Source organism: Neofelis nebulosa, chromosome 7 (genome assembly GCF_028018385.1).
Source record: "Neofelis nebulosa isolate mNeoNeb1 chromosome 7, mNeoNeb1.pri, whole genome shotgun sequence".
NCBI classification, from domain to species: domain Eukaryota; kingdom Metazoa; phylum Chordata; class Mammalia; order Carnivora; family Felidae; genus Neofelis; species Neofelis nebulosa.
The window spans coordinates 138095494-138239672 of record NC_080788.1 but is presented as its reverse complement, the minus strand read 5'-3'; the positions used below and the strand labels follow the sequence as shown (position 1 = coordinate 138239672).

Sequence of the window (144179 nt, the reverse complement as noted above, 5' to 3'; positions counted from 1 at the left end):
TTCTCTCATCTGTAAAGTGGGCCCAGGACGACCCATTGAGTGAGGCCACATACGAAGGCACTAATAACAGCTGTGACTGGTATTCACACAATCTCACAATCGCACAAGGTGGGTAGAGTTTTAATCCTTACCTTGGAGGATTAACCCAGGAGGGGATGAGGCCTGAAGTCCCAGAAACAACAGGAAGAGGAGGGAAGCAAGAACTCGTAACTGGGGTAAGCCAGCCCCGCTCCCGGCTGCGCCCCGCACCAGGTCCTTGCCCCGGAGGGCTCCAAGCGGGTGTGGAGGGGGCGGGGCTAAGGCAGAGACTTCGCTGCAGTGTGATGGGGCCACAACAGGGAAGCATAGAGAGCAGGTCTCCTGGAGGAGGGCTGGGCTCTACGTGCCCAGGGGCAAAAGGAGGTGAGCCAGGCAAGGCAGGGGAAGGATAGGTCTGCAGAGTGGAGCCACGCGGGGCAGGACTGGAGCGGGTCCGTCTTTGTCCCTAGCTCCCAGGCCAGAGCCCTGCTCCACAAACAGTGGAACTGTCCCCTGGCAGAGGGCTGAAGGTCTGGTATGTGCTGGAAGGATGGCCGCCGAGATACCCAGCAGTGCTGTGGCTCAGACTTCCAGGGACCAGATCTGAGGCTGAGGCAGGGCTGTCACCAGGCACAGTCATGACCACCCCCTTGGGCCACGTTATGGAGGACCAACCCCTCCTGGAAACAGCCGGGAGCCACTCAGCAGGAGAATGGCCAATGGCTTGAATTTTGAAAAGATGCCTCTGGCTGCAGAGGGGAGGGAGGGCTCCGCGGAACAGGGGCAAGGACACCAGGGAGGGGCGGCTGCTAATCCTGGAAGAGGTGACAGGCCCCAGACGTGGACTGTGCTCTGAGACTAGAACAAGGAAGCGAATACCAGAAAATCAGAAGGTCAAAGGGGGAAAGGCCAGTGGTGGGTATTATTACCAACTCTATAATTATACTGAGGAAACTGAGGCAGAGTTTAAACAGTCCACGCATGTCACCTGGTTCATAAATAGCAATGCTGGGCTCCTAATGCAGCGTGGCCTCCCACAAGACCAGGAAAATGAAAGCCAGGCAGCCGAGAAGGGAGGGGAGGGCAACAGGGCTGTTGTCAAAGCAGGAAAGGAAAGAAGCAGGGAGCACAGGGCAGGGAACTTCAGCAGGACTTGTCCCACCACACGGAGGGGGACACGCAGGAGTGTGGAGGGGCCTGGAAGAGGGGTGGGGGTGGGAGTTGCATCTGTCGCTCACGAGGTGCTGGTTTTGGAGCATGCCAGGGCCTCGGGGTGTTCCAGAACAGACCAGTGGTCCCCAAATCAGAGTGCACCACGTTCTCCTGGGGGTACTGTCTTCACTGTGGGCTCCCAGCCCCCTTCCAGAATGGTGGGTCCCCTAGGCGGGGCAGTGCAGGGGGTCCTGCTCCTTCTTCTTTACTGGGATACAGGTAGCTCCCTAAAGCACAGGGGAGCTGGGGACCAGCAGCCCTGCAGGTAGAACGTTCACTTACTGGTTTTGACCTTGGCTGCATTTTTTTTAATTGCTCTTACCAAACATCTTTGAAAATGGTCTGTATGTCTTTTTCTCCTTAATTTTCTTTTTTTTTCTTTTAGCATTTCTTTATTATTTTTTGAGAGACAGAGAAACAGAGTGTGAACGGGGGAGGGGGAGAGGGAAAGAGGGAGACGCAGAATCCCCAGCAGGCTCCAGGCTCTGAACTGTCAGCACGGAGCTCGACGTGGGGCTCAAACTCACGAGCCGTGAGATCATGACCGGAGCCGAAGTCAGACGCTCAACCGACTGAGCCACCCAGGAGCCCCTTCCTTAAGTTTCTTATAGTGATAAAATATACAAAAGATTGATCTTTTAAATTATTTTCAAATGTACAGTTCAGTGGCATTATGTACCTCCATACTGTTGTGCAGCCGTTCCCAGCATCCATATAACACTGTGAAATAAAAGAAAGAATATATATCGGTCCCTGCCCCCGGTTGCTGATACCGAGCTCCTAAAATCCTTGTAATTTCCTAAGTGATAAGAGCATCGGGAGCAACTCACGTTCTAATATTTGGTCTCTGCCCCTGGTTCCTGATGCAGAGTTCCTAAATCCCTTGGAACTTCCTGGGCGGTAGCAGTGTCTGTTGTTCTAATGAGGTGACTTTTGATAGGGGCCTGGATAGCTTCAGGATGGGGCTGGTCCAGGAAAGAGCAAGCCATGATCAGAAGCTTGGAATTTTCAGTCTCACCGCCCCCCCCCCCCGCCCCGCCTTTCTCTGGGAAGAGGCGAGGGGTTGAAGATGGAGTTAATCATCCATCCTGCCTCTGTGATGACGCTTCCATAAAAATCCCATAGTTTGGGGGTCAGAGAGCTTCTGGATCGGTGAACACATCTGCGTGCTGACCACGCCAGCTCCCCAGAGACAGGAGCTCCTGTGCTTGGGACCCTTCTGGACCTCGCCCTATAAATCTCTTTGTCTGGCTGTTGATTCATACTCCTTATTCTGTCCTTTATTATAAACTGTAAGTAAGTGTTTCCCTGAGTTCTGTGAGCCCGGTCTAGCAAATTATCAAACCCGGTGAGATGGTCGTGGGAACCTTGATTTACAGCCAGTCAGAAGTACAGGGTGACAAGCTGGGACTTGTGATTGGCATCTGAAGTCAGGGGTGGGCAGTCTTGTGGGAGCTGAGAGCCCTTAACCTGCAGGGGTGGATAGTGTCAGAATTGAGTTACACTGTAGGGCATCCAGCTGGTGGTGGAGAATTGCCCGGGGTGTGGAAAACCCTCATACTTGGCGTCAGAGGGAAGCGTGGCAGTCGGGCGAGAGGAAAGGAGAAACACAGGAGTGTTTTCTTTATACAACCACCTTTTATTTATCTTTTCATCCATTGATGGACATTTGGATTGTATGCATTTTTTGTTGTTGTTGTTACTGTGAATAATGCCGTTGTGAACATCGGAGTGTACAAATATCTGCTCAAATCTCTGCTTCCAATTTTTTTGTGTATATGCTCAGAAGAATCGCTAGGTCATATGGTAACTCTGTGTTTAGTTTTTTGAGGCACTGCTGTTGTCTTTTCCACCCGGCTACACCATTTACCATTCCCACCAGCAAGGTACAGGGTCTCCAAGTCCTCCATATCCAACACCTGTTTTCTGTTTGGCTGTTGCGGTTCGGTTTGATTTTTGAAATAGCCACGCTAATGGGTCTGAGTTGTATCTCATTGTGGTTTTGATTTGCATTTCCCCAATGACGTCAATGTGAGCATCTCTTCACGTGCCTGTTGGCCATCTGTATACCTTCTTTGAAGAGATGTGTGCTCAACATCTTGGCCCATTTTTTGAATTGGATTTTTTTTTATTTTTTTGTAGTCGAGTTTTTCTCTACTCTGGATGTTTGTCGTTTATCGGATATGGCATTTGCAAATATTCTCCCCCATTTTGTGGGTTGCCTTTCTACTCTATTGAGTGAACAAGAATTTTTAAAGAATCCAGTATGTCTAATTTTTCTTTTGTTGCTTGTACCTTTAGTGTCATGTCCAAGAAATCATCACTAAATCCAGTGTCACGAAGTATTCTCTCTCTGTTTTCTTCTGAGTTTTATTTCTCCCTTACGTTGAGGAATGTAAGAATCAGGAAGTATGAGATCTCCAACTCTGTTCTTCTTTCTAAAGCCCATTTTTGGCTATTCAAGTTCCCTTGAGATTCTCTGCGAATTCTTGTACATCTAGAATGGATTTTCCTATTTCTGCACATTGCATCATTGGGATTTTGATAAGGATTGCGTCAAATCAGTAGATGTCTTAGGGTAATATTGACAACTTTAAGAATATTAAGTCCTCCAATCCATGAACACAGCATGTCTGTTCATTTATTTATCTCTTCTGTAGTTTCTTTCAGCCACGTTTTGCAGTTTTCAGTGCACAAGTCTTATACCTCCTTAGTTAACTCCTAAGTATTTTATTCTTTTTGATACTATTGTAAATGGAATTGTTTTGTTAATTTCCTTTCCAGCTTGTTCGTTGTTAGTATATGGAAACAGAACTGATTAGTGTGTGTGTGTGTGTGTGTGTTGATTTTGTAGCCTGTCACTTTGCTGAATTTATTTATTGGTTCTAGCAGAGCTTTTGTAGAATCTTTAGTGTTTTCCACATGTTTCTGTGATGTTGATCAGGTTGCCTATGAGCAGAGATAATTTCACTTCTTCCTTTCCAATTTGGATGCCTTTTATTTCTCTTTCTTGCCTAATTTCTCTGGCTAGAGCTTCCAGGACTGCGTTAAGTAGAAAAGGCAAAAGCAGGCATCACGCCTCGTTCCAAATCTTAGATGAAAAGTTTTCAATCTTTCACCATGACATTAGCTGTGGGCCTTTCATATATGTTGTTTTTTTTTTTTTTTAATTTTATTGAAGTGCTTTCCTTTAGTCCTAGTTTGCTAAATGCTTTTATCTTGAAAGGCTGTGTGGAATAATGCCAAAGTTGATGCTTTTTCTGCATCAACTGAGATGATCGTGGTCTTTTTTTTTCTTCGTCCTGTTAATGTGCTATAGCACATTGGTTGATTTTTACATGTGGAACCATCCTTGCATTCCAGAAATAAATCCCACTTGGTCATAGTGTGTAATCCTGTTAATGTACTGCTGAATTCTAGTTGCTAGGATTTTGCTGATGATTTTTACGTCAATGCTCATAAGCAATATTTATCTGTAGTTTTCTTTCTTTCTAGGTTCTCTGTCTGGATTTGGTATGGTTACCATGGAAATTACGTTTAACCCCCTAAAGTTATAACATTCTCACTTTAATTTATGCCAGCTTAATTTCAACAGCATACAAAAACCTTGTTCCTGTGCAGCTCCATACCGCCCATCCTTTCAGTTGCTTAAGTCACAAATCACATCTTCATTCGTTGTGTATCCAAAAACATAGACTAATAATTGCTTTTCATGGATTTGTCTTTTAAATCATATCAAAAATTAAAAGTGGAGTTAGAAAGCAAAATTACAATAATACAAGTTTTTCTAATTGCTCATATATTTACCTTCACAAGAGATTTTATTTCTTCCTATAGATGGTATTTATTTATCCTTTCATTTCAACCAGAAGGGCTCCCTTCAGCATTTCTTACAGGTGAGGTCTAGTGGCAATGAACTCCCCCAGCTTTTGTTCATCTGGGACTGTCTAGATTTCTCCCTCATTGTTAAGGGATGGTTTTACCCAGGCACCTGGTGGCTCAGTCGGTTAAGCATTCGACTTCGGCTCAGGTCATGATGTCACCGTTCCCAAGTTCGAGCCCCGCATCGGGCTCTGCGCTGATAGCTTAGAGCCTGGAGCCTTTTTCCGATTCTCTCTGTCTCTGCCCCTGCCCCACTCATGCTCTGTCTATCTCTCAAAAGTAAATAAACATTAAAAAAAATTTTTGAAAGGATTGTTTTGCCAGGTACAGGATTCTTAGTTGATAGTTTTCTTCTTTCAGTTCTTTGAATGTATCACTTGGTCAGATATTTAACCTTCCTGGGCCTCCCTTTCTGCCTACGTCAAATCATAATAATAATACCTACTTGATTTGTTTGTCAGTGAGGATTAAATGAGAAATATAGGCAAAACACATAGGTCAGCATTGGGCGCCTGGTAGGTACTTGATAAATCATAGCAGGTATAATCATACTTTCAGGTGAGGAAGTTGAGGCCCAGAGTCCTAACTTGCCCCAGGTCACACAGCCAATGGGGAGGAAGGAACTGAGGCTTGAATGGGGCCTTCCATGGGGTCTTCTGCCCACCTTTTCGCCATGCCCCACTGCCTTGGAGGCCCCACATTGTCTAATGAGCGTTCCTGATTTGGCAGGGCTGGACCATCCTGGACAATGCTGCTTTCCCTGTGCACCTGTTTCCTCTGGCTATCCACCAGTGACCTCTGGACCGTCCAGGCTCAGGACCCCGACACCGATGTGAGCACAAGGAGCCCTCACCGGGACTTGGCTCCAAACAATGTTGACTTTGCCTTTACCCTATATAGGCATCTAGTGGCTTCAGCTCCTGGCGAGAATGTCTTCATCTCTCCCTTGAGCATCTCCATGGCCTTAGCTATGTTGTCCCTGGGCGCCCGTGGCTACACACGGGCCCAGCTTCTCCAGGCCCTGGGCTTCAACCTCACCAAGACATCCGAAGCTGAGATCCACCAGGGTTTTCAGCACCTTCACCATTTCCACAAGGAGTCAGACGCCACACTGGAGATGGCTATGGGTAACGCCTTGTTCCTTGACCGCAGCCTGGAGCCGCTGGAGTCGTTCTCAGCAGACAGCAAGCACTACTATGGGTTGGAGGTCTTGGCTACGGATTTCAAGGACTGGGCTGGAGCCAGCAGACAAATCAATGAGTATATCGAAAATAAGACCCATGGGAAAATTGTGAACTTGTTATCGAAGCTGGATAGTTCAGCCACGCTCGTCCTGGTCAACTACGTCTTCTTCAAAGGTACCCCCCCCCCCCCGCCCCACCCATCCCATTGCCAAGAACAGTAAGAGCCATCAAAACCCAGGGTGCATTCTTGGGCAAAATCTTGGATTTTACAAAGCACATTTTCATCTGGGAATCTCTGTCTTCACCACAGTCCTCTTAGGAAAGTAGAATGATACCATCTTACAAATGTTCAAAATGACACCTAGAAGAATTGAGCCACTCACCCAAGCTCCGGTAGGTTCATTCAAGGCCCAAACATGTAATGGTGAACAGTCCGACCGCCCCGTGGTCTACGTATGTTGTCTGAGTGCTGGCCGGGAGTCGGGCACTGGGCCAGGGGCTGGAAGCCCAGCCAGACACAGCCCGTGCCCCCCAGAAACTCCCCCCAGATGGCCCCCAGGCTACACACACCCCCAGAATTCACAGCCAGCTCTGACCAAGTCCCATCTCAACCAAACTCCAGCCCTTCCTCCCCAGTTTGGAGCAGGGTGTTCCCAAGTTCTTGTTCATAGAAGTCACCATGGGGACTTGTTAAAATTATAGATTCCAGAGCCCATGCTAGACGTACTGAAGCAAAACTGCTGGAAGAAAGTCCCAGAAGTTTGCATTTTTAACAAGGCCCCCTCCCCCAATCGTATTTATGATCAGATAATTTGGGGATACATTATTCTTTTTTTTAATTTTTTTTAATGTTTATTTATTTTTGAGAGACAGAGAGAGTGTGTGTGAGTGGGGGAAGGGCAGAGAGAGAGGGAGACACAGAACCTGAAGCAGGCTCCAGGCTCTGAGCCGTCAGCATAGAGCCTGACGCGGGGCTCGAACTCGTGAACTGAGAGATCATGACCTGAGCCAAAGTCGGACCCTTAACCGACTGAGCCGCCCAGGCGCCCCAAGGGATACCTTATCCTTGAGAATAAAATCTACAATCCTTAGTCTACGGCAGTGGTTCTTAACCCAGGGTAATCTCCACCTCCTCCTTCCACCCTCAGGGACACTTGGCAGTGTCTGGAGACATTTTGGGTTGTCACAACTGCGGGTACAGTGGGGTGTGCTCTTGGCATCTAGTAAGTAGAGGCCAGAGAGGCCGCTAAGCCTCCTACAATGCACAGGACAGCCCCCACAATGATATCTGCCCCAGAGTGGCTATCATCCCAAGGCTGAGGACCCTGGCCTAGAGACATCTGCTTCTCTGTCCTCTCTAGCCTCGCATCTCAACGTTTTCCCTTTTCGAACTTCCCAACACACAGCACGCTCACACACACACACACACACACACACAGCGTGCACGTGAGCGCACGCGCACACACCTGTACACACACACGTGTGCACACAGAGCAATTACACGCGCAGGCACACCTTAACACACACAGCACGCCCACACACACATGCACACGTGCACAGTGTCCAACCACACCGAGTTCCTTCCGGTCCGGGAGCACGCCTGTCCTCATGGAAGCCTGAATTAATTCCCTATGGCTGCTGTAACAAACCACCACAAACACGGTGGCATAAAACAACGTGGACTTATTATCTTAACAATGCTGGAGGTCAGAAGTCCAAAATGGGTCACGCGGCGGTTAAAGTAAAAGTGTTGGCAGGGCTACGTTCCTTCCGGAGGCTCCAAGGAAGAATCGGTTCCTTGCCCTTCCCAGCTTCTAGAAGCCACCTGCGTTCCTTGGCTGCTGGGCCCTTCGTTTGCTCTTAAAGCCCGTTAGCACATGACCATGACCTCTCCTCTGCCCCTGCCCCTCCCACCATCCTCTTCCACTCTTAAGCAAACCCTTGTGATGATACTGGGCCCACCTGGATAATCCAGAATGATCTCCTCCTCTCTAGATCGCCGGATTGGCAACCTTAATGTCCTCTTGCCATGTAACATAACAGAGTCACGGGTTCCATGAATTAGGATGTGGGCATATTTGGGCGGCCATTCTGCCTGCCGCAAAACCCATACTCTTTCTGTCCCCTGAGCCGCCCCCCAACCTGCCTGCGCCAAAAACTTCTTCCCACTCATCAAATCTTGGCTCAAAAGTTACCTCCTCCATGAAGCCTCCCCTGATTCCCTCAGGCAAATCCTTGCTTCTCGTGAGCACCCCCTACAGTCTCCCCACACCTCATTTTTAACAAACATCTTGTTAGACCTTATAAGCCTGCGCTCAGGTGGTTCGGTCTCAGTTAACCAGTCATATTTGAAGAAATGCAAGTGAAACGGGGGGAAAAGGTAATAACCACATTTAATATGTATCTCTCAACAACCTCAAAGCTCATCCAGATCATAGTCTCCAGAAAGAATCCTCACTTGCCCTTTTCTCTTCTCTCCAACTCCTACTCAGTGCCCCCCGTTAGCCAACCGCACCCCCCCTCCCAGCTCTATGCTACCTGGACAGACTTACCGTCATGTTAAGCCCCCCTCCTTCTGTCCTCCATCCTCCGCACCAGCCTGGAGGCCCACCTGGCAGCGATGTCCCTCCCGGGAGGGTGTGAGGCTGACCCGGCCAAGGCAGCAATTTTTTTCCCTCCACTTTTACTGAGACATAATTAGTTTATAACATTGCCTGCGTTCAAGACCTACAGCGTGATGACTTGATATACGCACAAACTGCAAAATGACCCCCAAGATGAGGCGAGCTGACACCCACATCCCCTCACGTGGTAGGAGTTCTAGGTTTTTAGATTCTACATACCTGTGAGATCATACAGTATTTGTCTTCCTGTGTCCGACTCATTTCACTTAGGATAATGCCTTCAAGATTCATCCATATGGTCACAAATGGCAGGTTTTCCTTCTTTTTTCTGTAGCTAAATAATATCCCTGTGTGTGTGTGTGTGTGTGTGTGTGTGTGTGTGCACGCGTTTTCTTTACCCATCCATCCATCCATCAGTGGACACCTAAGTTGCTTCTGCATCTCGGTTACTGTCAATAACGCTGTGACGGACATAGTACAGATAATGTCTTTATCTCTTTGAGATGGTGAGTGAATTTCCTTCTGATGTATTCCCAGGAGTGAGATTGTTGGATCATATGGAATTTCCGTTTTTAACTTTTTGAGGAACCTCCCTACCGTTTTCCACGTAAAATCGGCTGCACCGATCTGCGTTCCCGCCCGCAGGGCACGAGGGCTCCTTCTTCTCCACATCCTCACCAACCCTTGTTCTCTCTCGTCTTTTTGCCACTAGCCACACGCACGGGTGGGAGGTGATAGCTCATGTGGCTTTGATTGGATTTCCCTGGCGATGAGGGATGTGGGGCCCCTTTCCATGTACCTGTTGGCCATTCGTACGTCTTCTGTGGGAAAATACCTATTCAAGGCCTCCGCTCATTTTTTAGTTGAATTATTTGCTTTCTGCTATCAAAGTATATGAGCTCCTTATATATGGGGGATAGTAGCCCCTTATCCAATATGCAGTCTGCAAATGTTTTCTTCCATTCTGTAGGCCGCCTCTCGTTGTGTTGATTGTATCTTTGGCTGTGCAGGAGCTTTTTAGTTTGAGGTGTCCCTCTGGTTTATTTCTCCTTTTGTTGTTTGCGATTCTGGAGTCATCTCCAAAAAGTCAGCACCAAAATCAGTGTCAGGGAGCTTCTTTTTCCCTATGTTTTCTAGCCTTATGGTTTCAGATTTTTTTTACGTTTATTTATGTATTTTGAGACGAAGGGGGCAGAGAGAGGAGAGAGAGAGAATCCCAAGCAGGCTCTGCACTGTCAGCACGGAGCCTGATGTGGGGCTCAGACTCACAAACTGCGCGATCATAAGCTGAGCCGAAGTCAAGAGTCGGATGCTTAACTGACTGAGCCACCCAGGTGCCCTATGGTTTCCGATCTTTAATTCACTTTGAGTTAACTTTTGCATGTGGTGTAGGATGTGGGTCCAGCTTCATTCTTTTGCATGAACACCCAGTTTTCCTAGCACCAGGTATTGAAGAGACTATCTTTTTCCATTGAGTTATCTCGGCTCCCTTGTCAAATATTAGTTGGCCCTTCAGGGTCTTTGGTGTTTCCATTCGTGTTCTTTACACTCAATCGCGGGAGGGTCAAGGACTCTGGAAATGTTTGCCCAGAAAGGTTTCCGAGTGCTCCCCCAAACTCCACAGGCCATCTCTCCCACAGACTGTGTGCTCCTGCCTGGTATCCTTGTCTCTTTGGAGGCCCCAGTGCCTTTGCACAGTGATTGGCACATGGCAGGAGCTCAACAGTGGTTGCATAGAGATTCTGACAGCACTTCCTTGGAAGCAGAGGGTAGTAAACCCAGGTACGGAGGAAGGGGTGCTCCGGGGCCCACGAGGGGGCTTGTGGGACAGCCGTCATTTGGTGACGTCATTTGGTGACGTCATCTGGAAGTTTCTCAATGTTCTCATGACCACAGTGGGACTGAGCTGATGGAAAAGAGTAGTTCTGGTGATAAAATCCAAACGGCTTTGGAAATAGAAATCTGAATGCGAGAGCCGACAGGGGCATGTGCTGCTTTGTTGTATACAGATTTTCTGGAACACAGCCAAACTAAGTGGCAAGCCCCTGTTTAAGCTGGGGCTACCCTAATATGTTTCCAGAAGGCCGGCATAATAAGTAGCAATGAGCAGTGGCATAGCTATCCGTCACTAAACTTAGGGCAGGCAAAGTGTCCCTGGCATGTCCCTTACTTAGTGGACTCTCTCGACAGCTTTTTTTCTTTTTTTTGAGAACACTAAAAATATCGTTAGAAGGTTTTCTGCAGGAATCATCCTTGCTCTCCCCAGTTCACCCCCATAAATTCTTAAGTTTCCCGACCCCGAGTTCTCATGGCCCGAGAACTTTCAAGGAAAAAAAAAATCCCCTAAAATAGAGGTCGGGCCCCATTCTGTATTTTGTTTTGTGCCCAAGGAAAAACCTAACCCTGAAAAAATTCACTTTTTTTTTTTTTTTTTTTTGCTGGAAGTCGGACAGGTAAGTGAACTAAGTGACCACTTAGTAAGTGAACCACTGCCTTCAGTCCAGGGGGTCCCAGGCCTCCCCTGGAGGATGGTTTGAAAGCCCTCAAATGATCCCACTTGCTGTGAGACAGCCAGGCTGCGATGTCACATTCAGGCACCAGGGAGGGGGCGGGGCATAGGCTCCAGGCCCCACCTCCACCCGGCCCTTTCCCCACCTCCACCCACCTCTCCCTACTGCCTCCCTTAGGAGCCCTTCACGGAGATTGAGGCTGAACAGAACAAGAGTTCTGGCCTTGTGGTCCGCAGATCCTGCAGGCGGCGGGATGGAGAGAGGCCTGCCTGGACCTCTGCTCTGGCCGCCACCTCCAGGCAGCCTCAGTTGGGACACAGAGACCTCACAAGGGCACCGGGGCTTTTGGGCCGAAGGCATCCAAGACACCGGGGACCCCCAGGATGCAGGGTCCCCAGTCATCTCCAGGCCTGGAGAGCACCGGAGGCCCTGGCGAGATCTGCCCACGTCTTTAAATATCCAGAGTTCTGTCACCTGGGAGAGCACTCACGGTTGCCTGGAATGAGCCCAGAAGGGTCGAAGGGGCTCAGCAGACAGGCCTCACGATCAGGCGGGCTTTGGCTCTCGAAGCAATTTTCTTCTCGTTAAGAGCTGACCAGTGGTGGAGAGTCTGGTCCGTGAAGGTAGTGAGCTCCCCATCACGAGGCAGGCAGAGAGGCTACGGGATGCCATTGCGGAACACGGCGGAGGGCTTCGAGTCCGGCCGCTGGTGTGAGCCTGTGACCTCAAGGGCATCTTATCCTGACTTTGCCCGCAGGAGATGGGGTGTGGCCCTCGGGGGAGTGGGCACGGTCCACGGGGGACCAGGGGGCCTGCTGGGCTTCTGTGGCTGACGTCAAGGCGCGGGGACGGGGCGGGCAGTCCCTTGCTCCAAACCTCCCCCACCCCTGACCTCGAATTCACAGCCCGAGTTCCATTCGACACGATTTCAGAGCCCTCCAATCTGGGATCCACTCCGGGCTCGGGTGGGAGGCAAAATCTGGTTTCCTGAATCCGACCCCCAAATCCAAGGCCCAGCATTCTCCTCTGTCCCCCTCCTCCTGTTTTTAGCAGCTCAGGAACAGAGTGAACCCTCAGTCCGTGCCAAGAGGTGGAGAATACAACAGGCTCAAAAGTGCCGGGGATTTCATACCTTACCGGGAACCTCCCGCCTCCCTGGTGGGGGCCGCGACCCGGCCTAGAGCTCTCGTGTCACCCACTCTCACGGGCCTGTCTCCTGCCCTCCCCCTCCCTCCTCTCCCAGGCATGTGGGCACACCCCTTCGACCCGGAAAGCACCAGGGAGGAGAACTTCTATGTGAACGAGAGCACCGTGGTGACCGTGCCCATGATGTTCCAGTCGAGCCCCACCAAGTACCTGAAAGACCGGGTGCTCCCCTGCCAGCTGGTACAATTGGAATACACGGGCAACGGGACCGTCTTCTTCATCCTCCCAGACGAGGGGAAGATGGACACAGTCATCGCCGCGCTGAGCAGGGACACCATTCAGAGGTGGTCTGAGTCGCTGACCATCAGGTAAGCCCTTGCCCTCCCCCTGGACCCGCCCTCCGGGGCTCATCGCTTTCCCGTCCGCTGGGTCCCCAGCGGCCTGAGGTTCTCCGACCGAGAGGTCACACCTGTTCATCCACCTGTCGGTTGACACTGAGATACGCTGGGGCAGTCCACAGAGCGAGGTGCCCCGTCCCTGGGAGGCTAACGGCTACCTTCTGCGTGATCACGTTTCTGATTTGTTGGCTTAAACCGTGTTCACCAAACTGCCCCCGGCCCCTCGCTTACCCGTTGTTATTATCTTGCTTCCCCTGAAATCAAGCACGGTTACCACTCCTGAGAGACCCCATAAAAAATACACCAAAATGACCGTTTCCTTCATCCCGGAGCCAACACACGGCTCAGTCGGTGAAGTGTCCGACTTCAGCTCAGGTCATGAGCTCAGTTCGTGAGTTCGAGCCCCACATCGGGCTCTGTGCTGACAGCTTGGGGCCTGGAACCTGCTTTGGGTTCCGTGTCTCCCTCTCTCTCTCTGCCCCTCCCCAGCTCTCTGGCTCTCTCTCTCTCTCTCTCAGTGTCTCTCAAAAATCAATAAATATTTAAAAAATTAAAAAAAAAAAAAAAAGAAAGAAAGAAAGTAAGGACCGAGGTAGGTAATAAAGGAGTAAAGGAAAAGGGGTGAGGGGTGTATATGCCCACGGGCCAGTGGGGAGGGGGGAGGGACAACCAGCCAACGCGTGCCCAACCCGAGGCCCACGCAAGGGGTGCGGACTCAGGGAGGGTTGACTGCGCATGGGAGCTGGGAACGAATGATGCGTGATGAATGAATGAATGAATGGACGAACGAACTCATTTTCCCCCCCTCAGGCACCTCTGAGTTAGACGGCAATCAAAATCATGGTCACCTTGGAGGAGGGGATAGATGTTCTTGAACGTGATCCTCACTCTCGTGACATTGCAGTTGTGTCTGTGTGCAAGCAATCTGAGCAGCACCATCAGCGTGGGCCCTGGCGGGGCGTGGGGCGATGCAGACCGTAAGGGCAAAGGGGACGCAGGGGAGGAAGGGGACACTGGGGTCTGGAGTAGTCAGGAAGGCTTCCAGAACAGATGCCATTTCTCTCCTTTCCTTTCCTTTCCTTTTTCTTTCTTTCTTTTTCTTTCTTTCTTCCTTCCTTTCTTCTTTCTTTCTTTCTTTCTTTCTTTCTTTTTCTTTCTCTTCCTTCCTTTCTCCTTTCTTTCTTTCTTTCTTTCTTTCTTTCTTTCTTTCTTTCCTTCTTCTCTTTCTTCCTTCCTTTCTCCTTTCTTTCTCCTTTCTTTCTCTTTCTTCCTTCCTTTCTCCTTTCTTTCTTTCTCTTTCTTCCTTCCTTTCTCCTTTCTTTCTTTCTTCCTTTCTTTCTTTCTTTCCTTCTCCTTTCTTTCTTCCTTTCTTTCTTTCTTTCCTTCTCCTTTCTTTCTTCCTTCCTCTCTCCTTTCCTTTTTTCTCCTTTCTTTCTTTCTCTTCCTTCCTTTCTCCTTTCTTTCTTCCTTTCTTTCTTTCTTTCTTTCCTTCTTTCTTTCTCTTTCTTCCTTCCTTTCTCCTTTCTTTCTTTCTCCTTTCTTTCTCTTCCTTCCTTCCTCCTTTCTTTCTTCCTTTATTTCTTTCTTTCTTTCCTTCTCCTTTCTTTCTTCCTTCCTTTCTCCTTTCTTTCTTTCTTTCTCCTTTCCTTCTCTTTCTTCCTTCTTTTCTCCTTTCTTTCTTTCTCCTCTCTTTCTTTCTTTCTTTCTTTCTTCCTTTCTCCCTTCTTTCTTTCTCCTTTCTTTCTTTCTCTTCCTTCCTTTCTCCTTTCTTTCTTTCCTTCTTTCTTTCTCTTTCTTCCTTCCTTTCTCCTTTCTTTCTTTCTTTCTCCTTTCTTTCTCTTCCTTCCTTCCTTCCTCCTTTCTTTCTCCTTTCTTTCTTTCTGTTTTTTCTTTCTTTCTCTTTCTTCCTTCTTGCCATTTCTTTCTTTTCTTCCTTCCCTTCTCCTTCCTTCCTTTCTTTTCTTTCTCTCTTTCAATACACATAACTTTTTTAAAAATTTTTTTTAATGTTTATTTTTTTTTTTGAGAGAGAGAGACAGACAGACAGAATGTGAGCAGGGGAGGGGCAGAGAGCAGAAGACAGAATTTGAAGCAGCCTCCAGGCTCTGAGCTGTCAGCACAGAGCCCGATGCCGGGCTCGAACTCACGAACCGAACCGTGAGATCATGACCTGAGCCGAAGTCACTCGCTTAACCAACTGAGCCACCCAGGCGCCCCTCTTTCAATACACACAAATGGAAGCAGCAGCTTAGACCATGTACTAGGCTAAGCAGAAAGGATAGAAGGTGGATAGGACAAAAGATGGACTTCAAAGACATGCAAAGAAACACAGATTCTGCTGGAATTAATACTGTACAATGACGTCAGTTCTGTCCTCGCGGGACCAGAAAGGAGCTAAGTAAATGTTCGATGCTGAGGGAAGGGAGGATTGCTTGGCTGCCCCAGGGGACCACAGAAAGGGCTGCGGAGGGAATTGCTTTCCACTTGAACTGTGTGTTAAGCCCGAGGGCAAGTTCAGCCAGCGGAAGGGCCACCCAGAGAGTGCATGGGACAGGAAATGGCACAAACCCCGGCCAGGAGGCCGTGTCCCGGGGCACCCACAGGGCCAGGCAGCAACAGCAGCGAAAACTGAGACAAATTCTAGTTGAATGAAATTTGTAATCCAAGAGCTTCACTGGCAGAAAATCCAGGAAGAAGTTCTGCTATGTTAATACATGTGCGGGGTTTGGGTTTTATGGTTTCAAGTTATTTTTATTTCGAGTCGTAGCCTCAGAGAGCTGCTCAGGGCCGGGGCTTCTGGAGAGTTTAGTCCTATTCTGCGAGTGGACGTGGACGCCTGGGGTCTGACCTCACTCCAGCCGGGAAGAGCCGTGTGGTCAGCTCCGTGGTTCCCGGAGATGCCCTAGCGCTACGTGGGGCCCCAGAGTTGTCCTTAGTCCTGGACCCCTCGTACCTGACCTTTCGCATGGCCACGGGGGGGAGTGGGGTGGGTATGTGCGACCGTGAGCCTGTGTTTGGGCAACGTGAGGGATCCCTCGCTGCCTCCTTGCCCTTTCACTTGCCCCACCCCCACCCTTCCAAGGGAGCCCGGAATTCAGGAACGGCGTCCCAGGTGGTGGTTGTGCACCGTGGATCAAGCAAATTCTGGCTCCCTTTCTGTTGAAAATGAGAAGGATAATCTTTCTCTTTACACCAAAAATAAGCTCTTCACTAAAACACTTCAGCTTAAAAAACATTAATCAAAAACACATACTATTTTCTTCTAGATTTTTTTTTTTTTAAACAAACATCCAAGGCAGAATTTTGATTGGGCAGGAATTCTCTACTCCATCCACATGACACTCTGCTAGTCCTAGAAGTCAGACCCTAGGGGTCCTCACCTCCAGGCTTGTGTCACCCACTCTCCCACCTCACCCCTCCAATGATCACCTCCCCCCTCCCTGGAGCAGCACCCCTCAGGGTCCAGCTGTCTCCTACCTCCTAGGGAAGACTCATTGCCCCCACACACAGCTCGTGAGAGCCCTCTCTCCATCTCTCTTCCTTGTCCCTCCTTCCCTCTCCCTCCTCCCTCCCCTTCCTCCCTCCCCCTCCCTCTTTCCTCTGCCCTCCTCCCTCCCTTTCTCTCCCTCCCTCCCCCTCCTCCCTCCCCCTTCTTCCTCTGCCCTCCTCCCTCCCTGTCTCTTTCTCTCCCTCCCTCCCTCCCCCTCCTCCCTCCCCCCTTCTCCCTCTGCCCTCCTCCCTCCCTGGCTCTTTCTCTCCCTCCCTCCCTGCCCCTCCTTCCTCCCTCCCCCCTTCCCCCTTCCTCTGCCCTCCTCCTCTCTCTCTCTCTCTCTCTCTCCCCCTCCTTCCCTCTCTCTCTTCCCATGAGGCAATGGGGCTTTGAGGCAACTAGTCCTGACCTCTTCACAATTCTGCTGCTTCCCAGTGGTGTGACTTTGGGGAAATTCTTCAGCTTCTCTTGAGTTCAGTTCTCTCCATCTGGAAACTGAAGATGTTGGCTCCAACTCCTTGAGGTTGCATGAGTGAGTGTGTGTGTGTGTGTGTGTGTGTGTGTGCGCGCACACACACACACACACACACAGGCATTGGATGCGAATACAGAAGCTAGGAGACATCCACCAGGTTGATTACCCTCTAGGAGAGAAGTGCCCTCACGGCCCTGCCCCTGCGCTGTCTTGCTCTTTAAATGAGGACAAGCAAGGACTTGGCTAAAGCTACACAGCATTAGTGGCAATGCTGGGGCCAGGACCGTGCTCCCAGGGTGCTCCCCCCACCCCTCCCTTTCTGCAGGGGGTGCCTGGGGGACCACAAGGACTCCTTCAGGGACCCTCTTCTTCAATGTCCAGCTGTACCACAAGTGGAATCCACTCAGAGAAAGAGCCGAGAAGAAAAGATCGAGCAATTCAGAGGCCCAGAGAGGAAGCTCATGCATGTCATGGCGAAAGAGACAAAGCCTGCCTCTTGTTCTGTCCCTTCTCTTTTTCCCCAAAAGTGTGTCCGGCTGGGAGGCAGGGTCCGGAGGGGTCACAGAGGAAACGGAAGTCTCCTGGGAGGGGAAGTCTAACCCCATCTGCTTACCCCCTGCCCCCCGAGCAGCCAGGTGGACCTACACATCCCAAAGGTGTCCATCTCTGGAGACTACGACCTCAGGGCCATCCTGAAGGACATGGGCATTGCAGACTGGGTCAACAACGGGATGGATTTCTCCGGCATCACCCAAGAGGCCCAGCTGAAGGCGTCGAAGGTAAATGTCCCTAGAGCCGGTCTCCCTAGAGCCCCCCAAATTCACGGTACAAATATAATAAGCAACACGGAGCCCATTCACGAACGGGTCTCTGAGCCCCAGGTTGAGAGCCCCGGGTCTTGTCCACGCCCCTACTTTTATTTACAACAGGGCAAACGGAGGCTCCGCAGGGAAATGCGATGTCTCTAAGGTTACACGGAAGCTAGTGACAAGGGAGGGTCGCAGCCCAGGCGCGTGCCCCTTCCGCCGGGCCACACAGAGGGGGACAGGGTGGGAAACCAAGCCATCATGGCAGGACTGGGGGCGGCCGGTACCAAGAAGGGACCAGGGAAATGGGAAACGTCTGAGTGAAATCACATCGGCCCGTCTACCCGTTACACTCATGACCCTTCATCCGTCAGCTCTGTGTTCTGCTGGTCACTCCAGAACATAAGTATTGAACACCCAATCTGTGCCCCAAACTTCTAGACACTGGGTATGCCTGCGCTATTCTGACGGGGCCCTTCCCCCACGGGACCTCACAGTCCTGTGGGTGACAAAACCAGACGGGGGACAGGACAGAGTTCCAGAGGCAGCAGCCCCTCCCTCCAGCACACAGTATGTGCTGGATAAAACGCATACCGTGAAGGATTGAGTCAGCCAGCCCTGAGCCAATCTCTCGGGGGAGGAGCCTCTCTGTCTTGAGAAAGGTAGATGACCCCGCCCCCCCCCACCCCCCACGGCCACAGAGCTCGTCTCTTCCACTCGAAACCTCATTTCCCAGGACAAACCCCAGGGCTTCCCTGGCCCCGCTCAGCTTCCTCCTAGCTACGTGTGCCCATTTACGGAGCTTCTCAGAGCCTCCGGTTCCTCGCTGTCCAGCCGCTGAGAGGCACCGTCCCCTCGGATGTTGTTTATTAGTCAGTTCTGACCCACCCAAGGCTCCTGACGCGAGCCACTCCGGCATTTTGCTGATTTCAGAAATTCTCCCTAATTCTGATCACAACGAGAGACCGTTCAACGGTCCCTTTTCCACCCTGGGCAGGCCCAAGCACTTTGCATAAACTGGACCCTAGTATGTGACTAGTGGGGTGGAGGAGGGAGGTCTCCCTTTGCCCAGGACCCCGGAAGGAGTGCCTGATGTGGACACCGAAGTCCAGTTAGTACCATGAGCCCCCTAAACTCCCCGCGGCCGGCTCCACCTGCCCACTCTCTAGGGAAGAAGCCTAGGTGCCACCTGGGTTCCGGAGGTGGACAGACGTTGGCCCTAATCCCGGGGCCGCCACCTAGGGAGCCAGCAAGCGACCCTCTCTGAGCCTCAGCTTTGCCACCACAAACCGAGGGTGGGAGGGCTCAAAGCGAGGTGTGGAAAGCCCCCAACACACAGCAGGTGCACAACCCCCACCTTCCGCCCCCCCCCCCTCCCCGACAGGTGGTCCATAAGGCTATGCTGCAGCTGAGTGAGAGCGGCCTGGAGGCGGCTGCCCCCTTCGGGCTCACGCCGAAGGCGGCGTACAAGCCCCTTGCCGTCCACATCAACCGGCCCTTCATTGTCATGATCTTCGACCACTTCACATGGAGCAGCCTTTTCCTGGGCAAGGTTATGAATCCGACCTAACGGGGAGTCCCCCGGGGAGTCCCAGCACCGGCTGACTCTGCGCATCAGGGACCCCACAGACACGCTCTGGGCAGGGGGAGGGTCCCCCAGTCTTCTCCAGGCTCTTCTGTAGTGGGGCAGGTGACAAACTGGGATTGACCGTAATGAAACATTGTGCCGCTGTACTTCCCTGGCTTTGATCATTGTGCTCTGGTTATGCAACACATGGAAGCTGGGTGAAGGGCATATGAAAACACTACTGTTTTTGTAAATTTGTGTAAGTTTGACATTATTTCTAAAAAAGAAGAAATCATGCAGGCCAAAACACAACAGAAAGACATCTTTAAAATACTAATACACACACACACACACACACACACACACACACATCATAACACCTTTAAAAAAGAAAGAGAGGGGGGGGCGCCTGGGTGGCGCAGTCGGTTAGGCGTCCGACTTCAGCCAGGTCACGATCTCGCGGTCCGTGAGTTCGAGCCCCGCGTCAGGCTCTGGGCTGATGGCTCGGCTCGGAGCCTGGAGCCTGTTTCCGATTCTGTGTCTCCCTCTCTCTCTGCCCCTCCCCCGTTCATGCTCTGTCTCTCTCTGTCCCAAAAATAAATAAAAAACGTTGAAAAAAAAAATTAAAAAAAAAAAAGAAAGAGAGGGGTGCCTGGGTGGTTCAATCAGTTAAAGGTCCGACTCTCAATACCAGCTCAGGTCATGATCTCACGGTCGTGGGATCAAGCCCTGAATGCCCTGCTTGGGATTCTCTCTCTCCCTCTCCCTCTCTCTCTGCCGCTCCCCGGCTCACGATCTCTCGTCCTCTCTCAAAATAAATAAATAAACTTTAGGGGCGCCTGGGTGGCGCAGTCGGTTAAGCGTCCGACTTCAGCCAGGTCACGATCTCGCGGTCCGTGAGTTCGAGCCCCGCGTCAGGCTCTGGGCTGATGGCTCGGAGCCTGGAGCCTGTTTCTGATTCTGTGTCTCCCTCTCTCTCTGCCCCTCCCCCGTTCATGCTCTGTCTCTCTCTGTCCCAAAAATAAATAAAAAAATAAATAAATAAATAAACTTTAAAAAAGAAGCAAAGCAAAACAATCTTTCAAAAACGAAGTCAAAAATCAAGATTTTTTTTTTTATTGTTTAGAGAAACAAAAGCTGAGAAAGTTTGCCACCTTCGCTAAGAAAATTTTTAAGCAGTTCTTTAGGCTGAAACAAGATTCTAAATGGAAATTTGGACCCATACAAAAGGGTAAATATGCAAATATATATAAAATATTGTTTAAACATCTTTAAAATATAATTAACTGTCAAAAGCAAAAATAGTTACCAATTTAATGCTGCAAACTCCAAATGCTCGCTTTATCGCGGCTCTGCAAAAATGGATCTGGACAGGATATTAAGCTTTGTCAGTAGAGGGCGCTAGAGAAACGTTGCCCGAGGAAGAGGTTTACCCTCCTGGTTTGGGGCAAACAACATTACATGAGATAAAAGATAGATGATAGATAGATGATAGATGATAGATAGATACATAAATAGAAGACAGCTGGACAGATGATTGATGATAGATAACGGATGGATAGATAAGTATATATCTTGAGAAATAGGAATATCTTGAAATAGGAATACTCCCTTAAATATGCATATTTATACCTTTCATATGTATATGGAAGGTATATCTAGACCTGAATCCTCAAGCCATCATCTTAATAAGAAACACTAAAGGAGCACCTGGGTGGCTCAGTCGGTTGAGCATCCTACTTTGGCTCAGGCAGGTCATGATCTCACAGCTCGTGAGTTCGAGCCCCGTGTCGGGCTCTGTGCTGACAGCTCGGAGCCTGGAGCCTGCCTCTGCTTCTGTGTCTCCCTCTCTCTCTGCCCCTAACCCACTCACATTCTGTCTCTGGCTCTCTCGAAAATAAATAAACATTAAAAAAACTATTTTTAAGTAAATAAACATTTTTTTAAAAATTTAAAAAAAGAAAAAACATGGCTACTTGCAGAAGGCATGTAATGTACCTGCATTACCCTAGTAAATCAGGGATAAAAGAAACTCACGTAACAAAAGAATTCAGCAAGCTGTCAGGATATAGAATCAACACGCACAAACAAGCACCTTCATATACACAAATAACCAGTTAAACAAATAACAGAGGAGGAAATCCAGTAGCAACCAAAAAAATACAAGACTTACAAATAAACAAGGGGCGCCTGGGTGGCTCAGTTAAGCGTCCAACTTCGGCTCAGGTCATGATCTCAGAGTCCATGAGTTCAAGGCCCGCGTCGGGCTCTGTGCTGACAGCTCAGCCTGCTTTGGATTCCGCGTCTCCCTCCCTCTCTGTGCCTCCCCCGCTCGCCCTCTGTCTGTCTGTCTGTCTCTCTCTCTCTCTCAAAAATAAAAACAAACACAAAAATTTTTTTAAAAAAGAAAGAAAGAAACAAGAAATGTGAAGAATCTACACTGAGAAAATGATAACACTGCTCCTAAAAGATGCAAAATTAGACGTGAACAAATGGAAATAAGATGGAAGGCAGCTATAGTCTTCCCTAAGTTAATGCAACAATTCAATGGTATTCCAAAAAAATAACAGCAAATCTTTTTTTTCCTGGAGATAGCCAAGACGACCTTGAAGCCCATAGAGAAAGATAAAATGCGATAGCCAGGAAAACACTAAAAAGGAAAATATATGGGGGAGCAGGGGATGGGGAGGATAGGGGACCAGCTCGAGCAGAGATTACACCAAACCACACGGATTTTCTAATTAAGTCTGTGGCACTGGTACATAAATACGTGGGCAGCCCAATGACGTAGATTGGGAAGGCAGGAAATAGACTCCAGGCCCCGGGAAGGCCTTTTTCTCGTAAGGATGGCTGTCATTGGAGTTAGGGCCTAAATCTGGGATGATCTGATCTGAAGATCTTTGCCTTAATTACAGCTGCAAAGACCCTTTTTCTAAATAAGGTCACCCTCACAGGTACCCGGAGTTAGGACTTGGACGTAGCTTTTTGGGAACCACTATTCAACCCAGGACATGTAACAGATATACAGATTTGCTTTTGATCCAGAAATTCTAGGGATTTAACCATAAGGCAAACGTCTCACAATTTTTAAAAATAATCTGCACAAGGTTATTGATGGGAGCATCACTTGTAATTGCAAGATACTGGAAACTACTCAAATGCCCAAACGTAGGCAGTTGGTTGAATAAACAATAGAGTAAGCGATAAACAATAAACTATGAAGTTGTAAAAACTAAGAATAGTGAGGACTTCTAGGAATTGAGTTGGTGAGGAAGAAAAAGAAATAAGGAAACACGTCCCCGTGTCTGCAAGGGATGGGGGGGGGGGGCACAGAGAGGAAGGAGTCCGAGAGGATGACCCTTCTCTCTGGGGACCTTCTTACATGATTTAGACTACTGGAATAATGTTAATGTTCTATATATTCAAAAACAAAATTAAGTGAGCAACACGAGGAAAGCCCTAAAAAACAATGAAAAGAAAAACAAATGAATTCAGACGTATCGCAAACAGAGAACATAATCACACTGAACGTGAGAAAAAAGGATTCGCCCAAGGAACTTCCAAACACAGTACTTGGACAATTTATCCCCGGTTTGAAGAATAAAAGGAACACATCCTGAAGCCTTCTTTCCACGCTTGGTTTTCAAAGTGGAGCGGGGTATAGCAAATATGACATTACGTACATGTTTTGTAGGGTTAAGCAAGAAGAAAGGTGCACATATGGAATGGGGGAAGCAGAAAGAATGCTGTGGGCTAGGGTGTGAATTGGAGGTATAAACTCATGATTTCCAGTACATTTCTAACATCTATGTATACCTGGGACAATTTGAACATCTAACTAAATACACACATGAATACATCTCCATATATAATAAGACCGGTAATGTATTAAAATGCATGGAATAAAATTGAGCCCATGAGTCTATCCTCAGAATGTTAATAAATACGAAAGGAATAGTGGATTTAGACTACCATCCTAAAAAAACCGATTCGGGCAAGAACGTTCAATGGATACACATCTGGGGGCAGGAGGAGTTTGGCGAAAAGCAGGATATTTAAATGTGTTTCAAAGTATCTCCTCACAAATCACTTATTGCAGAAGGAGACACGGTAGGTAGCGATTGGGAGAAGTGGACATCACCTCAACCAAGTTATAAAAATAAACATGGCCTGGGCGCCTGGGTGGCTCAGTCGCTGAAGCGTCGGGCTTCGGTTCAGGTCAGGATCTCGCGGTTCGTGGGTTTGAGCCCCGCATCAGGCTCTGTGCTGACAGCTCAGAGCCTGGAGCCTGCTTCGGATTCTGTGTCTCCCTCTCTGCCCCTTCCCCACTCATGCTCTGTCTCTCTCTCTCTCTCTCTCTCTCTCTCTCTCTCTCTCTGTCAAAGATAAATAAACATTAAAAAAAAATTTTAATAAAAATAAAAAAATAAACATGGCCAATTAGGGACACACAGACAGCAGGTGCCTCTGGATGTGATATTCTGAGAAGGACCCAACATTTTTTTTATATTCCTGCCCCCAAAAATGTATCATCAGAGGCCGATCGAGGGGCTCCATGAGACCCACCCAAATTGGGAACCGGGAAAATAGCCGAACTGAGCCTTTCAAAATGTCAACATAATGAAAGGCACAGGGAGAGCTGAGGAACACTGTCCCAGATTCAAGGAGACCGAGACCACATGGCACATAAAGCAGACGGCCCTTGATGGGCTCCCGTACTGTAAATAAAAATGTCACAAAGGATGTTGGGGGTCACCCGATGAAACTGGAGTATGGTGGCAGCTTCAGGTACTGTAACAATATTACATGTTTTGGAGTTGATCATTTTGCTGCCATTTACATTAGACGACAACATTCTCACTCTCCGGGATAACTAACCATTTCAAATGGTTCAGTATAAGACAGTGGGGGTGGGTCGCATGCAGATATAGACATAGAGCGAGAAGAGAACCGTAAAACGTCCGTGGAAAATGTCTAAAACTCAGTGATTCTGGGTGAGGGGTTACAGAAGGGCCGTGTAGCCACTCTTGCAGTAAGTTTGAAATTACTTACAATAATTGTTTAAGTTAAAAACTGAAATAAGTAACGGCCAGCAACAGAACCGAAAAATATAACCAGACAGGTCACAGTCAAGAACAGGTGCGTGCCCACACACGTGGTATGTGTGCGTGTGCAGGGGTGGGGGGTGGAGAGGGGCCAGAATCACGGTGAGCACCTAGGAGTATCCTACTTTTAGGCAGTCTAGCTCCCGACTCCCCCAGCCCAGAGTCCAGCCCTGTGCCCCCGTGTCCTGGGTGCCGAAGGCTGGACCAGAAGCCATCCCCTGGATGGGGAACTTCCAGCCGCCCTGGGGAGAATGTCTGTGAGGTCCTGAGCCTGCATTTCTACTGAAGCGAGCTCCCTCAAGATCATTCGGTAACTAGGCAACCATTCCTTCCCAACTCCCACCCCCACCTTTGCACGTAGCCCTTGGACTCCTGGACAGGCTATCAGTCCATCCCTCTGCCTGGGGCCGGGCCATAAATCATGCCGACGGCAGTTCCCATGGCCATGCCAGGCCCTGGGCCAAGGACTTGCCACAGACATCCCATTTACTCTTAGAACAACCTGACCGCGAAGCCAGTCCTAGGATTCTCTCCATTCTAAAATGTGTGCCTGTTTGCACAGCTGTTAAGATCCTGTGTTTGACTCCAGCCTGACTCCCAAGTTTGTGTGCTTCGTAACGAAAGCAAAACTCCATTTCCAAGCTGGACCCACCGCTGGGGTTTAGCCAGGACGCCGGGACGGGGTCACCTAGAGCTGACAGGCGTGTGCCGATCTGGGGAAAGAGGCGTGGGCAGGAGGAGGGTGAAGGAGCGTGGGCTACGAGCGTCTGCCTGCCTTCCTGGCACAGGACAGAGGCTCACGGGCAGGGACGGTGGGAGCTGTTCCAAGCACCGGGCGGAGAAGGAGGTTGAGGCTCAAACGACAAACGGCACCGAGTGGGGAGGGTTGTCCCCCCCCCCCCCGCCTCAGCTGGACCTCAGGGTAGCAGCATCCCCGTACAGACTCCAGACACCTGGCTCTGCATGGCACCCGGGGACTGGGAGCTCTGGGAGCACCTACAGATGGCACTTGGGCACCTGCACCCGTTTCCATGGTGGCACAGCACCTGTGGGGTGCCGGGGCATCTAACACCTGAGACCCCAAACAACGGGAGACCTCACCGAAGGCAGACAGGGTGGTGAACGGGAGAGGGGCCACGGGGCAGACATCACAGCACAGAGGATGGTTGACAGACTCACGTGACACATCCCTGGGGAGAGACCTGGGACTGGAGCTGCCCAGGAGCAGGTGGGGGTGGGGCTGGTGAAACGTGGGCGGTGTCGGTCCGTGACCTTGACCAGCAAGGACATATTCCACCCCACCCAGCCATCTGCCCTTCTCCCCTCTCCAACCTTGATCTGGTCCCTCATCAAAAAACTTCTTTTTATCTCCATTCATAACCTAAAATCCATTATTTCCAACTCAGAAAATAAGTAATAGGGCTTCCAGAATCAGATCACTGAAGCCCACCTCTGATCTTACTTCTCCCCCTGCTCTAGAACCTTCAGTGGCTCCCTGGTGCTCCCTGCCCCCAGATCACTGCACTCCAGGAGGAAAAGGATCTTTCTTCCTCTACTTGCCTGTACCCTAGGTCCCGCCTCCACTGGGGGTCCAGTTCAAATCCTACCGCCTGCACACAGTCAGGGAGTAAGTAGCTTGAGTCCTTCCCGGGCAGAAGGACCATTTTCTTAGTTGACGTGTGTTGCCGCAGCAGGTGGTCTTGCTTCGAGCAAGACCTTGCCTTGGGAGACACAGCACTGCCTTTGGAGCTGGAGGTCGAGGTTCAAATCCCGAGCTCTGTGCCCTTGAACGAGGTTACGGACCTTTCTGAGTATCTGTTTCTCGGTGCCCTATAAGAAAACGTTATTTCTCTCCTACTCAAAGGTTCTTTTGATATCGCCAAAGAAAAGGCCCATCTCAAGGAGAGCCTTGTTACTTAGTCTCCCGGGCTGGGGTGACTGCGGGTGCTAACCAAACTCCTAGTTATCCAGAAGTGGCTCCCACCTCGCTGACCACCGGCTTGCAGCGCCGGGCTTCTTGGGGCAATGCTGCGGGCCTTGCCTGAGCCATCAGCTTTGCAGGGCTGGGGACAGAACGGGTCCCTCTGCAATCTTGTGAGGCGTCGCGCAGCCGGGTGAGGCAGGGCAGACGATCTGGAGCAGAAGCAGGACACCAGAAGGCGGATGGGGATGAGGGAAAGAAGCAGGTGGATAAGCGGTGGGACCCTTGCCCCGTGAGCGTGCGCGTCGCAAGGATTGGGGACGCCTTTCCTACATCGTGCCACCCCCCTCCCCGAGCCCTGCTCGTGATCTGATCCACGCACAACCACTCACTGCAGCCTCTCACTGCGTTCCTGAAGCCTGGTTATGCCAATAACCGGTCTGCCTTGTTTTTCAGACATTTGGCCCCTTGGGTGCCAGGAAGAGTTTGCTTTACAAGCCCCCTTGATCTGGCCCTGCGGGGTGACTTCTTGCCTGAGGGAGCTCAGGAAAGGTGGTACTGTCTCCTCTGAATTTACTCATCACCAGGGGACCAGGTCAGCTCTGGCTCCAGTGCTGGCAGGAAAGGCCTTGGTCGGTGGGGGGGGGGCGGGCTGCATTTCCTCCTCTGGAAAGTCCAAATCCCGGGGCTGCATGACCTCTTGACGTTTATTCTGGCTCTAACGTCGTCATACAAGGACTAGCATGTATCAGAATTTCCTACCAGGCATCGAGCTCTTCATCGGCACCCCCTGTGTAATCCTTACCGCGGGGAGCCCGTTTTATAGATCGGAAAACTGAGGCCGAGTGAGGTTGGGGAGCTTGGCGGTCCACAGCTGGGAAGGAAGCCAAGCTAGAGTGGTAGGCACTGAGTTTGGCCTGCTGGGGGCAGCGCAGGACTCCTGTCCTTGCCAGCGACACAGAGCTTCCGAGCCGCACTTCCTGGGGGCCGGAGCTCCCTGTTTCCACCTCCTTGCTGGTTCTGGGTGCTGCTGAGATAGTCACAGGCCAGAGGGCCATTCAGGCCATTTTACTGGGCGGCGGGTGGCGGGGGGGGGGGGGGGGGGGGGGAAGCAAGCCTGGAGTGGCTGAGTTGCACTCCCCAGCGAATATAGTAGGGGGGCCCTCACGCTCTTCCCAGTACACCCCGCTGCCTTCCCTTCTAAAGAAAGATCCATCCTGAAATCCTGGCAGGCGTTGTAAGAGCCTCACGGGTGGTCAAGTACAACACGAGGACTTCCACCGCGCTTCCGAAGCCTTCCGTGGACACCCTGCTCCAAGCCCGCTGGTTTCTCTCAGACATTTGGCGAAGCTGAACTCCCCACCCCCCCCACCCCCGACCGCCAGTCTGCAGGACTTAGCCCCTTCCTCTGCTGCTGCAAGACAAGGCAGATGGGAAGGTCAAGCCCGGCTCCCAGAAGCCCATCTGCCCCCCTCACTTTGACCTCAGCAGGCAGTACTTCTCCACAGAGCAGATACCGCCTCAAGGGAATGCTGTGGAATCTTGTCAGGGCGCTTGGGTTTTCACAAAGATTTGAGGAAGTGCCATTGGCATTTAGTGCATGAGGGTCAGAGACGCCAGACCTACTGGACCACGCAGGACCGTCCCTCGCAATGAAGTGACCCAGGTCCCACATGACAGATGTCCCACCCACTGCCAGTCCCCACGGGTGAATGATGCTCACAGTTCCGGGATGTTTGATTTCGTATAAAAACGCCAGTTTCCCCCCACGGCTTTCATTCCCACCGGATTTTCCGTGAAGACCACCACCGCGTAAATCAGAGGAAGGTTTATGTTTTGTGATTTGGAACTGGACCAAGTCTGACTCACACTGCAGAAAACCTTAGCGGGGGCGGGGGGGGGGGGGGACCGGCGGGGCAGGTCTTCATCATCTCTGCCCCCGCCTCCCACGTGGTGCCCAGCCCTGGGATGGGGATCCAGATGGCCTCCGTGGGACCCACCATCGCCTTCCTTCACAGGAGGTGCTCAGCCCCTGGAGCAGCTCCATCCCACAAGGAGCTGGAACCTACTAGAGGGCCACCTTAGGTGGAGAAGAAGACGCTCACGTGGGGGGATTCTGGCCACACCCTGGGTTGGAGAAGGAGCTGGGGAACGTGGGAAGCCTGTCTCTGTGTCTTTGTACTCCCAGAAACACCACCACCTCCGAGCAGGATGTTAATCAGCAATAGTCCACTGGGGGGCGTGCTTTGGAATAGCAAACATCTGCTGCAAACCTTAGCCTTTTGCGTCTCTTCCCTGAATGAAGGGCCTTCTTAGGCACCATGGGGCCACTCACTGGTAAGAGCCAGTGGATCAAAGGCCTTCAAAGGTCCAGCCGGTGAGGTATGGGGGAGAGAGATGTTCTCGTTGGCTCTGGGTGGGCTCCACGGTGAGGGGGTGGGTGTCCGGGCAGTGCTGAGCCCTCCCCGCTAGACTGAAAAGGGCAGGGGCGGGTCAGAGTCATGTTACAGACCCAGGAGCCTTCCTTTGCGGGACGGTGGCCAGAAGAAGAGGCTCTCAAGGCTTGAGATTTCATGCCCACAACACTCACTGTGCAAACCACCCTCGAGTCCCTGGCTTTCTTCCCCGGGACCCTGCTGCCCAGGGAGCTAGCCCGCCGCTTCCAGGGCTGGGGGTGGGGGTGCTACTCCAGGCACATTCTGGGCTGAGAAGTGACAGATGAGTGGTTGATTTCCTACCTCTCAGATTCTTGTCTTTTTTTTTTTAATGTCTTTTGAGAGAGAGACAGAGTGTGAGCGGGGTAGGGCAGAGAGAGAGGGAGACACGGAATCCAAGGCAGGCTCCAGGCTCCGAGCTGCCAGCCCAGAGCCCGACACGGGGCTCGGACTCGTGAACTGTGAGATCGCGACCTGAGACAGAGACACTTAACCCACCGGGCCACCCAGGTGCCCCACCTCTCAGGTTCTATTTAGGCTGATGCCTCCCTTGGTATACTTGAGGCACCCTGGCGCCTGGAGGAGGAAGGTGCCCCCTGCATACATTCTATTCTGTTCAGTAGGACGACGTGTGTGGAGAGCGTACCGGTGGCCTCCTCCGATTCCGCAGCTCTTTGTCAGCAAGGGACCCCGCGCTCAGAACATCCCAAGCAGCGGGCGGACGGGGGAGGTCGCCCCGGTGCCCCTGTGGTCTCTGCTGACGCAGGGCCGTGCACCAGACCAAGGGGCGGTCAGGGAGACCCCCATGCAGGCAGAGGCGGGGAGAGGCCCCCAGCCCTCTGGAGGGCTGGAGTCCGCCCCAGGCAGCAGGTGTAGAAGGAAGTGGGTTGTTAGGGCAGCAGCTGGTGTGAGAGTGGATCTTGCTCAGGTCCGGAACCTTGAGGGACCGGTGGGAGACCCTCCCTTGCCTCCGTGTGTGATTGCCGTCGGGCCTGTGGGTGGACGCGTGTTTTGCCGGCCGGGAAAAGAGGCCTGGGAAAAGCTGGTCTTCGGGGGACTGATTTCGCCTGCCTGAGCTTGGTCCAAGCCAGCCGGGGAAGGCCAGGACTCCCGTAGTTGGCGCCGGAAGTGGGAGAGAAGCCGGGCCCTCTACTACTTGAGCGGGCCGGCTGCTCTGGAGGTGGGCGGCTTCTGCAGGGAGCTCTTTTCTCACCTGCCCAAGGAAATGGCCTCCGCTTTTGACGCTCTCTTCACCAAGGTGGACGAGTACAGGCAGTCAAGTCCATGACGTACAGGGCGGGCGAATTTGCCTCTACGTTTGGTAAGAATTTTCTCATCTGCCCTAGGGAGGAAACGCCACCATACTGGTGGGCCTTAGGGGGAAAACGGGTGACCACCTCGCCCTTGAAGGTCGCCTGCCCGCCGCCCCCGTGGACACGTGGCCCAGAAACACGAAAACCAGGGGCCGCTCTGCCCTCGCCCTACAGGCGCTCAGCCTTCCCGTCCTTACAAGTGCTCACAACCCCATGGTCCAGGGCCCGTGTCCCCCTCGGGTGGCAGGCTCCCGGAGGCCAAGGGCTCGTTCGTCCTGTTGTCCGCTCCGACCCTGGCACTTACTTAAGGTCGTCCTACGTGCCGGGCGCTGTGATGCATGCACGGGCCAGCCCTCAGGGTGCACAGTCTAGTGAAGGGAGGCAAGCAATATGTACATTGTAATAGCGCAGGGAAGGAGAGGGAGGGCAGGGGCCATCAGGGCAGAGCTCACGAAGGCGGGAGCCGTAAGCAAACCCCAGAAGATGAAGCGTGATCCTGGATCTCTTCGGGGAGAGAAGGGTCACAGGCAGAGGTGAAAGTTCTGGGGGAGGAGGGTGCTTGGTGGGTTCGAGGACCCGCAGGGCAGCCGGGGGGCTACAGCGGCGGGAGAGGTCAGGGATGAACCAGGGGCCCAGTCGTCCAGGAGCTACGTCACAGGCCCTGGAAGAGTCTATGGCCTTCCTGAGGAAGATGGGAAGCCACCAGAGGGGTCAGAGCAGAGGACCAACGCGGTGTGACTTGTGTGCAAGGGTCACGCAAGCCGCTGCACTGAGAAAAGACTCGGGGCGGGGGTGGGTGGCGGTGAGGGAGGAAGCAAGAGCGGTCAGGAGGTCACTGTGACACTTGGGCACGCGGGTGGAGCAGGGGGCACGAGGAGCAGTTAGATCCTGGGACCGGCAGGAAGCTGGAGGTGACGGGGTGTGCCATGCAGCGGACGCGGGCGGGGGACAGCGAGAGGGAGGCAGAGAAGATGGCCAAGTTTTGGGCCTTAGCAACGGGAAGGCTGGATTTGCCGTTTCCCGAAATGGAGAGACCGTGGGAGGGACAGGTCTGGGCACACGTTCATAGGTTCAGTGCGAAGCGTGTGGATCCGAACTTCTCTGCATCGGGGCGCCCGGGGTGCTCCGTCGGTTGAGCACCCGACTTCGACTCAGGTCATGATCTCGCGGTTCGTGGGTTCGAGTCCCACGTCAGGCTCTGTGCTGACAGCTCGGAGCCTGGAGCCTGCTTCGGATTCTGTGTCTCCCTCTCTCTCTGCCCCTCCTCTGCTCGTGCTTGGTCTCTCTTTCTCTCTCAAAAATAAACATTAAAAAATAAATAAAAAGTAGGAGATGTATGAACTGCTTGAGCAGATGGTAATTGGAAGAATCTTCCAACTCCAGGCTGACCTATGTGACCTCTCCGTTGCTTCCAGAAACTGGAAAGTATCCAAGGTAAGTCAAGATGCTTCATTAGGGCCCAGTCCCTAAGTATGAAAGGTGATCAAAACCAACAAATATTTTTGCAGACTGTTTAACATCGATTAAATGCCACGTTGCAGGAGAAAATTAGATTTAAAATTACACAAAACTTGAAACAGCATTCAAGTTGGATATTTTGGTCATTTTGAGCTACTTTATTAAAACATTTAACTAATTTAATTTCTCTTATGTGGATTTCTCCCTCTTCACACTCCCAACGCTCAAGATTTCCCCCTGAAATGGAAATTGGGTCACAGACTCATTAAAATTGCATGGAGTGACACCACTTTCAAGATGAAAGAATCCCCCAGAGGTCACCTGGCCCAATTTCCCATCCCTTGGGGAAGTGCCCTCTAGAATATCCCTACAAAATAGCTGTCTGGTTTTCATTCTTTCGATGCTTCCAATGACAGAGAACTCACGAATTCTTTGAAAAGCAGCTCAATCCACAAATGGCTAACATTGTTTTTGTTATACCCCCCACCCCCCCATAACTCCTCCCTAAGTAACTCACGCTCTTTGGCCTCAGTTCTGACTCTGAAGCTACTACGAGCAGGGTTAGTCCTCTTCCACACGGAAGCCCTCCTGGTTTGGAGGGGGGGCTGTTGTTCAGAGGGGTTTCGTGCATCGCGGGTAACCGGTTAGCATTCCTGGCCGGTGTCACTAATGCCAGCAGTAACCCCCGCTTGTTATCGCAACCAGGAAAACGTTCTGCCATCTCCCACTACGGTCTTTCTCAGGTCTGGAGTCTGATTCGTACTCTCCCATACAACTGCAGCTTCCAATTCTGCGGGAGATTTTCTTTTTTTTTTCTTTTTTCTTTTTTTTTTTTTTTTATTTATTTTTGGGACAGAGAGAGACAGAGCATGAACGGGGGAGGGGCAGAGAGAGAGGGAGACACAGAATCGGAAACAGGCTCCAGGCTCCGAGCCATCAGCCCAGAGCCCGACGCGGGGCTCGAACTCACGGACCGCGAGATCGTGACCTGGCTGAAGTCGGACGCTTCACCGACTGCGCCACCCAGGCGCCCCTCTGCGGGAGATTTTCAAGGGCACCTGGGCTGCTCAGTAGGTTAAGCGTCCGACTCTTGATTTCCGCGCAGGTCATGGTCTCACGGTCTGTGAGATCGAGACCTGTGACGGCCAGAGAGCGAGACCCGAGTCAGGCTCTGTGCTGACAGCGCGGGAGCTGCTGGGGATTCTCTCTTTCCTTCTCTCTCTGCCTCCTCCCCCCACCCCACTTGTGCTTTCTCTCCCCCACCCCCACCCCGTCTCTCTCAAAAATAAACTTTTTTTTAAAGAAAAAGGTAACCACTTAAGCAGGACCCAGTAGGCTAACCATGGCCTGCAATCAGGCATTACCGTCTCAGGGAAAATAAGACAAATAAACACGACCACCCTGCAGACTAGCACCTCAAAGAACTTCTGCTGTAAACACATTTAAAAATGAAGACGTGTGCTGTTTTACAGTTTAAATCGCAAGCCATTAAACATTCTCCTCCTGTTTACTCTGGAAAGTAAATTTTCACTCCAAGAAATTAGAGAATCTCTAGGTTAACCACAGATGTCTTCACTATCTTCCCTTATAGAAGTTACGTACGTGCATCATTTCCATCACAGGAGGTTTCTGGACAAAAGGGCCTCCCAAACATGACAGGCAGAGGGAGTACGGGCAACCGGAGGGACCCCAGGGACCGCCTCGGCGCTGCACCAGGTGCTGGGAAGCTTCTACAGAAGAGTAACCACGCCCCTGCCCCCGCTTTGCCTGCCAAAAGGAAGGTCAAAGTATCCCGCGGTCCCAGGCAGCTTGAAAACCTTCTTGAGGGGAGGCATCAGCCGCTCAAGAGTCAGCAGCACAAAGTACATGCTCACCAACTATTTGTGTATTTGATGCATGTGTGCATGAACGGGCTGGGCAGAGTCCCCTGGGTGCACACTCACAATGTACCTCACTTTGGGGTCCCTGGGGTGTCCTGGTATGGTTTCGGGCTTCTAGGCCAATCCCTGGTACCACCTCAGACCGTTCCTCTCGGCACAGATGAGCCCTGTACCATTAAACCCCGTGGGTGGGACCGTAGCAAAAAATGTCAAGGGGCTCAACCAGCTCCTTCCCCTCCACTGCCACACAAATGGTCTCCCACATCATTTCCTTTTCCAGGTTTTACAAAGAGCTGGGATTGGAAGTTGATGAAAAAGGAGCTGAGGCAGTGACGGGAACCCTGTTAGAAACGATTGCTGATTCCATGCCTCCCCATCATCCGAATAGACCAGCCACGTCATTTCATGATCTATGAGGAAACCTCTGGAGAGCTTCTATTTCGGGGCAGGGTGGTGAACCCAGCTCTCCTACGATTTCAGACACGTGTGAGTACACGGTGCTCCAGGAGACGCCGGACCCGAGGTAGCTGAACCCACATGGGTTATTGGCACCTGGCGGCAGAAGAGAGTGTCCCCCTCGTCCTCTGCTGGTCTGAGCCATCCTCAGAAAAAACCGACTATTAAATTCACTGATTTTAAGGAGATGTCTGGACAGTCCATCTGGTATTTTAAGCCTGTTTCTCAGAGCCTTTGTTATGGACTCAAGACGGGTTTGGTAGAATATCTTTACCTTCCATTGTGACTCACATATCAGGACTTTGAAAAATGGTAGATCGGAACACTATTTCAAGACGAAGCCTTTGGGAGGAAGACACATTTTCCATGAGTCATGTGCTTCGCTCCCTTTACTTCCCTCTCGAGCCGCGTTTTAATCTGTCATAGAATCATTTCTTGGTGACTAAAATGAGAACAAAACAGCCGCAGTCAGTCCTGACCACAGCACTGGCCTCAGCGCGGCCCTGGCTACTCCATGGTGCATCAATCATTTGGCAGAGGCATTCAGTGAGACACAGATCGAGTTCAATACCTTCATTTCACGTAGGGAAGAAATGCGGAACAGAGACACGGGCATGGGCCATGATGACATTCACAAGCCCCGGCACTTTTGCCTTCGTGGCAAAAATCTCATCTCCAAGGGGCGCCTGGGTGGCTCAGTCGGTTAAGCATCCGACTCTTGGTTTGGGCTCAGGTCATGATCTCACAGCTTGTGGATTCGAGCCCCGGGTGGAGCTCTGCACTGACAGCATAGAACCTGCATGGAATTCTCTAGAACCTGCATGGAATTCTCTCTCTCCCTCTCCCTGCCTCCCACCCCTGCTCACGTGCTCACGCTCTCTCTCGCAAAATAGATAATAAACATTAAAAAAAAAATCTCATCTCCAAGAATGGAAAGCCCTTGCCCAAGGTCACCCCACATGGTGGGGCACGGCAGCCAGAGCCCTGTCTATGTTGACCCCTAACCCCCTGGCTCATTTCATTCTTTCTGCTTTCTACCTAAATCATCGATCTGAATATTCAACTAAACAGGCAGCATGCATTCATTCCCCGTCGGGACCCAATTTGCTTAAACAGAACATAAGCATGGGCTTTGTCACAAAGTTAAAAGGAAAATATTAAATACCGCCCCTCCCCCCCCCCCCATTTTCTTAGTCATTTTCTGTTGCAGAGACAAGATATTTTAGGAGCAAATTCAGAGAACCACGGATAGATCTAGCGAATCTGGAATATTCAATGTGTCGACTAAATGCCTAATTGGATTTCCATCTGTTTGCTACCCAGTGTTGAAATATACCTAAAATTAATTTATTGTTTAGTCCTCTTGACTATGAATATAAATCAGAGTAACGTGAATTGTACTTAAGGTAATACTATCAAGCAGCAGTCTAAAGACGGACTTCTCGTCGTTCTAAAATCTGCAGGTTACTTCATTCCTACATTTTTTCCAAAAGCACTGGGTGACACTTGGTAAATGGCCAGGCAATTCTAGGACCCAGAATGAGGCAAAAATAGAGGGCTAACTCCAACTGATATTCTTAACTGACGCGCTAGTATTCTGTCATTCAAGTGTGTTTGTAGAAAAATAATGGAAAGAGATATAAAAGGGAGTTAAAATGACTCCCTTTTAAGAGAGGATACCTAGAAAAGAAAGTCCATGAGAACATAATAGCCTCTGAAATAAATAGGGCCAAACCCAGTTACTGAAAGCTTCATTATTATCGAAGGACTCCTATAACATGCAGCTCAAACTCCCCCCTCCTCTCCCCATATGTGTTGAAAACAGTAACAGCATAATAATTATATCTAACACATTACCCTTCGAAGCAGAAAAATGGCCCTATTCCTTACTCCATAAAAACTTTTTTTTTTTTTAAATAATCCTGCCACATGTGCTTTAAGAAACTCCTAAGACACTTAGAGGTTTCAGCTTTTCCAAGGATCTATGCCTGGTGAAAAAATGCAGACCAATGAAAAATGCAATAGATCTTACAAAAAAATTTCACGGTTTCAACCGGGGGGGGGGGGGGGGGGGGACGGAAATCTGAACATTGTAACAAGGCTTCACTATATTTGAGTTGTCAGGTTTAAAAACTGTTCCCGCACAGACACATATACACACACACTCACCCACATTCACACGCGCTGTAACAACTGAGAACAGATTACTGAATTGATCCAATTCACTTTATCTTGACTGCAAAACTCCTACTCAAGCTGAAGAGTCTGTTCTCCTTCAGTTTGAGTATTTCGCATACACCCACGACTGCAGGGCAAACGGATCCATCCTTCCACAGGAAGATGTTTGAACTCAGGCAGTCAAATAATGGAAATGATTTTGAAATGTGTATGAGGTTAAAGAAGAACAACTCTCTGTGTCCTCTCTAATAAGTAAACTCCTTTTCAGCCCAATCTCCATTTCTGCCAGCTAAACCGAGTTCTATGGATCTGTTATTTCACTTGTAATGCTAACTAGTGAAATTTTAGAACCTGTCCTTAAGAATGCAAGTTTCGGGGCGCCTGGGTGGCGCAGTCGGTTAAGCGTCCGACTTCAGCCAGGTCACGATCTCGCGGTCTGTGAGTTCGAGCCCCGCGTCAAGCTCTGGGCTGATGGCTCGGAGCCTGGAGCCTGTTTCTGATTCTGTGTCTCCCTCTCTCTCTGCCCCTCCCCGTTCATGCTCTGTCTCTCTCTGTCCCAAAAATAAATAAAAAACGTTGAAAAAAAAAATTAAAAAAAAAAAAAAGAATGCAAGTTTCTAAGGGCGCCCGGGTGGCTCAGTCGGTTAAGCGTCCGACTTCGGCTCAGGTCATGATCTCACAGTTTGTGGGTTCGAGCCCTGTGTCGGGCTCTGTGCTGACAGCTCAGAGCCTGGAGCCTGCTTCGGATTCTGTGTCTCCCTCTCTCTCTGCCCCTTCCCTGTTCACACTCTGTCTCTGTCTCAAGAATAAACATTAAAAAAAATTTTTTTTAAAAAAGAATGCAAGTTTCTATAATTAAGAAGACAAGGGGGCCAGCCATCTCTGTATCACTACAGCTCCAGATGTCACACAACTGGTTTAAAAGATCTATTTGATGAATTGTTACCCTGAGAACTTTTACGAAGAGCATCAATTCTGCTTCTGGTGTAAATCGAGATATATGTGAATATTCGTAACTGTCACCAATTTGTTTTTTCACTCGCTTATTTCTTTTTATTTTTTTTACATATCTGTCCTTGGAAGTATAAGTTTAGCAGATATGTCAGTGGTTTTAGTAATCATGTTCTGTGGGAAAAAAAGAGTACGTCTGAAAGTAATGTTGATTAACCGTCTTAACTGACAGTTTAGTAAGTTGGACCAAGACTGCAGCTGACTTCTGCACACTCCTGACATTTACACGCAGTAGTGAGTTTTCTCTGGCAAAACACTTTACTCTTTTCCCGCATGCATGGTGGAAAATAAATCCCCTAACTCTGCTATTATTATTATTAGTCATTATTGAACAAATAAAGTGAAATTCTCCATTTTATTTAAAGCAACAGAGTCAATGCCGAGTATGAATGCAAGTGCAGGAAGAACGTGATTGGACGTCACACACCGCACACGTGCTCTCCTAGTCATGTAGTCAGGTTCACGTTAGAGATGCTAACAGAGGTCACGGTCGAAACAGTTACATGAGATCCACAAGGAATACTGAATTCACTGAGTCGATACTGTCCCGTCACTCAAACCTGGTTTTTACCCGATTTTTAATTCCTGACAAACTGAGGAGTTCAACAATTCCATTTACCTGACTGCCCTTAAGTGAAAGATATTAAGAATCACTAAAACTAGCTCCAAAGAGGCCATATGAAAGGAAAAGGGAAAATAAACGTCTTGGAGAAGTCTCACATTGAGTTGCTGCCCCCGGAGTAATTTATACTTGATGCTAGGGTGGTTCTCAGCCATTCCTTCAAAATGAACGGTCTTACTCTACTTAATGGTAGAATAAAAAAAAAAACTGCAGGTAAGTACTTAAAACTTTTCTCACAAACACAGGTATCTCATTAACCTATGTTTTATTTTGAGTCAATTCATTATTCATCATTTCACATTATAAAAAGTAACCACACGCGCGTATGCATTCACAAATTAGATCATCTTTATCATACATCAATGTATTTTAAAAAACAAATATTTTCTAATATCAATAGAGTTAGATGCTGATTGCATTTTGAAATAGGGAAGCTGACAATAGCTTCATACAGTAGATCTCAAGAACTGACATTTTAAAATTAAGAATTGTGTATGTTCCACAGGCAAATTTTGATGGGAATATTAGCATCAGTCCAAATGAATGCTGTTGACGTAGCTTAAGCATGATAGCTTAGAATAACAGCTGATTCAAACTAGGTTCATCATTTGAAATTCAGTAAGGACAAGTACAATCTAAAGTGTAAACAAAGTATTTATAAAATAAATTCTTCTAGGAAATGAAATCATTAGTCTATTATTTTTAAGGTAGTTGTACCTAAAGTTTTCAGAAATCTCTGTAGAATTTTCAATGCCAAATGGAAATCTCAGAACGTCCAGGAACAACACCGTCGCCACCACCGTGGGACCGATAAAATCGCGGCCAGCTGCTCATACCCTTTCCAGTGTGACTTTTCAATTGGGCCTGGAGATTTGTGAGAAAATGCAGTGCCTCTCTTACTCCCAAGGCCCCTTCAAGTGATCAGCTAAAGCAATTTCAGTTGGTTTGGCCTTTCATAGAACGTTTGAATGCTAAAACTCTAGAACAATTAAACAGCTGGTTTCCTGCACAGATGAATGCAGACTGGTCTCCTCTCTAGCAGTGCCTAAAGCGGACACCTAAAGTTGGTTTTCGTTGCACTTCACTATGACATTGGAATTCTGTAACCACATTATTACTCAAGAAATACATATTATACCACCTAGGGAATCTAATTTCAAATACGGAAAGTTTATCAACATCAGCTGCCATTATGGGTCTCTTTTCCATTCATCAACCAAAAAAAAAAAAACAAAAAAACAAAAAAAAACCAAAAACCCAAAAAAACAAAAACAAAAAAACAAAAAAACGCCCCAGCCATTGCTTTAGCTTTTGTCCATCAATCACATTATCTCCAGTTGTCTTTCTTTTGCCTTCTTCATCAAGCGGATGATTTAAGGATTGGATTTTCTCGATTTTCTTTGTCAAGACAGAAGGAAGGGAGGGAGGGGAAGAGGCAGAAAGGGAGGGAAAGAGAGAGTGAAGAGAAAAAGAGAAAACATGAAAAACTGTATCCGTTCAGTGCTTACAAAGTAAATAAGAAATGTAATTCACTTTAAATAAATCTAATATATGAGGATTCTGTGTAAATGAAAAAGAAATTCCACATTAAAGATTACTTGGAACTATCTTTAATTACCAAATCCCATGCACATTCTAACAAAGCATTCAATTCCAAACATACAGCTTTTCCTGCCTTTTTTTTTTTTTTTTTTTTTTTGGTAGGACAACAGTGGAAATTAACACAGACCCAAGCATATCAACTATGAGGCTTTAAAGGACATACGATACAACGCATCCCGATACCTCCTTTAAGACACTGGTACTCTGAAATACCAGATGTATCATCTCTAGGACACTGAAAAGCTGGAGAATGTACCGCATGGAATTTTTTGGAGGAGCAAAACTGAGATAATTAATACCTTCTGAGATCACTTCATAAGCTTATTGTAAGGAAAAAGGAGTATTTTCATCCAGATGCAGCAACGGGCACCGAATTGTGGATAACACTTCACAGAAACAAGCCCAGCGTAGACACCAATCACCTGTTCCAGTCACGAGGCACTGTGCACTCGTGACAAAATGCAGACTAGAACAGTCCACCAAAATACAGTTACGGACTTGATATCCAGCCTCCTGCTAAAAATGCAGCGGAAGGGGCGCCTGGGTGGCTCAGTCGGTTAAGCGGCCGACTTTGGCTCGGGTCACGATCACATGGTTTGTGAGTTCAAGCCCTGCTCCAGGCTCTGACAGCTCGGACCCTGAAGCCTAAGCTTTGGATTCTGTGTCTCCCTCTCTCCCCCACTTGTATTCTCTCAAAAATGAACAGATGTTAAAAAAAGTTTTTTTAATAAATAAAAAAGCAGCTATAATACCAACATTCCTCCTTCTTCAAAACATTCAGAAAAGAGGAAACACATGATGGGATTTTTTAGAGTGTGTCTCCATTTATTTTTTAACCATCAATTATATAATTTGATTATATAATTCTACAAATATAATTATATATATATTGAGCAAGAGAAAATTCAGTCTATAAAAAGTAAAAACATGCTCAACAACGAAAGATCAGATAAAGACAGTAATCTGAAATAAAGGAGAGCTGGCATAAATACTAGCTTTTAGCCATCTTTACGTTAAAAAATGTCTATGGCATTTAGAAAAATAAGTTGGGAAGAGAATGAATTACATTCTGATCATTAAGCATGTTCTTCGATAGAAGAATTCTAGGGCAAGCTTTTGAGAGGAAGAGGGACTAGGCTGACAGACAGGAAGGATCAGGGCGCAAGGACTGGAAGAAAATACCTGAAGTGATGAAGCATGAGTCCACCCTCCCATTTCACAGATGGGCACAATGAGGCCCAGAGTGCTGAAATGAACTGTACGCAGTAGTTAGCTGCCACTGGAACCAGGGCACAAGGCTCCAGCTCCATGCTGTCTATAGACCATTACCCTGTCCTGCCTCTATCCTCAGGACTTCGACATGGAATTTCCATAGTATAATCGCTTGAGCAGTAATTGCTGGGGCAAAGAACATTCTCCGTAAATAAAAGTACCCTTTGTATCAGTGCTACTAATCCGTAATATTAGTGGACGCCTGGGGGCTCAGTCGGTTAAGTGTCTGCCCCTTGGTTTTGGCTCAGTTCATCATCTCACGGTTCGAGTTCGAGCCCCGCACGGGCGGTGCACTGACAGCACAGAGCCTGCTTGGGATTCTGTCTCCCTCTCTCTCTGCCCCTCCCCCGCCTGCTCTCTCTTTCTCAAGAATAAACAAAACTAAACTTAAAACAAAAACAAACCCTTTAATATCAGTATTACCTTTTCTATTTGCTATTGCTTTCTTCTATGATACAGTCCTACTCTTTGCTAGAGCTCCATTCAATAAATTTGTTCCTAAGTTTTAAATGAATTTTAAATACATCCATATTTGTATACATACCAGTGGCCAATTAAAATTTAGACTAAATTAAGATATAGTTCAGTTCCTAAATGGGACCAAAGCATGAAGTTTCTGCAAAAAAGATGCATTCGAGCAACTTCGTTAGAGAATATTCATGAATTCAGTGAGATACACTTAAAAAGGAAACCTGAGTCCTGGTTAAGGTCCATTCTACTCAGAAGGTCCAGGTGTCCTATAGGAAAGAGTACACCTTAACGATCGTTTGGGCATCTGGGATGAATCTGTTCCACCTTGATGTGATCTCTCACCATGGAGATTTTTTTTTAATTTTTTTTAAACATTTATTTATTTTTGAGACAGAGAGAGACAGAGCATGAACGGGGGAGGGTCAGAGAGAGAGAGGGAGACACAGAATCCGCAACAGGCTCCAGGCTCCGAGCTGTCGGCACAGAGCCCAACACGGGGCTCGAACCCACGGACCGCGAGATCATGACCTGAGCCAAAGTCGGATGCTCAACTGACTGAGCCCCCCAGGCGCCCCAACCATGGAGATTTTTATAGTCTACTCTCCTAAATGTTTAAACTGGAAGTACCAAAAGCTTCCACAATTCAAACAACGGATATAAACAGCGCACAGAAAGGAATCACAAAGGAGAAGAACAGAGGCCCTTTCTAACCACCACAATGAAGGCCAGGTACAGTCTGCAGAAATCTCCAGTTTGAGGGACCCACAGCCCTGGATCACGGGCTGCAGTAGTATTTCTCCAGTGGCATTCGCTGTACCCACCTTTCGAAGCGCTGGGTGATTAAATACTGTGTACATAAGCTGGCTGCTCGAAAGGGATGTGGTTAACACCCAGTGTCTCCTCAGAGAAAAATCCCCTAAATGCAAACACTTCACGGAAAAATAAATGCGTCTCGGATATTAATGGGAGCCGTTTGAAGTTTCTTCCTCATTCCCTAAGGCTACGGTGTCTTTGCCACATATAAGTCATCTTACATAAAGTATCTGAGCCGACAGAGACACACGTGACAATAACTCCTTTCAATTTATACCATTTCCTCATTGTGGACATTGTCTGTTGTTTGGAAAGCATTTAAGTGGGAAGGGAAGTGCCTGAGAAAAGCCTAGAATGGTACGCTTCGCAAGCACTGGAGTACTTACAAGGTAGCCTTTCGTGGTGGTGTCTCTTTGCTCCCACTGCTCTTTGGATCGACGGAGTTACCTGTCCCACGGGAGGTGCCCGGCAGGGAAGCGTTGGGAGAAAAGGTGGTTGGGGCACTACAGGCATTACGAGTGCGGAATGAATCATCTGAAAGGAATTCGAGTACAGTCAGACGTACTGAATAAGCAAAGAAAGAGGCTAACCTGGGGTTAATGACAGCTGACATTTTTTCTTTTAAAATCAATTTTATCGGGGTGCCTGGGTGGCTCAGTCGGTTAGGCGGCCAACTTCGGCTCAGGTCATGATCTCGCGGTCCGTGAGTTCGAGCCCCGCATCGGGCTCTGTGCTGACAGCTTAGAGCCTGGAGCCTCTTTCAGATTCTGTGTCTCCCTCTCTCTGACCCTCCCCCATTCATGCTCTGTCTCAAAAATAAATAAACGTTAAAAAAAAAAAATCAATTTTATCAAGATATAGTTTACGGGCAATAAACCACACAGATTAAGGTCTGACATACGTACACAGCCATGAAGGCATCGCCACCATCAAGAGGGAACCCTCTTGATCCCTACCTACCGCACTCTGGTCGCCCCGCCTCACACCGCAGGCAATCGGCCTCCTGTCACTAAAGGTTAGTTTGCATTTTCTAGAAATTTTACGTAAATAGAATCATACAGTATTTCTGCCTTCTTTCACTCGGCACAATTCGTTTGAGATTCATCCTGGTTTTTGCGTGTATCAAGAGTTCATTCCTTTTTATCGGTGACAGATACGCCATTGTATGGATATATCAAAATTGGCTTATACATTCTCCTGCTGATAGATTTTTGGATTTTTTTCCAGTTTTGACTATTACAAAGAAAGCTGCTATGAACAAGTGTGTACAAGTCTGTGTATGGATATACGTTTTGATTTCTTGCCAAGTAAAAGACTAGGACTGGAACTGCTGGGTCACATACCAAGTACATATTTAACTGCATAAGAAACCGCCAAACAGTTGCCCAAAGTGGTTGTGCCATTCTGCATTTCCACCAGCAACGAATAAGCGTTCTGGAGAGTTGCTTTACATCCTCACACACACTTGATATTGTGAGTCTTTCTAATTTTAGACATTTTACTGTCTGTGCAGTGGTTATCTCCTTGTATTTCTCACCCCTCATTGCTTTTTTTAAAAAAATTCATAACTTTAAAGTTCTTTTTTTTTAATTTTTTTAACACTTTTTATTTATTTTTGAGAGACAGAGACAGAGCACGAGCAGGGGAGGGGCACAGAGAGAGGGAGACACAGAATCCGAAGCAGGCTCCAGGCTCTGAGCTGTCAGCACAGAGCCCGACGCAGGGCTTGAACCCACAAACCGTGAGATCATGACCTGAGCCGAAGTCGGACGCCTAACCGACTGAGCCACCCAGGTGCCCCTACACTTCAGAACTTTAAAAACATTTTTTTTAAATCAGTATTTTCTTGGTTTAATGTATTTGTCTGGGTCCTCGGTCTACAAAATTTTTAAAAAATGAATAAACAGTAACATATCATCTGGCGTCAAGAAATGATTTACAGCATTAGCAATAACACGTTAATTTTTTCGTTACAAGAACCTATAAGCATTTTGAAAAGTGGAGAACACAAAAACAGTATGAAAATAAAACTTATCTATAATACCATAATTCTAGCAACTGAAGCAATAGTCTTTAACCGTCCTAATATAATTTGCTTCAGTCTCTTTTCCCTAAGCAGGCTACGTACGTGCACGCCCATGCATATAACTTACGCAAATAAGGACCTCCTGTGCCTTCTACTTTATACCATACTTTGTGATTTCGTAAGTCTTTAACTATTTTTCTATGTAATCAAGTGGGTTTTTTTTCTTAAACATTTTAAGGAATGCACAGAATTCTATCCGTAAAACTTTTTTTTTTTTTTTTTTTTAATGTACAGTGGACACACAATTAGCTTCCGGGTACAACACGGTGGTTCCTCTATGAGCTGTGCTGTATCCCTGCAAGTGTAACTGCCATCTGTCACCGTGCTACACTACTACAAGGCCGCTGATGATGCTTCTGACTCTGTGCCTTGCTCACCCACCCCCCAAAGCCTGCACCTCCCACGCCCCTGCCCTCATCTTGCCCATCCCCCCCCCCCCGGGCAAACATCCCATTTCTAGTGATCTGTCATGAAACAGTGAGATAAAATACATAAAATGTGGTAAAACATGTCACAGTGTGTACCTTGGTATGATGTGATGAAAATGGCACTTTACCTCTGTCACCCTTCCTCCAACCCACCACCTTAGTCTAATTGTAAGAAAAACATCAGATAAATTCTAATAGAGGGGCGTCCTGCAAAATATTTGGCCAGTACCTCTCAAAACTGGGAATGTCACCAAAAACAAGGAAAGGCTAAGAAACCGTCACAGCTAAGGAAAGCCTAAGGTGAGCTGACAAGTGAATTTACGTCATGTTGTATGCTGGATGGGATCCTGGGTGGCTCGGTCGGTTGAGTGTCTGACTTCAGCTCAGGTCATGATCTCATGGTTCGGGAGTTCGAACCGCGCATGGGCTCTGTGCTGACAGCTCAGAGCCTGGAGGCTGCTTCAGATTCTGTGTCTCCCTCCCTCTCTGCCCCTCTCCTGTTCATATTCAGTCTCTCTCTCTCCCTCCCTCTCTCTCTCTCTCTCTCTCTCTCTCTCTCTCTCAAAATAAGTAAACATTAAAAAAAATTTAAATATGCTCATCTGAAGTCATCTCCAAGAGGCTAGATGGGATCCATGCAAGTTTGAAGAACCACTTCTATATATATATATATTATAGATCTATAATATATATATAATAAAAGCTCACAAACCCTTAATGTTCCCTTAGTATCTCCTAAAGAAATCGCTGACTTGCAAAGATAAAAGTAATGAGTAGTTTTATTATTTATGGCCCTCACTTCAAGAAGCATTGGTAATTTTAGTTCAACAAGTTTCTGTTATCAAATTCTTTCAGGTTTCTTATGCTACTCATAGTCTACTATATATACGGTATATGAATATCAGTGCTTTAACATTGGGACTATTTTCTCTTCTGGCAAATGAAAACATACTGTTTACAGCCAGTGGGTGTACATTCTTCATGAGAATAAAAAAAAAATAGTAAGAGGAAGACAGAATACTCAAAACACAACCTGAAAAGGACATGTGACCCAACTTTTAAAAGTTTCTGACCTCTTGAGTCGATTTGCTATTCCTCACACTAAAAAATTACCATAGCTCAATAACTTTCAGCCAGTATTTCTTTTTTTTTTTTTTTTTTTTAATTTTTTTTTTTCAACGTTTTTTATTTATTTTTGGGACAGAGAGAGACAGAGCATGAACGGGGGAGGGGCAGAGAGAGAGGGAGACACAGAACCAGAAGCAGGCTCCAGGCTCCGAGCCATCAGCCCAGAGCCTGACGCGGGGCTCGAACTCACGGATCGTGAGATCGTGACCTGGCTGAAGTCGGACGCTTAACCGACTGCGCCACCCAGGCGCCCCTCAGCCAGTATTTCTAAGGCAAAAAGTTATAACTATACAGTCATTAGCAATTTTTAGCAATATATTTTCCCTTATCCATGGTATCATTGTGTTCTATTATATAAGACAGAGGTAAGCAAACTACAAGTCTGTAAGCCAAATCTTGCCCGCTGCCTGTTTTTGTAAATAAAACTTTATTGGAACACAACCATACCTATCCATTATGTACTGTTTATGGCTGCTTCTACTCAACAGTAGAGTTGAGTAATTGTGACAGAAACCAACTTGGCCAAGAAAGCCTAGAATATTTACTATCTGGTCCTTTACAGAAAAAGTTTGCTCAGGGGCGCCTGGGTGGCTCAGTCGATTAAGCGTCCGACTTCAGCTCAGGTCACGATCTCGCGGTCCGTGAGTTCGAGCCCCGCGTTGGGCTCTGGGCTGATGGCTCAGAGCCTGGAGCCTGCTTCCGATTCTGTGTCTCCCTCTCTCTCTGCCCCTCCCCCGTTCATGCTCTGTCTCTCTCTGTCTCAAAAATAAATAAAAAGTTAAAAAAAAAAAAAAGTTTGCTGACCCCTGGTATAAATATTCAAATAGGTAATATCGTAAATGTTTGGCTACATATGATCCACCATGAAGCCCTACTCTTTTTAGCTTCTTTAAAAATCACGGCAAAACTTTTAATCTGTGCCTCAGGAGGGCCTCAGACTACAGAAGAACCTACTCGATTATTGCCCTTTCTTTCTTTCAAAAGTATTGAACTCTGGGGCGCCTGGGTGGTTCAGTCAGTTAAGCATCTGACTTTGGCTCAGGCCATGATCTCTCCATCTAGGGGTTTGAGCCCAGCGTGGGGCTCTGTGCTGACAGCATGGAGCCTGGAGCCTGGTTTGGATTCTGTGTCTCCCTCTCTCTCTGCCCCTCCCCTGTTCATGCTCTGTCTCAAAAATAAACAAACATTTAAAAAAAAAATTAAAAAAAAATAAAGTATTGAACTCTGAGTCTTGACGGTGAAAACAAAATGGCATAGTCAAGAATTTTCTCAGCTACTAGGGAAAAGTTTAACCTTTTAGGCCTTTGATAAAGATACAAGTTTAGGGGGAACACTGTCTCCAGAAATAAAGAGGTCATGTAAAGAAAACAGTAGTTCATTAAATTTAGCAATTATTTTTTTAAAGAGCTCAGATTTCTACTTACCAGTTAGTGAAACCACAGAAGTCTTTCCTAACCCTGAGACGGAAGGTGTATATCCTACTGTAGAACTTTTGCTAGAAAAGAATGTGAACTGGTTTAAAATACAAGAACATGGCTTCTGTCACCCTAGTCATTAGGCACTTGGTCTTTCTAAATCTCTTTTAACGCTTTCCTCTACCTCTGGTGGAAGCACAGTTGCTACTTTTACTTCTCAATTTATTGCTTACCATGCCTCACAACACCTATTCTTTCTTTACCTTAAAAGCATCTCCTGAAACTTGCTACAGCAGAATCAGTTTTTCTTTTGATGCTCAACTACGACAGATAATACGGATACAATTCTCCTGGAAATAATTTCTCTTCAGTTGTAATCTCTTTGTCCATCTCAAGATCACTCTATTGATTAGGAAGTCCAGATAGATCTATTGAGAACGTCCAAAAACGCAGCTGAAAAGCTAGAGTAAGCTATCTCTCACAAAAGAAAGACGTGTCTTTCCCATGCCACGTTATCTTTCTTGACAGATGCTTTCAAAGACATTTACGTTGACTTAAAGTTACTTTCATTGATGGATACGCAGCTCTTACATACTGTATGTGTACAACATTTATAAAAAGTCAGGGTCACGGAATCTATGCTGACTCTCTCCTCGTCTTGACTGTTGATCATTCAGTGCGTGGGGCCAAAGGGGAAGCTAGACACTCATCTATCGTCAGAAGAATTGTTGTGATTACTTTGCCACAAAAACACACTAGTGCTTCTTTACAGAAGGAAACAGTATCAACGGCAAATGGACGTCCACCTCTACTTGGCAAATGGGACACGTCCGCAGCCACGTAGAAGTCGAGTGGTGCATATGACAGAGCACCGCCTCCCTCATAAAACAGCATATGGATTCCATGATGCTATTATACGGCACCATGGCAGAAAGTCCTCCTAGAATGCCAGAATACCTATTGTCATACAAACCGGCAGGCTACAATTTTTTTCATATAAAATCTTTACAGAAGAACGCTTACAATCTATTGGCCTATTAAAAAAAAAAAAAACAAAATTAACCCTCGTTTTATACAATGTAAATATTTCACGTAAGTAAAGATAGGTAACTAGCAAAATCAAATCGGGTTAGAACATGAATAGCTGACATGCCATACCTAGCACACTTGTCTAAGTTGCCGTATTTCGCATGAAAAGCTTGATTATTAAAAGACTGGCTTCGGATCAGTTTGGATTTCTTGATTTCTTTGCCTGGAGTAAAAAGCAGAAGGAAAACGCAGCTGTTCAGTTCGTCCTTGGCTGCCCTACACCCGCCCATCCCCTGGCCAACTCCCCCCGCCCCCGCCCCCGCCCCCTTTCGTGAGGCACGGATTTGTCCAGCTTCCTTTCCTTGGTTGAGCTAACTGGAGTATCTCTTACCCCTACTGCTCAGCAAGAAGTCCCAAAACACTGAATGATAGAAGGTAAAAGGTGTTTTAGAATAATACATCTCCTCTAGTGGCGTGGCTTTCCCGATAACTGATTTTATAGAAGGGGAAAAGGAGACACAAAAAGAGGCCGTTTCCTACTTGTCGACGGGGTGCTGGTTCCGGAGGGTCCGGGAACAGAGATGGGGATGCTCTTGGGCAGAGTCGTCGGTGTCTTGGTGTCTCTACCTAAAACAAACTCTGTTTTCAATGCTGTAATTTCCTCTGAGCTCTTAATCTGCATAAGCACGCAAGACAACACAGAGAGTATGTGTCCTACTAGCTAAGAAGCGCTCTTTCCCAAGTATGCTGCATTTATGTATCTACATATTTCAATCTCAGCTGTCCAGCGACCAATTTCACAACAGCACTGCTGTCGTCAGACTTTAAGGCTCCCTCTGAAGGATCTGAACCTTCACACGGACTCCCAGCATTTATTCATGTATTCCTAAACCGGTGCCACGTGAAACAGCCAATGTTTGAAAACACCTTTTAAAAAATGAGAGAAAGTGGACCAATTTTCTGTCTCAAACTCTGAAAATCGGCGTGGTCTGTCAGCACGCCAGGAAGCGACACCAAGCGTGTAACTTAGCGGTTGAGACATGGGAAAACTACTTACGTTTCTTTTCAAAGCTCTTCTCACTCATGGGCCTCCCATCGCTCTGTTGCTTCTCTTTCTCTAATTGTTCCTGTTATTAAAACAGTGTGTTAGCAGGAAACGGTAAGCATAAGTAGATTTATAAAACTCTTATTTTTTTTAAGGTTTATTTATTTTGAGACAGAGACACAGGAGGGACAGAAAGAGAGGGAGAGAGAGAAGCCCAGGCAGGCTCCACGTTTAGCACAGAGCCCGATGTGGGGCTCGATCCCACAAACCGTGAGATCATGATCTGGGCAGAAATCAAGAGCCGGACGCTTAACCAACGGAGTCACCCAGGTGCCCCAAAAACTCTTCTGAGAAATTACTCCAAGCATTACAGATACAAATACAGTTCACAGAAGTGCCTTAGCAAAGAATTCTCTTTCCAAACTACTGTCTGAAGAAGTCAAGGTTCTTTCAGATTTGAGTTCTTTTAACAGGTACAGAATTGTGCCCTGGGAGGTCTGTCAAGCTAAAACAATGAGTTTAGTATCATTGTTATAACGGGCCTTTCTCTTCTAGAAGGTATGTACCAATTCACATTGGCAAAATGTTGCTTATTAATGGTCATCTCCATTTCTGATGGGTAAGTGGCAAAGTAATACTTTTCTTTAAAAGATTGAGAGAAAAAGAAATGGTGTGTTGGGATATTTTTTAATGTTTTACTGAAGTATAACATATGTAAAGAAAGTGCAGAGCTCAGTGAATTTTCCCAAAATGAACACATATAACCACCTTCCAGATCCAGAAACAAAATGCTACCAAAACTCAGTTTCTCCCCAAAACAGAACAAGGAGGCAGGAAAATCAATAAACATGCCAAGTTCTGAGCAAACTCAGCATAACCGACATGTATAAAACACTACACCCAGGGTGCCTGGCTGGCTCAGTCGGAGGATCTTGATCTTGGGCTCATGAGTTCAAGCCCCACACTGAGTGTGGAACCTCCTTCAAAGTAAAACAAAAACCAAAAGCCAAAAGACAACACTACACTCGGCAACTGGAGAACACGCATTCTTTTCGATTGCACATGTAATGAAAAGCAGGGAGAAACCAGACAACAGATTCAAAAATTCCTACTTAGAACCGGTCTCCTTAAAAAAGAACCAAATGGAACTCTCGCAGTGCAAATAAGACGCGTAAAACTGAAAAACAAACGTCATTAAGCGGGTTGCAAGTAGTGTTGGCTACTTTCCCCACCTTTTCCTCGGTTATCTTGGTCACATTAGTCACAGCTGGCTTCGAGTCCGCTAACTCCGATGCCAGGATCACCTGTGGCTCTTCTATGGCCTGATTCTTGTCTTGGGCTCAGCTCACTGAGTTCTGAAACTCCGCGTTTAGAGCCTGCTTGTGCTCTGCAGTTTCTACTGCTGGCCGTCCTGAACTGTAATCTCTGTCTCCGAAGGCTGCTGAAGTCATGCACTTGCTTTTTCAGATCTCCACTGAAGTGTTTAATCTCACAGAACAATTCTCCACAGGGAGAAAATATAAGGAAGAAGTCAATGGGAATTTGAGAACTGAAAAATGCAGCACTGGGAATAAAAACACTGGGTGGGCTCAGCAGCTCAAAGAGGACAGGAAAAGAGTCAGTGGCCTTGAAGACGCATCAACGGAAGTTATTCACTCTGAATAACAAAGTGTAAGGAAAGAAAAAAAAAAAAAAAGGAACAAAACCTCATGGACCAGTGGGGCAAGATCACAAGATCTAACATCTGGGACCGAAGACCCAGAAGTAGAAGAGCGAACACATACTTAAATAATGGCTCAAGCCTTCGCAAATTTGGGAAATGATACACGTTTACAGATTCGGAAAGCTCAGCAAATCCAAAACAGGTAAATTTGAAGTAAATTATGCCTAAACACATCAAAAGCAAACTGCTGAAAACAAAGCATAAGAGGAAAGACATCTTCAAAGTAACCAGAGGAAAGCAACATTACACACAGAACGATAATCCAAAAGAGAGCTAATATTTTATCAGATGCTATGGAGACCAGAACACATCTTTAAAGCACAGTAAGAGAAAGGTTGTCAACCCCGAATGCCATATCCAGTGAAAATGGCCTTCAGGGGCAAAGGCAAAAAACAATACGTTTCAGGTAAGGGAAAGCTAAGAAAATATGCCACAAAATACCTGCCTCCCCCGCCGCCCCCAAGAACAACCAAAGCCAGTTCTTCAGGCCAAAGGGGAAAAAATAGCAGCGGGAAGTTCAGACGCTTAGCAATGAATGAAGAGTACTAGAACTGGTAAAAAATAAGAAAGTAAACACAGGAGTTTACGCTCTTAAATTCTTCAAAGAATTCTGGGTATGGGAAGCAAATTATCAAGTTTACAAAAGAAGAAATAAAAAACCTGAACAGCTTTGTATCTATTAGTAGTTGAATCAATTACCAAAATTCTTTTCAAAATTAAAACTTTGGGCCTTGATAATTTCACTAGTGAATTCTATCGAACACCCAAGGAAAAATTAAAACCAATTTTATACAAACTCCATCAGAAAACAGAGGAATTAAGAGGAAGTGGTAATACTACACATTTCATTTTATAAGGCCCACAACTGTAATATGAAACTTAAAAGTCCCAAAAATGACAAAAAAGGAAATTATAGACCAATTTCACTGTGAATAGAGATGCAAAAGTCCCTTTAAAAACTAGCCAAGAATCCAACAATAGAGAAAAGGATAATATATCATCATCAAGTAGAGTTTATCCCCAAAATACGAGATTGATTTAGCGTTTAAAAACCCAAGGTAATTTGGGGTGCCTGGTTGGCCCGCTTGGCTGAGCATCCGACTTCAGCTCAGGTCATGATCTCTTGGTTCATGAGTTCGACCCCCGCGTCAGGCTCGCCGCATGTCAGCGCAGAGCCTGCTTTGGATCCTCTGTCCCCCTCTCCTGCTGCCCCTCCCCCACTCGTGCTTTTTCACTTAAAAATAAACATTAAAAAAAAATAACAATAATTAAAAATAAAAAAAATACAGTGGCTTAACAGGATAAAGAGTAAGCAAACATCATTTCTATATATGAAGAAAGAACATCTGACAAAATTCAATAGTCATTCATAAAAACCCTCAGCGGACTAGATATAGGAGGCAACTTCTGCAATTTGATAAAGGGCACCCACATAAAACCTCTTGGTAACATCATGCCGAATGGTTAAAGATCCAGCTATTTCCCCCTAAAATCTGTAAAATGACAAGGGTGACTGTTCCTGTCACTTTTATTCAATTGGAAGTGTTTCGTTATACTGCAGGTCCTAGACTTTGCAACCAGACGTAAGAAATAAAAGGCATAAACACCGAATAGAAAGAAGTAATCTTGTTGTACCTAAAGAGGATATAATGGCTCATGTAGAAAACCCTATTAAATCGAAAAAACAACTCTAGAACAAATACAAGGTGAATATATAAAAATCAACGGTAATTGACAGCAGTGAAATTCTAGGAAGTAAGATTAAAAATTATAATTCCATTTATAATAATGCCAAAAACCATAATATGCCCAGAAATAAATTGAACATAAGACCTCCTTTAACTCTATACTTAACACTACCAAAATTACATGGAAAAAAGTAAAGATTAAATAAATGGAGTGGTAGACAATGTTCAGAGATCAGAAAATTCATTGTTAGGATAATTAACACAATTCTAACAAAAATTCCAGCGGGCTTAAAAAAAAAAAAAATTCCAGTGGGCTTTTTATGTAAATGGATAAACTGATTCTAAACTTTATAATCAAAATGCAAAGGGCCTAGATTGGTCAAAGCAATTAAAAAAGAACAAAGTTGAAAAACTTAACCTACCTTATTTCGAAAATTACTATAATGTCACAGTGATAAAGACAGTTTGGAATTGCCAAAAAGATAAACGTGTAAATCAGTGGAACAGAATAGGGAGTCAAGAAATAAACACACACATATATGGACATTTTTTTTTAAGATGCTAAGGCAATTCAATAAGGAAGTTTTCGACGAATAGTGCTGGAATAATTGAATATTCAGATGGGAAAAATCATATAAAACTAATTGAAGTGGACCACAGACCTAACTGTAAAACCTACAACTAAAATTTCCAGAAGAAAACACAGCAAAAAGTCTTTGTAATTTTGGGGTAGACAATGGATTCTTGGAACAAACAAGCATAAACAATAAGAGAAAAAAATGGTAAGTGGAACCTCATCAAGATTTAAAACTGCTCTGCAAAATAAAATAATCTTTCACCATTAAATAAGTGAAAGATAAGCCACAGACTCAAAGAAAACATTCATAAAATGTATATCTGACAAAGGAGTAGTACTGAGCGTATAAAGAACTCTTGCATCTCAATAAGATGACGACAACCACCCATTTAAATATCTGAAAACAGGGGTGCCTGAGTGGTTCAGTCGGTTGGGCGTCCGACTTTTGGTTTCAGCTCAAGTCATGATCTCTCAGTTGTGGGATCAAGCCCCACATCCAGCTCTGCACTGTCAGCGCAGTGGATTCTCCCTTGGAATTCTCCCTCCCTCTCTCTCTGCCCCTTCCCTGTTTGCATGGGCATGTGCTCTCTCAAAATGAATACGTAAACTGAAAAAATCTGAAAACAGACTTCATCAAATAAGAGATAAGGATGGGCAGTAAACAGAGAGATGTTCAACATCCCTAGACATCAGGGATATACACAATGATATACACATTTGAAATCACAATGAGACACGATTATATACCCGCCCTATCGAGCTGAGAGGATATGGGGTAATTGAAGCTCTCCACCACAGCCGATGGGGACGTAAAATGGTACAGCAACCTTGTAAAACTGTGTTTTGTTTTGTTTTGTTTTAAATTAAGCAAGCCCTACTACCATCCAATCCAGCCATTCCATTCCTAGGTATTTCTGCAAAAGAAGACTTCTTCATAGGCCCACCCAGAGACTTCTTCATAAATGGTCACAGCAGCTTTATTTCTAATATCCCCAAACTGGAAGTAACCCAAGTACTCATAAGAGGTGGATAAACACGGGGCGCCTGGGTATGTCAGTCAGGTCAGCATCCGATCCTTAATTTCAGCTCAGGTCATAATCTCATGGTTCATGAGATCAAGACCTGTGTTGGGTTCTGCACTGACAACGTGGAGCCTGTTTGGGATATTCTCTCTCTCTCTCTCTCTCTCTCTCTCTCTCTCTCTCTCTCTCTGCCCCTCCCCTGCTCACACGCTCGCTCCCTCTCTCTCTCTCTCTCTCTCTCAAAATAAACAGGGGCGCCTGGGTGGCGCAGTCGGTTAAGCGTCCGACTTCAGCCAGGTCACGATCTCGCGGTCCGTGAGTTCGAGCCCCGCGTCAGGCTCTGGGCTGATGGCTCGGAGCCTGGAGCCTGTTTCCGATTCTGTGTCTCCCTCTCTCTCTGCCCCTCCCCCGTTCATGCTCTGCCTCTCTCTGTCCCAAAAATAAATAAAAAAAAAAATTAAAAAAAAAAAAAAAAAAAAGAAATAAACATTTCTTTTTAAAAGGGGTTTCTAATTTAAAATAAAAAGAGGTGGATAAACAAACTGTGGTAGGTCTGGAATGTGGACTGCTACTCAGAGATAAACAGGAATGAACGACTGAGAACATACAGCAGCGCGGATAAATGTCAAAACAATTATGCTGGTAAAAAGAGGCAGGAACAGAAAACACATGTAAACAAACTTCTGTCAATTCTAGCTGCTAGCTATTTATAGATAGAAACTACATGAACGGTTTTGGGGGAGCGGAGTAGAACGTATGGCTTTCCAAGGGGCCCGGGGAAGCGCCTGAGGGAATGGGAATGGCTGGCATTTTGATTGTGGTGATGTTTTCATCAAACTGTACCCTTTCAATATACCCAGTTAATTGTACGCCAATCATACTTCAATAAAGTAGTTGATTTTGAAAGGTTCTCAGATGTAGTTTGCGTTCTAGTTCACAACAGAGATTTCAAAAAATCGGGAAATTATTTATTGGGTTGCATAACAAAGCACAGCTAACACTGGTCAGAAAGAAGTGTGTGTGTGCGCCCACGTGCAAACAACGTACCATTTCCATAAGTAGTAGTTCTTCTCTTTCTTTCTCTTGATCCAACAAATCTTTTTCATAAAACTTTTTCTGAAACTAAGTTTAAAATGAAGTTACGAAACACTACAATGAGTTCCTGCCAATTTTTATATTCTTTGAGCATAAGGTAAAGCCTGGGCTTACCGCATCCATGGACATTTCCATCCTGTCCAGCTCTAACACGGTCTAAAAGCAAAGTTGTGAAAAATTATTTGACAGTAATTAAATTAAGCCAAACAATCGTCTCTCCAAAAGACTCCTTTTCCAGAGGGAGGTTCAAAGAGGAGACTTCTCCATTCTATGGGAAGGCTACATTAGAAAACCTCTCAGATTCTTCCCAATTTTACATGGTACTTTTAACCAACCTCCTAATGCCAGGCTCCATTTACGCTGCTTGGAAAAGACTTTAACCTTAAAGAGAGCAAGTCTAGAGGGACACATTGGATGCTAAACACACACAAATTAGCGAACTTCTAATAACCCCAGGGCCACTCTTCTCTGAATCTTCAGAAATACAAGATAATTTTTTGAATTTTTTAAAAGAACTTTTAGCTAAATATATATGAAGCAAACTGTCGTTTGAGTTAAAATCCTTAGTTCCTTTCCGTAGAAATGTTTGATCATTATGACATTCTAACCATTAAGGAAGACTTCGCCCTGAAAGTATTTCTCAATTTAGCATTTCTCTTTCAGAACACATTAGTCTGAAACAAATCATTTTAATCAAACAGCGGTCCCGCTGACCCAGCATTCTGACTCTGACAGAGGACTGTACTTCTCACTATGATGGTCCAGATAAAAGTCTATTTATACAGACTCATGCCCAAAGCCAGTGTTGCACACAGAATATTTATTTGAAGATTTTTATGCTGAAATTCAGGAAGATATTGTAATTTATGCCATGAAATTATCCCTTTTAAATAAAATTGCTTCCCACCTTAAAAACTGACTAGCATAAGCCATGCCATTTTTATCCCGAAGCTTTGTAGAAGAAGCTTCCTCGGTGGTTCCCTTTCCAAGCCCTCAGTTTGATAAGCAGTATACTATAGAATTTTCATGGGATCGACTGACTTCCTCATGTAACACACACTTACAGTAAGCTCTAGTCTTGTAGATTAGTAATCCATTAATTCAATCATTTTTGTCCCTATTTATGGGGTTAGTTTATCTTTTGAGTTAATAAATTCTGCCAACAAGAAAGTCACTCATGCTCTTATGTTTATTATTGTGAAAGTTAACTCTGTTGCCTAAACTTCTGTAATTAAATGGTAAGGACAGAAATATCTGGTAGAAACAAATACATATAATACATACATACATGGATATATGTATACTATATATAATATGCTTTTAGATTTAGGTGCGTGTCCAGACCCTGGGTATTTCTGGTTAGTTTAGCTGGCAAAAGAGGAACTCACACTTCAGTAAAACAAGAGTATACTAATTAATACTAAATTATCAAATCACTGTATTAAAAAGTTCCTCATGTGACATCTGGCAATGATCTCTAAGAAAAAAAACAGAAAAAGAAAATCAAAGGATTCTTTTTTTCCCCTCACCATCAATGCTAAGTTAAAAGGCATTAATAAATTAATTCCTCTCAGTATAAAGAAATGCTCAGGAACTATGTATCCTGAAGTTCACACTCAGACTGAGAGTAACCACTTAAATTTGACTTAATCTTACAAAAATATGAGTTATACGTTCAGCAGAAAGTTTTGAAAGACTACAAAGTATTTTCCGGCATGACTTCACTAACCCCAAATTTTTGCTGTTTTCATTTTGTAACATCAGCAAACAATCCATGTGAGCCCATGCTAAAAACAAAAGAAACAAACAAACCCATAAGACATGATGTCACATTCCTGAAAAAAGAATGCACTCGGGGTAAGAGATCCGTATTCCAGCCCCGGCTCAGCCACTTGCTAATATGATCCCAAGCAGACATTTACTAGCTCTAGGCCTAGAGTTTCTGCAAAATCAAACAGATCTTGAAGGCCCTTCCCGGGCTAAATTTCTATAAAGTGTGACTTTCCCAGTTGGATTATAATCACTTATAAATCAAGTCTGGTGGATGAAGTATTCATTATTAGATGAACAGTATTTATGAAGCACCTCAAATGGGCCAAGCTCTCTCATGGTGCTTATATTACTAGTAATACAAGTTGAATGTCTAACTGCCCCATGAAAGGAACTTTACCAGCCATAGCACACATCAGCCAAGTCCGTTACCAACACTACTCTAGCAACGCTATGTTACCATATTGCTATCGTGTCAAGCTAAAACACGGAAGCTACGATGGACACTGTCTTCACACAAGAAATGCCAATGGCGCGGCAAGAGCGATACTTACTCTTTTTACAATAGCCAGAACATCTTTATCTTTTTCTTGACAGAGGAGTTTCCTCACACACATTTCTAACTGCTGAAGCAGATGCTTATCTGCAGGGATCTTCAGAGTAGATTTCACTTTGGGCAACAAGTAGCAAAGTTTCATTCTGTAATAAATTAAATAGTACTTAATTTTGAATGAGTTCAATAACTAAGAATAACAGTAACGCGAAATGGAAAGAAAATTCAAACTTCGGAGAGCCTGGGAATTTAGCCTGTAGCAAATGCTGATGGGGTGGCTGTTAGGAGTCAAGCATTCGTTATTCTGGGTGCTGAGACACACAGTGAAAAAGACCAACCAAATTCTTTGCTCTCCTGGAGCTCACCCTGTAGTATGGGGTAAGGAAGAAAGAATAAGGAAACAAAGTATCTGTCAGAGAGTGGTAAGTGCCATGGACAAAACTAAAGCAGGAAAAGAAAAGGGAGTATCAGAGGCGGGGCGTTAGTTTTAAAAGACAAGGTCATAGAGAGTTTCAGCGAAGGTTTCGCTGAAGAGATAATGTTTAGTCAAAGACTTATTAAAGAAAATTAGGGAGTAAGTAACGTGAACATCCAGAGAAGAGCATGATGGACAGGAGCCTGCCGTATGTGCAAATGACCTATAGGGGGAGCCTGACTTGGGTGTTACCCCAAATTGGCAAATTGACCCAAACTGGCAAATAGGCTATAGTGGGTAGAGCTGAGCAAAGGTGAGATCATCAGGAGACCTCAAAGTGGCAACAGGAGGCCAGCTCGTTCAGGGCCTTGGAGGCCACTGCTCGAAGACTAGCTTTCACTTTGAACACCGTAAGAAGCCGTGGAGAGTTTTACACAGAGGAGGGAAGTGATCGGGCTTAACATGATGGAAGGATCACCTGACTACTGGTTTGAGAGCAGACTGTAGAGGGTTGAGGACAGAAGGGAAACAACAGAGGAGGCTCTAGCAGTCATTCAGGCAGGAGACGGCGGCCGCCTGAACCAGAGTGGTAGCAGTCAGCAGCGAGAAGTGTTTGGATTCAACGTATTTTGCAAGCAGCAGTGTGTGCTGAGGAACTGTGGTGGGGTGGCAGGAAGGAGGTAAGGTTTTGATCCAAGCAGGTGGCAAGAGGAGACGGTTATGTGCACAGATGGAGAAGACCTCAGAAGAAGCAAGGGCAGGTGTGGGTGCGGGACACGGGGGGATTTACTTTCGGGCAGACCGAGTCTCAGGCGCTTGTTGGACAAGCCACGGAAATGCTAAGTGGGCAGCTAGCTCAACGCGTCTCCTGTACAGGAAGGACACCCGTGCTGGAGACATACAGTCAGGAAACTTCAGCACACAGATGACATGCAAGCCAGGAGACTGGAGAGCTCGCCAAGGCCATTAAGTGCAGTCTGAGAAGAAAAGGCAAAAGGACAGAGCCTAGGCGCCATCCCAGTCTACACCGCGCGGATAAGGCAGCAACACACAGATGGAAGAACGCCAGAGAGGTGAGAGGCGATCCGGGGCAACACAGAAAACCTTGCCGGGAAGAGGCAGTGCAGAAAGTGCTCTGCTTTGCTAAGCTACTAGTCGAGTGCTCTGCCGGGGCTGCTTTCACAGAGCGATGCCAGGCAGTTACCTACGTTTGGGCTGCTGTATTCATCCATTCCTCTGAGTGCTCTCCAGATACTATTTTTTTTTACTTCTACGCCAAACCCGAGACAACCAAGCCCCATTCCTAGAGTTTCTAGGCCGACCTGTCTGCTGAGCCCGCAGTCGAGGATTCTCCACACACAAAAAGTTTGCTTTCTATTCAGGCGAAAAGGCGAAGGAGGCTCTTCCTCTAGAATATTCAGCTCCATTCATAGCAATAATGGTCTCGAACTCATTTGAGCTCACCATGGATCCTGGTGATGCTTTCTCTCAGTTAAGGGGCCCCAGTTACCCCAAAGAGAATCATTTGCATTTCTGGCAAAGGGGAAGGCTCCGTTGAATACCAACGGTCTTTCCAGCCTCCACACTGCCTAGGCTCCGTGAATGCAAGTTTTAAACATTGACGTAAGGAAAAACAAAAACAATCAACAGTCTATGCACGCTTCATTCTTCATAACTCAAGGCAAGTCTCGAAAACATATATTCAACAAAAGCTACAGAGTGGTGATTTAACTCTGAGAATCCTGGGTCCGTGAGATCATAAAGATTTTATGATTAGGTATCACACGCCCTTCCTGGTAAGCTAAATTCTTCATGTACATTATCTCAGGTATTTACCCCTTGGAACCCCCTATGAATTAGGTGCTAAGGAAATCCATGTGCAGAGAGATTATGTAACTTGCCCAAAGACACACAGGTAGTATAGAGCTGGAAATCAGCTCAGGCAGTGTGGCTCCAGAAACCCCCGTCCTAAGTGCACGATCCCACCACTCTTGCCTGTGATGGCTTTCGTTCTATCAACACATCTCTGCAGAGCTGGGCAAATGCTTTCGTCTCCAAAAGCCAATTAGTATATGGTATTGCTGGACCCGTTTGTTTGACTGGTGATTACCCAGGCAGAAGAGTGGAAACCAAAACAAATTGCTATGCAATGATCTCTTACCCCCAAAATAACCAAAATTCACAGAGCAATGTTCAATTAGTCTTCATTTGGTTTTTGAATTGACAGGTTGCTTTCTCTTAGGGTCAACTCTATGCTTTCAGTCTCGTTGACCTGGGTTAGAGATGATTTCGTTTCCTTTCAGGTTTGTGTTTTTGTTTTAAAGTTTTTTTATTTATTTGAGAAAGAGAGCGAGAGAGAGAGCAGGAGGGGGCAGAGAGAGGGAGAGACAGAATCCGAAGCAGGCTCCTCGTGAGCGCAGAGCACGACGCAAGGCTCAAACTCGTGAACCGTGACATCACGACCTGAGCCAAGATCAAGAGTCAGGGGGCGCCTGGGTGGCTCAGTCAGTTAAATGTCCAACTTCGGCTCAGGTCATGATGTCGCGGTTTGTGGGTTTGAGCCCCGTGTCGGGCTCTGTGCTGACAGCGTGGAGTCTGGAGCCTGCTTAGAATTCTGTGTCTCCCTGGGGAGCCTGGGTGGCTCACTCAGTTAAGCATCTGACTTCGGCTCAGGTCATGATCTCGCAGTCCATGAGTTCGAGCCCTGCGTCGGGCTCTGTGCTGACAGCTCAGAGCCTGGAACCTGCTTCACATTCTGGGTCTCCCTCTTTCTCTCTGCCCCTCCCCCACTCACACTCTGTCTCTCTCTCTCTCTCTCCCAAGAATAAAAACATTAAAGAAAAAGAATAAAAACATTAAAGAATGTTTAAAAAAAAAAAAAAGAGAGAGAGAGAGAGAGAGAGAGAGAGAGAGATGCTTAACTCACTGAGCCACCCAGGTGCCCCTCGTTGCTGTTCAAATAATTTTTGTCAACTGCTTGATAAGTAAGTGACAATTCATCACAGTGGGAGCTGCTTTTCTAGGGCCACAACTTCAATTTGCAACATGTCTGCAAGTTAGATTCATTAGTTACTTAGCACAGATAAGATGCACAAAATACTGAAGCCAATGCAGTGGCATTTTCTGTATTTTCTTACACTAAAAATATAAAACAAAAACCAATCTCTTGATTGCCTCTAAAAATGGACAGATCTTTGCCCAAGCCAACTTGGAATTATTTTTTCTTTAGTCTTAGAAGATCCATAAATTATGAATATCTGCTCAAATCCTGATGCCAATGTGTGTATCCAAGCAGCAGGAGAAGCCTGCCAGGCTGGCTTTGACTGCCGCTCTCTCAACCCAATAAACAAAAGACCTGAGACACCGTGAAAAGCTTTCAAGTCTTACTGAGGCTCATCAACTAAGACTACTAGGAATTTCAAAGTAAGTATACATTATTTACTTGTTTTCTGATTGACTATGAAAAAGATTTTGCATGTTCTTTATAGTTGGTAAGTAGATAAATTATAGTAGATAAATTTAAACATACAATTTTTTCAAGTATTTCCTTGGATTGGTAGCATACCTCACATTTGCCACTGGATCGTGCGTCAGTTCAATAGCAGGTAGAAAGAAGTATTTACAGAAAAATGATTTGGAGAAGATCTCTATAATAAATTCACAGGTATCCAAAAATCGAAGTCTATTCCAATAGCTTTTTCCTTGGCCCAGTTCTAGAAACAACAACAAAAAAGATAAGTGTAATCTTTCCTACATGAAATTATATGTGACAAAATTAGACACGCAAAACCCGACAAGTTTTTTTATATCCACAATTTGCTTAGCAAATACAAGAGATAAGAGAAAAAAAATCATATATACTAAAGATCTGTGGACTCCCAAAAAAAAGGACATCTCAAAACATCTCAAAAACCAGAAAAAAATGTATTAAACATTGCATTCTATTCCATAAGCATTTATTAAGTACTAAATAACTATATCTACTATTTTTTGATCACCCATTACGTGCTAAGTACTCTATACGTATTATCACATTTAATCCCAAAAAACAATCCAATGGGGGAAGTATAGATTTATCCTCCTGAGAGGAGGTTCAGAGGTTAAAGTCACAAGCTGGTAGGCATAGTGCTGGAATGCAAATCAAAGTCTGTGTAACTTCGAACTCTGAACTTATATTTGACCAATCAAATTAGTTGTTTTCTTCATTTCCATAGAAATGCTCTGAAGTGGTTAAAGTCATATGTAAACACTGTGTTATTGACAATAATTCAGGTAAACATTTAAAGGATTGTTTTCTCCCTTATTCCACAAATGTTCAAAAGCAAAATTCTTAATATTTAAAGCCAAGTGGAATCTCCTTTCAAAATAAAACTGATTCTAAATGTGAGGTCATACCCCTGAAAAATGAAAATTAAATTAAAACAGAGTCAAAAAGAGAAAGTTTAAAGTATATGGAGCATAATTTTTCTTAAATGGAATTTGATACACTCTTAATTTTTTGAAAAATGGTGATCCAACTTAAAATGGTAAAGTCCAATAACCAGAAAATCCCATAACCTACTACCCACGCTGGATAACAGAGTTCAATAAAAGCATTAAGACACTATGGTCAAAACAAGTATACAATAATTAAAAATTCACTAAGTATATACAAGTATGTGACACTCTTTCTAGAATTAACACATTAACTAAAGGTTTCTGTCTCAATTTAGCCCTTAGCAAATTAAAAAAAAACTTGCATTTGTTAACTGATTTCATTTTTTAAAACATTATGAACCACATAGGCTTACCAGATTCATAGTCATGTATGCATCAAGTCTATTCAAGGGAACTAAAAAAAAATCCTCGCATTCTGCTAATATTTAATATAAAAACATAAAATGCTACATTCATGGAGACTCAACTCGTATTTTAGTTCCAAATGCTATTTCATCAGGGTAGAAACTGGACTTTCACCATAAAGAAACATTATTTTAATTTTTCAAGTGTAGAAACTCACTAAAAAAGACCCAGAGTAATTATTACTTTTGTTCATCACAGAATAATCCTATCTTTTTTTTTTTTTTAATTTTTTTTTCAACGTTTTTTATTTATTTTTGGGACAGAGAGAGACAGAGCATGAACGGGGGAGGGGCAGAGAGAGAGGGAGACACAGAATCGGAAACAGGCTCCAGGCTCCGAGCCATCGGCCCAGAGCCTGACGCGGGGCTCGAACTCACGGACCGCGAGATCGTGACCTGGCTGAAGTCGGACGCTTAACCGACTGCGCCACCCAGGTGCCCCCAGAATAATCCTATCTTAAAGATTTCTAAAACAACCCCCAAAAATTAACCTAGAAAACTCAAATACAAACACACTCCAGATACTTACCAACATCAGCCTAACTATTCATGGCAAAATGATACACGCAGTAAGTCAGAACTAACTAAGGCCACTTTGCTTACTTTCCGTTTTTCAAACTGAGAGGCAGTGATTACTTACGTTCAATTAATTTTTGAATGACCTCATGTCTCTGTTCTTGTTTACGATTATAACGTAGAAAAATGCATAGCGTTCGTGAAGCTGCCTTTTGGACAGGTAAGACATTCTTAAAGAAATAAGAAAGACAATTAAACCAATATAATAATACACTTTGGCTCCACAAATCAATTTTCAATTGCGGCTAAAAGTAAGAGCAGTGTTGGGGCGCCTGGGTGGCTCAGTCGGTTAAGCATCCGACTTCAGCTCAGGTCACGATCTTGCGGTTCGTGGGTTCAAGCCCCACAAGCCCCACATCGGGCACTGTGCTCACAGCTCGGAGCCTGGAGCCTGCTTTGGATTCTGTGTCTCCCTCTCTCTCTGCCCCTGCCCCCTCGACCTCTGTCTCTCTCTCAAAAATAAACATTAAAAAAAAAAAAAAAAAAAAAAAGTAAGAACAGTGTGGTCCACCTCTCAAATCACTGTGGAAGTGCCCTCATAATTTAATGTCAATACCACTCAGGCATATCAACTAATGTATCATATTACAAAGTTAATTCTGTTTGGCACAGTTTCCAAATCATCCAAATCTGATTTACAGGATAACTCTCATTTCTTTGCACTTCATCTTAAGTGACATTCTCCCCAAATACATCTCGGCCACCCATTCTCTTAGCCATTCCCTGGACCTTGTCACTCATTTATTCAGCAAATGCTTGCAAGAACATACCCTGTGTCAGGTACATCATCAAAAATGTGCCACTTCTAAAATATAAATTTAGAGATCCCATGATCAGATATACTTTGCAATCCTTCTGGCTTGCTTCTGACTCTTCGAACTCAATGTCATCACTGAGATCCCTGGTCCACACCACAGATGAAACTTAGAATCAAAGGGACACCATGTCCATAACTCTTACTAATGTTCTATACTCCTCTGTCCTTTGAATTTGTCACACCGCTGGGCAGAATTCATTAATTTTAAATGAATTCAATCATCTGTCTTTACTGGGTTTGGGTTCCAACTACGTATTAGAGAAAAATCTCTCAACCAGATCTATTATGCCCAGTATAAAATTCACGTACACCATCTTGGCTTACGTATCAATACTATAATATTTAAATATTAAAGATTCAGACTATTACAGTGGGGATCCTTGAAATTCAAGTAGAATAAAACCGCACACTGCTGCCTTTCTGGATCTTTAAATATTTTTCACGACAAAAGTAGGGGGAGAAAAAGCTTATGTCATTGCTCAAAACCTTCCAAAGACTTCCCCCGTTTCAGAGAATACAACCTAGATTCCACATCATGGCCCTCAAAGTGTGCTGTGCTGTGGACCCAGCCACCCCTCTACCTCACGTCTCTACCACTTTCTACAATGGTTTCCGTCCTCACGCAACCACGCTATTCCCTTTGCCTGGACCACTTGTCCTTCAGACATCCACAGAGTAACTCCAGTACTTTGTGCAAGCCTCTGCATGAAGCACACTTGATCAGAGAGGACTTTTTCCTGACCGCTATCTCCACAACAGATCCTACTACCCTCGGTCACGTTCCTCGCCCTCTACCCTGCTTTCCCGGTCTTCACTATACCTTTCGTCCCTGACATACTATATACGTATGTTTGTTTACCGCCTGTCTCCAACAGAATCTAAGGTTCCGTGATAATAAGTTCCTTATCTCTTTTGTTTGCTGCTGTATCTTGGTACCCAGAATAGTGCTTGGCACGTAGTAAGCTCTCAATTAATTTTGCTGAAGGAATGAATACTATGACCATTAGTATGGAATTAAAAATACAAATTCTTTCTTTTCTCCAGAGAATACTGACACAGAATAACGTGTCCTCTTTGATCATGGAAAACGTGCTATAATAATCACGTATCTCCTGTTAAGTGTGGAGTTACTGTCTTGTAAAAGAAAATAGTAAAACGAATCTCTCAGGCTTCCAAGTAGTTTGTTCATACTCTTTGTTGCAACTCGTCTCTCCTTCCTGATAAGAGAAGCTTATTATGGAAGAATTATGTATTCTTGGCTTTGGAAACACAACATGCCTACTGAATAATCAGATTGAGGTCAACAATTAAGATCAAACTTCACAGCACTCATCGGCCCCTGTTAATAGATTTACTCAGCCTGTCTTATTATCCACCTCGCCGCCACCACTGTAGAACGCAGGCTCTGTTAAGAGCAGGACTCTGTCTTATTCACTCCTTTATCCCTAACTCTTGGAACAGGGCCTGACACATAGCAAGCACTCAAATAAGTAATTTCTGAATAAAATAATTAATAAATTCTGCTCGATTTGATGTGAAATTTCCTATGTGGCACACTCACGCGTTGTCCTCTGGTAAGGAGTCATTGTTGCCAAAATCATTTCTTAAGACTGTTACGTCTATAACATAACCTTCATCTTCTAGGCTTTGCTTTGATGAATGAAATTAACTTGTAGAAGAGGTAGCTCATGAAATGTCTCTTTTTAACACCGACCATGTTATTTTTCTTTTTAATCTTTGAGGTTAAAACGGATTTGGGGTTTCTGAGACGGCTATTAGATTTCATTATCTCCCTTTAATTGAGAACAATGAGAACATAAAGCACTTTTTTTTTAGCAGCTTCTAAAACATATACATTATATGGAAATTTCTTATACTTCAAAAATGGTAGGAAGACATCATATTAAATGTACAGTGAACCGGGGGTCCAGCAGACCTCTCTGGAAATTTTTGTAACAAAGGTCAACAACTTACTCTCTGGGGGATTTGAGTACAAATCTTTTTTTTCCTGCTTTTGACTCTAATGTTAAGGCTATCCATCATAGGCCACCATGTTTTTAATATAAGCTTTATCTGTTACATAGCCATCTTTCAGAGGTACTTTAAAAGAAAAAGTAACTCCTCTAAGATTGAGAGGCTTACAAGATGCCTTGGCAACACGGCATAGTTGAGGCAGGCTCTGAGGCCATGACACATAAAAGGTATATTATCAGAGCAGAAGGTACTTAGCAGTCAAGATCACAGTCTCCTGCCAACCTGCCTCTTGAGAAGAGCTACATCAAGTCTGAAGTGAGTCTGTTCACACTCTCCTTGGCGACATACGGACAAAGGGTAAGTGAAGGTACCACCTGTTCATTCTTCATTCCAGCTATACAGACAATGTTCAAAAACAAGCATGAGCGGAAAAGCACAGAGAAACTTAAGTTCCCCCTTCAGAGACCTGGCAAAAGAACATCCTTCTAGGACAAAATGGAATAAATGAAGTTTGTCGTACTACTTTGAGAATGTGAAGAATCTGGTAACTCCAAAATCAGGTGAGAGTTCAAAAGCATTAGATAAAAGGTACCGGGCTCACATTTGTCATCACGATCGTGAACATTCTTTGCAAGAAACGATAATAAATCTGATCACTGGATATGATGTGTGGCAGACAGGCATATTTCTGCAGTAGCTTCTCATGAGTTCTCCATTTTAAGGAGGCCGCAGCTCGCTGCTCGGCAGCTGTGAGTGCCGGAATCAAGTCAGGCAGAGATGACAACTGAAAAAGAAAGCCCATCAGAGGATGGATGATAATAAATCCACCACAGCATTCCAGCGAATTCTTCAGTCTTACAACACACTGGGGAGAGGGACATTCTCACTCACTTCACAACTTAGGCTCTCGGTTGTCACAGGGAGACCGTTATCTGGCAAATTCAAGTAAGTATGTTTTAAAAATTCCATGAGTAAAATGAACAGTTACTGGAAACGAAATTCTGAAATAGAGAATGGGACTCACAATCCCTCTGACAAAAGTAAAATTTGTTCTACTTCACTGTTGGAAAATTGTGACCTTCCAAATTCCTTCTCTCCTGTCCTCACCAGATGCTGTTCTTGGAATAATAATTAATGCTAATAAAAACTGAAAATGTGAACGTAACCTCCAAGGGCAGTAAGAATCATGGTAATACAAGAATTGGAGAGGAAATTCAGGCTGTTGAAGCTCCAAGAGACATTTACTAAGCACTTGTTAATATGGGGCAGACACTACTTTAAATGTTTTCCATACGTTCTCTCCTTGTTCCCTACAACAACTCTGCGGAGTGAGATCATATTTATAACATTCAGGAACTTCTTTGATACAGGACGTTTACCTTATTTTCTTGAACACTGCTTTCTCCACCGGTAGACATAAGTTCAAGGATTTCTGGAAGATGATCTATGAGAGCATCTAGTACCTTTTAATAGAGATATTGGTTACTTTTATGGCAATTACTGTTTTTCTAGTCTTGGATTAGTTTCATACGTCCATCTCTGTATCTGTCTCTCGATACTGTTCAAATAGTCTAGATCGGAGACAGCCACTTCTACACAACCAACATGCTGAAAACCTGCCTCTCGACTTTTAAAAAGCAACTGAAGTTAGATAACACCCTCTGCAATGACTAAATATTGAGGAGTTGAGCTTTGACAAGCCCGTACTCATTTGAGTGAACAGGATATACTGAATGCATCATCAACATAAAGTACTGCAAAGTTTCCACAAGTACACTCCCCAAACAATGCTAAGAGAAAAAGAGATAACATTGAATGTACGATTCCGATTGTGGAAAATAAAAACCTCTTCACAGAAAAAAGTAGGAAATTTTTAAACTACAACAAAACAGTAACAGCGACTGGAACTAAAGGTATTCTTTTGTCTGTCTACTTTTTGGCATTTCCTAAATTTTCCTTAATAAGCAAATATATGTACGTATTTTTAAAACCTAGTAATTGTTTTTAAAGATCTCAATTTCCAGTCTATGATACAATGGTACATTGTCTTAACACTTTTGGGGATTGCCAGCTAAAAGAATTCATGCAATTCTTAAGAAGGAGGCAGGGAAAGGGCATTGAAATATTCAGACTTAACATAAAAGAAGTAAAAACCAAGGAGTAAGAAGATATTACCTCCAGTGATTCATCTTGTAATAATGTTATCAGTTCTTTATGTATTAAATATACGCCAGAATTCAGAAGTTTAGAGACCTAAAATGCAGCGATAAAGTCTCTCAGATTTAAAACTACTAGACATCCAAAGGTTATAATAATAATTTTACAAAATACATCCCTGTTAGATACTTCTTCTGAAATGAGACTAGGTTACAACATACATATAAAAATTAGATTTCTAGAAAAATTAATTGCATACAAAACCAGCTTTTTAGTCTCCTTTATGACACTCTGGAGTGTGGACACGTGAGAATCGGCAAGTAAGTGCCCACATGGGCGCAGCAAATGTAGGAAGGATTTATCAGAGTCATAATTTCCGTATCATAAGCAATAAGCCCATGGATGCCTCCAGCTCATATTTTAAAGTCTTACAGCGGCCAACGAGGTCTCCCAGGATAGTGCAGGCACATGAGCATTCGCCCTGGCTCAGCACCTCCTAAAGAGGGCAAGTTCTACGGAAGGTCTGTGTGATGCAGGGACAGAGGGGAGTCCCAAGCAAGCAAGACATCAAAGACTTTTCCCATCAAAGACTTTGATCAGCACAAAAGGAGCTGGAAGGGTCTAAGCTAAACTCCCCTGTGAACAGGTTTGGGTTTTTTTCCTCCTCCAGACAAAAACAGAACTCACAATGATAAATCCACCAGTTTCTACTTTTCTTTCTTTCTTTCTTTCTTTCTTTCTTTCTTTCTTTCTTTCTTTCTTTCTTTCTTTCTATGTATTGGGCTTCTGGGTAAGATTTCAATGGGCAGGAGGGGGTGGGGGGAAGTATTTTAAAAACCTCTGCTCTACAGGGTTGTTTCTGACTCGTTCAGAATATTTTCAAAATACTATTTTTCTGAAAAACAAGAATAAAGTTAGGATATAGGAAAGTAATTATCAGAATTCAACAACAACCCTGTGAGGAAAACTTAAACTCACCAGCGGATTTTCACTGCTCAAAAGGACAAGCCCAGACTAACAATTCATTTTTGGAATAGAGTATCGTGAACAGCCTACCTACATGGTATGACTGAGGGAACATGGCAACTAGCCACCCAGCAAATAGCTAGATCAACAACTGCCAGACTCACTCCTACCAGTGAAATATTTTTATGTACCCATTTCAAGATGTTTCTCTCTCTGGTGCTAACATGTGATGTCCACTACAAAACACAAATAACGATGAAATTTGAAAGGGATAAAGATAAAAATAAGTAAAAGCTCTAACATTACATAAACATTGCGTTCTCAGACACGAACCTCATGAAACCATCTCTGGACCGTTAATCTAATTAACTACAAGCATGCACGGTAACCAAGACTAAATAAATGCTCACTTAAGGCGCACCGGAGACAGAGATCTCACTCAGCCGGCCAGTGCCCTCTGTCCCGTCCCATCCTCCAAAACATACTGTGCAACACTGGAAGTATTTTAATTAGTTACACCATTGAAAGACAATATTTCCTAGATTTTGCACAATGAACGTTTCGTTCACCCCAGAAAAAGTGTTATTCAAAAGAATACTATCACCCAACAATCAAGAGTCTCAAGCAACATAATCATGATGCTACAGATTCCTCGTGTGCTTGTAGCTAACCAAACAATGCTCTGATGTAGGAACCCAGTGCAGGGAAGGGGCTGAAATATTCTCACTGAGAGTAAGAATATTTAGATACCTCTTGTGAAGACAGGAAATATTTTATTGTGCCATTTACAAAGAGACATTTATATTTGGAAGTTGACAACTTACAGTTTATACGTGCTTACTGCAACTATGTAAGCATACACGTGCTTCCTGGGATCACCCAAGACACGTATCCAGATTTCAACCTCTAGGGTTAAGAAGTCAATTACATCCATCGGAAATGTTTAAATTCACTTTTGCTTCTTCCACTCAAGAGAGTTATAATAGCTGAACCTAACAGGTATGTTCATAAAACGTGATCCATTCGCACGAAAAGCAATAAATAACCTGTCACTCGATTTTCCGTTTACTCTCAAGTTCTTGAGTTTAGATGCAAAGTTAAATATTAATATCGTAAGGCATATAAAACCTGGTTTTACTTCCAAACCAAAGATACCCATACTCACACCACAATGTCTGGCTTAAAGTCGGCACTTAATAGAGGTACGCTGAATGAATGGATCAATAAATGGTAAATGAATATAATGTGCTTATGTAAATGACTTCTGTCAACATACTAAAAAGAGAATTATGGAAATTTTAAAATAACAGGACTAAAATATGAAAGTGATATGGAGCCCATATCATATAATAAACCTGTATAAACAGAAGCGTACACAATATCCAAAACTCATCTAGCATACATAGGTGGAATTAGCAAACGTCAAATGCTGACACTTCTTCACACTTACTTCATAAAAGCAAATGGCAATAGTGTATCTGACTGGTACTTCGGGGTCATGACAAAGGCAGAAGAATGTAGAATAGAGTTCCATGTGGAAGTTTTTAGGATCAACAAAAACAATCATGGCCTGGTGGAGGTGGAAGGGAGAAGATGAGTGGGAAGGAGAGAAAAACGTGCATCAATACCTAATATTACAATCATTTCATTTCAATTGAAATCGTGTCCTCTACATAATAATTCAGGTGGAAATCACATTTGGAAGATCCAAATGCATGCAGATGTCTCTACTTTACACACAAAGTTAAATATAAGTTATACTAAAATTACTCAGGACCTACTGTCTACACCACACGTAAGGCTAAGCAGCAGGGTCATAAATGGCCATGGTTTTTAATGCTATCTATTCAGATATTTTAAAGTTATCGTCAAAACCTTTTGTCAGTACAAATACATAATCTATTACCGGAAAGTTATAAGCACAGTTCTTCCGTACTGAAATATATTTCTTCTCCTGCTCTAGGATTTGGGGTGGAATCTGATTTTCATTGTGTCCGTTTTCTTGTTGCAAACCCAGCGTACACAGTTTCTTATAAAACTCCAAAAATCTCAAGTGTTGATCTGGAGTAAGAATTCCTAAAACAAATGTAAAACCTTTGTTCAACATTTTCACTGAAAACAAAAATAGAGAGAGAAAAGCAAAATACAATACTTACGTAACGGGAACCAAATACTCAAGTAAACCGTTAAAGACCATAAATAAAAGCAGCAGTGAGGAAAGAGTACCTCTTATGGAGAAATTCAGTGGGTCTATTGTTTCACCTTATGTTGATTTTAATAACACTTTAATTTTAACAGTATAAACTATGCAATGCAGGAATGACGACTGAATGTCTGCAGCACGTATCACACTACAGACCACTGACGAGTCACTACAATAATAATATATAAGGACCATTACTGCAATTTACTTCCGGTAAATATTCTAAAATTGCCTGCAGAAAAGACATGTATGTGTATCTGCAGAGAAAAGAGTTTAAAAACTCAACCTAAAAGACGGCAAAGTAAACTCCAAATATTTTTGATCCACAGACTCGTTCCACATTAATAAATGATCTTAGAGAGCTAGGAACTCATCATATACTGCAAACCTTATTTTCAACGGCCAATTAAAAGTCTATAATATACCTGCTGAAAAATGTTTTAGTATAGCAGATGGCTATAACTTAATTTATGATTACATTATTATAGGAAGCTAAGAACCGAGTAATATGTTCAAAATGCCAGGTGAGGAGTATTATTCTAAATTCTAAGCTGAACTGCTCACATGATATATTAATTACCCAACAAATAGTTAATAAGTGTATACTTGCTATGCACCAATAGTTAATATAACTACATCATATGCCAACCGATACCATATTTTATATGAATATAAAATATTCAGAGATTTAAAGGGCCATGACTACTTCTTTCGGTCACTGTTCTTTCAAATAGGTTCTGTTAGGGAAAAAGTCATTCTTAAATGTGCTCTAGATTATGCTACCAAAAATCTACGACTTAAGATTTTACATCCTTAAAGGATAGGTTTCACAACTGAGGAGCTGCAGTCTAGTGGCTGAGGCAGAAGACAAAGGAAAAAAATTATCCACAATCTTGAAATTCTCAGGGCATATCATACCATAGAGTCCATGGCATAGTTTTCCTAAATGGAAAGATAAGGAAATAAGAATGGATTCGTCCGCTTTGAAAGATTTTTCACAAAATGATTTCACTAAGGGAAGGATAGTTTGACTTCTGTCATCTGGAAAACAAAACAAAACAAAACAAAACAGACTTTAGATCTAGTTGCGCACGCTGCACATGGAGAAATGCATACATACAGATTCCAGAAAGGAAAGTCGCTGGGTTGGCCACACGGCCACGGAACACGTCGGCAAGCCCTGGTCGCCCAAGTAGCAAGAAGAGGGCTGAGATCGGCAAAACCTTTTCACGCCGGGCTCAGGGGCTCGGACTCGTGGAGGGCCACCGGGACCACATGTCAAGAGTGCTTACAGGCTAAAGAGCTTTGAGGACTGAGGCTTGGAGGCCGAATAACTACAGAACCCCAACACCGCGGACGTGAACGGAGGACCAGCAGGCTCAGGCCGCAGGTCTCACGTGTTAGCGCGTAACTCACGCCAGGGGGCAGCTTTTTCTGACTGAAATTGTTAGCTTATAATATGTCCTGCTTATTGAATTTCTCCACTTTTACTTATATGGCACTTCCTTAAGAAGTTCATTGATATTGTGGGGGCGTCTGGGCGACTCAGATGGCCGAGCATCCGACTTCGGCTCAGGTCACGATCTCACGGTTTGTGAGTTCGAGCCCGGCATCAGGCTCTGTGCTGACGGCTCAGAGCCTGGAGCCGGCTTCGGATTCCGTGTCTCCCTCTCTCTCTGCCCCTCCCCTGCTCGCGCTTTGTCTCTGTCTCAACAATAAACATTAAAAAAAACCTTTTTTTTAAGAAGTTAATCCATATTTTAAGTGTGTCTGCTTAGATTATAAATTTCTCATATATCCCACCGACATTTACATCTTGATTCTAAATACTCTGAATTTCCCATAATTCTCTTAAACTGTCAGAAAGGAATCGCTATTAAGGGTCTGGCAAGACTAAGCAAAATGCTGCAACAGGTTTATTGGTATTATTATGACTGTTACTATCATTACGTTTCAGGACCACATCTACCATTTTAACTAAATGACATTTATTAGACATTCACTGTTTTCTGTACAGAACTCGCATTATCCTAAGTAGAAGTAGAGGGATGAGAATAAACGGTCTGAACTTGAGAAACTCACACCGGCCAAACACAAAAACTATCACAAGACGACGTGATCGCTATTCTCATAGCTGTTACAAGGCATGGGTCTGCAATTTTTGTAAACGTTCTAGGCCTCACGGTGTATCTGTCGTAAGGACTCTGCCGCTAGGGCCCCAAATCAGCTGCAGACAATACAGAGCCACGTGGGCATGGCTAGGTTCCAGTAAACTTTATTTACATAAGCAGGCAGCAGCAGGGTCTGGCCTGCAGACCACAGTTGGTGTACCCCAGGCATAAGACATTTACAGAGATAATCAGAGAGGAGACTGTATTTGCAATGAGCACTGAAGGAAGTTGGTTAGGAGGAAAACAGAAGGGAGAAAACACAGGGAGAAAAATGAATATGCAGAAAGGCTGGAGGTGTGAGCGAATTTCACGTGCTAAGGGAACGACAAGTGGTCCTGGAGCGGGAAGGAATGGCAGGGAAAACCGTGAACCTAGGTTAAGCCCAGATCTGTTCACAACCGAGTGTGGACAGTGAGGGGAGAGAGCAAGGAGGGGGCCGAGGCTCCTAGACTGAATGCCCGGGGGTGCCCCATCATTAGACAAAGAGATTCACTCACTCATCTATTTTCACGTATTATAGTTCTTACTCCTCTGGCTCATCATATAGGCTGAATGATTATTCTGGAACAATCATACATAATTATTGGCCGCACTGCAATAATCTTTAAGAGGCTCTCCTAGCTCAGGGTAAAATGTTGTTAATCCAAGTAAACATAATCCTGTAATTCACACAATAGAGTTTCGCACCCAAGTGCTTGACATTTACTCCTCCAAATTTTACCACATCAAAATGGTTAATGTTTACTGATAAATTGATGTCCAGCATTCGTCAGAAGTCCAGTCATACACTCACAGAGGAGCTAATCGTCTCTGTGATGTCTTTGCGATTTGACTGGCACAACACGAAGAAATACCTCCTTACCCATTCCCACTCAAACACCTCATCCCAAAGTTTTCCTCCCCACGGCCATGAGATTTCTAGCATTAAAATATTAAGGAAGGAATATTACTGCTTTAGTCAACATCTTTCCTAGGGTCAATTAGTTAAGCAAGTTAAAGGCTAATTACCAAACCAATCCTTATCTCCCCACACAAGGCAGTTAAACATGGATGAGCGAAGAGAGAGAGGTATGGAACATGCAGTAACACAGGGTGCCAGGAAGGTAAAAGCAGCCACAGAGAAGGTGCCACAAGAGAAAGAACCAGAAAGAGACAGAGAGGAAGGGAGGCTTAACGTTCATCATAAAACAACATAAGAAATTCTATCCCTTATCTTTCTTCACTCCCTATCAGTTACAGAACAGGGGAAAACACTGCTTTCAGGAGCAAAGGTGTGTCCGCGGGAAGATTTACCTGTGTCAAACACATCAAGCAGATTAACCAAAGTTTCGAAAGCAGCAAGCCGCACACTGCTGCCTTCATCCCTGGAGAGTTCTATTAGCTCAGGGAGCACCACGCTTTTTGTAAGTTCTGTCCTGCACAAGAAGCAATAGAAGAAAATAAATCAATGCGATGAATTATAGCAAGAACTTATGAAGTGAAAGTCACGGGGCCACGTACTGCAGAGAACAGGAAAAATCATAAAGATCCGGCTCCTGCTCTCCAGAAGCTTGCCATCTGGCTGGAAAGCATGATATAAACATAAGAAACATTAACAGTAATTGTCTAATTACTTAAATCAATTCTGCTTCCACCAGGATAATATTATTACCTGCAGAGATCTTAATGACTAGAAGTTTATATTCAACTTTATATATTGTAAAAGTTTTCCATCTTAAGCAACATCAGCAAATGATGCGGACTAGCCAGAAAAACCTAACAGCAGTGACCACAGATACCTTAACAAAATCTTTTTATCTAGATGTCAAGGGATGCATTATTTTTTCATTCACCTAAAATACAACATTACAGTAACTAATTCCTACATAGAAGAATGATACAGGACACTAGACGCTCTCTCTGAAGGAATGAAACACAATACCCATGCTTTCAGGGCATATACAACATTTATGATACAATCACCAATGGTTCTCATTAGATACTTTAATCAGCCACTGCTCATTCACCAAAATGAGATGCTACTACAATGACCCGTGCTGATAAGGGAGACTTATAATGCGATGCGTTATCATGCGTCCTTCCTAGACACGTGGTGGAAGACGGCATGAATTATAATTTGATAGAGAATGAGAAAGTCACTGAGAGTTGCAGAAAACCTGAAAAGATTTAGGGCAGAGCACAAAGACTCTAAGACAACGCTGTCCAGCAGAACTTTCTGCTATGAGGGAAATGTTTACAAACTGTATTGTGGCCACACGTGGCTACTGAGCATGTAAAATAAGGTCAGTAGGGGCGCCCGGGCGGCTCAGTCGGTTCAGCGTCCGACTTCGGCTCAGGTCATGATCTCACGGTTTGCAAGTTCCAGCCCCGCGTCGGGCTCTGTGCTGACAGCTCAGAGCCTGGAGCCTGCTTCGGATTCTGTGTCTCCCTCTCTCGCTGCCCCTCCCCCACTCATGCTCTGTCTCTCTCTGTCTCAGAAATAACATTAAAAAAGATTTTTTTTTTAATAAATAAAATAAGGTCAGCATAACTGAGGAACTGAAGTTTTAACTTTATTTTACTGAATTTTAATAGCCAAACATGGCTAGCGGCTGGCTACCTTATTGGAGAGTACCGGCTCTAAGGACTTGCGCGATCAGAGAGCCAAAAACTGTTTCTAAGAAATTAATCTATGAAAGGGGGGAAGGTGGTCAAAAGTACAAACTTCCAGTTATTAAATAAATAAGCCATGGGGATGTGCTGTACAGCATAGTGACTATAGTTAACAATACCGCACTGTATATTTGAAAGTTGCTAAGAGAGTAAATCTTAAAAGTCATAAGAGAAAAAAATTCTGTAACTGCGTAAGGGGACAGGGGTAGCCAGACTTACTCCGATAATCGTTTTGCAATGTATACCGACTCACGTTGTACCCATGAAACTAATATGTTTTATATCGATTCAGAACGTATTTGCATGCTGTTGAAAACCTTGAGTTTATTAAGAATGAAAGGCGGTGGTTTAAGCTAAAGATCTCATCCCTATTTACAGGCAAAAGTTACTTCCATTCAATCTTTCAAATGACTTTTCCCCCCAAGAGTGGTATACTGATGCAAACCCAACTTAATTATATCTGGGTATTAAAGATAAAAACACTCAGAATCAAAAGGTCTTTAATAGCTGCACAATGATTTCTTAATGCTGAAAAGGCAAAGTGAAAAAAATCCAATCTGTGTACCATCAGTGGCAATAAGGACATGTCACTTTCAACCTACCAACACCAACGGGGATTTCTCATTTTCAACTACGTTAAAGCCACTAAACACTATGGCACTATGTATTAAAAGAGCGCTTTTATATGTTATCAAAATTTTAAAAAACATAAGAGCTATATAAAAATAGATAACCTATAACCTTCTACTTAAAGAAACTTTGAAAGTTTCTGATAATGTACGGCCTCCAGGCTTCTATCCTGTTGATGTTATTATATACATCCTCTTTGGGCTTCAGCTTCCTCATCTGTAAAAAAGGAACAATTACTATCCATCCAACAGATGATTGTGAGGACATTAAGCTCACACAAGTGCTTAGAAGAGTGTCTCACACATGGTAAATATTATGTAAGTGTATACTAATCTTATTCATAAATTTTGATATACACTGATTCTTTATACTTATCTCTAAAAATGGAATAATACAGGTAAAATATCAGCAAAAATTCTGTGTATATTATAGAATTCAAAAAGATTCTAGGTTTATGCTTCTCCCAGTAGGACACGAAGATATTTCCTGTGCCTTTGCTAGCACTAAAGATTTATCATTAACTTTTCTGATTTCATTGGTAAAAGGAGCATTTCACTATTGTTTTGTAAATATCACCTATTATTCAGTAACTGTCTGTCTACTTGACTACATCTCTGGTCAAACTCCAAGCACCTGGACGACAGGACTGTATCTTTTTCATTATTACATCATCCATATGTAATCCATAGCTTATGGTAGGTGCTCAACGCATATTCATTAAATGCATAGATCTCTCTACAACTGAGATTGAGTACATTTATCGGACACTTACATTTCTTCTTTATGAAGTATATTATTTGTTTTCTTTGCCCGGCTGTCACATTATAAAAGTAAAAATAAGGCATCGTGGCAGACCCACACATGTAAGATGCAAATATTCTCTCATTAGTTCCTCTAAACAAGCTGGATTAGGGCTGAGTACCTTCTTCAAGAAGCAGATGTGGGCTATACACTGCCTGTGCTGGTATATTTATGAGAATATCCTTTTCTTGACTTCATATGCAAACTCCACTCTGGCTAGGGCAGAATTGTAGGTCATTATCCTTTGTACTAAAAATGCCTTTGGCGTATAAGGATTCGGAACAAAAATCTGGGGATGGCCTGATTCTATTATTTGTGTAGGAGACCAGTCTTATCGGCCCACATGCTAATAAATTATAACCTAACCCTTCCATGACATCAGAAGGCAGGGCATGTAAAATACAGGGTGAGGGATAGCAAGATGAATGAAATAAGCAAGCTTGCCCAGATAGCCAACCTGGAATTCTGGGGTCTCGCTGTGTGATCCAAGTCTACCCAGGTGCTGGCCGTGATCTGGTGCCACCTGATGGTAGCAGCCTGATCAAACTAAGTACCGATGAAGGATGATCCTGAGTTCCACGGTTGGCCAGGTCAGCAACAGCAATTCAAGGAAACTTCTCATCTGTTTGTGCCTTTTCCACCGGCCTTTTTAAGGAGCCTAGGCTGAAAGAAATACTGGGGACCCAATCATCTCCATCTCTTTGTTAAGAAGATAAAGTTGCTCAGCCCTCCCCTACATCAACGCCCTTCCAATCTGACAGAAGACAGAACTCATGGGCAGAGGGCAAGAAACGATCATCAGTCCCATTATATCTGAATTCTACAATCTGCCTCTGACAAGAGCAATCATGGATCTGCGTTTTGTCACTGTAGTTTGCATTTATCATACCGTATATACTCCTTTTGTATCCGGCTCGCTTCCCTTAACATACTGATTCTGAGACATATCCATGCTGTTATACTGCATGTGACAGCATGACATTCCTTTTTCTTGCTAAATAGTACTCCACTGTATGGACATACCGTATTTTATTTTTCCTTTCGTCGATCAGTAGACATCTGGATTGTTCCAGTTTGGGTGTTACAGATAAAGCTACTATAAGCATGTGTATCTAACACAGCTCTTGTTATGGATACATTTTTCACTTCTCTTGGGTAAATAATTAAAAGTAGAATGGCTAGGCCATATTAAAGATGTTTAGCTCTGAAGTAAATGCCAACTAGCAGTATTATATCATGGGAGATTGGAAGGTTGTTGATTTGATAATATTCAGGAATGTGATAAGTTTCAAATTAGTCTTTACGTACAGTGTGAGATAAGAATTAATGTTCATTGTTTTTTCTCTCATGAATATCCAGTTATCCCAGTACTGTGTTTTGAAGAGATTTTCCTCCTTGAACTGCTTTGGCATTCTGTTGAAAGTCAACTGGCCACATATATATGTGTGTCTATTTCTGTACTCTCCTCTGTTCCACTTATCCGTATCTATTTTTGTATGTATCCTGAAACATCTTTAAATCTATTAATTAGTTCTAATAGTTGTTTTGTAAATTACTGAGGATTTTCTATGTAAACAGTGACATCATCTACAAGTAGAAATCATTGTAAATTACTGAGGATTTTTCTATGTAAACCGTTCTGTCATCTACAAGTAGAAATCATTTTACTTTTTCCTTTCAGATCTTTAGACCTTTAAGATTTTTGTTTTCTTGCCTTATTTCAATAGCTAGGACATCCCATACAGTGTTGAACAGAAGTGATACAAACTATCCTTGACCTGTTCTTACCTTAAGGAAAAAGCATTCAATATCTACCATTAATTATGACGTTAGCTGCAGGTTTCTCATACATGCCTGTATCAGATTGAGGAAGTCCCCTTCACCCCTAGCTTCCTGAGAGTTTTTATCATGAATGGATGTTGAAATTTTGTCATACGTTAATAATGGGGGCATTTTCAGGTTATCTTACTTGTCATGTCACCAGAGATTTGATCAATTTCTTCAAAAGTATATTCTTCCAGGGCACCTGGGTGGCTCAGTCAGTTAAGCGACTGACTTCGGCTCAGGTCATGAGCTTGCAGTTTGTGAGTTCGAGCCCCACGTCGGGCTCTGTGCTGGAGCCCGTTTCGGATTCTGTGCCACCCTCGCTCTCTGCCCCTTCCCCACTCACTCTCTGTCTCTCAAAAATGAATAAACGTTAAAAAAATTTTAATTCATTTACAAAAGTATATTCTTTATTTTCTATCTGAGCACTGTATGTTCTTCCCTCCAACACTGAAGAATCTTTTTGTAGATTCCACATTTGTTTCTTTCTTCTCTTTAGTCATCCCTGTATAAAGAGAGGTCTATTCCATACGGTTGTTTTCCTGCAAACACATGTGCACGACCTCTTCGTTATACTATTCACTATTAATCTGATTATTCTAAGAACTGTCCTCTTTGATCCCAAGCTAGTGCACAATCCATAGTTAGTTTTCTAGTGTTATGTAGACTTCAGTTCTTATGGATATGCCAGCTGGACAAGAATCTCTTAATTTTTCTTCCTGATCATCTTATTAAATGAAAACAATTTCTGGTGCTCATTTCTGATTAAACTAAAGTGGTCAGCAATTGCTCCCCTGCCAGCCACAACAAATACAAAACTACAAACCCAAGTCTGTACTGTTCTTGGGCCCTATTCCCAGTACTTCCTATTCCCAAGTGCCTTAGACCACAACTCCCAGCAGAGTAGTGGGCAGCCTCTCTCTTAAATCAGCAGCAGTCTCAGAAATATCTCTTCCCACCTCCTTTCACTCATCTCAGGGCTTCTCCTAGCCTTGCGTGTAGAAAATTCCGGTTGGTGGTTATCAGAGCTTAACAAAAGTCCTAATTTCCAATGCCAAAAGAAAAAAACTGTATATGTCTCTTTAGTTTTATATATTTATCAAAGAGAGAATAAAAAATATGAATCAGATCATAGTAGTTTTTAGCCATGATACCATGAAAATCCTATGATTATATTCTAATAGTACATGAGAATTCAAAATTAAATGAATTTAATCAGGCAAATTAATTTTTTGAGTGAATTCTAAGTTAACAAGGTAGGTAGATTCTAGCTTTGCTTTTGTAAATTAATCCTTAAGCAATAATTCTATATTAATTTTCAGAAGGCAAATTTGAACACATCTGACCAGCCTGTTTTTAACAGTGGCAAAATGTCAGATGACAAAACATGGAATACAAAAAGACAATGATATATTCTCCTGATAGGTTCTGATCGTGATTAAGGCTTGCACAGAACTGGGCAAGACTGAATTATTTATGGTCCACAATGATCCAGAGTCAGCCTAGCCTAAGAAGATCTATCAGAAAGAAGCTAGTTCTGAAATCAAAATTAGAGAAAGGATTACTCTGTTACCTTGTTAAGCTTCTAACACAACACTTAAATCCTCTGATTCAGCAAGGTGGACAGGACAGAGGACCTGAATCTGTATGACATTCTGAAGTCATCCAAAAGCCTTAAATACTGGCCCCCATTTTTTTGTTGTTGTTAAGAACTATACAAATGGCAACAACCGGATTGTCCTTGCTTGTGAAACAAAGAACCAGGTGAAAACAGTACAACTTCTACTAAAAAATAAGAGGTCTCAATGTTTTTTCTATCAATTTAGGATCCTTTAAAAAAAAAAAAAAAAAAACTATTTCCCGTGATGGTTCTGAGATAAAACTTCCTTTAATATCATACCTTAACATGAGATCAGTTTTTATGGGTGAAGAGGAGACTATCAGCCCTAGGCATCTCCTTCCTGAACCTCACACAACCAAAAGGCAAGAAAAGACAGTGGAAATGCCAAGGTGTACAGGAAACAAAGACTTCCACTGAGTAAGCCCATCTGAGAGGACCCAATAATATGTCGCTCGCCCAAAGGAATGCTACTGCAATGGTCCAAGCGTGGTTTATATTGGGACATTTTCCCTTCTCGGATCTAGGTACCTGGATGCTAACTAAAGCCAGCGAAGGTGAGAAAGAAAGAAATCAACATGAAGTAAATGCTAAGCAACTTCACTTTAATCTAATCTCGTTCAATCCAGACACATCAGGAGGTACTGGTTGTTGCAATCATTTTTAAAACCCACATAAATTTTAGCCCTTCAACAAGCATGCTTTCATGGAACACACAGGCACAACATATGCACGTCTGACTATCCGGAAATAAGAATACGACACAAGGAATTGAAATGATACTCACCCAATGCCCTGAGCTATGTTCTCTAATTGCCGACACATACAAGATCGAACTTCATATTCCACATCTTGACAGAGTGATTTTACCAGAGGAAGTATCTCTCTTTTAATGCTTAGAAGGCAAAGAAAGGAACGTGCAAGTGGGTATTTTAGACTAAAATTTTCAAACAGTTATCATCAAAATCTTAGCTTACCCTAATAACAAATATATTTTAATACAAAGCTTTATAGTCTAGAGTGGATTTTCACATGTCATTAAACTTTGGAGGTTATCTCCTGTTACTTGCAAATCATATACACGATTGGATCTTTGTAAAATAATGGCTAATTTTGGATTCACAATTAAACATCTTAGCTAAGATAAAAGGTTACACAGGCAAGTGGAATATCTAGCAACTATCTACCAAAATACTCTTCAACTTTATATTTTATTCTGTGCCATAATTAATATAACATTCCAGTCTTTCCACTTGGTTATTTATCATCTGGGCAGAGAGGAGCATATACACTATAAACATTCCCCATAAAGCCTCAAAATAAGATAAATTATCCAAAATAATGAATTTATAACAATAATGGAAGAAATCAGAAAGTCTTATCTTTATGTACGGTCGGACAGTTTTTGACGTCTATAGAATAATACCATTTTATGCTCAAAACTACACTCAGTGTGTGACAGAGAAGGCTAAGATGAGAAATATAAAAAGTTAACCGTGTTGATTTGAAGAGCCATGAGATCAGAAGAAATGCATCTGAATAGTAGACTAAGTAGACTATAAGAATTCTACAGAGTTAAAACAGCTAAACTTGTATGTAGTATGGAATAACATATGTTAGTCTAATATAATAGTAAATCACACGACCATCATACATTTTAAATAGAATTTAATTGAACAAAGTAGACAAAAAAATTATATACAAATACTCACGTATGGGCATCAAATTTGTTGGTCATTTTTCCTAAAATTTTACAACTAACTAAACGAGACTGGACAGTTTGGGAAAGTTGTGCCTTGGAAACAAGTGGGTTCAAAATCTAAAGAGAAAATATTTAGAGAACAAATTCACAAAGTTTTATATATTCTTGCCACTAATGTCAGCTATTTTCCTCAAGGAATATTTTAAGATCCTAAGTGTTTTTAAGAAACCTGAGTTATAATTTCAGGTGTCTTATAACCTGAATCACCTTGTTGACCTTCTGCGTTATTAAAGGGAAGATGATGATAAATTACATAATTAAAAAACAACCAGGCCGGTGGGGCGGGGGGAGGGGTGGGCGGGGAGGGGTGCCTGGGTGGCTTAGTCAGTCAAGCGTCGGACCTCCGCTCAGGTCATGATCTCATGGTTTGTGGGTTGGAACCCTGCACCGGGCTCTGTACTGACAGCTCAGAGCCTGGAGCCTGCTTCAGATTCTGTTGTCTCTCTCTCTCTCTGCCCCTCATCCGCTCATGCTCTGTCTCTCTCTTTCAAAAATAAATAAAAATGTTAAAATAAAAATTAAAAAAAAAACAACAAGCAGGTACACAAAACCTGAATTAAAGCTTATGATGAATTCTGTAATGATCTATGTACACATAAAGTGTAATTACTGAAATGCACATCTTCAAAAGAAAAATAAGCAAATTACCAGACAGCCTGAAATTTTTGTTCCATACAGGTTAATTTTTATATTTACCCTAAAGTGATACAAAACATTATAGCTTCAAATAGATTCTATTAAGTAATTCTGAAATCTGCAATAACCCAAGTGTGATATTGTATTGTGTACACGCCGGGCACCCAAAAACTCAACAGCATGACACATTATAAAGAACTATGAAGATCAGATCCTGATTCTGGCCTCTGCTCTTAATCTGTCCAAGTAATCTTGCTGTTTCTTATTTCTCATCCCAAGATTTCTCATCTACTTAAAATGGAAATTAAACTGTCACCCTAAGGTCCCTCCAAGTTCTGAAACTCTATGACTCTAATAAAAAGGTCAACTGGTTTTTTTCCTCTCCACAAAGAAGCCAGAAATGCTGAATGCATAATGATACATATAATTTGAAACTCAAAGACCTGAAACAAAATAAACTGCAAGCTTAAAATCATAAACATCACATAAAATAATATATGGCATTCGGGAGTAAAAACTGCATTCTACAACATAGCACTCTTGAAAAATAGAAGCAACAAATGTCAACATGACGTTCAACATTTAAATATCTGTTAATCACCGAGATGTTTGGCACTAAGTATACAAACATCCTCATAATGGGGTAAATCTTCCCATTTTCGAGCTAGTGTTTTGGCACTGAGATAGGACCGCAAATTGTACGAGGGCAAAGGAAGGACGAAAACGCTTCATGAAATACACAGAGGACATTTCCTCAACGGAGAGCTACTTTTTTCAACCAGGACATATTTGAAAAGAATCTACGGACGATGTTCAAAGAGTGAAAAATCATTTCATTACAGAATAAATTTCCTTTCTAACTTTCTTATTCTCCCATTTTAATTTACTAGAACTTTTAGATGAGAGCATATTAAATAATGTTAAAAATTAAAAAGCAAACAAACTAGTAACAATATTTGCAACAAACATAACAAAGGATTGGAAACCTTGAAAAATAGTACATATAAATAGTGATCAAATGATATAACCAGACAATTCCAAAAGAATAGAACTGATATAAACATATGGGAATATATTTAACAGCGTAATAATAAAAAAAAAAAATTCAAATTAAAATATAATCCCATTTTTGGCTCATCAAATTACACTGGAATGCTATTGGTGAGAACAGTCCAGACACAGGCATTTTCACATATTGCAGTAAGAGCCTCAAGAATCTGAATGCCCTCTGACCCAGTAATTCCACTTTTTTGGAAGCTACAGTTAAGAAAATTATCTGAGGGGCGCCTGGGTGGCTCAGTCGGTTAAGTGTCCTACTTCGGCTCAGGTCACAATCTCACAGCTCGTGAATTTGAGCCCTGCGTTGGGCTCTGTGCTGACAGCTCGGAACCTGGGGCCTGCTTTGGATTCTGTGCCCCCCTCTCTGCCCCTCCCCTGCTCGTGCTCTGTCTCTCTCTCAAAAATAAACATAAAAAAAAAATCTTTTAATTTTTTTTTTTTTCAACATTTTTTATTTATTTTTGGGACAGAGAGAGACAGAGCATGAACGGGGGAGGGGCAGAGAGAGAGGGAGACACAGAATCGGAAACAGGCTCCAGGCTCCGAGCCATCAGCCCAGAGCCTGACGCGGGGCTCGAACTCACGGACCGCGAGATCGTGACCTGGCTGAAGTCGGACGCTTAACCGACTGCGCCACCCAGGCGCCCCAAAAAAAAAATCTTTTAAAGACAATTATCTGAAAAACAGAAAAAGCTCTACAGAGATGTTTACTAATGCCTCATTGTATTAATAAAATACTGAAAACAGGTTTAAAATGTTTAACAAGTAAAATATTTTGTAGCTACTACCAAATGAGTTTAACACACATAGGAAAATAATCCTAAGTGAAAAACAATCACATATAAATTCAACATGATTATGAATATGGCAAACAAAAAACATGTACAGGGAAAAAATCTGAAATGATTTTTCAGATTTTGGCTAAGTACAGAACCACGATTTTTCTTCCTATTATTTTCTGTGCTGCTCATACTTTCTATAATGAACATGTGTTGCTTTCAGAGTGGGAAATGACCTTATTCTTTTTTTTAAATACCACTTTTCAGTAAAAACAAAAACAAAACCCCTGGAGTGACTTACTTAATCGCACTTACCAAAATATGTGTGTGTGTGTGTGTGTGTGTGTGTGTGTGTGTGTGTGTGTTGCATTACCTCATGTTTTAGGGTTTCTTTGGGCAATACTTCTATTACAGAGAGAAGAGTTTCCAACCATGCATTGCTGACACCTGATTGACACAAGGAAAAAGAAAAAAAAAAAGTCTCACAAATTAGTTTTAATTCAGCCATCAAGTGACAGCACTATTTCATAAAACGGGGTATAATTATTTTTATTGCTATTTTAAGAAGTTCCTCTATTTTCTTTTTTGCTTTAGCCAACATCTAGAGAACATTTATCTTTAAAAATAATATGGGGGAGGGAATACCCTTCAGCCAAAATGGGTCATTTTTGCTGTACAATAACAACACAAACATAAATATTGTAAAATTCAAAAATTCTAAGAGGTAAGTACAGATCGTAAGATAAATTAATGCGTCTTCAGCTTTCTAGGATCCTAAACTTTGCGGGGTTTGTAAGGAAACAGCCATGGCTATTTTTAGTCATACTCATGGTCAAATCTTGGGCAGGATAGCCTCATTCACTTATGCTCATCAGGCTAACGAGATCCCAAAGGCCTTACGGCCACCTCCAGGAAACAGTAAGCACAGAACTAACAAGCCAGGCTGCTGACCTGCATCCCTGTGCTCCAGATGTAGCAGAATGACTTGGAGGAAGGAGTGGGCATATGTATGAATTGACACTGATTCTTCCTGTAGAATGGTCCGGAACGACACCGCAGCCGTTAACTGCATTTCCACTCCCGCCACATGCAGGACTTCCTGTGTAATCAGAAAGAGTTTGCTATTACACAGAGGCGAGATCAGAAACTCTAATTTGTAAAAATCCAAGGTCATGGAAACCAAACACAGTCAGAGTCCACAAAATAACTATATATGACCTTTAAAGATATGCACTTCCTCTTATTACTTTAAGAAAACTATTATTAATCTGCTCCTTACTGTTTAACTCATTAGACCACCAAAAAGCTTAAATGTTGTAGGCACTCACAAAATAACATTCCATTGTTTTTTTTAAATGAAAATTACAAATATATATAAACCTTTTAATAATGGATTAGGGATTTTTGATAGATTTCAATTTCTATTTTTGCATTGCATTGTACAGTTCACCATCATACCTAGAATAGGAATGTCAAAGGTCAAAGGTTTTCATTCCCTGTATTTCTATTTCAAAAAATAAACACTAAACATTCTACTATAAAAAAGGAATACACTTAAGATTGTGTAAATGTGTCTTCCCCTTTAGATAACTGACAAGAATATAAATTACCATGAAGTAAACTGTTTTTAAAAGAAAGAATTTTTTAAATAGAAGAATGTTTCTAAAAATTAATTATATCCATAGCCACTCCTTAAAAAAAAATTGTAACGTATGTTCAAAGTTAAAGACTACATGAGATACTAATTTTCAACATATCAAAAAGTAAAAAAAAAAAACAAAAACAAACATTCATTTAAACCTCATCAAAGATACTACCTCTACTTCTCTAGAAGAGAGAGAGAGAGAGTTCGTGTGTGTGTGTGTGTGTGTGTGTGTGTGTGTGTGTGTGTGTGTTAGCTAAAAGCATTACTTTGCTGCTTGATCAGTTATGTCAATTATGGGAATTTCCCTTAAATGCCTACTTTATAACTAACATAGTAAAGTTCGTACAATAACGTGGAACAGATATGAACAATGAGGTTTCCTATCTGTGACCTTAAGAAAATTGATCTTTCCGTATTATTTCCTAATCTAGAAAATGTGAATTCTAGTACCATCTTCCCAGAGATTTAAATCATTTAAACAGGGCTTGCACGACTTACCAACTTGTGCACACTGGGCATCTAAGTAATGACCACTGGCCATCCACGGGGCTCCTCTACACGAGGCCACCTAATAGGAATCTCATCTTGTCCACATCTGAACTGATCTCTCCCCCAAACCTGTTCCTCCTCCCATCTTTACCTCCACAAACAGTGAACGACAACTCCTCCCTTCCGGTCGCCGGCCCCAAAATTCTGGGGCCGGCCCTTGGCCCCTCTCAGCCTCTCACTCACCACAGATGGCCAACCAATCCTGACACAGAGTCTGACCACTTTCCACCATCACCTCCAGCCTGAGTTACCCCAGGAACCTGCTAACTAGTCCCCGATGCCATCATGGCACCTCTACTGTCTAGTGTCTACACAATAACCTGAGAGATTCTTATAAAACACAAGTCCGATCACGTCACTTAGCAGCTCAAACTCCCCAGTGGCTTCCATCCCACTCACAGCAAAAGTCAGTCCTTTCAGTGACTTCCCAGATCTGTTCCCACTGCCCACTTTTCCCAGACTTCCACATGACTGGCTCCCTGATCTCTCTCGAGCCTCTATTCAAGTATCACCTTTCCAAGGAGCTCCTCCCTGAAGACCTGATTTCATACTGAGAGCCACTCCCCCGCTCAAGCTCTCATCACCTCCTTTATATTACAGGTCTATCATCTCCACTGTTCAACACGCTCCTATGCTTGTGGTCCGTCTCCCACACCTGAATACAAGCTTCAGGACTGCAAGAGTTTGTGGCTGTTGCGCTCACCGCTGCACCCCACCTCCTAGCACACAGCAGGCATTCAGGAAGCGACCGCCAGATGACTGAGTATCCCTTACCCTTTCACCTAAAGTTTCTGCTCTTGGCGCTCTGTCCTTTCACACACATTTTCCACACCTCCTAAAGGATGACTTCAAGAGATGCTGAGGTGGGTCCTAAAGATTAGGGATTGGCAGAATTAGACACAAGGCAAAGCAAAAACAGATCACTAGAAATGCATTCTCAACCCTCCATCGTGTCCATAAGGGGACGTTCCTGCCATCTTCTCCCCCAGCATCCGTGCAACCAGGATGCAGACCAAATACCCGGCCTTCTCGATTCACGTGGGGGGACCACGGCCAGTAATCGTTCTGGGAGATAACATGTCATCCTACAGCAGAAGAAACCGACTCAGAGTCGTCAAGTATCCTGCTGAGGGCCAGCAAGCTAGCGATTGGCACCTGTAAGACTTAACCCTTCCTTGTCTGCCTGATGCCAAAGCTAAGTACTCAACTCTTCCTTATGGACTCTGCACTTCCATTCATCATTCCATTCATCGGCTCCAATCAATCCTGAACCTTCATGTGGTAGTGTGGGAAATCTGGCAGCGGCTTCACTGTGGCAAACGTTTAAGCGGTATGGTTAATTCCCAGAAAACCTACAGCACGTTCAAACTTTTGTATCACACACACAAATGTCATTTTACAAGTTTCCGCGGCCAATAGTCAATTATATACCTTAAGAGTTCTTGGCTAAAAGAATAACAGAGGGAATGATAAGGCGTAAAGCAAAAGCAGCGACTGGTCTCTGAAATCAGCCCTCCCGTATCCCCTCGTTTTACTGTTTCCAAAACAAACACGTGTTCCACACTAACTATTTTGGATTTGGAAAACACTCTTACAAGATTTGACGTGGCCGGTATACATCACTTACAGGTTTCAGAACGCACGGCTTTTATTTAGCAACAGAAACTACTTTGCAAGGAAATATCAACATATATCGTGAGGGCCACTGTGTTCATTCCGGTTCACATGAGTCTGCTGTTTTAAGTTCCAAGAGATGTCATCCTGCCCCCTCTTAAAGTCATTAGAGTCTTGGGTTTTGTACGTATGCAAACTTTATGCAAAAGAAGAACACAGGAAGCTCTCCAACTTCGTATCTTCTTACTGTATTACTTAGTCTTGACTCCCGCAGCAACATTTGCCCCAACTATTTTGCATTTAATTTTCGAAAAATCCTCAAGTCTTATCAGGATTTGGGTGTTTCTCTTGTTGTGCTGACTTCAACATCTGGGACTGTCCACTGTTAAGAAACCAGCACAGACTAAGAGATTTTATCACTGCTAAAAATCAACTGACTCCTAAGCATATTTTTCTGAAACATAATACAATAAGCATTTGATACTTACCAGTAAGTGTTCTCCTCCACAGAGTCACACCCTCTGGACAAACATAGTGAGATCCATACTCTCTGGGTAAATAAGTGTGCATCCTCATGGACCTTGGAAGACACTGAAAAGTAAATTCCTCTATTGCTTAAGTGCATGCCTTACTGGCAGTTACGTTCCTCTTATATACTACTGTATGGCTGGCATTCCAACTTGAATTCCTCAAAAATGAAATGAGACATTTTATAAACGAGTTAATGGTACATTTCCAAGTTTAAAAAACTATTCCCGCTTAAGGAAGGAAAATGTACTAGACACTTCTCTGCTCAAGTTAGCATGAACTTTAGTCCTCTCTTTGGTTAGCATCAACGGTACGAGAAAGCGTTTTGTACGACATGTTACGGTCCTGGCCTAGAGGGAAACTGCTCTGTCTCCAATAAGCCCACATGGTATACCTCAAAAGATATTGCTCTTTATTATATACAACCCAGAGAAGCATTACACAAATCACTGGCTTATTCCAAAAGAACAAAATATTTTGGATTCACACATTTGGAAACTAAACTTACTGAACTAAACTGGTAAACATATTTACCACAAATGGCGCTGGCTAAAGGTAAAGGAGAACTAAAATTACAAATATCTTTGTAGATTTTTAGAGAGACTATCACTGATCATTTTGAAGTTAAATAATAGGGATTTAAATATTAAAACATTGAAGACCTAGGACACATAAAATATCTGGGGTTCTGAGGGTCACAACCGTGAGAATTTTCAGTGACTAACAGTAACGGTAAGCAGCTCTTTTCACTATAAAAATGGTGACGTTTATAAGACTTTAAAGCTGAGTTAAGTGTGAATAACTGGAACATACCAACTCAGATACCTTTAACAATTCACTATACCTCATTTGTTTCCCCTATCGCTGACCGCCAGGCTCTACACTAAAATAAAGGGCGAGGAGAACTAGTTGGGAATCCTGAAAGTCAAAATCCGAGAGGGAAAGGGGGAAAATAAAGTGGAGACAGGAACAGGAACAAAAGGGATGTCTTTTATCCTTCTTTAAATCTGTGTTTCAGTGATTAGCAAGGTTCATGAGGAGGTACACATAACAATATCCCAAAGATCTCTTTCCATAAAGGAAATACCAATGGTAACTATCATACCACTACTGTAGATGTGCAATGAAGTGTCCTTCCATGCAAAATCATGACAACACCGGGGCGCCTGGGTGGCTCAGTCGGTTAAGCGGCCGACTTCGGCTCAGGGCATGATCTCGCAGTCCGTGAGTTCGAGCCCCGCATCGGGCTCTGTGCTGACAGCTCAGAGCCTGGAGCCTGTTTCAGATTCTGTGTCTCCCTCTCTCTGACCCTCCCCCATTCATGCTCTGTCTCTGTCTCAAAAATTAATAAACGTTAAAAAAATTTTTTTAAAAGAACAAAACAAAATCATGACAACACCAAACAAATAAATACATTTCAAGACAATGGTTTTGAAACTGAGCTTCTAATTAGACTACTCCGCCCAGTCATTTTGACATATAATATGTTAGAGTCATGTAATCTCATGATTTAGGCCTAGAATGTAAATAAAAAGCTATATATTTAACACTGCAAAGAAAAGATATGCTTATCAAAGAAACATCTATTTGCTCGATATAGCACTGAAAGTAACCATATCAAACGATCCATTGTAGCCATATTTAATTAGTTGAACACATTTTGATAAAATGATAAACTGTTTTCTTGGAGGGGCAATCAGCGTTGGAAAGCACACCAAATGTCTATAACCAAGTGGAAATTGGGCTTTCTTTCTAGTCAGTCTGTCCTAATCTAGTCCCTTCTGTCTAAAGTAGCCCAATGAAGATCTAATTTTGATAATTTAATTTTGATTTCATTCACAGCTATTTATTAATTAAGCATCATACTAAGTGTACTGGGAAGCTGGAGAAAAGTCAAACATTGTTCCCTACCTTTGAGGGACCCCTGTAGCTTCCATATATTTAAACATTCAATAAATGTTTAGTTACATTCAAGGCTGTGCCAGGTTCTAGAGCCTTAGCAATGAGCAGGACCAGCAGTGCACCTGTTAGTGCCACAGTTAAGACTGTAATAGGAGCCAAGGATGAGAAGCGCAGATGGCATAAGAACACCTGACAGGGGACCTGATCTCTCCCAAGGAGAGAGGATCACGGACAAGTGACACCCAGCCTGCGCAAAGAGAAAGAGATAACAAGACAAAAGCTGGATAAGCACGAGGAGTACGAGGGCAAGCGCTCCTGGCACTGAGAAATAAGAAGGAGCCTGGCGGACTCGGGAACCAAAAGGCCAGTGAGACTGGAGCACACCGCGAGAGGAGGGGCCGAGGCTGGGGAAAACAGAAAGAACCCCAATTACGCAGGGCCTCAGATGCACTCAGTAAGAGAACACTCAAATCGTAGTCTTAAATGCTTTGAAACAGCATGCAGACCACTACGATGAAAGTGAATCAGAAAGTAGAGAGGCGGGTGGAACGGGAGGGAGGTAGTGGGAAGGGACCACTTGGAAAACCATGACCCTCATCTGAGCAAACCCTCACGGTAGCCAGGACTAGGGTGAAGGGGGTGTGGTTGGAGAGAGGTGGGTGGATTCAAATCATATTTAAGACATGACACAAACAGGACTGCATAAGCGAGGAGCAAAAGAAGAGATGGGATCAAGGAGGACTCCCCACATCCTGCCTTGGAAACCAAGTGGATGATAGTGCTACACATTAGGACAGGGGGACACTAAAGGAACCTGAGGTGTCGAGGGGAAATAGCAGGACTGAGTTTTGGACTTGTTAACCCTGAGAGGCCTTTGCGGCATCCCAGTGGAGATTACAAACAGAAAAATGCACATACGGATCTGATGCTCTGAGAAGGCATGCTGTAAATAAGAAAACTTACATCGAATACATGCAATTTATATAGATAATATATAAAGACCTGGGTGTAGACGAAATGGCCTACACAGAAAACAGATCAAAAGTGGCAATCTGCCACCGTAAACATAATTTTACCCCAACAAAATAAGGGGGTTGAAGAACTCGAAGTTTTAAAGGAAGACAGCTATCACAAATGTTTTGGCAGAATATTTAATTTAAAATGCTAAATTATTCCTAATACATGAGTAGAAAACAATCAGTTGTTTTGTGTGGGGATAAGGGTGATGGTAGGCCACGGTGAAGGGGTATATGCATTTTGGGCTAAAATCGTTCCAAGATTAAACCAAGAAGAATAAAATAAAAGGAAAGGGAACTTACCCTCTCGGTAACGGAAGACTAGATAATCCTAATCAGCTCTCCTGATGGGGAGAATTTACAAAACCGGACAAAATATAAAAGTCATCTGTGTAAGAGCATATGGAAACTAACAAGGCTACCCATCCAAAACTAAATAATTACCCGTCCTACATTGTTCATTACTAGATTAATTACCCATCCAAGATCTAAGAGACAAAGGCATTCCAGAAAGGTAAGCATGTAATCTGGGGCCTCTTTTTCCTCTGAGGCCATCTGCTAATTCTAGAAAAGACTCCTGAGAGGCTGACAGCTTAAGTGACTTTTTTTTGACAGTCTTGCAGAGGGTCCCCAGTAAGACCCCTGGGACAGGATAAGGGTGATCCTGAAGCCGACTGGCTTTTGCCCGAGGAGCAGCCCGGCTTCACAACATCCAGTACCTGAAACTGGATTAACTGAGGCTTTACTGCCAATGCAGTTAAGTGGCTCCCAGAAGAAGAGACCGCCCTAAGGCTCAATCTATTTCTACAAATAATTTATCAAATACAAGGTCAAACATATGATCAATAATATGCAGGCACACGAAGAGATAAGGAAATACGAGTGAGATCCAACAGAAGCAAGATAAAACAGAAATGCACCACGCTCCGGGTATTGGTGCGATCTGATGCATACCTGGTTCAAGGGGGATGTGGTAGATTTTCAAAAAAAGATTAGAAATTCCAGACCAGAAAAGTAGGATAATCAAAATCAGATTACGTGGGGAAATGGGTTTAAAAAGCTTAGGGTGGAAAGCCGCCACCACCGGGCAAATGCACCCAAGGTCAGTTAGCAAGACACACTACAATGAGATCACTACAATGAGTAACTTGTTATATCACCTGCAGGAAATTCCTTTCCATCTGGCGCCAATATGCTATTGTGCTTTGATCACAAACTCCACTTGCCCCCCCCCCCCCCCGACCCTTTGCTTCCTACACAAGTTAACGATTACTGTCTGATTGGTTTCTCCACGTTCACCACGTGTGTAAGATCCTGAGCGCTCAATAAATATGGAGAGGAAACCCCTGTTCAGGGCTCTTGTCTCCTCCCGGACATTAGCCTCTCTAGTATTCAATTCTGCATCCACTCTCTTGCTGGACAAGAGAAAACTCCGCACTCTTGGTCTGCGACAAGATTAGACATAAATGAATCGGTAAACTGTAATATGATCAGGATAAATCACTCAAAATGAGTCACAAAGAGAAAATAAGGGAAAAGACATAGAAGATTAGACATTAAAAGGTCTAATATATGTGAAATTAGAGTCCTAGAAGAAAAACAGAGGATTAGGAAGAAGCACATTAGAAAAATATCTGAAAAGATAACGGTCAGGGTTTTTTAATGCAAATATTCTGACAAGTGTATAGCCTTATTTGTATGTATCTAGTGACTAATGATACTAAGCATCTTTTCTTATGCATACTGGCCATCCACAAATCTTCTTTAGTGAAGCAGCTGTTCAAATTGTTGCCCATTTCTTAAAATTGTTTTTTTTTTCTCCCTTATTCTTGAGTTTGGAGACCTGTTTACATATTCTGAATGCATGTCCTTCATCATATATGTGATCCACGAGTATTTTTTCCCATTCTAGGTCTTCTCTTTTCATTCTCTAACAGTGTCTTCTGAAGAGCTAAAGCTTAAAATTTTCCTGAGGTCAAATACCAATTTTTTTCTTCTATGGATCATGCTTTGGTGTCATATGTTAGAAACCTCTGACCCAAGGTCACAAAGATTTTCTCATTTTCTTCTAGAAGTTTTATAATTTTAGTTTTTAACAGGTTTACAATCTATTTTGAGTTAATTTTTGTGTATGGTATGAAGTTTGGACTTTTTTCCCAATTAACCCAGTACCATTTGTTGAAAAGATTATCCTCTCTACACAGAACTGCCTTTGCTCTTATGCTGAAATCAACCGGCAATGTATATAAAGGACTTATTTTTCCTCTGTTTATGTCCCACTGATTTGTCTTTATATAAATATGACATAGTCTTAATTGCTGCAGCTGTATATTAGGTCTCAAAATCAGGTAGCAAAAAATCTCCAACTTTGCTTTTCTTTTTCAAAGTTGTTTTGGCTATTTTTGGTCTTTTATATTTTCAAATGAATCTTAGAATTAGCTGGTCATTTCCTATCAAAAATAAAGGAATAAAAACAAAAACCTAACATGGTGGAATTTTTATTATTTTACATTAAATATATAGATTGATATGGGAAGAACTGACATCATAACAGTATAGAGTCTTCTGATCCATGAACATGGTATACCTTTGCATTCACTTAGTTCTCATATTACTTCTCTCAGCAATGTTTACAGTTTTCAGTATACAGACCTTACATATCATTTATCAGATTGAACCCCAAGAATTACATATTTCAATGCTACTGTGATAGTTTAAGAAAAACTTCAATGTCCAATTGTTTGCTGCTAATATAGAAATACAATTGACTTGTATATTGATCTTATATTCTCCAGCCTTTCTATATTTACTTAGTAGTTCCATTGTTTTTCTTATGTAGATTCCAGCATAGATAATAATGTTATCTGACAAAAAAAAAACAAAAACCCACAATTACTTCTTTCTCTGCAAGTGAATGCCTTTCGTTAATTTTGTTGCCATACTGCATTGGCTAAAACGTTCAGTATAATGCTGAACAAGGTGGTATTAGTGGATACCCTTGGCTTGTTCCTGAACTTAGGGGAAAGCATTCAGTCTTTCACCTTTAAGTATAATGTTACCTATGTGTTTTTCAAAGGAAGCTCCTCTCTAAGTTTGCTAAGTTTTGCTAAGCTTCATTTTGTTTTTCAGGAATGACTGTTAAGCTTTTGTCAAATATTTTTCCTAAATCTACGGAGATGATTAAAAGGTAGTGTTATTTTTTTTCCTTTTTTTTAGTTTGTTGATATGATAACTCACATGGATTCATTTTTAAATGTTTAACAAACCCTAAATTCCTGAAATAAACTCCAACTGGTCATGATGGACTATCTTTTTTTATATGTTGCTTGATTTGATTTACTGGTTTTCAGAAGATGTTTTCATGTAAGCTCATGAGGGATATGCATCTGTATTTGTTTGTTTTGTAATGTCTGTGTCTCATTTGGGTATCAGGGTGATGCTGGCCTCGTAAGATGACTTGTTCTTACTTCCTCTCTTTTCTAAATGAATCTGTGTGGAATTGTTATTTCATTTACATTTACCCTAATTTTTTACCATTTCTGGTACTCTATTTCTTCATGTAAACCCAATGTCCATCTCTTATCACATCATTTCTGCCTCAAATATCTCCCTTAGCATTTCTTGTAAAATAAGTCTGGTACAAAGAATCCTTTCAATCTCTCTTTGCCTAAATAGTATTTTGCTTTCATCCTTGAAAGGCATTTTCACGGGGTACAGATTTCTTATTGACTTTTTCTTGCTTTTAGTACTTCTAACACTCCATTGTCCCCTAATCTGCACTATTTCTGGCCAGAAGTCTGCTTTACTCTCACCTCTGTTCCTCTGTTTGTAATGTTTCTTTCATCTCTGGCTGCTCCCAAGATTGTTATGTTTTACTTTCAGCAGTCTGATCACAGTGTGCCTGGTGGTGGTGATGGTGGTGGTAGAGTGTGTGTTTATCCAGCTTCAGGTTCTCTGGGCTTTTGGATCTTTGGTTTGTTGTTTATTAACTTCAGAAAAGTCTTGACTATTATTTCTTCAAATAGTTCTTCTTTTCTCATTCTGAGACTCCAATTGCACATATATTAGACCACCTGACATTGTCTCAAAGCCATGTGATGCTCTCTCCTGTTTTGTTTTGTTTTTTCTACTTGGTTCTATCTTTGTGTTTCAGTTTGGATAATTTCTACCTTCAAGTTCACTGATTCTTTCCCCATCTGTGTCCAAACTGCTGATGAGCCCATCAAAGGAATGCTTCATCTCTGATGTTATCTTTTTTTAAAAAATAAAGATTTTAAAGTAATCTCTACACCCAACCTGGGGCTCGAACTCACAACCTCGAGATCAGGAGTCACGTGCTCCACCGACTAAGCCAGCCAGGTGCTCCATCATCCTTTTTATTTCTAGCATTTCCAGTTGGTCATTTTATAGCTTCCATCTCTGCTGAAATTCTCTGTGTGTCCATGGAGATAGCCTGAGGAAATGGGCAGTGTTGCGTTCCCGTTCCCTTCCCCAAGCAGCAGCCATTCATCACCGCACTGGCATCAGCAAGGGAGAGTCTCTCCAATCTCCTGTCCTGACCCCTAAGGCAAGGAAGCTTGTGGAAAAGAGCCTGCAAGTGGGTGCAAAGTTCCCTTGTGTCTGGAGCTCCAAGTTATTCTAAACTGATATGCTGCCCACGCTCAACCTTTCAAAACCTGTCACAATTTCAGCTGATTTTTTTTTTCTAACAACCTTATGTGGTGGTCACTTCTTCTATAGTCAGTCAAAAGTCAGTGTCCCTGTGTCCCATCTTTTCTCAGAGGAGCTGCTGCTCTTTCTGAATGTGGTTTTCTTGGTTGCCTTGTGACCACTTTCGACAGGCTCAAAAGAACTGGTGACTGAATGGACTCTGTGACTAAGCTATCGTTGTCGGACAGGAGTGATGCTTTCTTGCACACTTCGACACCCTAAGTACAAGTGGAACTGACGGCTTTTGTGTTTGAGCCCTGAGTAGTCCTTCCTCTCTTACAAGCTTACCTAAATATTTAAATGAATGCTTGCTGTACTTCAGAGTTTCTAGATGTTCTGATTTGAGAAATTTCTAGGATATTTAGTTCATCACTGCCAAAAGGTTACTTAATCCATAAAGCTTTACATCAAAGATGACACACCTTTATTACAGTATAGTATGGAAATACCTGCCTTGTTTTATAATTTTGCAAGGACTGTAAACAAAAATGTCTATAAACGATCCTTCATATCACTCAAATGCCTTACGTCAGAAACAATATCCAAGTAGTAACAGAGGTTGCACTATCACAGAAATAAAGGATCTTCTCATTAAGAATTTCAAAAGTTCTGGCTGATTTTTATGGTAGGGTAAAAATAACAAATGAATGACTAAGAAGCACATGTGAGAACACTGGTCTGCAACAGAATTCACTGAAAGGAAATATCTTCAGGTATTCGGAATATCAGCTAATATAACATTTTACACATGCCCAGAAAAACCACGTACTCAGTAAATGTTTCCACTGAATTTAATTATTGTAAAATAATTAATGATGTTAATCTGTTTTGCCTGTAAGCGTAAGTAGATAAAAAGACATAACATAAATATGATTTTCAAAATGCATATGGGTCAATGTACTTTCATTTTTGAACTACAAACCACGGAAGAAAAAGTAATTTGTATCATGTTCACGTTCCCTAATTCCTTTAGTTAATATTGCCTCTTTTTTTTTTCCTTTGTTTTTTTTAATGAATTAGAAAAAATATTATATAATTTTATGCTTCCTGGCCCATAAAACCTCCTAGGTAGGTCAATTCTAACCCTGATGGGTTGTTTTTCATCAGCTTCCATTACAGGAATTATTTCATTTTCTTTCTTCACATTAGAGTGTCCCTAAATCCTTAGCCTGTCAATAGAGTACTAACAGTGGGCTTTTTATGACCTGTACAGTGTCTGGAACACCATGTTCTCATTATTTATAAACGTGTTGCTTGCACAACATCCCTTTGCTTTTCTCAGGAGGGAACTTTTAACTTGTCTCAGAAAACACGACCTACAGGGAGGAAGACCCGTACTTTTCCTTTCGAGCTGCAACTGAAAGAAAAAAGTAACTTGTATCACCCGTTTATCCTCTTTAATACCTTCAGTTAAGACTCTCTCTCTTGCTTGGTGAACTGTACAAATAGGTTATGTAATTTCACGCTTCCTAGAGACCTCCCGACAAAATATTCATAGTCATACGTTGACTCTTTGAAGCCTGCATCTTCTCAACTGTGAAATGAGAATAAATATGTCATGTAGAGTTGTTATAAGACGTTTAAAAGGATGTGTCTGAAGTATTAAGCACGGTGCCTGGCCCACAAAACGTGTTCCTTCTAATTATCATCGGCTATCCACACATCTGTACCGCCTGAAATAAGACTTGAAAAGGAAGTAAAGCTAAGCTTTTTTTTGTTTTTTAACGTTCATTTATTTTTGAAAGAGACAGGGACAGAATGTGAGTGGGTTGGGGGCAGAGAGAGAGGGAGACCCAGAATCCGAAGCAGGCGCCAGGCTCCGAGCCGTCAGCACAGAGCCCGATGTGGGGCTCGAACTCACGAGCTGTGAGATCATGACCTGAGCCGAAGTCGGTCGCTCGACCGACTGAGCCACCCAGGGACCCCAGTAAAGCTAAGCTTTTTATTCACATACATCTATATTTACACAGAAAAGATTTAAAATTTTGAAAATGAAATCTTTTTTTTTTTTTTTTTTTTTTTTTTTTTACATCTACCTATATTCAGGGGCACCTGGGTGGCTTGGTTGATTAAGCATCCAACTTCAGCTCTGGTCATGATTTCGCAGTTCCTGAGTTTGAGCCCCACGTCGGGCTCTGTGCTGACAGCTCAGAGCCTGGAGCCTGCTTCAGATTCTGTGTCCCCTCTCTGTCTGCCCCTACCCCACTCGTGCTCTGTCTCTCTCCTTCAAAAATAAATAAACATTAAAACAAAATTTAAATCTACCTATATTCAGTAGATATAAAATAATAATCACATTGGCAGAAACTTGTATTTTTTCTATTATTTCCATTAATGAAAATAATGTCATGTAAAATAACAGTAAAACTAATAAATCTTTCGAGAATCAGGTTGGTGGACCACATCTGCTAATCTCAAATGACTACATTTCATACTGATTAATTACGTCTTTTTTTATCCTTTCATTACTATGCATCTCTCTCCCACTCCCCCAAAAAAGCTCTCTCCAGGACCACAAAGCAGCATCATACCATTCCACTGACAGTCTGTTTTTACTTCTCATCCAAGAATGCCATCAGTGGATCAGGCCAATATATCATTGGTCTTTCAGGCAGGCACTTACAGTCTCCGAATATGAAGTTCAATCAATGCTCATTTTTAAATCACTGTTGGGTGCCTATTAGTTTGCCAAGCACTGTTGCAGGTTCTGGGGGTACCATGATAAATCAGACTGTCAAAGTTTCCACCCTTAAAGGAAGAAAGAGAAAAGAAAGGCAGGTGATGAGTTCAGAAAGCTAGATGGGATGGGGGCGCCTGGGTGGCTCAGTCAGTTAAGCGTCCGGTCATGATCTCGCGGTCCCTGAGTTCGAGCCCCGCGTCGGGCTCTGTGCTGACAGCTCAGAGCCTGGAGCCTGTTTCAGATCCTGTGTCTCCCTCTCTCTCTGCCCCTCCCCCGTTCATGCTCTGTCTCTCTCTGTCTCAAAAATAAATAAACGTTAAAAAAAAAAAAAAAAAAAAAGAAAAGGAAGAAAGAAAAGAAAGCTAGACGGGATCATTTTATGGAATGATAAGGAGTTTTATTCTAACCTGAAGTGAGAAGTTCACTTGTGGCTGCTGTAATCAATTACAACAAACTGGGTGGCTTAAAACAACAGAAATGTATTCTCTCACAGTTCTGAAGGCCAAAGTTCCTAAATCAGTGTTATTTAACCAAAATCAAAATGTTGGCAAGGCCACGCTCCTTCTGGAGGCACTAGGGTAGAATCCATTCCTTGCCTCTTCCAGCTTCCGGTAGTTGCCTGTATTCCTTGGCTTGTGGCCACATCACTCCAGTCTCCACCTCCTTCACGTGGCCTTCTGCGTGTCTGGGTCAAATCCACCTCTGCTTTCCTCTTATAAGGATACATGTGATGACATTTAGGACCTACCCAGATAATCCAGGATAATTTCCCTATCTCAAGATGCTTAACTGTATCTGCAAAAACTCTTTTTCCAAATAAGAGAACATTTTTAGGTCCCAGGGATTAGGACCTGATCTCTTTGGGAGGTTATATTCTGCCTCCCACACCACTTAAGCAATTTTCATGCAAGAAGATATGATTGATGCTTTGAAAAGATCTCTCTGAAGGAAAAAAAATAACTATGCGAGATGATGGATGTATTAATTAACTTGACTGTGGTAATCATTTCTCAATGTACACATATATTAAATCATTACGTTGGTACACTGTATATATAATTCTGTTTGTCAAAAAAAAATTGTAGATTGTTCCCAGAATAAATAAATAAATAAATAAATAACCTCTATGGCTGAGTGGGCTGGGGGGGGGGGGGGGGGGGCAAAGTAGAAACAATAGGTCCAGCAAGGAGGCTGATGTGTAACCAGATGAGAGCGGACTGAGGCTTGAGAAGTAACATTATATATTATATATCTGCTGCAATCATGATCAGCTAATGAGAAGGTTGTGTAATAGTTAAGAGGGGGGACTCAGCAGCCAGACTTCCTGTTCAAACCCAATTATGCCACGTGCTAGCTCTGTGACCTTCGGCAAGTTAGTCAAGTAAGGTGTTTCCTCTTCTATCAAGTGATCCTTATAGAATTGCTAGGAGTCATCAAAAAACTAAAAACGCACAAAGTGTTGACAGAGTACAGTGCCTGACACGCAGTAAGACTTCAGCAAATGTTAGCTATACTTATTTTTATTCGTTCCTGATATTGCACGTTCTCTAATATATAATTTTATGCAGTAGATTTTTGGGTCCCCAAATGAGTGGAAAAACAAAAGAATTCAATAACTCAACAGGCAGAGGCATTTTTTACAATTCATTATAAAAAGAGTCACTAGTAATTAGCCCATGTAATTATTATTATATGGGGTAATTACATCACTACCACTTTAATTTTATAAAGGACCAGAGCATTTTAGAAATGTATCCTAACAATCAAATTCTTTCACTTCTAGCTAACCAGAAGTTTAAGTCAAATATTGAAATCTAACATTTAAATAGATCCCAATTTATTGTGGAAAAGACTTAATCAATAAAGACCACAGACAAAAATTACTGGTTTTCAAAAGATGATACCCTAGGAATTAAGTCGTATAACATGAATATATTGTAACAACTGTATTTAAAAGTGTCTCCAATCTAGGAAATTTAAGTTGGAGGTCAAAATACTCTTTCTTTCTGGATTCTTACTTAAATTTAACCTTGAGGGGTGCCTGGGTGGCTCAGTCGGTTAAGCATCTGACTCTTGGTTTTTCAGCTCAGGTCAGGATCCCCCCCAGCTTTGTGGGTTCGAGCCCCACTGACAGTGCAGAGCCTGCTTAGGATTCTCTCTCCCCCTCTTTCTGCCCCTCCCCCACTCACACTGTCTCAGTCTCAAAATAAACATACATCCCTACATAAATACATACATACATACATACATACATACATACATACATAAATTTAACCTTGAGATAAATAACCTCGTAGCATTATCATTTGTTGTACGCTTTGGATAAAATTTACAAAGTGAACTGTAAAAATACTACAGATCAGCTCAATTCAAATCTGATTCTATTTCTACCATTTTTTAACCTACCTTCATCCCTAAGACAGTGAAAAGAGCAATTATTTTAAAAACTATTTTGGGGGGCGCCTGGGTGGCGCAGTCGGTGAAGCGTCCGATTTCGGCTCAGGTCACGATCTCACGGTCTGTGAGTTCGAGCCCCGCGTCGGGCTCTGGGCTGACGGCTCGGAGCCTGGAGCCCGCTTCCGATTCTGTGTCTCCCTCTCTCTCCGCCCCTCCCCCGTTCATGCTCTGTCTCTCTCTGTCTCAAAAATAAATAAAACGTTAAAAAAAAATTTTAAATAAAAAAAAAACTATTTTGCAGTTAATATATTATTGTAAGGATGAAATGCAAATGCAATACAACAAAAAGAAATTAAAATATCATTGGTAAAATGTTATATTAAATAAGACCAGAGAAATCTTCATTATCACTGTATCTGATGCTCTTTATGGTAAAGATAAGGTAAAGGGGGGGCTCTAAAAGTTTATACTATTGTTGCAAACGTGCTAACAATCTCAGGAATGATTAGTTTCTTACACAGAATATTTATTGTACTTATCTTTAAATTCTCTAAAAGTAAGTCATTCATAGATTAATATTAGTAAGTATGTAAATGACTCTTCCCTGTGGATTTAATAAACGACCAACCGAGATACGCAAACCCAGCAGAACCATACAGATGCTCAAGCCAGAAATCCGGAAGGTATCTCTCACTTCCCACACCCAACTCATTAGGAAGTTCTATTCTGTTCATTCTACCTAAATCATTGTGTCTCAGACACAGCCACTACTCTCCTCTGTCCCAGCTAGCTGGCCTAATCCAAGCCACCTTCACCTATCATGAGGACCAGTGCTATACTGTCCTCATTCTCCCGCTCCAAGCCACTCTCCACACGATTATCAAAATGATCACCGTGAAATGTAAATGGGACAAGCCACCGCTCTGCCCAATGGCCTTCCACTGTCCCAAGGAAGAACATCTCTTACGCGCTCGGTCGCTGACCATCTCTCTAACCTCTTTTCAAGTCACACCCCACCATCACCCACTGCGTTCCAACCACACGTGCCTCTTCCGGCCCCAACCAGTTCCTTCCTCTTAGGGCCATCTGCTGCCTCTTCCGCCTGGACCACTCATTCCTGCCTCTTCAAATGGCTGCTTCCTCCGATCCCTTTGGTTTTCAGCTCCTCAAAGAGGCTTTCTTTGACCTCCCAAGGCACAGTAGGTAATCCTGTCCCTTCACCCTGTTTTTCATAGTCACTTACTTGTTTAATGTCTGTTTCCCCCACTCTGGACTGTAACTGCCTTGAGGGCGAGTTCTCTGTTTTGCTCACCTCCATTTTCTCAGGCCTCAGAACAGTGCCTGGCACATGGGAGGGACTCGGGAGATACTCGGGAATGAATGAGTGCCATTATTACTAATTATTAGTAGTAGTAATATTATTATTATTATTATTATTGCTCTCGTAAAGCCCAATATGCTTAATTCTTCACTAGTTTTACATAAAGTCAGCATCACACTATTAAATAGTCTCCTATGATTGTTCTTTAATTGTTCTCCAGAGTCTTTAGGCCCTCTGACATAGTATCTTATCTGGGACTGTCCACCACCCTTTTGGTATCTTTTTTAGGACAAAACAGGATAAATGAGAGTTCTAAATAAACGGCCACTTGTTGACTAAAGAAATGAGTGAATGGGCGCCTGCGTGGCTCAGTCGGTTAAGCGTACGGCTCTTGATTCCGGCTTGGGTCACGATCTTGCAGTCATGAGACTGAGCCCCACGTTGGGTGCAGAGCCTGCTTGGGATTCTCTCTCTCTCTCTCTCTCTCTCACTCTCTCTCTCTCTCTCTCTCTCTCTCTCTCATTCTCTCTGCCCCTCCCCTCCTCCCTCAAAAAAAAATAAACATTTTTTTAAATAAAATCAGCACTAAATAAAGGCTTTCTTATTTCTTAGTACACATTCATTAGTATACATTTTCTTTATACCCATTTATTCAGTTAACCTTCTATATTATGGATTAACTTTAATTACCTTAAAAGCTTATTATAATCTTACCTTCTATAACTCAGTTATATAGTTTTAGCAGATTTGATTCTTTGTATAAATACACCGTATATGTGAGTGTGCGATCCCACGAAATTAAGATTTTTCAGGAGTTACTACTTGACTTTACTGTGAACTCATTAACAAAAGTATTTTTTCAAAATAATTTAGAGACCTCTAAAGGTCACTATTCTCTACCCTTCACCTTTTATTCTTGCTTTATGAAACCATGAATGCTCAGTATGCTGTCCGTGAACCAGATTTAGCACGCTCAACACAGAGTGCATTGGATGCTCGATATTTTTAGCTTTCAATCTAATTGACTTACCTACAATAATCTCTTAGTCAAGGGGACCTAACCACCCGATCCCTTCTACCATAGTTTAGTTGCCACTTCCAGGTGTCATGCTAAGAAGCTTAGGTAGTTACTGTCACTGAAATTGAATGTGAAATTAAACTGGGATGGTGCAGACTTGATTCCACTGAAATTACAGCATGATTCTGGGGAAAATTGCTATGGAAAAGTCTGATTCATTTTTGAATCACATGCAAAACCAAAATAAGCATTTTCTCAATTCACCACTGTACCCAGAAAAAAAATTCATATTGCCTGCACGGAAATGTGGGCATCTTGTAAAAATAACATGCTGTGTCCCTGACCTAAATCACAGCAACTAGAACCACGTTATATATGCCTAAGAATAAAATGCAAGAATACACTAATAACTGCAGTATTTTAAATACATATAAATTAATGACAAAACTACAAACAAGTTATAACCAAACAGAAAGCCAAAGAAAGTATACAAAAGTCACTATTAGCAACCACAGTCCCCATTGGTATATAACCTCCCTGACCCCGTGAACAGATAAGCTCCCTGAGGACATACAGGCTGCTGTCTGTTTTGCTCATTCCGGTTCTTACAGATAAGAACAACACTTTGCACACAGCTACAGATAAGCAACAAATACTATGTATCAAATATTTAATATTATATATTAATAATCAATAGATATTAGAGAAAAGAATGTTCTGATCAAAGATTTTTGTTTAAAGCAGGAAAACTTAATTCTGAAGGAATATGGGAAGCAAGAAGCATAAAACTAAAAATGTGATGGCCACAATTCAATCTTTTTTTGGTGATTCTGTAGAAGTCACCAGAAGGTAATTATTAGGAATAATAGTTCAATTACATTTTCAGTGTTGTAGAAATACTATTAATATAAATTTAAGTCAACAGAATACCAAATAAGACAGCTATGATTTCATAAGACTAATTAAGGTATTTTTGAGCTACCGAAAACCTAACTTTATTAAATAAAATGTCTCTGCTGAGAAAATAACTAAGAAACATTTACAACTTAAGGTCTGTATTCCCCCGTTTTCATCAGTCAATTTCCCTAAATATTGTCATTATAATTCAAAACGTGTATATTAATGCGTCCTCCACTCCGCAATTAGGCACGAAAGATCAGCCATCCAAAGCTCTGAAATTTCCTGACAACGACAACTGTGCTACTGGAAAAACGGTAAATTCGAATCTTATTTTGTACCAACTTACTCTAACTTTCGGCAAGACTCTCCGAAGTGTCTCAGCAGGATTCTGTCGCACCAAAAATGGAAGATTTGCAATCACACTTGTTCCTTGGATATCTTGACCAGCACTTACAAAGAAAACACAGATTTAAAATTTGTAATTACAAGCCAAATGCCTGGGTTACAACCATAAAAGGCAGGGATTAATCTGCTTTTCATGATAAACACTCAGACATTTGACAAAGTTTTAAACTTGAAACACAGCATTTAGTTATAAAAGTAAAACCAGACCGAAATTTCATTAAGCAAATCTTAAAACAAACGCATGAAGATATTAATCACGCTTACGCTAAAACGCGATTCTCTCTCTACATACAGGTCTTAAATCTAAAAGTCTTGAGGCCATTTTTAAATACTTACTTTAAAATTCTACCTCATTTTTCCCTGTGATCTGCCGTTTACTCTACTTTCTAAAAAAAATACAGCGATGTAAATTTTCACCATGGCTAAGTATTAACCATAACCAGAGCAGGGAGAGCAACAGAAGAGACTACTGCAGATTCACACAACTTTTTTCTGGCACGGCGAAGGCACTGTTGCACTAGGCTGACACTAAGAGTTGCCAGAAACTTCTGAAAGGTATATTCAGTTTCCTTAAAAGTCAGGGAGATGTATTTGTACAGTACCTTTTAGATATAACATTCATTAGGTCACTAAGCCTGTCCCAGAATAATCTCAGTGACACTCTACGGGCCTAACTAGCTTGTTAAGGGTGTTCAGATTCTTCTGAGAAATGATTTCCGTGCAGAAAAGTCTTTGTTGTCAAAGCATTAGCTAAGCAACATGCGCATGGTCCTGAAATGTGCATTAAAAAGATAGCCAGGAAAAGTGGCATCACCTCATATGGAAATGCCCCTTTTTCTTACCCGATACCAGCTGACGTGTTAATTAATTGCTGATGCCATGATATTCATCTTAAATGAAATGACTTTTACTTATCTCTTCAAACAGAACTTTTTTGATTCTCTGTAAGACCTCAACATGGTTTCTTAAAGGACTTCTTACAGTATGACATTTACGGGCTGCCAAGTTTAAGAAGTTCTGTTGAGAAGAAGCATATTCTGATTCTACCCGGAGCTGCCCCACTGTGAAGAATAGCTTTCCCCCTGTAGCAATATGGGAGTGAAATATAGGTCAGCACAATCCTCTCACTGTCCTTGACGCTCTCGAAGTGCATGCTTTAAAAGACAAAAAACCGAAAAGGAAATGAGTAGCGAGTGCAATGGGGGACCCCGGCCAAGACGAGAAGATCAAAACAGGGAAATTAAAGTTGCATATACTACGGGTGCCCCTTGAACAACATGAGGGCTAGGAGTGCCCTCCCCCAACACAGTCAAAAATGGGCATATAACTTTGACTCCCCCAAAACAGAACTACTAACGACTGGAAGCCTTACCAATAACATAAATAGTTGATAAACATGTATTTTGTAGATACATTATATACTATAATCTTATAATAAAGTAAGCTAGAGAAAATAAAATATTCTTCATAAACTCATAAGGAAGAGATAAATACATTCACAGTACTGTAAGGTATGTACTGAAAAAATGTTGCATATAAGCGGGCCTGTGCAGTTCAAACTCGTGTTGTTCAAGGATCATCTGTACTTCTAGTGGGTCAAGTGGTGGCCTTCCATAAGACAGGTCTGCAGCCTAACCCTGGAACCTGTGAATGTTACCTTCATTTGAAAAAGGATCTTGAGACCAAGAGACCATCCTGGATGATCCAACTAGGCCATAACCCCAATAACAATTGCCCTTAAAAGACACACTCAGAGAAGACAGAACGGGAGAAAGAAATCTGATCACAGAGCAGAGACGGGAACAATGCCACCACAAGTCAGGGCATACCGACAACCCCCAGAAGCCGGAAGAGGCAAACAACAGATTCTCCTTAAAGCCCCACTGACACCCACATTTCAACTTGGTGATACTGATTTCAGACTTCTGGCCTCCAAACCCATGAGAGACTAAATCTCTGTTGGTTTTTTTGTTTGTTTTTTTAATTTTTGTTAACTTTTTTTTCAGATGCAAAAACTTTTTTAAGTTTATTTATTTATTGTGAGAGAGAGAGAGAGAGAGAGATAGCGCATGAGTGAGGGAAGGGCAGAAAGAGAGGGAAGAGAGAATCCCAAGCATACTCCATGGTCAGCACATAGCCCGATGCAGGGCTTGATCTCACGGGCAGTGAGATCATGACCTGAGCCGACATCAAAGTTGGATGCTTACTATCAACAATAGCCAAATTATGGAAAGAGCTCAAATGTCCATCAACTGATGGATGGATAAAGAAGATGTGGTTTATATATATAAAGGAATACTACTTGGCAATGAGAAAGAATGAAATCCTGCCATTTGCAACAACGTGGATGGAACCAAAGGATATTATGCTAAGTGAAATAAGTCAGAGAAAGACAGATATCATACGTTTTCATTCATATGTGGAATTCAAGAAACTTAACAGAAGACCATGGGGGAAGGGAAGGGGAAAAAATAGTTTCAAACAGAGAGGGAGGCAAACCATAAGAGATTCTTAAATACAGAGAATAAACTGAGGGTTGGTGGCGGGGGGGTGACATGAAGAGGGTAAAATGGGTGATGAGCATTGAGGAGGGCACTTGTTGGGATGAGCACTAGATTGTTCTATGTGAGCGATGAATCATGGGACTCTACTGCCAAAGACAAGAGCACACTGTATACACTGTATGTTAGCTAACTTGACAATGAATTATACTTAAAAAAAAAAAAAAGAGTTGGACACTTCACTGACTGAGCTACCCAGGTGCCCCTCAGATTCAAAAATTCCTAACAAAATATTAGCAAACAAAATACAGTAACATGCAAAAGGAGAAATTATAAACCATGATCAAATGGGTTTTACTCCAGGGATGCGAGGCTGGTTCATTATCCAAAATCGGTGTAATCTACTATATTAATGGGTTAAAGAAGAACAATACGCATGATCATATCAATCAATGCAGAAAAAACATTTGACCAAATTCAACACATGAACACTGAAATTATAAATACATTACATTTGGAAAATGAAAAACAAAAGTATGAGTTTAACACAATTTATATCAAAAATCTAAACAAGATTTTTGGGAGACGTAGACAAGATATTTCTAAAATTTATATGGAAAGGCAAAGTAACTTGAATTCTTGAAAAGACAAAAATTATACAAATGGAGAACCAGATTAGTGGCTTCCAGGGTTTGTTAAAGATGGGTATAGGGTAGGAGAGAAATGAACATAACTATACAGTGATAGAAATCTTACCTATCTTGATCATATCAATATCAATATCCCGGTTGTGATATTGTACTATAGTTTTGCAAGATGTTCCTATGGGGAAACCAGGTAAAGGGTATGTGGGGATCACTGTATTATTTCTTACTACAGTATATAAGCCTGCAATTATCTCAAAATAAAAAGTTCTATTTTAAAAAATCAATCGATACGACAGAATTCTTTAAATACATGAGCATCTCAAAAGATGTAGAAATCTGACAAATCTAGCATTCATTAGTGATTTAAAACTATCAGCAAACCAAAAAATCCTATGAAAGAAAGAATGCCCTTCAGATAAAGGGCATCTATGAAAAACTTACAGCTTACATCATACTTAATGGAAGAATGAATGCTTTCTCCCTAATCGGGAACAAGAGAAAGATGTTCACATTACCACGTTTATTCAACATTGTGTTGGAGGTTTGTGTTGAGCCAGGGCAATAAGCAGTAAAAAGAAATTAAAGGCATAATTATGGATCACAAAGAAAAAAGTCAAATTGGCTTTGTTCACAGACAACATGATCGTCTACAGCAAAAATAAAAAATTTATATGGAGATGCAAAGGATCTGAAATAATCAAAGCAAATTTGAATACAAACAAGGTTGTAGCAGAGCTAGTACTATCTTATTTCACAACTTATTATAAAGCGACAATAAACAAGATACTATGGCACTGGCATAAAGATAGTCATGTAGATCGATGAAAAAGAAGAGAGTGTCCAGGAAACAGACCCAAATTGAAATAAGTGATTGATTTTTGACAAAGGTGACAAGATGATTCAATGAGGAAACTGATCATCTTTTCAACAAATGATGTTGTCACAAATGGATAACCATATGTACAGCATAATGAAACTCTCCCCAACCTGAAGCAATATATAAAAAATTAACTCAACGTGGATTACAGGCTTGAATGTGACAGCCAACACTGGGGCGCCTGGGTGGCTCAGTGGGTTGAGCGTCCGACTTCGGCTCAGGTCACGATCTCGCGGTCTGTGACTTCCAGCCCCACGTCAGGCTCTGTGCTGATAGCTTGGAGCCTGGAGCCTGGAGCCTGCTTCGGATTCTGTATCTCCCTCTCTCTCTCTGCCCCTCCCCCACTCGTGCTCGCTCGCTCGCTCTCTCTCTCTCTCTCTCTCTGTCAAAAATAAACATTTTAAAAAAAAGAGCCAATACTATAAAACTTCTAAAGGAAAACTTAGCAGAAAATCTTAGTGACCTTGGGTTTGACAAATACTTCCTAAATAGGACACAAAAGACATAAATTATAAAAGAAAAAAATAAAAAGAACTTCATCAAAATTAACAACATTTGCTTTTCAAAGGCACTGTCACAAAAACAAAAAGGCAAGCCACAGACTGGCATAAAATATCTGCAAGATGGATCTCCAACCACAACTTCTACCTAGAATATACAAAGCACTCAAACTAAATAATAGTAAGAACATCCAAAACAAAACAAAAAGAACATCCAATAAAAAACAGACAAAAGGTTTCAAAACTTCACCAAAGAAACTCTACAAATGGCAAACAATCACATCAAAAAGGTGCTCAACAAAACTAATCACTAGGTAAATTCAAATTACAACCACAAAAGATACCACTGCACATCCACCAGAATGACGACATTTATAAAGACTGAACGTACCAAACGGTGGCAAGAGTAAGAACTCTCATCTACTACCAATGGAAATGGGAAACGGTACAACTACTTTGGGAAAGTTTGACAATCTCTTAAAAGCTTACACGTACGCCTACCAAACAACCTAGATTTTCCACTCTTAGGTATTTACACTCAAGAGAAACAAACGCATGTATTCACAGAAACACCGGAACACGAATACTTCTCACGGCTTTATTTGTAATAGACAAAAACTGAATGAAACGACCCAAATGCTCACTAAAAGGGCAGGCAGATAACCAAATCCTAACATATCTATACAGCAGAATACTATTAGCAACAAAAAGAATGAACTATTGATACACACAACATGGATGAATTTCAAAACAATTATGCTGGATGAACGAAGCCGTGTTAAAAACAACACATATTGGGGCGCCTGGGTGGCGCAGTCGGTTAAGCGTCCGACTTCAGCCAGGTCACGATCTCGCGGTCCGTGAGTTCGAGCCCCGCGTCAGGCTCTGGGCCGATGGCTCGGAGCCTGGAGCCTGTTTCCGATTCTGTGTCTCCCTCTCTCTCTGCCCCTCCCCCGTTCATGCTATGTCTCTCTCTGTCCCAAAAATAAATAAAAAACGTTGAAAAAAAAAAAAAAAAAAAACAACACATACTACTGTATGATTCCGTTCACATAAAATTACAGGGATTGCGCATTAAACTATAGGGACAGAAAGCAGATCAGCCATTGCTCGGACAATGGGGGAAAAAATGAAGTTGGGATTACCAAGGGGCGTGAGAAAAGTTTCAAGGGTGACGGACAGTTTTATTATCTTGATCATGGTGAAGATTTCATGGGCACATACCTATGACAAAACTCAACAGATTGCATTTTAAATATGTGCAGTTCTTTGCATGCTAATAATACTTCATTAAATCTGTACAAAATGAAGGATATAAATACAAAAAGACTGATAGAAGGACACCTAGGAAGACGGCAGCAGTAGACACATAGTTTTTAAAACTTTCCTGAATTCACCATAAAAACAGAGCAACTAGGAGAGTAAAATAAAAAAACTCATGTGCAACAACATAACCAAGTGATAAGATTTCCCACATAAACCCAAGACACATGCACATATGGACAGCAGCTAAAACCATGAACGATTTTGAATAGCCAGTACCTAATGAGCTCAATGTGTCCATAATAATACCTGAAAGAGCTCACCCAGTCTTATCCTTATGAGTTCTCAAAACATCTAGAACAAAGGCCCACACTGAAGAAAAATTCTAGGAAATAGAATCTGAACTCAACAAAATAGAAACAGATCACAAAGAGAAGACAAGGTCCAAATAAATGTAGAGACATGGAGCCCAGAAACCTCAGAAAGTAAGGCATCCTATTTTGAACATAAGCTAGAAATATATGAGGGAGCTCTAGAATCCTGAAATTAGAAAAACTACCCTAAGGGGTGCCTGGGTAGTTCAGCAGCTTAAGCATCCAACTCTCGATTTCAGCTCAGGTCATGATCTCGAGGTCTGTGAGCTTGAACCCCGCATCAGTCTCTCTGCTGTCAGCGCAGAGCCTGCTTGGGATCCTGTCTCCCTCTCTCTCTGCCCCTCTCCCCTCAACTCTGAAAAATAAACAAACATTAAAAAAAAAAGACAGTGAAAGACAGACATGCCCACAAACAGCTAACTATAAACTACTATTTCTCCGCAAGCAAAAAAGAAAAAAAGAAAGAAAGAAAACGTGTAAGGTATGGGGGAAAAAAAGCATGTCATTCATCATTATGAAAACTCAAAATCAGGTGACAGAACTCAGGAAAGAAATGAAAGAAAATATTTCAAAAAACACTAAACTAGAAAGAACACAAGGGTGAATGAATACATTAGATAATGCCCTCAGAAAAATACAAGGTAGAAAGAAGAAAAATTTTTACGTACAAGAAGATGAAAAAGATTTGAGAGAAAGCGATATAAAAGGTAGGCAAAGAAGACCCAACTCCTACTTTTAATAGGAGTCCCCAAAGAAAAAATCCAAAGTAAGGGATGTGCTTCAAAAAGAAAAAATTATAGGGGCGCCTGGGTGGCGCAGTCGGTTGGGCGTCCGACTTCAGCCAGGTCACGATCTCGCGGTCCGTGGGTTCGAGCCCCGCGTCAGGCTCTGGGCTGATGGCTCAGAGCCTGGAGCCTGTTTCCGATTCTGTGTCTCCCTCTCTTTCTGCCCCTCCCCTGTTCATGCTCTGTCTCTCTCTGTCCCAAAAATAAATGTTGAAAAAAAAAAATTAAAAAAAAAAAAAAAAAAAAAAAGAAAAAATTATAAAACTTCTTTTAAACAAAAAAAGATTCAAAAGAGCACACCATTTACCTGAGAAAATCAATCCAGCATCACCAACACTGAGATGTACCGGACTTTAAAGCAAAAGAAAATCCTTTGGCAACATCACCAAGTTACTCAGAAATAAAATCAGATTGCCATTACATTTTGAGAGCAGTGAGGTATTAGAAAACCAAATTAACAGCCTACAGGTAACACTGCTTACCGTAAATCGGACGTGAGAAAACGTACAAAGAAAGTGACCCCCCATCGTAAGCACCATCATCTCTAACACACATAAAATCTAAATTTAATTTCTACAGATAACTTATGTCTGCCCCTTCTCCCGCTCAAGGAGAAAAATGTGTAAGAAACCCTACTTTACACAAAGTAACTATTAGCTGAACCATACGAGGTTGCCAACATTAGATATTACCGACTTCCAACACTGGCGATTTCATGTCTCCAATTTATACAGTGAGCTCAGCAGGAATATATTAAGTCAAACACCTCGAGGAAGTGTGTACGGGTTGGTAACCACAATATGCTAGAGCAGTGGTTCCCAAACTTTGCCGTGTACCAGAATCCCCCTGGGGCACCTGTTAAAACTAGGCCCTACAGTTCAGGGATGAGGATTCAGTAGATCCTGGTGAGGCCTGAGAACCTGATTTCTAACAAGTTCCCAGGTGATGCTGATGCTGCTGTTCTGGAGACAATACCAGGAGAGCTACCATGATAGAGAAAGAATTAAAAATTCAAAAAAATAATAACGATAAAAAGAGGACACTGCAAAATCCTTCACATTTTTTAGACTCTCTGAGTGAAATAAACCAAGGGCACAGCCGCCGTCTGCCCAAAGGAAGCAGAAGGCCCACCTGATGTGGAGTAATTTGTTCACCGCTGTCAGTCCTGGCACCAGGGCTCCTCTTCATAGTAGGAGTGTTCCAAGTGACGTGGCGGCCACAGTTAGCCGCCGTGGAGTAACATGTAGTCTACTCAAATGCGCATTAGAGACAAGCACGCGGAGAAGTGTGGGACGGGGATGTGGATCAGACACAGGAGACGCAGCCAAGAGTAGACTTGGCCAGATACTAAAGTGAGATACTGAGCTTGCATGCCTGGAAATGTCTTGGGTGCTGTGCACCTGCCACCGTCCCCTGCTGACTTTGGTCACCGGATGAATAAACCACATATGCGTGGATCTATGCGAGCCTCACTGATTGGAACGAGCCCAAAGACAATCAGATTTAAGTCACCAGCATAAAATTCGGTTTATTGATATAGGATATGTAATTTTAAAATAAATGTTTCATCGATGTTATATATATATATATATATATATATATTTTTTTTTTTTTTTACAAAGTAAGATTCCTAGACTTCAAAACCTACAACTTTCAACTGAAAGGCACAAGGAACCATCATCCTGGCGACAAAATGAGCTGTTCCTCCTTGCCCCAGTTGTGCTATTCTTTGGCACATGTTCCCTTTCTAGAATACTCACTCCGAAACAAAGAGGACACAAGCCCACTCAGCAAACCATTCCCCTAAAACTAAAAAGAACTGGGTTAATCATCTAATATATACACTAGTGGCTAAAAAGGCAAGAGGAAGGAAAAAAAAAAGACTAGTTAAATAAATGAATTTAGGACAGCTATCTTCTAAATTCTAAATTAATGTTACTAATTATCGTAGTCCCACTGGGAGATGTGCCTATTATAAAGAGCCATTTATAGTCCCAACTTCAACCAATGAAAAACAAGCCAATCCACTCAAGCATTTTTTGGTGTAATAGTTTCAGTCTTCCTGGTCACCAATGGTCACCATGCCATTGTCATGGGTAACGTCAGCATTCAGGGGAATAGCAAACAGCCAGTTCTTGACCCCCTCTAATCCAATGAGGTTCCGCCCAAATTTTACATTCTCCAATTCTTAGCACACTATCTAGCACGCAGGAAAATCTCCATAAATATTTGTTCATTTAAACTGAATTTGTCTCCACTTCACATCAGCAGCCATGGTCACAGGCTGGATCTTACACCTTTACCTAGAAATGCTCATCTCTAAGAGAGTCTCAAACCCTGGGATCTCACTTGCTGCCCATAAACTCTCACTTTTCTATTTCTCTATTGCTAAATCCATTTTTCACCCTCATCCCACTTCTAACCCATCGATTCCTTCTAATTCTCCAGTTTCCAATATTTCTCCTAGTGTCTCTTTCTTTCTCCCCAGCCTGAACCTGCCTGGCTGTTACTCCAACTACGTACACTCTCACCAATCACCTCCTTCTTCAATTCTCCTCCTCCCTGGCAGCAACAACAACAAACATAGTATCTAATACTCTGCCTGCCCCGCATTATGGTCAATGAGCTCCTCACCCGCAGTCGTATTATTTAACTCTCGCAATCTCATGAGGTCGATTAGGTACTTTTATTAGCTCCATTTTATAGATGAGGTCAGTAGGATTTAGAAAGATTACCACACAGAGTTACCCAGACTGTACAACTCCAAAACCCACGCACGACACTGCCTCTCTCTTCCAACCTGTGCCTCCAGCCAATACCAAACTCATCCATCCGTGTTCTCCGTCCCATTCCTGCCCCTAAGCTGTGGAGAATTACTAGAGAAACTGTATAACTAGGTTGTGTAATGCTTTTTAAAACATATGATTTCAAAACAAGCTGACCCTCGATGATGCTGGAGGGAAACAGAGTGATCATTTGTGGGAAATCAAAAAAAGGACCATGGCAATGCAAGCTGGTGCAGCCACTCTGGAAAACAGTATGGAGATTCCTCAAAAAAATGGGGCGCCTGGGTGGCGCAGTCGGTTAAGCGTCCGACTTCAGCCAGGTCACGATCTCACAGTCCGTGAGTTCGAGCCCCGCGTCAGGCTCTGGGCTGATGGCTCGGAGCCTGGAGCCTGTTTCCGATTCTGTGTCTCCCTCTCTCTCTGCCCCTCCCCCGTTCATGCTCTGTCTCTCTCTGTCCCAAAAATAAAATAAAAAAAAAAAAAAAAAAAAAACTAAAAATAGAACTACCCTACGACCCAGCAATTGCACTACTAGGCATTTATCCACGGGATACAGGTGTGCTATTTCAAAGGGACACAGGCACCCCCATGTTTACAGCAGCACTATCAACAATAGCCAAAGTATGGAAAGAGCCCAAATGTCCACCGATGGATGAATGGATAAAGAAAATGTGGTGTGTGTGTGTGTGTGTGTGTGTGTGTGTGTGTGTGTATACACACACACACACACACAATGGAGTATTACTTGGCAATCAAAAAGAATGAAATCTTGCCACTTGCAACTACGTGGATGGAACTGAAGGGTAAGGTCAATCAGAGAAAGGTAAGTATAATATAAAAACAGGGAGGGGGACACAACAGAAGAGACTCATAAATATGGAAAACAAATTGAGGGTTATGGGAGGGGTTGTGGGGGGGGGGGGGATGGGCTAAATGGGTAAAGGGCACTAAGGAATCTACTCCTGAAATCACTGTCGCACTATATGCTAACTAATTTGGATGTAAATTTTAAAAAATAAAAAATAAAATTAAAAAAAAAGAGCAGACATGAGGCAGCACTTCTGTTTATCTTAGCTAGCCTAGAGGATGAGACAGATATGAGGAGTAACCTCAGGGTTGATAAGGCAACTTTTCTTTCATTTACCATCTCCACTCTGGGCTGCTTTGCCTGCAGCACAGTGGTCCATACTCCAATTCACCAATTTACCTAACCTGGCCCTATTCTCCTGTGAAAGCAGCTTTTCTGCTTTAGTACTAAATTGGGGGTACCTCCATCTTGAATATCTAATCTTGTTTATTTCATATACCTATGTATTGGGCACCTTTGTGCCATTTCTATTTTAGGCCTTTGCCTCTCCCTATTTTAGGGGCTCTGCAACCCCTCTATTTTGGGGTGCCATTGCACCTCCCTAATCCTGGCAACTTTGCACGTCCCTATTCACGGGGTGCCTTTGCACCCCCTATTATTGGAGTGCCAATCTGGTTTACCTAAACTCAGGTGTGAGCATTTTATGACTTTATATTTCTTTATGCCTTATCAACCCACTGGTGTAAACCCAGGGGTTTCCTAAGTTTATCTCCCACAGATTTTATGTTATATAGGAGAAAATAAAGTTTGAAAAAAATGTATTTCCTCACCATTATAGCAAAAAAAAAAAAAAAAAAAAAAAGGACCAGAAATTCTTAATATATTGTATCGCCCAAACCACTTTCACAAACATTATCTTGGGTCTCCAAAAATAATACTATCCGTGCTAGTTTAAGAAACACATGCCCTGGGGCACCTGGGTGGCTCAGTCAGTTAGGTGTCTGACTTCAATTCGGGTCATGATATCACGGTTCGTGGGTTTGAGCCCTGCATCGGGCTCTGCGCTAACAGCTCAGAGCCTGGAGCCTGCTTCGGATTCTGTGTCTCCCTCTCTCTCTGTCCCTCTGCTGCTTACACTCTGTCTCTGGCTCTCAAAAATGAATAAACGTTTAAAAAAAGAAAAAGAAAGAAAAAGAAACCCATACCCTTCCACAAAGAATAGAGCCACATGTTTAGAAGAGATCCGGAGACTGACAATACCACCTTGCCTCAACCTTCTAAGGGCTCAAAATCTAATGAGGAAGACAGATGCACACACTAAGCATTCTGACAATATAGCAAAAACTCCTATCTCTTTTCCTAGCTGGCCAACCCTCACTGTGTATTTGATCCTAAACCACTGGAGAAAGGGAGAGGGGAAGGAAGGGAAGCTATCCAAAAACTGATGACATAACACGATCAGTCACTACTAGAGGAAATTAATCGGAGAACTCTAGCTTCACTGCTGTTAAACTTCGTGTAGGATCGTAAATGATTTGTATATACACAGTCTGTGATCCTAATCCTAGCAGCTCTCATTTCAAACTCAAAAATATAACACAGAAGCTGTCGATAATGTGTTTGAATTTATAACAAGGAAGCAGATGCCTTACAGGCCTTGTTTTGAGTTTGCAATGAAAAGTAAACTTCACGTAGTTGACATTTAATTCTTTCTTTACCCAAAGTAAATCATTTAACGATTTGTTTCAAGGAATACAGCAAAATAAATTAAATGATGAGCTCAGGGAATTAAACTTCCAAGAAAGACAAAACCTTTTTAAGACAAAGATGACTCAGGAATCTAAAGCAGAAGATGCACAATACCAGCCCACAATACCAGTAATCTTCCAAATGTGGCATATTTTCATATGTTAGCACCATAAAATTGAATCCTTAATAATGTTATACCTTCAAAGTATCAATCTAAAAGGTTTATATAGTTAGGGAACCATTCAACCTTGCTTAGACATTATGCTTAGAATCATAGAAACATATTGTATTTTTTAATAGCACCAGACAAAGAGTAAAAGTAAAATTAACTTTTAAGGATCTACTATGTGCCAGGCAAGACACTTCACATAATCACAATAATCTTCACGATGTAGGAGCAATATATTTCTATCCTTACTTTACAAATGAGGAAAACTGAGGCCGGGGGTGGGGGGGGGGGGGGTGGGGGGGGTGGGGAGGGAGTGGCCGCGGATGGAAAGCAACCTACCCAAAGTCAACCAACTACTGAAGATTAGAGCCAGGTCGGATTCCAACCTATGACTTCTAAGCCCAAACCTAACCTATGGCTGCTAGACCCAGGATAATATCACATCATAAGAAGGGGCTAACCCGTCAGCCTAAAAATGTCTCCAAGTTGATAATGCTGCAAGAGAAAAAGTCACGTGATTTACCGAGCGCTACTCATGTTACAATAAATTCTTTAACTGACAATTTCCACTCTCTTTTACTATCACAATGTCACATCAACAGAGCCTGCAGAAGGTGCGTGTTCAGTGCGAAGAAGAGACAAACTCCTCTCTTGATTGAACCAAGTCCTACCAGTTCTACAGAGAGTACTTCCTTTTGAGTGGCTCTCCAGCTTCATGTATCAACAGAGTTCCCTTCCCCTTGGTCTACCAACAGAGGGACAAACAGCCGTCTGACTGCCCAGGTATACATCTTGGGATTACATTCACTTCCCCTTCTCCCTCACACCCCACATCCGATCTCACGCAGTTTACAAGATGAGCATTATCCTTACTTGTCCTGGTAGGGAAAGAACTTATTAAGGGGCAATTATTAACTAGATCGAGACTATATATGACATTAACTTTGATATGTTTTTATTTTATTATACATAAATATTATTAAAATTTAGGTTCAGTTTTATATATATATATATATATATATATATATATATATATATACACACACACACACACACACACGCACACACATATGTGTATATATTAATACATACACACACAAAAACGTGTATACATGCCAGGTCACAAATTTAAAATGTATTTCTTACTATGGGTCATGTTAAAAAAAAAAAAAAAACAGTAGAAAATGATTGCTCCACAGAGGACAGATTACAAAGGTCTGCCCTAAATAAATAAGCTATAGCAGATGCGTTGAAAGGTATGCAAAATAGGAGTTCAGGAATAACTCTACAAACTTGAACGACTTCTGGGAACAATGTAATCTCACTATTTTTTAATCGGTCTTTCTACTTCTCCATTAACAGAGTAGTAAAAATCTTTTTAAAAATACTTTTAAGGAATATATAAACATAACAGGACAGAGCAGGGGAGAAGGGATAGCGGAGAACCAGCTGGTTTATATAGCTGCCAACCCAGTAAGCAAGAAACCCGAGAGGGAAAACAGAATAGTAAAACGAGACAAAAGCAGGCCAAATCCCTGGCACCTACAGGAAGAAAAGATGATAAGCAGCCATCACAGGAAGGGGAAGAGACCTGATTCCTTAACCTATAGAACACAGGAGGACTGATATGCTCAATAATTCAGGAAGTACTTATAATCAGGACCTGCTGGTTCCGGATTTTCCAACATCACCCAATGACACTTTCTGCCTCGCCACAGACAGCGAACGCTAAGTGCTTATTATACACTGGACAGTGAACAAAGCCCTGACAGGCATATGGTGGGTACAGGAGACACGGCCCTTGCCTTATTAGAGCTTCGCAGTCAGAGAAGACAAGTAGTAAACAACAATCAATTCAATCATCTCAACTGTGTCAAGATCTATGAAGGAACAGTACAGAGTACTATTGAGAACATCACTTAACTTAGAGGCCAAGGTGGAGCTTCCCTGAAGAGCTGAGACCCCAAAAATGGGTAGAAATAGGTAAAAGGGAGAGGAGAGGGAACAGTATATTCAAAGGTTCCCTGCTAGATGGGATTCATTCAATCGTTTATTTATAAAGATGTACTGAACACTTACGATTTGCCAGTCACTGTGCTCTGGAAGTAGAAAGAAAACAATAAAAACCAAGCACTCTGATTCTGTCTAGCTAAATTAGAGTGGAAAAAGAAGAAATGGCTTCTTGCAGAAATAAGATCAACAGGACTTGAGACAAAACCAATTGCTGAGGAAGAGTACAAAATCATTCCCAGGTTTCCCTCCAGTATGATTTAAAAGGATGGTCAGGCTCCAGTAACAAGAGAAGGCACATTCAGATAAAAGGTGATGAATTCAGTTTGGGGCATGCTGAGTTTGAAAAGCCAGCAGGCCATTCTGGAAGAGACATCCTAGTGGACACACTCAGCAAAGAGACCTGGCCTATAGTTCACATGAAAAGCCCAAGGCTACAGCCACAGATTTGGAAATTACGTCATGGAGAGGATCACGGAAATCTAGAGGTGGATAATATGACCTGGAAAGACAGTCCCTAACAATATACAGGGGTTCCTGTTGGCTCATATTACAGCAAATGAGGCACCAAATTGGAGGAAATGTAACAAAAACAAGTCAGTTATAAAATTCAAAAGCTCCTCAGTCCACCCAAAATCAATATGCGAAAGCTGCCTGAAATGGTGCCTTTTCTCTAATGCTAATGATAGGACTGAATGGAGTATGTTGGAGTGAAGAGGGCCTAAAGAAAGCAGTGATCACCCCCAGGAGATAATTTCCAAATCTGTGGAAACATAATTCACCTCCTCACACTGTGACAATCAAGAAAGCAACATCTATAAAGACTATGGAAGACGTTCAAGTCAACCAGGTATCACTGTCAGGGTCAGGACAGTATCTCTATAAAGCAAGAATCTAATTTAAATAAAACAACAATTCTAGCAGTTTTTTGGTGGAATCTTTTGGGTTTCCCATATAGAGCATCATGTCATCTGCGAAGAGTGAAAGTTTGACCTCCTCCTGGCCGATTTGGATGCCTTTTATTTCTTTGTGCTGTCTGACTGCAGAGGCTAAGACTTCCAATACTATGTTGAATTAACAGTGGCGAGAGTGGACATCCCTGTCTTGTTCCTGACCTTAGGGGGAAAGCTGTCAGTTTTTCCCCATTGAAGATGATATTAGAGTTGGGTCGTTCATATATGGCTTTTATGATCTCAAGGTATGCTCCTCCTATCCCTACTTTCTTGAGGGTTTTTACCAAGAAAGGATGCTAAAATGTCAATACTACCCAAAGCAATCTACATATTCAATGCAATCCCTATCAAAATAACACCAGCATTCTTCACAGAGCTAGAACAAATAATCCTAAAATTTGTATGGAACCAGAAAAGAACCCAGAAAAGAAAATTTGTATGGAACCCGAATAGCCAAAGCAATCTTAAAAAAGAAAACCAAAGTAGGAGGCATCACAATCCCAGACTTCAAGCTATACTACAAAGCTGTAACCATCAAGACAGTATGGTACTGGCACAAGAACAGACACTCAGATCAATGGAACAGAATAGAGAACCCAGAAATGGAGCCACAAACATGACCAACTAATCTTTGACAAAGCAGGAAAGAATATCCAATGGAATAAAGACAGTCTCTTCAGCAAGTGGTGCTGGGAAAACCGGACAGCGACATGCAGAAGAATGAACCTGGACCACTTTCTTACCCCATACACAAAAACAAACTCAAAATGGATGAAAGACCTCAATGTAAGACAAGAAGCCGTCAAAATCCTTGAGGAGAAAGCAGGCAAAAACCTCTTTGATCTTGGCCACAGCAACTTCTTACTCAACACGTCTCTGGAGGCAAGGGAAACAAAAGCAAAAATGAACTACTGGGACCTCATCAAAATAAAAAGCTTCTGCACAGCGAAGGAAACAATCAGCAAAACTAAAAGGCAACCGACAGCAGAATAGGAGAAGATATTTGCAAATGACATATCAGATAAAGGGTTAGTACCCAAAACCTACAAAGAACTTATCAAACTCAACATCCAAAAAACAAATAATCCAGTGAAGTGGGCAAAAGACATGGATAGACACTTCTCCAAAGAAGGGATCCAGATGGCCAACTGACACTTGAAAAAATGCTCAACATCACTCATCATCAGGGAAATACAAATCAAAACCACAACGAGATACCACCTTACCCCGTCAGAATGGCTCACATTAACAACTCAGGCAACAACAGATGTTGACAAGGAAGTGGAGAAAGAGGATCTCTTTTGCATTGTTGGTGGGAATGCAAGCTGGTGCAGCCACTCTGGAAAACAGTATGGAGGTTCCTCAAAAAGCTAAAAATAGAACTACCCTGCGACCCAGCAATTGCACTACTAGGCATTTATCCACGGGACACAGATGTGCTGTTTTGAAGGGACACATGCACCCCCATGTTTACAGCAGCACTTTCAACAATAGCCAAAGTATGGAAAGAGCCCAAATGTCCATCGGTGAATGAATGCATAAAGAAGATGTGGTATATATATATATACAATGGGGTATTATTTGGCAATCAAAAAGAATGAAATCTTGCCATTTGCAACTACGTGGATGGAACCGGAGGGTATTATGCTAAATGAAACTAGTCAAAGAAAGACAAATATCATATGACTTCACTCATATGAGGACTTTAAGAGACAAAACAGATGAACATAAGGGAAGGAAAAGAAAAATAATATAAAAACAGGGAAGGGGACAAAAAAGAAGCGACTCATAAATATGGAGAACAAACGGAGGGTTACGGGAGGGGTTGTGGGAGGGGGGATGGGCTAAATGGGGAAGGGGCATTACAGAATCTACTCCTGAAATCATTGTTGCACTATATGCTAACTAATTTGGATGTAAATTTTAAAAAATAAAAAATAAAATTAAAATAAATAAATAAAACAAAACCAAAACTATTGCTCCTACAGGATTTCTTATGAGTTCCTCAATAACTATTAATTTAAATTAATTTCATGTATATATTTTCTCCTTTAAGAGAGAAAAACAAAGTCAATTTTCTCCCTGCTGTCCCTTAAAGAATTAATGTAGACATTCCTATCATTCCTTCTAGAAATGTATGAATTACCGGTCCTCTAGGTATTTTAAAAGAAAAATATTGTAGGGGCACCCAGGTGGTTCAGTGGGTTAAGCATCCGACTCCTGGGTTTTCAGCTCAGATCACGATCTCAACGGTTTGTGAGTTTGAGCCCTGAATCGGGCTCTACCCTGACAGCGCAGAGGCCACTTGGGATACTCCCCCTCTCTCTCCCCCTCCCCACTCGTACTCTGTCTCTCTCAAAATAAATTAATTTTTTAAAAATTAAAAATAAAGGAAAGAAAAATACTGTCTGAGGAAATAGAATTATACCACACGTAATTGAATGAGTAAATATGGATACAGGTGAGCCAATTTACTCATATATATGAGTAAATAATGATGTAGAGCTTACCTAAAGTATTTTAATATGTTGTCCATAAACTAGGTCCACATGCTAGGTATGTATGTGGGAATCATCAAGACACGAGCAGCATAATGGACTTTTTAAAGCACAGTATGTAATGATTTTTACCACAAAATCACGATCTGATGAAATAACAAGTCACTGTAATTTATAACCGTCTACCTGCACAAAAGGATTTTAAAGAAGCACACATTTAAGCGTGCCATATTGAACACTCTAATATATTTTCTAAATACAAGTCAAAAGAATCAGAGCTGACTGGTATACCTTGAGCTTTTTTTAAACTAAATATTTTTGAAGGAGTAGAAAAAGGGAGGGAAGTTGGTAACTGCAGTGAGCACTAGATTAAGTATACAGTCACAGCACAAGAAAGGGTCTTAACAGCATGACTAGTAAGTACATCTCCCTCACTTCACTAAGAGAATAGAAGCTAAATGAGGTTCTCAAGGTCACACAGCTGGCTAGAAGCTGTGCCGTTTCTTAGCAACAAGGATTAAAAGGAAAACACAAGTTTTATAGCTCTCACTGCCTAATAAAAAGACACAAAACTAGTGTTGGCTAATTTTATATATACATACACATATATATATTTCTACATATATATTTCTATATATATATATACATATATATATATTTCTATACAATAAATAAGAAACCAGAGCTGAGATAATAAAATATATGCTGTTTTAGAACATTAAGAGAATTTCTCCTGAAGGAGAAGGAGGGGAAAAAAAAAAAAAAAAAAAAAAGGCCACATCTATTTACCCACTAATGTACCAAAAGAAATAACGAAAACACTGGAATTCTGACCCTTCGGCAGGTTTCTACTCACCCAGTATTTGAGAACCACCTTGAATAAACAAACGTGGGGCTTTTTTTAATATGTATGTCAGAAAACTACAGAAATCTTGTGAATATTTCTATTTTGTAAGAGAAAGATTAAATCTCTTAAATATCAGAGATGAGGAACAGGAAAAATTGAGGCTATTCCCAGGTTTTTAACCTGTGACATTAAGCAGATAACAGTGCCATGTATCTGAGATAAACAACCAACCCACGTATGAGGAAAAATGTGAAGGAAATAATAGGCCTAGCAGGGCAGATATCTGAGGAAAACATTTTAAAATCAGAAGGAAAGCAAGTGGAAAATCCCTCAGGTAGGTGTGTACCTGGTGTGTTTAACACACCAAGCAAAGAAGGGAATAGGAAATGAAGTCAGAGCTGTCGTCGGGAAGGAGGAGGTCACAGAAATCAGACAAAGTACATTCACAAACCGTAATGAAACTAAATGAGAAGTCGGTAACCAAAAGATACCTGGAAAACCTCCCAATATTTGGAACTCAAACAACACACTTCTTAATGACTCATAAGCCAAAGAAGTCTTGAGAGAATTTCTTTATTTCAACTAAATGACAGTGGAGACACAAAATATCAAAATTGTATAGCTAGGCAGCTACAGCAGTGCCTAGAAGGAAACATATAGCATTAAAATCCAAGTATTAAAACAGAAGCAAGGGCGGCTAGGTGGCTCAGTTGGTTAAGCTTCCGACTTCAGCTCAGGTCCTGGTGTCTGAGTTCGGGCCCCTCGTCGGACTCTGTGCTGACAGCTCAGAGCCCGGAGCCTGCTTTGGATTCTGTGTCTCCTTCTTTCTCTGCCCCTTCTCCACTTGTGCTCGCTCTCTCTCTTTCTCTCTCAAAAATAAACATTAAAAACATAATTTTAAAATTAAAAAAAAAAAGATGGATCATGGGCATCAGGAAAGACTTAAAAAAATAAATAAAATAACAAAAATTAAGAAAATAAAACAGAAGATCAGGGCACCTGCGTGTCTCAGTTAAGTGTCCAACTCTTGATTTCAGCTTAGGTCATGATCTCACAGCTCGTGAGTTCGAGCCCCAAGTCGGGCTCTGGGCTGACAGCTCAGAGCCTGGAATCTGCTTCAGACTCTGTGTCTCCCTCTCTCTCTGCCCTCCCCCAACTCACACTCTGTCTCCGTCTCTCTCTCTCTCTTGAAATATAAAGAAACATTAAAAAAAAATTTTAATATCATTAAAATTGATAAACCTCAAATGTAAACAAGAAAAAAAGTTAAACAGAAGCAAGAAAACACAAATTATCAATATTAGGAATAAAATAAGACATCAGTACAGAGCCCACAAACATTAAAAGAGAATACTAGCATAGCATAATTCAATGCCCATAAATTCAATAATTTAGATAAAATACAGTTAAGAATTTGAAAGACAAAAACTACCAAAACCTACTCAAGAAGAAACAGATAACTCAAATAGCCCTATTATCTATTAAATAACTGCATTTTTAGTTAAAAACCTTTCAAAAGAGAAAATCTCAGGCTCAGATGGGTTTCCCTGGTGAATTCTACCTAACATTTAAGGGCAAAAGATGGGGTAGAGTTTACTTAAAAAAAAAATTTTTTTTAAACATTTAAAGGAGAAATAATACCAATTCTATACAATCTCTTCCAGAAAATGGGAAACCACTTCCCAAGTCATTTCATGAGCATTCTCCTAAAACCAAAACTGGGAAAAGATGTTACAAAGAAAGAAAACTGCAGATCAGTATCTCTCATTACATTCTAGAAGCAAAAATCCTCAAAAATATACCAGCAAACAGGGCCCAGAAATATTTACATCATGACCAAGTAGATTTCATCCCAAGAATGCAAGGTTGGTTCATCATTTGAATATTGATCAATGTAATTCAGAATAAAAAAAAAATGTTACAAAAGCCATATGTCATATCAAGAGACTTAGAAAAAATAATATTTGACAAGATTCACCACCTATTCTTAATAAAAACTGTCAGCAAATTAGGAATACTCACATCATACTTAATGGCAAGAGACTGAATGCCTTCCCCCCATGAGATCAAGAACCAGGCTCAGAGGTCCTCTCTCGCCACTCCTACAGGGCAGGGACCTGACAGATACTACTTTAACCCAGCGATCAAGACTATCATCACTGGTGATAAATCGTGTTGATAGCATGTACCCCTTGAAATGATGGGATGAGAGAGGTATTTCACCTCTACGGTATTCTTCCCAAGCCCATAACCTCAATCTAATGATGAGGAAAACGTCTGACAAATACAACTTGAAGGACATGCTACAAAATACCTGACCAGCACTCTTCAAACCTATCAAGATCTTGAAAAGAAAAGGAAGCCTAGGGTAGTGTCCAAGCCAAGAGGAGACTAAGGACTTATGACAACTACATGCAATGTGGTATCTTAGAGTAAAGGGACATCAGTAAAAGAACTGGTAAAATCCAAATAAGTCTATAGTCCCATTAATGGTGATATACCACTGTTAATTTCTTAGTTTTGACAAATGTACTAAGGTTATGTAAGATATTACTTTTACAGGAAACTGGTGAAACGTATGCTGGAATTCTCTGAACTATTTTTGTGACTTTTCTGAAAACCTAAAGTAATTCCCCCAAAGTATATTTTTTTAAAAAACAAAAGGGCAGGAAATGACATACCGTGTAAACACTAACCAAAAGAAAGCTCAAGTACATTAATATCAGATAAAGTACACTTCAAGTTCTATTTCTAGGGATAAAGACAAATACGCCATAACTATAAAGGAGTTAAATCACCAAGAAAACATAACAACCGTAACTGTATATGCACCTAACTGCAGAAATCAAAATAGTTGAACTACTAGTAAAACTGACAGATTTGAAAGAAGAGACAAATCCACCTTTGTGGAGACTTCAGTACTCTACTCTTTGTTATCACTAGAACGAGTGGATAGAAAATAACTTTAGAGATACAGAAGACCTGAAAAATATCACCAAGCAACCTGACCGAATTCACACTTGCAGAACATCACACCCAACAGCAGAACACACATGCTTTTCAAGTGCATATGAAATATTCGCCAAGATCAACCATTTTCTGGGCCATAAAACAAATCCCAGCAAATGTGACAGAACTGAAGTCAAACACAGTACGTTCTGTGACCACTACAGAATTAAACTAGAAACCCCTAACAGAAAGGTATCTGGTAAAATCCCCAAATAACTGGAAAATTATGTGAGGTATACAGATACACCATCCACACGTAAACTACCCCCCTATCCTCCTCCTCCCCACCATTATCCGAGCAGCAAGGAGAGGTGTCCTCTTGCCGACAAGCCCAGGCTGTGGACTTTTGTGAATCCTTTCCCTCTTAAGACTATCCACTTTTCGGGGGCGCCTGGGTGGCGCAGTCGGTTAAGCGTCCTACTTCAGCCAGGTCACGATCTCGCGGTCCGTGAGTTCGAGCCCCGCGTCAGGCTCTGGGCTGATGGCTCGGAGCCTGGAGCCTGTTTCCGATTCTGTTCTGTGTCTCCCTCTCTCTCTGCCCCTCCCCCGTTCATGCTCTGTCTCTCTCTGTCCCAAAAATAAATTAAAAACGTTGAAAAAAAAAAAAAGACTATCCACTTTTCAAGCAAATATAGTTTATAATTTTATTACCAAGAGAATTTCTAAATAAATACAGTTTATAAACTTATTACAAGAGAATTTATAGGACAATTCTAAGTCAGCCAGACTTCTCAGTCTGATTTTTCGTATGTGAACATATAACTCTCATCCTTCCCAAAACATATTCAAACCAAATCTACAATGTGCAAAACTCTCTAGAGAAAAAATATTTTCTGATATTTTTTAGTCCCGCAAAATGAACAGTATTTTTTAATTGTAATATTATTGCATCCAATCCTTAATGAAACACAGGCACTTTCTGAATTATGGCCATTTACTTTACAAATTACCCTTTTTTTTTTTGAAAGCTGTGAAAATGGGGTGCCTGGGTGGCTCAGTCGGCTAAGCACCCAGCTCTTGATTTCAGCTCAGGTCATGATCTCCCAGATTGTGAGTTAGAGCCCCGCCTCGGCCCGGTCTGGCTCCACACTGTCAGCTGGAGCCTGCTTGGGATTCTCTCTCCCCCTCTCTGCCCTTCCCCCACTCGTTCTTTCGCTGTCTCCTTCTCAAAATAAATAAACTTAAAAAAAAAAAAAAAAAAGCTGTGAAACTGTTCACCTCTTTAAGGAGTTTCTGCCCTACAGGGATGCCCATTAGCACCACCTAGTGGATGAAATAATAAACTGGGATTCAACAACAACCCTGTATCTAAGAGTTGAGGCTACTCGGCTAAAGCAGGATGGAACCTTCAATTCCATCAGGCCCAACCCATTATATTATATGAAGGGAAGAGGGGGAAGCGGTGCCGAAGAACCTAAGTGACTTGAATACGGCCACACACACAGATGCCACATCCCCTTATTTTTAACAATAGCAAATTGGCTCTTTCTATTGCACGTTATAGCCACGTGCAAACAAATTAACCTCAACCCTTACCTTAACCATCTGGCAAATTTATCTGGAAATAGATCACAGACTTAAAATTAGGAGCTAACACCTTAAAACTGCTAAAAGAAAACAAAAGAAAAAAATCTTAATGAGCTAGAACTTGGCAAAGATCCCTTAAACAGAACACAAAAAAACACCAATTATAAAGGGGAAAAAAATCAATAAATTAGACCTCATCAAATTAGGCCACAACGAAGCAAAAAAAAAAAACCTTCCCTCTTTAAAAAAATACTTTTTACAAAAATTAAAAAAACCACAGACTAGGAAAAAATGTCTCCAAAACATATATCCAACAAACGGGCAAAAGCTTTGAACAGATACTTTAGCAAACAAGACATATGGCTGGCTTATAAGCTCACGTAAAGATGTTCAATGTCCACTGGTCATTTGGGAAATCCAAATCCCAAATTATTGGGAAATCCAATATACAATGAAATATCATCACATTGGACCACTAGAAATACCACTAAATACCTTGGAACTAAAAAGGCTGTCATACTCTGCCTGGAAATGTTAAATTATTGTTTTGGAAACAGGTTAGCAGTTTCTTAAAAAGATAAGTATGTACCTATTACATGACCCAGCCATTGCTCTCCTAGCTGTATCCCAGAGGAGGAAAGCACACGTCCACCAAAGATTTGTACGTGAATGTTCACAGCCACTTAAGTCTCTGGTAACCAAAACATGGAAATTACCCAAGTGTCCATCAGTGGATGAACAGAGAACCAAAATAGGTTATATTCTTAAAATGGGAGTAATTATCAGTAATAAACCGAAATAAACTATTGACACATGCAACATTATACATGAACTTCACAGTAATTAAGCTGAGCAAAAGAAGCCAGACCAAAAAAAAAATAGATATTCTGATACATTTCTATAAAATTCTAAAAACTGCAAACTAAGCCATAATGACACAAAGTCGATCAGTGGTTGCCTAGAGTGGGAGAGAGGATCAGAGGAAAGGGAGAGGGTATTAAAAAGGGACACAAAGTTACTTTCTTTTATACATACATAGTTATATATTTGTCATATATATGTGTGTATCAAAATTCACTAAATTGTACAGTTAAAATATGTGTAGTTTATTGGCAATCAATTATACCTCAAAAAACTGTAAAAATGGAAATACATGAATTCACCATATAACCCAGCATCCCGTGTTTAGGCACTTATCCAAAAGATATGAAAACATATGTCTACATTGTAAAGCAGATCAATGGTTGGGGCGCCCGGGTGGCTCAGTCGGTTAAGCGTCCCACTTCGGCTCAGGTCATGATCTTACACTCTGTGAGTTCGAGCCCCACGTCAGACTCTGTGCTGACAGCTCGGAGCCTGGAGCCTGCTTCAGATTCTGTGTCTCCCTCTCTCTCTGCCCCTCCCTGCTCACACTGTCTCTCTCTCTCTCTCAAAAATAAATATTAAAAACAAATTTTTTAAAAAGAGACCACCAACAACTACCCTTTCCTAAACACCACTCTGTGCCAAGCACTGTGCCTTCTACATACATCTCCTCTAACCTTAACAATCCTACAGCGTAGGTATTATTATTCCCATTTTAGAATAGGAGGCTTGGACTCAGAGAAGCTAAGCAATTTGCCCAAGGTCTCTCAGTAAGTAAATGAGTGAGCCCCAGCTTCCAAGAATAAATCTGGTCTGACACTATAAAGTATTTCTGACATAATGTCCCGCCTTCTCGACACCCAACATACTTATTAACTGGGGATGACCTCTATCTTCTACTGAACTCTAAGAAAAATGCATTTGCTTCCTTAAATGAGTACTTCCCTGAACACAAGTATCTGCTGGTGTAATGTCATTCATTCCCCAGGTGATGCCTAATGTATAACAAGGACTCAATAAATATTCTGTATGTTTTAACTTAAACTCCTAAGACTTATTCTCAAGTAACTATTAGTTACGTTACAAATCTTTTCCATTGTTAGTATCTCGGCCTCTACTTCACAAGATAAACACGGCCCAAATCTTGCATAATCACATCATGTTAGCCAGTTCCAGATCTTCCCGATGACATGATGTGGGTCACTTTTACATTGATGACAATAGTTTACTTTTTTTAAAGCTTTTTCTACAGTTCCCATGAGAGTCTTCTGCTTTCGACTGATGTCACAGAGAGAGCCTTCTGAAGCTTCAGTAAATAGGAAAAAAAGAAAGAGTAGATGCCACTGTTATTCTCACGACAAAAGACAAGGAAAAGGAGATGGAAATAATCACCAAACCCCTTATATTCAGTGACCCAGTACTTTTCCAAAACAGGGAATTCAAGGTTTGCCAAGGACTAATTTGGCCTAAGCTATAACGTAAGACATATATTTAGCTGGAATCCATTCTATACCTCTCTTGATATGTGAAACACTGATCCCTCTATCCCAAAACATGGGAGTAAAGATGCTTCCTATTTCTATGCAGAAGTCATTTGAGCATCACCTTCACAGAGGATGATTACTTGGGCTTTTTTTTTTTTTAATGGGACCTCTTGGAATCACTAAAAGTACAGCAACTAAAGGTGGTAGTTCTAGAAGACCTTCTAAGCCAACAGTCTAGTAGCAGAAGGACTAACTAGAAAAACTTACAGAAACACTCTAGTAAGGAAAGAAAGATGTTCAATGGCATAAGTAAATCATGCACAGGAAAACAGAAACCTCTTCAGGCTATTAAGCAGCCAGTTCTTAATCAAAATGCTGGAAAATTTACATACTATAAAGTTTGACACTCTGTTTCCTAAAATATAAGGGCTGGGACCACTCATACACTGCTGACAGTAGTTTAAATTGGCACAATTTAGAAAACTTTTCAGCAGTATCGTTTAAGCTAGACATATGCATATACTGATGACCAATAATTCTACTTCTGTGAAAATAACTGAAAGAAATGTGTGCATGAACATTTGTAGCAGCATTAATCAGAATAGCCAAAAACTGAAAACAAGCCAAATGCCCGTCAACAGTGGAATGAATAAAATTGTGGCCTATAATGGAATACTCTACAGCAGTGAAAATGAACAATCTATTTCTCCATGTAATAATACGGACAAATCTCTTTTTGAAAAGGTTCAGCGAAAACTAAGCACAAAACAGTACATTCCATGGTTCCTACCATACAACATTCAAAATCAGGCAAACTAATCTATGATGTTAAAAGTCTGGATGGTAGGGGCGCCTGGGTGGCTCAATGAGTTAAGCATCCAACTTCAGCTCAGGTCATGATCTCACGGTTCACGGGTTCAAGCCCCACATCAGGCTCTCTGCTGTCAGCACAGAGCCCACTTTGGATCCTCTGTCTCCCTCCCTCTCTCTCTCTCTGCCCCTCCCCTGCTGGTGTTCTCTCTCTCTCTCTCTCTCTCTCTCTCTCTCTCTCAAAATAAATAAAGAAACTTAAAAAAATAAATTCTTTTAAAGGGATGGTAGTTACTCTTTGCAGGAAATATGAGGAAATTGGCAGGTGTACAAGGGAGGCACTAGGCTAATGTGATAGATTATGTTCTATTAATCTGTGTGCTGGTTACATGGGTGTGTTCACTTGTGAAAATTCAACAAGTTACATATTTATGATATGTGCACATTTCTGCAGATGTCCAAAAAGTTTGTTTTAAAAAACAAGGGGCACATGGGTGGCTTAGTTAAGCCTCAGACTTCGGCTCAGATCATGACCTCACAGTTCATGGGTTCAAGCTCCACATCGGGCTCTGTGCTGACAGCTCAGAGCCTGGAGTCTGCTTAGGATTCTGTGTCTCCTTCTCTCTGCCCCTCCCTAGCTCCTGCTTTCTGTCTCTCAAAAATAAAAAAATAAAAAAATAAATAAATTTTTTTTTAATTTTTTAAAACACAAAAAAATGCCTATGAAAAAGTACTTCTTTAACTGAGATTCCTAGCTCACTAATTTTTTTTTTTTTTTTTTTTTATACAAAAGTGAAGGAATAACAGACCAGACCATCGGCCAAACTGAATGCAGAAACAAGGGGAACGGCCTGGGTATCCAAGGACAAAACAAGGTGATCACAGTGCCAGCTTTGAAAAAGGATAGTGTCTCTCTCAGCATGGTGTTAAAGATTTTCCCAACTAAACAACACTCTCCACTTCCTTGTCAAAGGCAGGCTGAAAGCTCACGGCTAATAGGCTGCTTTCTAGAATGCTCACAGGCTTCTGCTCGTCCAATTGAGTTGTAACCAAGAGTCACCTTCATTTCATTTGTTCTCAGATCAGTTTATCCCAATTTCACTTGCCATTGTAATTACATAATTTAATTAAATATTGCATAAAAATGCAATGCCGAAAGAGTCATTTCTATGAAAGCTAAATTGTAAGTTTTAGAAACACTCAATAAAGATAAGTTGCCAAAGAAAATTGTTATCGAAATAGAACGAATAAGACACCTTGCAGAAGATGAGTAGAAAATCACAAAAATCTAGGACCATGCTTTCAAAGTTCTTCATAAGCCAACTTTTTGAATTCTCACTCAGCTTTAAAGAAACATAAACTTGACATTTTAAGTGCATTATGGGGGTAATCGATACAAAAAAGCAGATCCTGTACAGGTGTGCTGTTTCAAAGGGGCATATGCACCCCCATGTTTATAGCAGCGCTATCCACAATAGCCAAAGTATGGAAAGAGCCCAAATGTCCATCGGTGGATGAATGCATAAAGAAGATGTGGTATATCTATACAATGGAGTATTACTCGGCAATCAAAAAGAAGGAAATCTTGTCATTTGCAACTACGTGGATGGAACCGGAGGGTATTATGCTAAGTGAAATTAGTCAGAGAAAGACAAAAATCATATGACTTCACTCATATGGGGATTTTAAGAGACAAAACAGATGAACATAAGGGAAGGGAAACAAAATAACATAAAAAACAAGGAAGGGGACAAAACGTAAGAGACTCTTAAATATAGAGAACAAACAGAGAGTTGCTGGGAGGGGTGTGGGAGGGGGGATGGGCTAAATGGGGAAGGGGAATTAGGGAATCTACCCCGAAATCATTGTTGCACCAGATGCTAACTCATTTGGATGGATGGATGGATGGATGGATGGATGGATGGATAGATAGATAGATAAATGTAGACCCTGAACTGTAATCAGACCTATACTCAAAGAAAAGGCAGGAGACATACAACAAAAGACTGGTAAACAAATTCGAATTTTTTTTCCCTAAAAGAAAACGTTGAACGTAGGCACCACATTGATGAGTCCCCAGGTTGACCAATTTTTTTTTTGGATTAGCTAGCCAACAGTCTACTCCAATTGTGAGGTATTAAAAAGGGTCTTCTGTACATCACTCAAGAAAACTGGGCAAGCAAACTAGACATTCAGGTGCCCACCGCACATATACACACACAGTCTCTCTCAATGTACACACACAGCCCTTCAACACCCACCTCACTGAAACAGTACTAAAACGCAGAAAGGCATCCAAAAAAGAAATTAACAGTGAAGATGAAAGAAGTCTGGGGATGTACAAGATCTTAGAAATAAGGACACACAGGGGTGCCTGGATGGCGCAGTCGGTTAAGCATCCGACTTCAGCCAGGTCACGATCTCGCGGTCCGTGAGTTCGAGCCCCGCGTCAGGCTCTGGGCTGACGGCTCGGAGCCTGGAGCCTGTTTCTGATTCTGTGTCTCCCTCTCTCTCTGCCCCTCCCCTGTTCATGCTCTGTCTCTCTCTGTCCCAAAAATAAATAAAAAACGTTGAAAAAAAAAATTAAAAAAAAAAAAGAAAGAAGGACACACAAAGGAGTTCTTCACACAACTTTTCACATTTGCACAGCAAACAGGATAGGCATTTTGAAAGATAACACAACCAGGGACACTTGGGAGGCTCAGTTGGTTAAGTTTCTGACTTCAGCTCAGGTCATGCTCTTACAGCTCATGGGTTTGAGCCCCGTGTCGGGCTCTGGGCTGACAGCTCAGAGCCTGGAGCCTGCTTCGGATTCTGTGTCTCCCTCTCTCTCTGCCCCTCCCTTGCTCCCACTCTGTCTCTCTTTCTCTTTCTCTCTCTCAAAAATAAATAAACGATAAAAAAAATTAAAGATAAAACAATCAAACCCTAGCCATAGCCAAGCTCATCACTGAAGTTCTTCCCCCCCTATCCTACTGCTGTCGTGTTCTGGTCTTGAATGGGAGAGTTCCCAGATGCGGTCAGCGGTAGCCAGAGTTTACAGCACTTTGGTTCTTTTGTTAATTTCCAGATTTGGCGGCAGAAATCTCCTCTGAGATATCACTAGGGGGAGCACTTACTCCTTTAAAAAATAAAAAAAGGTGGGGGGTGGTGATTAGGAAGGGGAAAATTTCCTAATTAAAGATGCACACTTTAGGTGACTGTCCCTGGAAGACAAAGTGCAAAATGTTTTAAAACTCACAGTGTAAAGCGACTGGAAAAGCAGCAACATAAAAGTGAGGTTAGGTACATTAACCAATCAATATAATTTATGCATAACGTTAAGAGCAAACATTGCTTAAGATAGAGTCATTTGGTACAAAAATATAAATCTGTAAAACAGGCTGACCTTATCACTCAGTTTAAAAATGTTTAATTAGGGGCGCCTGGGTGGCGCAGTCGGTTAAGCGTCCGACTTCAGCCAGGTCACGATCTCGCGGTCTGTGAGTTCGAGCCCCGCGTCAGGCTCTGGGCTGATGGCTCGGAGCCTGGAGCCTGTTTCCGATTCTGTGTCTCCCTCTCTCTCTGCCCCTCCCCCGTTCATGCTCTGTCTCTCTCTGTCCCAAAAATAAATAAAAAACGTTGAAAAAAAAAATTTAAAAAAAAATAAAAAATAAAAAAAATAAAAAATAAAAAAATAAAAATGTTTAATTAGAATTCGACCTTATCACTCAGTTTAAAAATGTGTAATTAGAATCTGTGAAGGTCCTGGTTTCTGATAAATCCTATTAGTAAAGGAAGTTAATAAGTATCTATCACAAACTTCAGTCGACATACTTTACTTGCCAGATACTTTACTAAATTACTGGATGGCAAAATTAATATTGTTACCCTTTCTTAAAAGTTTGAAATGTACCTTGAGAACCTAAGTAACAAGGAAGTAAGGACTGGGAAAACAGACAGAAGGAAATTAACATTAAATGGGTACCTATTCTGTATCAGGGCTCCCCACATTACACAACCTTAGGAAACAGGAATTGCCATTTCCAATTTACAGATGAAAAAAAGAGACCGCAAAATGTGTTCCTGGTCAAACAGATAATAAACAGTAGAATAAGCTATAATCTAAATCTGTCTGATTCTACCGTCCACAATACAAAAAAAAAATCAGAAGTTGTTCAACTCATCTGGCATTTTGGTCAACTTAAAATAAATAAATACACTTTATGAAGAGGTATATGTTTATATCACAACACAGAACCAGAAAGAATGAAACAGCAACAACATAAAAGACGGCTTGCCCTCTGGGAGCTTACAATTAAAGAAAATGTTCACACACACAGGCTAAGGAATACAATGTAGTGATTAATCACCGCTTGAGGGAAGCCATCAATAAGTGATAAGGGAGCTCACAGAAGCCTGGGCTCCACTAGGTTTCAGCAGTCAATAAAGGCTCTCCTTTAGATGCAAGATCATAGCTGGATCCTGGGGATGGAAAACGTTGAACCGGTATAATGAAAGGTATCGCAGGACAGGGACAAGCAGAGCTAAGGACGAAGATGATGACTATGAGTAACAGCGAAGAGGCAGGACTGTTTCAAAAAGTAAAGGACTGAGTGGAAACCACCCAAGTGTCCATCAACCAATGAATGAACAAGCAAAAGGTGATACGCCCACACAATACAATACTACTGGGCAACAGAAAGAAAGCAAGCTCTGATACGCACTACAACATGGATGAACCTTGAAAACATTACGCTCGGTCAAAGAGGCTGGTCACAAAAGGCCACATACTGTGTAATTACATGACATGTCCAGAAGAGACAAATCCATAGAGACAGGAAGTAGACTAGTGATTCCCAAAGGCGGGAAGGGGGGGGGGGGGTGAGAAGTGGGGAGTGACTGCAAAGAGGTATAGTTGTTTCTTTGGGGGATGATAAAAATGTTCTACGGCTGACTGAGGTGATGGCTGCACAACTCTGTGAAAACACTAAAATCCACTGAACTGCACACTCGACATGGGTGAACTGTAGGGCAAATGAACTGCGTCTCAATCAAGCCATTAAAAAAAAAAATCGAGGGCCTGGTGGAACATCACATTGCACAGCTAAGAGGGAGCCACTTCTGCCAAGTTTAAGGGTCTAGAACTGATCTGGAGGCAATTAGAGGTATTTAAGTAAAGATTTACCAAATGAAAGCACAGTGTACTAACTTAGGGCTCTTCTCTAGCAAAATTATTCACATATTTCAAGTACGTTTCTAAAATATATGCCAAAATCACGAAGAAGACAGAGAACAGGAAAAAGATGATGTGATAGGATTTTGACTAAGCCACAAGCTGTGACAATTAGGAAAGCTGTTTTGCTTCAGCACTAAATGCCACAGATGGATGGATCAGCATCGTATTTATGCAAAACCACAAATTCATCTGTGTCATGTCTTCAAATACCGTAATGTTCTAACCTTAATTACGAAAACTGCATTAACAATTGATCTGCCATATTTTAGGGTAAGATAATGAACGGTGTGATCTGTTTTTCACTGGATGACAGTCCTCTGTATATAATGTTTCAGATATTAGATTCAATCCCAATGCTACCAGAACCTCCACGGATATACAGCTTGTGTGATGCAAACAAACTTGTCTGAATTCTAATGTAACATAATATTTATTCCAAAACAGTTTTAATATACAAAATAAGAGAGCTGAAGAAACAAATCTGATATTCAAAGACAGAGAGGGAGGAAAAAAATCTGGATATTAAAGATCCAATACAAAGGGTAAAGTACTCGAAAATAAAGCTGAAAATCAAAGAAAAAACAAACAAAAAAAAAACAGGTCTCGGTAGGAGGTTCTATGCCACTGGAAAGTACGAGGGAAAAATAAAAGGCTCAATATAAGCAGATGAGGCTGTAACAGAACTTATCTAGAACACAATCCCACACCCTCCCCTGAATCCTAGGGAAGAAAAAAACCTTTCAGGCAGTGTGCTGTTATTCCTTCAGAAGCTGTCCTAAAGGTGAAATCCCACTTTCCCCCGGGGGGCGGGTAAGGCCCTAGGAATCCAAGAAGTCGGAGGGAGAACCTATACACAACCAAACCCGTGTTCGCCTTCCGAGTCACCTTGCAAACCTCCTTCAAGGTAGATGAGCCACAAGAAACTAAAGGAGACATCAGATCTCTTTTAAAACTTTGTCTAAGAATGAGAGGACCCATCTGTCTCTAAAGGGCTTTGTAAATTCCAGAACTGGATGAAACTTACGTTCTGTGCCTAAGAAATACAGACAACTTAAGACACCGCAGTTCACTAACAAACAATAAAAGCAACATAGAAAACAAGTACAAGTACGTGCCCTAAAAAAGAAGCCTTGTCATTGATATCTAGAATAAGGTATCTGCTGTCACAATTAAGTAGAGCAAGGCTGTCCGTTTCTTAATGTAAGCCAGAAGTTATGCGGAAGAGAATTCCGTAGGAGAGAAGTAGGAAATTATTACAAATCATTAACTGCTATATGTTAACAGATACTTATGCAAAGTCTCATCGATTGTCTACCTACTCTAAACAAAAAAACCGCGGGAAAAGGCAGAAGTTTACAACTGTTGTTCACCATATTGGACATGTTAATTACTAAGGAATAAAGTACTTCAACTATAACACAATCAAGTATGAAAAAAAGGTTAAACATGGAATTATTCTGTGTAAACACCAAAAACACATAGTTAACTCATACATAAATGAAAGTTGTCTTTTAAATAAATAGGGAGAAATAATGACAGCATGCTACCAAAGATCACCAAAAGAGGGGAAATAACACCAACATAAGGTCTGATATCCAGAAAGATTTTCAAGTGATAGAATTATTAGAGAGAACGTCTAAATTGTAAGCACGCTACAATTCTGAGTGCAGAAACCCAAGAGGCCATGAAAAGGCTAAAGAAGAATTAAGAGAATGAAAGTCATAGGGAGGGATTTTTTTTTTTTAAACAGGATCCTCCACTGAGTAACATGGGACCAGACACATGACCTATAAATTAGAAAGGAGAACGGGAAACTTGCCAGCACCTGAAACTGGCAAAGCTGACCTAAGCTAAGGAAACAAGGATGATAAATATCTGGGCAGGTAAATAACACCAGGTTTCAAAATCTGATTCTAAAAACAGAAGTGAAAACTCACTTGCCAAAGGGGAAAACATGTCACTGCAAGTTAAAGAAAAGTTTTAAAACAAATGGACACAAACTACCTTAGGAAAATTGCTGCTTCTGAAGTATTTTCACAGCTAAATTCGTTAATGTTCACTGCATTAGCCTTTAGGAAGCTAAATCCAAAGTGTTTTAAACAGTTGAAGTTTGGTAAATATTTCTAATAACCATTTGCATTGAGCAATTCTGCAGAGTTTGTGAGATTAAACTTAAATGAGAGTAGGCTCAATTACATTTTAAAATCTTTCAGACAAAATGACGAAGCTTACATAGCAAAAGTAATATAAAACAGGATAGATATCCTGAGCAACCAATTGAACTACCCTATGGGGGGGGGGGGGGAAGGGGGGTTCTATATAGCAAATAGCACATCACAGTCCTACTCTATGGGTAACTTAAAATTAATCACTGGACATTCTTTAAGTCTCATCTAAACTTAGTGGACCTGTGGGAGAACAACCAAAGCCAGAAAATAGGGATGAGATCAAATTCAAACCCTTGGCTCTTCTATTCCTCCTGCTCCAAGGAATATTCTGTAAGTTGGTTGTCTTATTTGATCTCAGTTCTCAAATGCGTTAAGTCCATACCAAACCCGTATAACATAATCGAGTGCTCCACATGCCAAAGTACCCTGTTCAAGTAAATCTGAACAGAACCGTAACGTGACATTTCACAATGGCATTCATCCACGCAGCCGCAGGGAAACCGCAACAATTTCACAGAAAGACTTCGGGAAATACCTGAGCAGATAAACAGCCCTTTCAATATCACTGAGGTCTTCATCGACTGTCAATCTTTCTATTTCTTCGGGTGTCTGTCAAGCGTAAAATACAAATAAAATACAAATTATGCACACAAACATGGATCAGTCTCGCCCCCCCCCCCCCCAGTGACCCTCCGGGAACCCCACATGAGTAGAGACTAACGAAAAAGTTTCACAATTAAACATTATCACTGAAAACTAATCAAGGACTCCACATGCCGACCTCAACCACAGAGGTCTCTAATTTTCTTGAATTGTTGGGTTTGGTTGGTGGAGTTTGAGGTTGTTTTTGTTTTTTCTGTCGTTGTTTTTTCTTTTTTTTAACTCTTCTAGCTTCTAGACTGAAGCTTGAGAATTACATTGTGGCTTTAGAACATTGCTGTTTAATTGAGTTTAATCGAGTTTAGTACTCGATTTTATATGCCTATCTATACATACTTTTAATCTCTAATACCCCAAGGCGGTTTCTCCAGCATTTTCCACCCCACAAAATGCTCAAAGGGGAACGGATGCAAACTGCAGCCGAGTGAGTATGAAAAAAGACGAAATGTGGAGTGGGGGAAGGGAATAAACTCCGGGGCTGGAAGGAAATCAAAGATTCGCGATATTGCGGCAGGTGGGAGTGAGAGGAGCTAAAGGGAGCTGTTGAGAGGACGGCTGGGGGAGGGGGTGGTCCGTAAAGTAGGTCTGCCAGCAGCGAGGGTTGGAGGCTGGGACCAAGATGACTCTGCGGGGTGGGGGAGAAAACTGAAGGCTGACTCCCTAAAGGCAGGTGGGGATCAGGGTCCCAGCTGGCGTCCTGGAGGGGTTGGGAAGAAAGGACGCGCAGTGACTCAGGATGGGGGCCAAGGGTCGAGAGGGCTCTGAAGATCGGTAGCAGGACGACTCCAGCATGGGTGCTGGGTGGGAGGTGAAGGGAGGCCTGGCTGACTTGGGGGCACAGGCGACCGAGCTTGCTCGGATGGAGGAAGGGGCGAGCGGGATCCGGGGTGTCTCAGGGAGGGGGGGCAGGAGCTGTGATGACTGAGGAGTGGGACGGGGACAGGTGGGGGGGCACTCAGGAGGGGACCAGGAGGCGGCTGGAGGGGCAGCTCCCGCAGGGCGGAAGGATGAGGGGCCAAGGCTGTCCTAGAGGGGCGGCTCGGGGGACACCGCTGGGCTGGCCGTTCCTGGGGCGGCTTGGGAAAGGGGTCCAGGGCGGGGGGCTGGGGAGCCCAGTGCGTGCGAGGGGCCAGTCCCTCGGGGATTGAGGTCCGAGCTGGGAGAACCGGGGCTGCGTCGAAGCACGGGCGCCGGCAGGGGCCGGTTTAGGGTGACACGGCGACTGGAGGAGGACTGAGGGGCCAGCCCGACTCCGAAAGGGTCCCGGGTCGCTCGGGAAGGAAAAGGGGACGGGACGGGACGGGGTCGGGGCGCGGGCCGGCCGCCAGGCGCCCTGCGGGCACTTCCTCCTCCCCGGTGCGCACCTTGAGGCTCCGGCGGACCGGCCTCTCGATGATGGTGAGCTCCTGCAGGTCCTCCATGTAGCCGAACAGGCTGTTCTGACTGAAATCCATCGCGTCGGCGGCGGGCGGCGGCGGATGCATGGACCGCCGGGCCCCCTCGCCGCCCGGGCCAGAGCGGCCCCGGGATGCCGGACGCTCGCAGCCCCGCGACCGCCCACCAGCAGGACTTTCTCCCGCTCTCGGCCGCGGGAGCCCGGCGGGAGGCAGGCTGGCGGCGGGAGACGGAGCGCGGCCGCCGAGGGCGGGGCGGGCAAAGCGAGGGGGCGGGGCGGGGCGCGCGGGCGGGCGGGCTGTGGGGGCGGGGCCAGGGCGGGGGAGGGGCCACAAGCCTGCCTCGGCCCCGCCCCCCCCCCCAGGCGCCGGGCGCTCGCGAGCCGGACGCAACTGCCGCGCCAAGCTGTGGTCGCCCCCACCGCCCTTCTGCGCCCTCCTCTCCCCGCGCCCCGCCCCGTGGCGCGTGCGCAGAGCCTTCCACCTCCTGCAGCCTGCGGAGGTGGGCTGGGGGCGGGGACCCGGAGCGGAGAGGCGGAACTGGTGTCCCGGACCGCGAAAAAGAGGGAGGTGGGCTGCTGTGGTGTTCAACGTGATGGAGTAACTCGAGTGATCACTCGAGTGATCGCCCACTCCAGCAGGCGAACTATGGACTCGGAGACCACCCTAGCTCAGCTGTAGCCCTGGGGGAGGGATGTGTACCCAAAATGAGCAGTTACCACGTGGGGTGTGCCCGGGTGATGGGGTGATGGGGGAATACAGTCCTGGAGAGTCTAACATTTGGGTGGGGCAGCGGCCCAAAAAGGACTCCCGGAGGGGAAACGACCTGAATCTTAAACGATCAGTAAGACTTTCCTAAAGAAATAACAGTAAGCCCATTTCGGATAGAAGTCTGGGCGTGTTTTGGTTGTGGGAGGTAAAGCTGGGAGTGCAGGGGAAGCGACTGCTTGGCAAAGTGGGTGGAAGAGAGAGGCGGGTCCTTTATGGAGAAAGGCCCTGCTCTGGCCAGGCACGTTTGAGTCGCTTGCATTTGATTCTGTTAAGAATGGGAAGCCATGGGAAAGGGATGGGGCCATTTTTTGGACTTTGGGGGACAAAAGTTGTGTTGATCAGGCTCTTCAGCAGCAAGTCCCCTCTTTTTAATTTTATGTTATTTTCCACCCATGTCCTGTCCACACTCCCATTTCTCTATCCCCCATATGCATCCTCTCTCTCTTTTTTTTTTTAATGTTTATTTATTTTAGAGAGAGACAGACAGCACAAGTGGGAGAGGGGCAGAGAGAGGGAGACACAATCTGAAGCAGGCTCCGGGCTCTGAGCTCTCAGCACAGAGCCCAACGTGGGGCTTGAACCCCCTGCAAGATCATGACTTGGGCAGAGTCCTGATGCTTAACTGCCTGAGCCACCCAGGCACCCTGGACCCTCTCTCTTATATTTAAGATATGTTCCCATATATGTATATATCCTCCAAAGATACTGTTTGTTTATGTATTATGAAAGATACTCTAAGAACTCTTTTTTTCTTGTTTTTTTCTCAACATAATGTGTTAGAGATTTATCCATGGGGCTATCTATGTATACAAGGAGTTCATTAGTCCTGACCACTAACAACATTCAGTTTGTACATCTAACTCATTTTACTTAGCAGTTCCTTTAAAATGGACAGTTAGGTTGCCAGCCGTTCCTTGTAACCACAGACAACACTGAATGGTATTAGACGTGTCCCTGATAGAGCATAAGATAGAAATGAAATTGCCAGGTCATGGAGTCGACACTGCTTGTTTTCACTCTGCCCGGTTGCCTTCTAGAGTGGCTTTGCCAGTTTACAATCCCAGCAGTGGTACATGAAGACAGAGTTCTGTTTTCCCACTTTGTATGCTAACCTTTGGTATTATCCAATGTCCTAATTTATATCAATCTGATATCGGCAAAGTAGTATCACACTGAGGGGCGCCTGGGTGGCTCAGTCGGTTGGGCATCTGACTTCGGCTCAGGTCATGATCTCATCATCCGTGGGATCGAGCCCCGAGTCGGGCTCTGTGCTGACAGCTCAGAGCCCGGAGCCTGTTTCAGATTCTGTGTCTCCGTCTCTCTCTGACCCTCCCCCGCTCAAGCCCTGTCTCCGTCTCTCTCAAAAATAAATAAACATTAAAGAGAAATTTTTTCTTAAAAAAAGTAGGATCACATCGTAAGTTCATTGAGTTTTTTTGTTGATAAGTGATGTTACCCATTTTTCCATATACTGAAGAACCACTGAAACGTTTTCCTTCTGTGAATTACCTATTTGCAGCCTCTATTTTTCTG

General features: G+C 42.7%; 3 protein-coding genes across 8 annotated transcripts; 2 read left to right on the top strand and 1 right to left on the bottom strand.

Moving 5' to 3' along the window:
- Positions 1-5734: 5734 nt before the first annotated feature.
- On the top strand, positions 5735-19553 carry SERPINA6 (serpin family A member 6). Its single transcript, XM_058740179.1, has 4 exons — positions 5735-6470; positions 12674-12944; positions 17571-17718; positions 19130-19553. The coding sequence occupies exons 1-4, from the start codon at positions 5861-5863 to the stop codon at positions 19313-19315; spliced, it is 1215 nt and encodes a 404-aa protein (XP_058596162.1). The 5' UTR covers positions 5735-5860; the 3' UTR covers positions 19316-19553.
- A 9106-nt stretch (positions 19554-28659) lies between these two features.
- On the top strand, positions 28660-34053 carry LOC131517996 (protein Z-dependent protease inhibitor-like). Its single transcript, XM_058740588.1, is given in 6 exon segments — positions 28660-28675; positions 29865-30031; positions 30120-30302; positions 31404-31532; positions 33718-33795; positions 33797-34053. Coding segments are annotated over 6 exon segments (732 nt in total). The 3' UTR covers positions 33956-34053.
- A 70-nt stretch (positions 34054-34123) lies between these two features.
- PPP4R4 (protein phosphatase 4 regulatory subunit 4) lies at positions 34124-142240 on the bottom strand. 6 transcript variants are annotated; one of them, XM_058740173.1, is made up of 25 exons: positions 141846-142240; positions 140357-140430; positions 105916-106018; positions 86241-86388; positions 85663-85736; positions 82766-82872; positions 81841-81948; positions 74822-74943; positions 72276-72398; positions 71061-71230; positions 70605-70724; positions 68207-68284; positions 67411-67494; positions 66633-66815; positions 63305-63410; positions 61389-61536; positions 57410-57554; positions 55200-55241; positions 55038-55112; positions 48993-49062; positions 48476-48562; positions 48065-48158; positions 46916-46986; positions 42236-42383; positions 34124-34322 (listed from the first exon to the last, which is right to left on the bottom strand). In XM_058740173.1, exons 1-25 carry the CDS (start codon positions 141963-141965, stop codon positions 34301-34303), a joined length of 2622 nt encoding a protein of 873 aa, XP_058596156.1. In that variant the 5' UTR covers positions 141966-142240; the 3' UTR covers positions 34124-34300. The 6 variants fall into 6 exon arrangements, with proteins under 6 accessions (XP_058596156.1, XP_058596155.1, XP_058596159.1 ...); XM_058740172.1 differs by lacking the exon at positions 34124-34322 and adding an exon at positions 37940-39089 and having other exon boundaries at positions 141846-142237; XM_058740176.1 differs by lacking the exons at positions 34124-34322; positions 105916-106018 and adding exons at positions 37940-39089; positions 89586-89688 and having other exon boundaries at positions 141846-141884.
- Positions 142241-144179: the final 1939 nt, after the last annotated feature.

Coding starts and splice junctions, on each gene's coding strand:
- PPP4R4 (XM_058740172.1), bottom strand. CDS start 141,965: ATGCATCCGCCGCCGCCCGCCGCCGACGCGATGGATTTCAGTCAGAAC. Junction 55,113..55,199: donor TGGAAATGTCCATGGATGCG/GTAAGCCCAGGC, acceptor TTTTAAACTTAG/TTTCAGAAAAAGTTTTATGA. Junction 49,063..55,037: donor AACTACTACTTATGGAAATG/GTACGTTGTTTG, acceptor TTTTAATAACAG/GAACAATTAGAGAAAGAGAA.
- SERPINA6 (XM_058740179.1), top strand. CDS start 5,861: ATGCTGCTTTCCCTGTGCACCTGTTTCCTCTGGCTATCCACCAGTGAC. Junction 6,471..12,673: donor CAACTACGTCTTCTTCAAAG/GTACCCCCCCCC, acceptor CTCCTCTCCCAG/GCATGTGGGCACACCCCTTC. Junction 12,945..17,570: donor TCTGAGTCGCTGACCATCAG/GTAAGCCCTTGC, acceptor CCCCCCGAGCAG/CCAGGTGGACCTACACATCC.